The sequence below is a fragment of the Pantherophis guttatus genome, chromosome 3 (assembly GCF_059756535.1).
Source record: "Pantherophis guttatus breed Tessera chromosome 3, ASM5975653v1, whole genome shotgun sequence".
Taxonomy (NCBI): Eukaryota; Metazoa; Chordata; class Lepidosauria; order Squamata; family Colubridae; genus Pantherophis; species Pantherophis guttatus.
Window position 1 is genome coordinate 183,598,092 of NC_142065.1, and position 144,179 is coordinate 183,742,270.

General features: G+C 36.2%; 7 protein-coding genes and 1 long non-coding RNA gene across 12 annotated transcripts; 3 read left to right on the forward strand and 5 right to left on the reverse strand.

The window, feature by feature from the left end:
* Nucleotides 1-16,224: 16,224 nt before the first annotated feature.
* LOC117668454 (myelin P2 protein-like) lies at nucleotides 16,225-24,331 on the reverse strand. The gene is made up of 4 exons (XM_034422332.3): nucleotides 24,131-24,331; nucleotides 21,532-21,704; nucleotides 20,180-20,281; nucleotides 16,225-18,942 (listed from the first exon to the last, which is right to left on the reverse strand). The coding sequence occupies exons 1-4, from the start codon at nucleotides 24,201-24,203 to the stop codon at nucleotides 18,892-18,894; spliced, it is 399 nt and encodes a 132-aa protein (XP_034278223.1). The 5' UTR covers nucleotides 24,204-24,331; the 3' UTR covers nucleotides 16,225-18,891.
* A 2,287-nt stretch (nucleotides 24,332-26,618) lies between these two features.
* Nucleotides 26,619-33,802, reverse strand: LOC117668456 (fatty acid-binding protein, adipocyte-like). The gene is made up of 4 exons (XM_034422333.2): nucleotides 33,638-33,802; nucleotides 30,551-30,723; nucleotides 28,355-28,456; nucleotides 26,619-26,844 (listed from the first exon to the last, which is right to left on the reverse strand). Exons 1-4 carry the CDS (start codon nucleotides 33,708-33,710, stop codon nucleotides 26,794-26,796), a joined length of 399 nt encoding a protein of 132 aa, XP_034278224.1. The 5' UTR covers nucleotides 33,711-33,802; the 3' UTR covers nucleotides 26,619-26,793.
* Nucleotides 33,803-40,700: 6,898 nt separating this feature from the next.
* Nucleotides 40,701-49,507, forward strand: LOC117668457 (myelin P2 protein-like). Of its 3 annotated transcripts, none has more exons than XM_087890747.1 (6): nucleotides 40,701-40,728; nucleotides 42,503-42,614; nucleotides 43,883-44,055; nucleotides 44,798-44,899; nucleotides 47,291-47,357; nucleotides 49,429-49,507. In XM_087890747.1, exons 2-5 carry the CDS (start codon nucleotides 42,539-42,541, stop codon nucleotides 47,339-47,341), a joined length of 402 nt encoding a protein of 133 aa, XP_087746873.1. In that variant the 5' UTR covers nucleotides 40,701-40,728; nucleotides 42,503-42,538; the 3' UTR covers nucleotides 47,342-47,357; nucleotides 49,429-49,507. The 3 variants fall into 3 exon arrangements, with proteins under 3 accessions (XP_087746873.1, XP_087746871.1, XP_087746872.1); XM_087890745.1 differs by lacking the exon at nucleotides 40,701-40,728 and adding an exon at nucleotides 41,039-41,126; XM_087890746.1 differs by lacking the exon at nucleotides 40,701-40,728 and adding an exon at nucleotides 41,736-41,809.
* IMPA1 (inositol monophosphatase 1) lies at nucleotides 48,812-60,728 on the reverse strand. 2 transcript variants are annotated; one of them, XM_034422340.3, is made up of 9 exons: nucleotides 60,566-60,728; nucleotides 57,880-57,952; nucleotides 57,043-57,176; nucleotides 55,915-56,019; nucleotides 55,666-55,711; nucleotides 55,426-55,534; nucleotides 52,996-53,104; nucleotides 51,502-51,653; nucleotides 48,812-50,728 (listed from the first exon to the last, which is right to left on the reverse strand). In XM_034422340.3, exons 2-9 carry the CDS (start codon nucleotides 57,940-57,942, stop codon nucleotides 50,610-50,612), a joined length of 837 nt encoding a protein of 278 aa, XP_034278231.1. In that variant the 5' UTR covers nucleotides 57,943-57,952; nucleotides 60,566-60,728; the 3' UTR covers nucleotides 48,812-50,609. The 2 variants fall into 2 exon arrangements, with proteins under 2 accessions (XP_034278231.1, XP_034278232.1); XM_034422341.3 differs by having other exon boundaries at nucleotides 57,880-57,948; nucleotides 60,566-60,717.
* A 1,111-nt stretch (nucleotides 60,729-61,839) lies between these two features.
* ZFAND1 (zinc finger AN1-type containing 1) lies at nucleotides 61,840-67,931 on the reverse strand. 2 transcript variants are annotated; one of them, XM_034422343.3, is made up of 8 exons: nucleotides 67,784-67,931; nucleotides 66,003-66,045; nucleotides 65,713-65,752; nucleotides 64,266-64,393; nucleotides 64,090-64,181; nucleotides 63,147-63,268; nucleotides 62,679-62,834; nucleotides 61,840-62,598 (listed from the first exon to the last, which is right to left on the reverse strand). In XM_034422343.3, the coding sequence occupies exons 1-8, from the start codon at nucleotides 67,836-67,838 to the stop codon at nucleotides 62,434-62,436; spliced, it is 801 nt and encodes a 266-aa protein (XP_034278234.1). In that variant the 5' UTR covers nucleotides 67,839-67,931; the 3' UTR covers nucleotides 61,840-62,433. The 2 variants fall into 2 exon arrangements, with proteins under 2 accessions (XP_034278234.1, XP_034278235.1); XM_034422344.3 differs by lacking the exon at nucleotides 66,003-66,045 and having other exon boundaries at nucleotides 67,784-67,896.
* Nucleotides 67,932-69,263: 1,332 nt separating this feature from the next.
* CHMP4C (charged multivesicular body protein 4C) lies at nucleotides 69,264-87,886 on the forward strand. Its single transcript, XM_034422345.3, has 5 exons — nucleotides 69,264-69,894; nucleotides 81,176-81,353; nucleotides 82,501-82,609; nucleotides 83,996-84,104; nucleotides 84,900-87,886. The coding sequence occupies exons 1-5, from the start codon at nucleotides 69,693-69,695 to the stop codon at nucleotides 84,962-84,964; spliced, it is 663 nt and encodes a 220-aa protein (XP_034278236.1). The 5' UTR covers nucleotides 69,264-69,692; the 3' UTR covers nucleotides 84,965-87,886.
* Nucleotides 87,887-102,010: 14,124 nt separating this feature from the next.
* SNX16 (sorting nexin 16) lies at nucleotides 102,011-121,371 on the reverse strand. The gene is made up of 8 exons (XM_034422346.3): nucleotides 121,134-121,371; nucleotides 116,021-116,478; nucleotides 115,000-115,086; nucleotides 113,076-113,224; nucleotides 109,761-109,830; nucleotides 105,355-105,491; nucleotides 104,350-104,469; nucleotides 102,011-103,451 (listed from the first exon to the last, which is right to left on the reverse strand). Exons 2-8 carry the CDS (start codon nucleotides 116,387-116,389, stop codon nucleotides 103,343-103,345), a joined length of 1,041 nt encoding a protein of 346 aa, XP_034278237.1. The 5' UTR covers nucleotides 116,390-116,478; nucleotides 121,134-121,371; the 3' UTR covers nucleotides 102,011-103,342.
* A 73-nt stretch (nucleotides 121,372-121,444) lies between these two features.
* Nucleotides 121,445-125,899, forward strand: LOC148114935 (uncharacterized). Its single transcript, XR_015733410.1, has 2 exons — nucleotides 121,445-121,574; nucleotides 124,451-125,899. It is a non-coding gene; the product is annotated as an uncharacterized LOC148114935 (long non-coding RNA).
* The last annotated feature ends 18,280 nt before the right edge of the window (nucleotides 125,900-144,179 follow it).

A 144,179-nucleotide genomic window follows, 5' to 3' on the forward strand; every position in this document is an offset into this window, starting at 1 on the left:
TTTGTGGGGGCAATAAGCTGACTTTGTAAAAATATACAAAAGTATGAAGGCTATTGCTTAATGCATTGTAAGCCGCCCTGAGTCTCCGGAGAAGGGCGGCATATAAATCAAATTAAAAAAAAAAAAAAAAGAATAGCTGGCATGATGGATATAAGTGAGTAGATGGGTAAGGTGAGAGGGTAGAGAACACAGCATACATCATTATAAAATCACCAAAACAGTCTACAGTACTGATGTTCTCTATGCTTTCTTTAAGGTTTTTCTTATGTCTTTATTTCCCTTTCTGCCTCTCTATTCCTCAAAATGTTTTGTGTATTTCACTTGTGGATCCACTAGGTGTCAGGATTACTTAACATCAAAATTTGATCAAATGCTAGAGAATCTACAGGGAACATCTAGACTATATACAACCATCATATTTTCTTGGAAAAAGTGAAGGACAAACCTGAAAGAGGCAAATCTGAAAGAGATTCATAAGAATAATATATATTTATATATTGTTTATGTTTATAGCTTTGCTTTACAAAGGAAAACTCAAGACCACATACTAAAAAAAAAAACCTACAAAAGCACATATAACAATTTAAGAACAATATTATTATTCATGCTCTCCCTCAATGGTTGAAAGTTTTTTCTGAAAACGTTGTTAATTCTCACAAATTATGGCTCTGAGGGCAACAAGGAAAGGGATGGCATGGGGCCTCTGGTAACTCACTCCTGCTACAGAGGAAATGTATTTACCCATATTCTTGTAAGGTTATTCTACAGTGTTTGAGACATATATGATGACATAGGTGTCTCTCAAGGGGTAGAGTGAGGTACTTACAGAGTAATTCTGCCGGTTGAAGAGAAAAGTTGTCCCAAAGCCATCACAACCACCTCTCTGTACCCTCCTTCATTGGGACTATCATATTACATCTGAAATGATGTTTAATATTTTAAAAATTAAAATTTCAAAAATTTCTCCATCTAAAGATATCATAGCTAGATATAAGATAGTTATGTCACTTATTTCTTTTTCTTATAGATGGAAAAAATCATTTTAATGAATTTCAACTATCAACAATTTGATAAAACTGTTCTACAGCCAAATTTGATTGTGAATTTCTAACTGATACAATTGAATACAGTAAGTGCAGATTTTCAGCCTATTTTGCATGTAAATGATATAATTGTATCCCTGATTAGCCATTGAGAGTCATCATTCAGGAAATAAGATCAGTTAACTAACTAGAAACTGGTGGTTGAAGAGCTTGGTAGCAAATCTTAAGTTAAAAACAACAAAACCCATTTATGATAACTATATTCTTTGGAACTAATAATGTATCTGATCTTTTATGTTCTTATTGGAGGGGGTGCTAATTGCCTGCTTCCCTTTAAATGTAAATGTACACTCTTTTTCAAGATGAGCTCAACCTCTGATGAGTTCTACATCCATAGATTTCTTAGCAGAAATGCCCACATGGTTTGCTATTGCCTTCTTCCAGGATGTTTTTGGAATTTTCAGCCTAGCCTACAGCTGTGGTATTCTCTGGAAATCTCCCATCCAAGTCCAACCTTATGTAGCTTCTAAGTTTAGGCAAAGATGGTCAGGAAAGAATTGGACATCCTAAGAGATGGCCTTGCAACACTAATTTAGCATCTCCAATGTGGTAGGAACCTTACTGGATTCATTCTCCATTCATTATCAGTAATTTTATCCAAAACATATTCAAACTTATTATATTTTTATTATGATCCTATTCTCTGTATCCATATCGTGATCTAGATAGCACACTTACTTTTCTAGATCTTGAATGTAATCAGTATAGATAGGCAAACCTCTAGCCTTCCTTCCTTCCTTCCTTCCTTCCTTCCTTCCTTCCTTCCTTCCTTCCCTCCTTCCTCCCTCCCTCCCACCCTCCCTGCCTGCTTGCCTGCCTTCCAGGTAGCTGACAAATTCACATATTTTATATGGTAGAAACATATGTTGCACACACAAACACACAGAGAGAAAAGCTATATGCATGGCTTCTTCCTCACAAAGCATCACACTTAGCCCTTGAGTGAGCCCGTGAGTGAGCTCTAGGATCTTTTCCAAAGAAACAAACCCCACCAGAAACCATTGGTGATACAAGGACAAACATAATTTTTAAAAAATCTTTAATGTTAAACTTTAATTATCACACTATCCTTCTGGATGAGCACGAGGAAATAGGAGTGGAAGGCAGTGTTGTGGTGGTCTTCCTTTCCATTAGATTGCAGTTGATAGGGAGAAAGGTTTAATCTAAGAAGGCCCATGCTTTGTGGGGTGCTGTAGATTTGACTCTCTCCTTCTCCTGTTTAATCTCTAACAAAGCTGCTGAGGGAGGTCATCTGGCAACATGGGGGACCAGGTATTACCAGAGTGCTGGTGATATCCAACTGCATATTTCAACCTCTGCTCACCCAAGCAATATTTTCTCTCAGTGCCTGGAGCCTGTTGGGGGTCTGGAAAGGGAGGAACAGACTCAGGCTGAATCCTAGCAGACTGTTTGGTCTGTAATGCTTTAAAAGAGATGTATATCATAGCTGTATTTTGTTGAAACGAATCCAAACCTATTGAAGAGCTTACACTTTTTACAGAACTGAAAACATCTGAATGTTTGAATGAATGTCATAAAAGTGATGTTTTAATCCATGTTACTAGGTAGTTTTTTATCTGTCTTTGAGGTTTCAGGTAAGGCAAGGAAAGTTTTATCTCTGTGCTTAATCCACAAAGTCTGCAGTAGTGATCCTCTCCAGACAATAGCGCACAGTTCATTTCTTTCACCAAAGTTATCAGATTGTGGGTTGTTGTTGTTTTTTTAAAGAGAAAGACACAATCGAGCTGAGGCATTATGGTACCGCCCTTTTAGCTCTGTGAGCTGGCTGGAGCCATGAAATGATGGGAAGGGATGTTAGTAGATTTTTTAAATAAATGGCTAAAATTAAATTGGGCAAGTAAAGTAAAATAAATAGGGTAGAGTTATAAATAGGCGTTGTTCTGTTTGTTCTTGCCTGCTTGATCAATCAATTGCCTATCAGCTGATAAAAGCATCCAGTCTTTTGAGCCAGTTAAGCTGCACAGTTTCTGCTTTGCTCAAATGCAAAGCAGAATTATAAAGTTCATTTAAGAAATATGAAAGAGGGCTTGTTCTGCCCACTTTCACATGCTTTTTCAAGCAGCGCAGATTTAAATGAATGATGAATGAAAGCCCATAGTATTTCTTTATGAACTTGAAATTGAATTCCTAAGCAATATGTGCTGCCTTTGAAAATGTAGGTTTGCTATTTGTAAAGTTTCCAAACTTCTACCCACCTAGCTCTCTTATGCTTTTTTCTGCTTTCAGCATTTCTTTTTTTCTTTTTCAGCTTTAAACTACTTTCCTAAATTCTCTGACCTCTCCCTACTGGGCAGAAGTTTATGGATTACTTAACATTCTGTTCCATATTCCCCAAATTCTTGAGACAGAAAATATTTCAGAGATATGTGGCATTCAGGGCATGGATTCCCCTGAATAATGGTAGAACATTAGAGATTTTTTGTAGTTTTTTTAAATATTTGGCCCAGGCAGAGGTAAGCAATATAAATTCTTCCTCAAGGTATTTGAAAGTGAAAGCTTATTAAGCTAATTATTTCCTATTGTAGTTTTTCAGGGTGAGTTTAAATTAATGATTTCCAAACAAATGAATTGGAAAAACTAAAAAAAGAAAATGGTACAGATGTACCAAAAAGAAAATTGGTACTAGATTACTCTAGTGCCAATTTTCTCATTCTGTTTCTGACATGATTTGATCCAATCAAATGCAATGGAATGCGCTACGTTTTGAGAGTCATCTATAGTGATGTCAGGTACATTAGCAACTAAAAATTCCAGAGTGGAGCTAAGATTTTGTAAAGGTCTTTTCTTAACATAAAAACACAAGGTAGATAGGAGCTGTTCAGCCATGGCACTAACTGTATTCCTGATCTCAATAAATCTCTTAATAGAAGATTTCTATCCATGGAAAAATTCTCTATATCCTCCAGTCACGTGCAATCAAAGGGGACTCTACAGGACTTTTTCTAACTTGCACCTTATCAGGACTTAATAATGTTTTGACCATGATAAAAGTGGAATCTGGATTCTCCATAGCGGTAACAGGAAGATTCTACTTATTTTCTTGGTTACAGAATGCATATATTATTTATTTAAAATCTCCAGGAACTGCACACATTTGAGCAGAGAAATTGACACATGATGATGATGATCCATCAAAAAAGTGCCAGGTTTGAGTGGCACATTGAGTCAGGTTTAATTAAAGGAAACAAATAGCATTTAAAGTAAGACAAATCATCATCGTCCTTTTAAATTGTGTGAAAATGGCACATCTCTACTTCATCCAAAACTAAATTATTGTCTTTGGAACAATGAGTAAATTAAAGTGAAGATTTTGTAAACTCCATTGACTTTAGAGATAGACTTGAGTATATGCTCCATTGTTATTCAAACAAGAATAGGCATTGTGTGACCCAGTGGTGGGTTTCAAAATTTTTTACTACCGGCTCTGTGAGTGTGGCTTGGTGGGCATGTCATGGCTTGGTGGGCGTGGCAGGGGAAGGATACTGTAAAATCTCCATTCCCACCCCACTCCCGGGGAAGGATACTGTAACATCTCCATTCCCACCCCACTCCAGGGGAAGGTTACTGCAAAATCCCCATTTCCTCCCAACCAGCTGGGATTTGGGAGGCAGAGAATAGATGGAGGTGGGGCCAGTCAGAATTTTTACTACCAGTTCTCTGAACTACTCAAAATTTCCGCTACCGGTTCTCCAGAACTGGTCAGAACCTGCTGAAACTCACCTCTGGTGTGACCTTTTGGCTCCACAGCAACTCAGAGAAAATTGCTAATATTGAGAGAGTTGTAGTCCAGTTGTATCTGGAAAGTTACACATTGTCCTCCACTATATTAAGATTGCCAGGATTTGGTATGATTCTATTTTATGGCTTAATGTCCTGAATACTACTGTTCATTAAATAATAACACAACCAAATTATATATTTTTCCTCTTGGTTCATTATGAATACATCTTTTTAAATGAAAGATTATTGTCCAAACATAAAGCATAATAGGTTAACATTATCATTTCTGCAGTTAAATAAAATAATAAAAAATATTTTGTTTTATGGAACCAGTAACTAATAATAAAAACTAATAACAGGATGTAAGTATATGTAGTTACATCAGTTTTCTAGCTCCTGGGGAGGAGAGAAGTTCGCCATGCTGATAGTAGAGAAAATCTGCTCACAGCATTACACTGTGATGTTGTTTTACCAATGCAGTTTTGCCAAATAGGACATACTATATCCTATACTATCTGGCTCTGAACATACCCTTGCAGGCCAGATGATCCTGTTTTACGTGACCAGCCTACAAAGTATAACTTTAGTCTTGGACCTTTTCCCTGCTCAGTAACAAACCTATCCATCTGATAGCTGTTTGAGTCAGCAATAATTATACTGACATGAAATTTGCTTCCTGCAGTACCGATCCTTATCCAGTCTCTGTTCTGAGTCACTGCCAAATGCTGCAGTCCTGGTTTTGTATGTTCAGCATGCACTGGGCAAAGCAATTTGTTGAGTCCTCAAATTTGCTTTCCTCCCTGTTCAGCACTTCATCAACCACCAGGAGAAGAAAAAAAAATCTGCCAGTCACAGGATCATCTGCATATCCAGTGCCAGCTCTAAAGCAGGTTGCTTATTGTTTAGGGTGGGGGCATATTCTCGTAAGGAAGTGTCCACCATAGGGTCAGCCTAGTTAGACCTGGTTAGTACTAAAACAGAAGGTCACCTGGAAATTCCAGGGTTAAAAACAAGACTGGGCATTTGAAGAAATATTCTACACATCAGGGGTAAAATCCAGCAGGTTCTAACAGGTTCTGGAGAACCGGTAGCGAAAATTTTGAGTAGTTCGGAGAACTGGCAAATACCACCTCTGGCTGGCCCCAGAGTGGGGTGGAAATGGAGATTTTGCAATATCCTTCCCCTGCCACACCCACCAAGCCACGCCCACAGAACCGGTAAAGAAAAATTTTGGATTTCACCCCTGCTACAGATGGTATCAAAGATGCTTTTTCAAAAGGCAACTGGATTGTTTTGTTTTGTTTTTCTGTGAGGAAGAAGAACAAAACATTTCGCTTCCCATCCAAGAATCTTGCCTGTGATGGAATGTGCACCTGGAGAAACTGAGGGAGGGATAGTTTTGGCAACAGAAAGCTTTCCCAGAAGAGACCCAGATTAAGAAACTGCGCAATCCCAGGCTGGGTGGGGTGGGGTAGGGAGGAAGAGGTTCAGGATAGTTCACCTTAGAATCTCTCTGCATATATCCACTAGGTTAGAAGATTATAGTAGCTTTAGTTTAGCAAGATTCTGTCCATTAGGCAAAAGGAAATAAAGGATTGGACATGATTGAATTTAGCTGTGTGATTTTAGGCCTTGGGAATGTCAAACCACTTCTTATTGGTTTGTCAAGAAAAACTACTCAGACATGTTTGTGCAATCATCAGAAGTTGAGCTTTTGCTTCTGGTTTCTTAATTGTTACACAAATATTCATTTCTCATTAGCATTGTGATTTTCATATTCATATTTCCAGTCTAGCTTATAAAATGCATCATAAAAACTTTTGAACGGTAAATAGAGAATGAAGAAAAATGTATGGTGAAAGAGATCTTGGAAATGAAAACAATTAGCAAGGAATGGCTCCTACATAGCAGATAGCAGGAGTGCTGAGAATTTCCAGGAAAATGTTGCATTATCTGGAGCTGAAAATAAATTGCTGAAAGCTAGAAAATACCTAAATGAGCTTGATGAAGAACAATCATATTTTTCGGAGTATAAAACACACTGGAGTATAAGACGCACCTTAGTTTTTGGGGAGGAAAATAAGAAAAAAGCTGATTGGCAGGTGGATTGGCCTCCCGGAATACCCCCAATCAGCTGTTCCCAGAGGTGAATTTTAGCAACAGGTTCCTTGGATGTGTGCTCTTTGCCTTGCTCTTTTTTTTTTTTTGCTTTTTTTTTTTTTGCTTTTTTTTCTGCCTTTGAAACTTCTGAAACTCCATTTCAGAAAAAACTTTTTTTCCTACCTTTGAAAGCCTCCGAAATAGCTTCAGAAAAAAAGCCTCTGAAGCTCTGTTTGGATGCTTTTTTCTGAAGCTCTGTTTGGAGGCTTCTTTTCTAAAGCTCTGTTTGGGGGCTTCTTTTCTGAAGCTTCGTTTCTGATATATTTTTCAGCCTCTGAAACCTCCGTTTGAGAAGACGCACCCAGATTTTCATCCTCTTTTTTGGAGGGGAAAGGTGCCTCTTATAGTCCGAAAAATAGGGGTAAGCTGACCAAAGTCAAGAGAGACTTTTGAGGTGACAGCTAGACCTCCACTGGATTTCTGTCATTTGAAAAAAAAATTGAGGAAGAAGTGACTTTCTGTAATGTATGGCTGAATTTGTGTGTCAGGAGAGAATTTTCTCATCTTTTTTTTGCTGAAAATGAGTTGCACAATGAAGGTGAGCCTTGAGAGTCAGTTGTTTAATGATCTTCCAGCACAGAATTGATCATCTGCTCTATTAAGGAATAAGATGAAATAAATAAACTAATTGGAACTTTGCATATACCACTGTGGCATTATTTTTTGCATGGAGGGTAGGAGAGATGGACAAATTAATACATAATTTTAATCAGTGAAGCTTAGTCAGGGATTTCCAAGATCATGTACACAGTGTGGGATTCTGTCACATGTTTTTTGAAAACCAGCTTCATAGTAGAAAATATAATGCTTAAATTAGCTGTAACTGTTACTGGGTCTAAAAATCTGTAGAGATTCTCAGTCATCCAGGTTATGGTTATCCCAAAGGTGCTTTTTCAGGAGGCAACTGTTCTTTGTTTTTTTTCTTTGAAGCTGTTTTGCTTCTCATCCAAGAAGTTTCTTCAGCTCAGACAGGATAGTGAGGAATGGAAGGATTTAAACATCTTCAAAGAAAAAACAAGAAAACCCAGTTGCCTCCTAAAAAAGCACCTTTGAGATTACTGGGTCTAGATTTGTTGCTTCCATATAAGTTCTCTGATTAGGTATGTAAAAGTAAAGCAGGAGTATGGCCTTAGGGTATGAAACCTGAAGAAATGAAAAACATAACATTTTAATGATAACATGTACAATTAGGAGACATGAGGTTTTTATATATTAGAAAATTGTGCTTAAGAGCAGCTGCTGTTTCCCACAGTTTTCTCAATAGGAACTGGAGACAGAGCAAACACTATGATGATACTACAACACCAATTCCGGTAGTACTATCCTACTATCCTACTATCAGTGTTTGTATATCCACAAACTAGGTTTGCTGTATTAGATGGATAATCTTCTATAGGCTAGGAAATTAATTGAAATGTATGTTAATTGAGGTTTTTTTCATTTCTAATTTATTCTTGTTCATATTTACACCATTCATATGCAAAGAAGCAAAAGGAGAATATTGTCTTGTTACAGAATAGTTTACAGTAAATTTACAGTCAAGAGAATTTGGGTTCCTGATCAGAGCCAGGGTTTCACAAGAAGGACCCCAAACATGCTGCATGGAAAGGATGTAGTTTATTTTTGAGAGCAAGGAATCTGCTTTTGAAGGTAGCTACAAATGGGAGTACAGTGAACAGAGATATCTATAAGAAAGATGGCCCTTGTAGGGATGTAGGGTGAATGTGTACATACCTTACATGATGTTGTAATTTGGTGAATTATAACTCGGGTGGAGAAAATATTTTAATTAACTTGTATTGTGTTTGCAGATCTTCTTCTCTGATGTGTAGGTTAAGTCTGGGTGATTCATTTGTGGGCCCAATGAAATTTGCGTAAAGGATTTTCCTTATTTGTTATTTTCTTTGATTTAATCGGTTTCAGCTTGTCAGTTAATTATTTAGCAGAGATGCCATTTAACAATCCTTTGTAACAATGCATTTACATTTGCTTGCAACATAGTTTCTAGTCTCAGTCATTTGCAGATCATGTTAATGGGAAGGTTTGAGACAGTATAGGAGCAAAGTTATTTTGATATAAAAATACTTTTCACTTTGCCATAGTTTGTGATTTCTTTCTTTGCTGCTGGCTATGTTTTCTACTTCGCTACAGTGCATGTCTACTAAGACTAAACTTTAAATTAACCAACAGCAGCTCTTTATAGTCATGAAAAGTGGCTGGGGTCAGAGGATAGAAAGGGGCAGACACAAGTAGCTATGCTTAACGCATTGTAAGCTGCCCTAGTCTCCGGAGAAAGGCAGCATATAAATCAAAATAAAAATTAAAAAAATAAAAAGGTGGCAAGTGTGAACAGATACATATCATGCTCATCCACCAGCATCATAACCAAATATGATCAGGTTGGACTCTTTGTTGTTGTTAGTTGTGAAGTTGTGTCCGACCCATCGTGACCCCATGGACAATGTTCCTCCAGGCCTTCCTGTCCTCTACTATCCTCTGGAGTCCATTTAAGCTCACGCCACTGCTTCAGTGACTCCATCCAGCCACCTCATTCTCTGTCGTCCCCTTCTTCTTTTGCCCTCAATCTTTCCCAGCATTAGGCTCTTCTCCAGTGAGTCCTTCCTTCTCATTAGGTGGCCAAAGTATTTGAGTTTCATCTTCAGGATCTGGCCTCCTAAAGAGCAGTCAGGAATGATCTCCTCTAGGACCCTTTACTAAGCCATTTACAGTACTTTGTTCTCAGGCCCTACTGTAGATCTTAGGATTCTTAGGGAAAAAGTAGTATATCTTTAAAGACTGCCTATAAGTGACTGAGTAGATTCTGCATAACAGTTTTCAGTGAAGGAGTCAGTCAACTTTTAAAATAATGTGAAATAGATCTTCATATTCAGGAAGTCATTCGCTTGGATAATTATTCCAACACAGGAACCTTCCCACAAACTTTAATATATTTTGTCATTTGAAGCTTCCCCCCCTTTTTTTTTCCTAAATGAATACAACTAACTTTTAAAGGAAAAGAAAGGAAAACAAAAATATATATACAAATAATGTCTTTTAACTTCTTCTTCCAAAGTTATAAAGAACACTTACATTCAACTCTCGGTTTAAGACTGTAATAAAATGTCCATTTTCCCCAAAAAGAAAAGGAGAAAGAAATCCTTTAAAAATTCTGACAAATCCATATGTCAACATTTAATTTTTCTCTATCTTCTGCAAAAAATCCGCAAAGGGCTTCCAATTATAGATGAATTTCTTCAGTGATTTTTTTTCTCTCATAAGGAGAGTTAACTCTCATAAGTTAACTTAGCCCTTGTTGTGAGTTCTGTCACTTTTATTATTTGTCTATTGTGGGTACTGTAAGTTCTTTCCAATGCTGAACATATGAAGTCATGCTGCTTTTATCATATATAACAATAAAACACCATGTCATTTTTCCATTATAATTCCATCCATAAATCCTAACAAAAACTTTATGCTCTGAGTTTTATTTATTTAGTAAATTTATTAGCTGCCATTACCACATGGTAATTCTGTAGAATAATGTTTATATACAAGTTATTTGCTCTGGCAATATTGGGGGGATATTCCTGGTGGATCTTCGATTAAGCTATTGTTTACTGTTTGTTTTATGGTTTGCCTGAGTTGGTAGTTCTTTGATCAGGGTATTCTAGCACTGATGATGTTACCTAGTTGGGTAATGAAAAGTCTGCAAAAATACAACCAAACTCAGAGAGCACCAAGGCCCCCACAGTTCACCCTTCCTCATGAAAGTCCTACCATGAGCAAACCTCTAGCAATACCAAGAGTGTTGTCATACCTTTTGCACTGTATCTTCCAGCCTTTTCATCTCTCCAAACCTCTTTTTCTTGCCCAAACCTGATAAAGTGTATTTTATCATTTTAGTTATGTATGTGTATGTGCACCTTTATTATTACTTAAGTACATTAAACTGTCATTAATTTGTATTGTTGTATTGTATTGTATTGTTCTGTCCTCTAAATAGCATCCAGGATTCTTACAATTCCTGTTAAATCATATGTCATTAGATCTTCTTAATGCTTAGTGGGCCACTTTCAAATTGAAGCTTGAAAGTTTTTCTGAATATTGGTTCCTTTCCTGCATGTTACTTGCTGAGTTTTCCTTGGGAAAGCTATTTTTAACAATGTTTCGTTCTAGTCATTATTCTCCAGATTGATGTTACAAATACTTCACATAGTACTGTAGAGGTAGACTGCTTGGTACTTTGATAATTTAGGGCACAATGCATCCATTCCCTTAGTGTGGGCTATTTTATCTCAGACTAATTAAAACTGAAATCCAGGCTGGTTGTGTCCCTGAACTCTTGTATTCCTTTGGCAATTGCACTAATAATATTGAATGACATAAGCCAACAAAAGTGTGTATAGTCAAGGATATGGTTTTCCCAGTTGCAATGTATGGTCTTTCATGAGGAAGGGTGAAAGTTGGACCATAAGAAAGGCTAAGCACCAAAGAATTGAGGCCTTTGAACTATGGTGTTGGAGAAGACTCCTGCGAGTCCCTTGGACTGCAAGGCAATCAAACCAGTCAGTCCTAGAGGAGATCAACCCTGACTGCTCTTCAGAGGCCAGATCCTGAAGATGAAACTCAAATACTTTGGCTACCTAATGAGAAGAAAGGACTCACTGGAGAAGAGCCTAATGCTGGGAACGATTGAGGGCAAAAGAAGAATGGGACGACAGAGAACGAGGTGGCTGGATGGAGTCAGTGAAGCAGTAGGCGTGACCTCAAATGGACCCCAGAGGATGGAAGAGGACAGGAAGGCCTGGAGGAATGTTGTCCATGGGGTCACAATGGGTCAGACACGACTTTGCAACTAACAATAACAACAACATAGTCCAATTTATGTGATTTTTATTTTAAAGGGGTATTCTTTTATACTACAAGTAGTTTCTTAAGATTAAAGAAAAGATGGTTGATAATAGCAAAAAATGGAAAAACAAAACATTGGTTAACTGATGTCTTGCAATTATCCACACCACTGATCTTGCATCCACTGGAAAATGTAAACTCATGTTGCTTACAAGAGATCATCTCAGTTTCTTCCTTTTTTTTCTTCTTCTTCTTCCTGTGGTGTATGTGGGAGTCATGGTTGGAAATACCCTAGAATATCTCCGAAGAAAGAGTTGAGAGAAGTCATGCTGACCTTCAGATATGTTAGGAATTCAAACATTCATTTATTATCTCAACCCTCTAAAAACTCTCTCTTGCCTTTATACTCCAGTCAATCATGTCTCTTTGGTCATGTGAGATTGTGATTAATGAGATCTGAAGGAGGCCTAAAAAGCTGTGTAAGGCTTTGTATGGTGTGAAGATAAATCAAGTATCATTAGCAGAACTTTATTTTTGTACAATGAAGTGGGATGCTATTGTACTATTGATATGGAGTTCTTTATCATTTTAGCAACCACAATTCCAATCTTCATATTAGTTTTTTTTTTCAAAAGAGTTAATGGTGCCTCAGTGACAGAGGTGTCCAAATTCCTCCACTCCTCCACCCCTTCATGAAATTTCAGATTATTCATCAACCCTCCAACATTTATTATATGAAAAGGATTTAATAAATACAACTTTAACCAACAGTGCTATGAATAGCAATGACAATAATATTGGCAAGAACAAATCTACTAGGTGGAAGGGTGGTCTCTAAGTATGATATATAAACAAAAAACCAAACTCTTTAGATATAGGTAGTCCTCTGTGCAAGTCTATTAGACCACTAGTAAAGTGTGTACTATTCAGATATCTGGGAAGCAACAGCAAATGAATCTGAATAAGAAAGGGAGGGGACGTGCTCTCATCATTTCAAATAGCTAGTAAGTTCTGCTCTGCTCCAGCCCATTCTTGGTCATCTGATTTTGCCTCTGATTTTGTGGCTTGTGGCTACTACAGTTAGTCCTCAACTTACAGCAGTTCATTTAGTGACCATTTGAAGTTAACAATGGCACAGAACCAAGTGACTTATGACCGTTTTTAAAAATTGTGACCATTGCAGAATCCCCATAGCCATGTCATCAAAATTCAGATGCTTAGTAACTGACTCATCTTTATGATGGTTTCAGTATCCTGGGGTCATGTGATCACTTTTAGGGACCTTCTGACAAGCAAAATCAATGGGGAAGCTAGATTCACTTAACAACCATGTTACTAACTTAAACAACTGCAGTGATTCACTTAACAACAGTGGCAAGAAAAGTCGTAAAATGGCACAAAATTCACTTAACAACTGTCTCGCCTAGCAACAGAAATTTTGGGCTCAATTGTGGTCATAAGTCAAGGACTTCGTGTATTGGATGTTTTTGACTCATGGGGGAAAAATCACTGCTTTAAACACCATAAAACGAAGGAAGATTTAGGTTTGTTCTAGTTGCTTAACAAAAAATGACACTTTTCTGCATGTGGACATGGGAGAAAAGAGATGTTGCTACAAGAAAATTTGTAAAAGGTAGAAGTGGGGAAAGGACCTTATTATCTTATGAAAATCTGAGGTCTGACAAGCTAATCCTTTCTGGAACCTTCACTTTCTTAAAATCAGGATTTACTTGTATTGTTTATTCAATAAAATTCAAGTTTTATTCAATTTCTAATTTAATTCCTAGCTTTAATGTATCTGTTGTAATCCATACAAGCTATTCATTTTTTCAGTTGTTACCAGACTCTGGATCCCAGTAAGCATTCTCAGTCCACATTATTTCTCAATCTTAACTCGACTTTATGTGTGACCCTTTCCCCAGATGCTTACAAAAATGTGAAAAATATAGAGCTTTGACTCTAATTTCCTGTACAACAAATTCAACTTTCACCTTAAAAACCAGAAGCTAGCCATGTTCCTCCAAGTGACGGTAGCGCAAGAAGCATAAGTGAAAGGTGGGTATGTTCACTATCACCTCTGCATCCTGTCCACTATAAAAACAAATAGGAAGGGACATGTTGTCAGATTTGGTCCCAAGCCACATATTATACTTTCCAATTCAATGCAGCCTGGATAATATCCAGATGTTTAGGCTTCAGTGCCTAGAAGTCTCTGTATTGGCTTTGTGTTCAAATATTCAAGAAGCTGAAGTTCATGAATCTGGAAGATGCCTAGCTTGGAGAAGGCTATAGTAGAAGATCACATTATCATCACCCAAGAGCACACTTGAAGAAGCCCAGTTGTTATATTTAATTTCATCCTGTTGCTCTTAAATGATGGAAATGCTGGGGAAAGGTATAATATACTAGCCTAGAACAAAACCAGATGCTAAAAATAAGGATGGGGAAACCTGTGATCTTTCAGAGGTTGCCAAATTACATTTCCCAGCATCCTCTTTTAATGGTCATATTTTACTGGGGCTCTTGATGGCTATGGTTCAGCAACAGCCTGAGGATCACAGAGCTGCCACCTCACTGGGAAGGTTATTAACATTTTTAGCTTTGTAATGTTGTATTGCTTTATGTAAAATATAGCAGGAATCATTTTGGACTGAACTCGTAATTTAAATTATCAATATTAAGACTCAAATAGCGATTTAAGCCATGATTATTTGGACTGAAATAGTGATTTACATCCTGGCTAATAACCAGTGGTGGGATTCATCCAGTTCACACCACTTCGGGAGAACCGGTTGTTAACTTTCTGAGCAGTTTGGCAAACTGGTTGTTGGAAGAAATCATTAGGGCAGAGAACCGGTTGTTAAATTACTTGAATCCCAACACTGCTAATAACCCAAGATTTCCTGACAGTTAGAACTAAGGGGAAAATTCCTGATATTTAGAACAATTAATCAGTGGAAAGATTTGCTTCCGGAAGTTGTAGGTGTGCCAACATGGGGGATTTGAAGAAGAGATTGGACAACCATTTGTCTGAAATGATATAGGATTTCCTGCTTCAACAGGGGATTGGACTAAAAGATCTCTAAGGTCCCTTCCAACTCTGTTATTTTGTTATTTTTCTAAGAATATTTAAACCATGAAAATATTGTTTACACTGAAAATGATTTCTTAAGTTTTGATTACCTTTGTGAATTGTCCTTACTTCTACATATTTTTTTAAATGAAAACAAAAAGACAGCATCCACATATTGTCAACTGATAGCAAATATATCTGTATTTCTCTTTTTCCCTTTTAAAGAAAATAAAAACTAACTCAAAGTAGTCTGTGTGATATTTGTCCACATATGGAAACAACTTTCAGGGTCAAATTGCTTGGCCCTGAATCAGATTCTTCATCTAACAAATGTGGATTGGCTATTCTGCTCAAAGTCCCCTGAGCCTTTCATTTCCTTAAATAAATGTTTTATATTGTTACCAGAAAAAAAGAAACACATGGGAAAGTATGTTGAAAAGTTGATATAATCCAAAGCCTAGAGCAACCTAGTAATACAAGTTATGTTGTGCAAAACTTTTAGCACTGATTATTTTCTAATGATGTTTTGAACTTTAATCCAAATTTTGTTAACTATTATTTTCAGGAAGTTATTTTTCCATCTGAAGTACAATGGCCTATTACCCAGTGCAGGGTTTCTTAAGTAGCAAGATGCACAATTTCCTTCTTAATAAACATGGGAATTAATACCAAAAACTGTCAAGGATATCTAAACACTGTAATTTTAGCCAGTTTGTCAAATGGAAACCCAATTAGAAGGTATCATTTGTGGATCTGAGAGTTTGTGGAAGTAGACTTAACTCACTGTACAGTCTACATACTTTTATTCATATCTCCAACTGACCAGGTTCATTTTTTGTGCCTGCTGTTTATCTTAACATACATCACGACACAACAATGTCTACGTGTGCAGAATGTATTAAACTATCAAAATGCCAACAGATCAGTTATGGAGTAATACTGGAGTGCGCAACTGTGGCCCTTTTACAACCTGTGGACTTCAACTCCCAGAATTCTGGGAGTTGAAGTCCACAGGTTGTAAAAGGGCCACAGTTGCCCACCCATGGAGTAATAGAATGCATGAGTGTAGCTGTAATAGCCAACTTTACTGTCTGGAGTATATTACAAATTTATATCTAATAAATTCATGAAGAATTTCACCAGTGCTAAAGTTACAATTATACCATGCCACCCAAGAGTAACAAACCATGTGAATAAGCCACCATGTTGGACTAAGGGCTATCTATTTTGAATTCTGTATCTCACCATGTCCAGCCAGACACATCCAGGAAGATCACAAGGAAGACATCAGCAAAATGGTGTTTTTCATTGCAGTTGTTTGATTTTATTTCAATATTTACAGGTCTCATAGGGCATTAAAATCTACTGACTCTACATTAATCATGATTAAAATCATACAATCAGTTAAAAATATCTCCTACATACTGTTCCTGTGGAACTGAGAATCATGAATAAAAACCTCAAGAACTGTGAGTACAAGAAGACCACTGTAGATATTTAGTCTTTAATGAGAATCTTAATTGATTAATTTCTGCTTATGAATGCCTCATTACATTGTCCCCTTTCACAGACAACTGTCAGAATATTATAATAAAACCCAGGCCTTGTTTTCATACTCTGCTAAGCCAACCTTCTCCATCCTAGCATCTTCTAAATACGCAGATTTCCAGGCAATCTTGGCAACATATTTGGAGGGCATCAAGGTTCAGAATGACCATACTAAGCCTTATTAAGCCCTGGTTTTGGTTTAGTATTATATGTGCACCGAGGTTGTTATGCTATGGTTTAGCATAAAGTATAAATGTAGCTATGGTAATTGCAGTTGTTAAGTAAATGTCCAAACATGTTATGAGATCCGGAGCTGTGACTTCTCCAGTGTAAGTAACCAAATAGCAAGTACTGTAAAATATTTCCATTTTTGATCTTACAAAGCTGTTAACATAGGTAATATTGGCTTGACAAATGAACTAACTTGAGGTAACATTTCTATATTTGTTTTCCTTATATTGCTGCCTTCAATATAATCTGATTGTAATATTTACTTCTGATTATTAATCATTATAGTATTATTTTATTTTTAATAGCACTATAAAGGTGCATAATTCCTACTTAGCAGAGTGAAAAAAAGACCTGAGTTTTATTATAATATGCTGACACTTGTCTATGAAACGGGACAATGTTATGAGACAATCATAAACAGAATTTGATCCATTCAGGTTATAAGTTAAATTGGATGGAGAAAAGAAGTGGTGAATGGACAAGTGGCTGGAGTTGTATCCTATGTGTACCTTCAGTTATGTCTGGTGTGTCTAAATTATATTAAATTGAAGCACAGGATGTAGTCTGATGGTTTTTAGAAAGATTGGAGCAGTTTCAGGGCCCCTCCACCCACCTGAGTGGCTGCTAAAACAAAGGCTTAGAATTTGATTGCATGCTGCCTATTCATCAATAGGATGTACCATCTACCTCATCTAGTTATTTATTTTTTTCTGTGCTATCAGCACAGTTGCACTTTTCCTGTTCTGGAAAAACTCTTAATTCCCATGACACAGCTGCTAATGGTTATTTTTCTATAGAGAAAGTGCCAGGCAGATCTGTTGCAGAGCTGAGCAGCTACATTTCTCTCTCTCTCTCTCTTAATAAAGCATACTAGGCCAGTAATTTAGGCATGAACAAACAAAATGAAGTAAACCTTTTTAAGGCTATGAACAGCAGAACTAAACATCTCCTCATGTATAGGTTCAGTTGTAAGAAAACTTTTTATCACCAAACGTTATATTCCTTAAAACCTTACTTAATCTGCTCACTTCCAGATGCATTGGAGGTATCGTAAATCTGTGAACTTTATTCCAACACATCGAGAAGGTACCAAGCTAAAGAAGATTAAATTGGTTTGAGACAGTGAAATCTGAATTCAGGAATCAAAAAATGGTGTCCATAATCGGAGCTGCCATGATTTTATTTTAAAACACATCCACACACCTACCCCACCCAAACCTACCTGGTTGGGGACCTATTGTCAATGTTGAATGAAGTTGAATGAGTTGGTAGGTAGGACCAAGGACCAAAAAGTGTGAAGCCTTTCATTTTGGGGGAGTGGGGGAGGGGGACACTGATTCTCACTTCCCTTTCTGCTATGAAGCTGATAATCAGGAAAGTGACACAAAAATGTGATTTACTTTTTTATTGGTATGTGGCAAAGACCTTGAGAGACCTGGTGAAGAGATGCTGCCTAGAGAATTGACTGATAAGAGGGAGCATAGCCCACCGATGCATAATGGGTGGAGCAAGAGGCTTCTGAAGGGATCCTCCCTCTCCTATTAGGCTGTAAAGATAAGGGGAAGAGACTTGCAAGATTCTATTAATGTAGCTTTATAATAAAGCAGAATTAGTTTATCTGGCCATGTTTCCTATCTGCTGTGCATAGTCAGCATGACACTTTCAAATGATGTTGAACTAAACTGATGTTGAACTTTAGCCTAATGGGAGATCTCAGGTTCACAGCACAGCTTTAGGAGAAAATAAATAAACTCTTGCCTTTCATTAAGAGATGGTGAATATTTTATTTTATATTGTCAAGGACTCCAGATTAGCACATCTGGGCTGCATAACATATCATTTAAAAAAATTATGAATATGCCTGTTTCTGTGTAAAATGTCTATAAATTCAGTAGTGCAAGAGTATATCACTATGGAATAAGAACAACTCTTTAACAAAATGTTCAGGAAGGCTAGATGCAACCATTTAATTTCACTGAAATTACACATTTATACAATGGTAAGCATTTATTTAGTATCAAGTGTGATCTACTTTCTTAATTGTTTAAATTAATACTTATAGTTTAGTTGCCCTCCAGTAAAAGGGAAAAAGGGAAAAGATGAATAGAAATGGCAGTTCCTCGGCAATTCCTCAAGGAAATGTTGTGGAGAATTGGTCTCATCTGGTATAACCTTCAAGTTTTGTCACATTTTCTCATAAACTCTTGTACACAGGGCGCCTTTCATGATGCATTCCTAAAAAGAGGAACATAATTTGAGATTTAAGACAAGTCATAATCACATGATTAGCCTCAACACCATTATACAATATATTTATACAAATGTAAGATGGGAATTGATATTTTTTTTAAAAAAAAATTGAAAATGAATAATAAAAGCTTGTGTTAAACATTGTAGCTAGCAAGTTTATATCAGTTTTGATTTTGGTTTCTTTTCCAGCCTTCTTGTACAGTGTCTCTTATGGTACTGCTGCCTATCAAAAGTCAATGACCAAAATCCAAGATGCTTTTGTTTAATTCTAATGAACACAAGATTTAATAAAGAACAAGTAAGTCAGCATGTGCCTGGAACTTTTTCTGAATGCTAATGATCAAGACGTGAAACTGATTCTCCCAGTCACTTAAAGTTTGCGCATGTATATATAATTTTAATCTATAACAAGTGAAGCCATCTTAAATTTAGCTTTAGGACACGGTGGAACACAGCTTGATGAACCAATCAAATGTTTATCTAGTCTACACTAGGAATGCCAAAAGGCAGGATAGGAACACAATGTTCCCCTGAACTGCATTTATTAGGAAATAATGCTAAGGAACTTACTGTTTTTTGTAAGTATTATATAGCTATGATGAGTAATAACTACAAATATTCTTTCTTTCATTTGCTTTTACAACCATTCAAGTTATCGACCATTGCTAAATCATGGGGTACCAAATTCTATCTGTCAGCTTCCTTTAATCAGATTTAACCCTCTTACCATTCAGCTTCACTGTATTTATATCTGACAGAATGAGAAAAATTTTCTCCTTAACCACTCAATGTGCATAATTTTATTATATAATTTTCTTCTTCATTTGCTATTTCTGCCTAATGTAAAAAGCTGAAAATACCATTACTCATTTGGGCCCTTTGAAAGTAGTCTTGATTTTAATCAAATTGGCTCACGCATATGTTTTCACTGATGAACACCATCCCAAAATCAAAACCTGCTTTAAACTGGACAACTCAGGAAGGACATATTCAAATCCATTCATTCATGAACTGTTCTCTGAAGAGATAAAAATGCACTTCCTGCTAAGCCACACGTTTTTATTCTTTAATGTTTAATGTGTATTTTCAACAGGGTACCCTTTTCAGGTATACAGCTGTGATCAAAATATATACCTTGCCATTCAAAAGTTCCTAAGATTGCAATAAACAAATTAAACAAATGCACATCCTGTAGTTTTCTTGATTAAGAAGAACTACTTACCACCACCATTCTTCCATCAATTAATTTCCTCCTTATTGTTGATTCCTTGCCATTCCATTTCTGCACTTGAACCAGCGCTCCTTTTTCTAAGGTTACCACAGTCTGTAGATCCAAATAGTAATACTAAAAGTTATCATTTTGACACAGATTGAGTACAATAAAAAATGTGAAATACTATTCCCATGTGTAAAGACTATGCATCTCTCTCTCTCTTCCTCCCTCTCCCCCTCTCCCTCCCCCCTCTCTCTATCATCTATCTATCTTTCTTTGATTTGTCAATAGATCTATCATCTACATATCCATCATCATCATCATCATCATCATCATCATCATCATCATCATCATCATCTTCTAGCACTTAGGAATAATCAGCTGAGAGAGAAAAAAAGAGACACATATATCCTGCTTGTCACACTGGATAGCAGTGCTTAGCTGATAATGGTGGCTGATCTTGAAAAAACTAAGCAGAACTTGGATGATGAGCTACCAAGAGACAGCAGAGCAAGAGACTCAAGCAAGAAGTCAAAATGCACCCTGGAAGAAAGCCAGGACAAAACTACTTTTGTACAGTTGATATGAAAACAATATAGGTGAGTCCATGAATTCACCAGTCACGCTGTTCCCTATATCCATTTTGCTATTTCTGTATTGTATTGTTCCATCATAGTCACTTGCAACCTTGAGCTTTGCTACTGTATATTAAATAGCTACAGTTTTATTAGCAATAAGATGCCAATTATTTTTCTGCTATTGAATCACAAACAAATGACCCTCAATATATATTATAGTATATTTTCCTCTTGATGGTGCCTCTTCCTATTTTTCTGCTTTATCTTCCACATGCTTTATGCTCAGTTCTCACATGCCTTGTTTGCTTTGTCTCCTTTGAATTATTATTTGTGTTTGTATAATCCTTGGGGCCCTCCTTGATTCTGTCCTGTTTGTATCAAAGCCATAGTTTTATGTAAGTCTGCCTAACCCGAGGTGGAAAATCTAGGGGCCCACTATTTGGTGGCAAAGTCACTTTTCTCTACGTCTATACAACCCTCTTGTTGTCATCTGAATTTTTGCAGCCGACATACAGTAGTTCTTTTATAGTAAAAAGGAAGTTACAAAGATTGTCAATTATAAGACATTTTTCTTCCTTTTCTTTCAAAATACATCTTAAACATACTCAACACTTTAATGAGAATTTCCCACATCAGGACTGAACTCTGAGGAAATATGGTAGACGGTAATCAACTATCTGAATGACCCCTTATTAATTTCCTCTGTGATTGGAAACTCTTACACTGTTCCTAAGAACATCAAAATACCTCCGATAAAATGTAAAAAAAAAAAAGCTTATTCACCTTGGTTTTTCTGCCATCTGCTGTGGTTTCTTGAAATTCTTGACCCAACTTAAATATGATCTGTGTATTTTTAAAGGTACTTTCTGTTCTGATTGTGACCTCATCACCCTTCATGCTGATGATGGTTTTAGGCTTTGCCAAGTTACCAAGTTTCCTAGTCGCCAATCCCACTCCTATGGAACACCAAGAAAAAAGTAGTCATTCATTACTCATTTGACAAAAAGTGTACGAGGGTGGCTTGTATTACGCAATCATTTACACCAATTATCTCTGACATATTACGTACCTGCACTCATATTTAAATTCATAGTTAAATAATAGCATTTATTTGTGTTCCTAGTAGGACAACTATTCATTGCTGTGAACCACATAGTCATAGCCCAATACCCTCCTTAAGGGTAGATTTTTCATATTCCACAGTGATGATAAGGAACATCTGGCAGGGGACAATGGGAATTGTGCTCCAATATGTCTATAGAGTGACTGGTTGAGAAAAACTAAAACAGCAGCATCAAGTGAATAATAAAATTAAATAAATAACAAATGGAAGCCAAAGTAGAAAGAACTGCTTTTCTGTGATATCTTTTCTATATGAAGAGTCAGTTTCCAGAAAAAAAATTAATCCTGTGAGGAAGCACAACCAGGAGTACTAACCAGGGGTGAAATGTTCCCGGTTTGGACCAGATCACCTGATCCAGTAACGATGGTGATGGGTGGTTCGGAGAACTGGTAGCAAAAATCCCTGTGCCCCTCCCCCCCATGTCTAGCTGAGCCGCGTGATCATCAGAGGCTTTTTTTTTTTACTTTAAAAGCATTTTTTCTACAACCTCTTCGGCTGAAAAAATGCTTTTAAAAGTAAAAAAAAAAAGCCTCTGATGATTTCCCGGCTCAGCTGGGATCGTCAGAGGCTTTTAAAAGCATTTTTTACCAACCTCTTTGGCCAAGAGGTTGTAGAAAAAATGCTTTTAAATTTTTTTTTTAAAAAAGTTGGCTGCGCCCACCCAGTCACATTACCCACCACCAAGCCACGCCCAGAGAACCGGTAGTAAGAAATTTTACATCTCACTACTGATACTAACTGTACCTTTATTGCACATTAACAGAGTTTTGCAATATTGAAAGTATGCCTCTCCTCCTTTACTTTTACTCTCCAGAAAACTAAAGTCCCGTTTGAAACATTTCCCACACTCTCCCTCCTTCTGTACGGGGCTGAAGCATCTTCCACATGCCGGTTGGGCAGTCTGCACCTATCTCGTAAAGTCACTTTCACCTACCATTACAACAACATGCAAGATCTGATTTTAGTCATTGAATCTTCTGCACCAGATGCATGCATCTATATGTGTATAGTGCGTGTGCATCTGGGAGAAACTTATTGCATTTTACATATTACCTCCAAGTGTGATCACCACATTCTTTCTTTGATGTTTGATATCTGATGATGCATTTACAAAGATGAATGATTGCTCGGAATGACCGGTACTTCTTGATGATGTAGAAATAAAGCATGTGTGGGCTATACAAATCCAGATGACTATCTGATGGCACCAAAGAGATATAGGAAACTCTATTGCTCAACTGCCATTTATTAGCCATGTGGATGTTTGCAGTCCAGATGGTAACCTCATCACACATAATCTCCTTTTTTTGTTTTTTCAAAAATGCATTTTCATAGGTTAAAAAAGTAGTCTGGAAGCACATCTTCTTAAGTATACTGATCTTACAACAAAGCAAGTTAACATTCTCTAGTAAAACAAATGATAATTCACATAGCTCTTTCTTCTTTCATATTTTACTTCATGCTCAAAAACAATTCAATACAGTTTTATTTAAATATATATATATATATAGCAAACTTTCATATTTAACCCAATTAAACTTCCTTAAAATATACCTAGTTTTTGGACAAAATAAACAACTAAATTTATATTCCAGACATATCTGACTTCATCAGTTAAAAGCCTTCACGGATGGAGTAATTCTGCGAATAAATAGAGTTATGCCTACAATTTCTGTGCAACAAATAATTTTATTTACAGTAAAAACTGGCTATCAAGAAATTTAGGATTATTTATTTAAATTTATTTATTTATTTATTTATTTATTTATTTATTTATTTATTTATTTATTAATTATATTTCTATACCGCCTTTCTCCCGTAGGACTCAAGGTGGTGTACAGTCAAGAAAAATATAGATATACAAACATCATAAAATTGCTAATTAAAATTATTATTATAACATAGTTTGGCCCAATTAAATAGAACCTAAAATTAGATAACATTTTAAAAACATTCACATTGAATTAAATTGATTAGCTACCCAGCTCCAATGGACTCAGAGGAAGTTTTTCCTTATTCCATCATGAATAATGACTTGGAAGAAGCAACAAGAAACATATTCATCTAATACTATAATAAAAGCTAAGTAATAAATTCTGTGAAGGTTATTACCAAAGAAGAAATTTAAAAATTCTCATGTTTTCTAATATTTATTTTAAAGAGAATTAAATGTTTCATAATCTAACTGCAAAACTCTGATGAGAAATCAACAACGGGCAATCTGCAGCGTTTTAAAAATCAAATCGAGATAAATCTCACCCAATTCCTTCATATAATCGTCAAAATTTTCACTAGAGATGAGTTTCCAGCTTCCCACAAATTTGTTGCACATAGTTTTGCTGGTTGTGTATCCTTGGGAGAAGGGCAATGACAGGAGCAATTCTTAGGAAGAGGCAGATGGATTATATGAATGGTAATATCCCAGCCACATCTTTTAAAGAGAGACCTAGGACATCCAGGGCTCAGCACCTCCCAATGCAGAAGGGCAATGTCAGAGGCCAAACAATGGGCCTTTGTGCCATACCATTCATGCTAGTACCAAGACCAGCAGCATTTGCCTGCCACCAACTCCTCCACAGTAATACAAAGAGGAAGGGTGATGGGCGTGAGCTTGCTACTATTGTGCTGGAGCACAGATGCAACACAGTGCTCTTGGGAAGGACAGCATTTGATTTTCAAGAAAGTCTTATGACACTGTCTTATGAGGATGAGGAATAAACTTAATGTAGCCATTAAGGAAATAAGTACAGATAAAATAGTGTTTAGGATAGAAAAGGTTGTGTACTATAGGCAAGAAACCGATTCCAAAATTCCTTGCGCTATGTTCATCATCAGAATGTCAACATACCAGGAGGTCTTAAAGTCGAGATATTTCAGAATGTTGAAAGTATAGTGCCATATTGTACATAATATTGACACATTCTCCTGGCACCAAAATAATCTAAAAGGCTAATAACACAGATCACAGAATGGCCTTAGAGGTATTTCAGCCCAACCCTGTGTACAGCTAGGAATATAGGAACTACAAGAGATGCTTTTCTAACTTCTGTTTGTATTTCAACCAAAGGAAATTCCATTACATTCATGACCATCTTCTTTGCTGCTAAGAAGTTTATCCCAATGTTTAGTAGACTTGTGCAAAACCCAGAAGGCATAACGTCTGGCTTCACTGAAGGAATATTTGAAGCATCTTTTACAAGCTTTATGCTTTGTGAAGTAACACATCCCCCCCGCTTCTAAAAGCAAAGTGAAGCAGTTATGTTATTTCATTTTAGTTCACTTCTGAGGCTTCCTTCTATGGTTCTAAGAGATGGAAGAGGATTAGAAATATATATGTCAATGTATACTGAACTTGTGAGATATAGGTTTTTTGGTTATGGATAAAGTGTAGGCCACGCCCACCCCAGTTCTGCAAATGGCTAAAACATTGTGAAACATCACGTGACGGCAACATGATGCAGCGAGTTTGACATCCGTGCTTTAAATGATAATCCTCCCACACTGATGCTGATACAGTTCAAAGAACAAAAAAAAGAGCTGGTAGTTGGAAGGGAAGGCAGCTGGGTGCCAAAGAAAAGATAAATTCTTATAAATTCTCTGTATATAAATATTACTTCCTGTGTTTGATGAAAGCTGGGTAAGTCCTAGTATTTGCACTTATTTGATAGGGATAATGTTGGCAGGAGAAGCTGAGTCATTTTGTTGTAATGCTATGAATAGGTGTTCATTTGAAGCATGACCTCTGCCCCAAGTAACAGATAAGATCATTGCTTCACAGGTTGCTTTACGAAGTGTATTTCCTAATAACTTGAAAATGATTTAAGGCTTTTTTTTTTTTTTTACAAAAATGGAATGCTATCCCCACTTAGACCACTATTAAGGAGCCTCCTTGCATTTGTCTCGGTTCCTGGTGTGTTCCCTTTCCTCTTCTCTCTTTCTATACTCAAAATATTTGAAGGGAAAGCTGATTCTTGTAAGTTAAACACCAACTTCATCTTTTATTTTTGACTGTTTCTGGAATCCCTAAGTATTCTTAGATCAGGGAAAGAAGAGCGAGGAGTTACACAGCCAATGCTTTCTTAGGAAGTGGGCATCCCAACTCAGAGAAAGGTAAACCAGGATGGTGGAGAAGTGTGGAATTTAGGAATCAATCTAATGTCCTGGTAAATGAATATAGTCATGCTGGCCATGTCTATTATGGCAAGTCACTTTATGCCAAGTCCACAGCATAACTTTCAAATATAATTTGGAGATTTTAGAAGTCCTGCTTTAAACATTTTTTAAGATAATCAATATGGGTAATTCTTGGAACTATGCTCCAAATAGCACAACAAGCAACTTCTGGCCTTCCTATTTTCCCAAAAGACATTAATTTATTCTCAGGAAGAATCCTAGACGTTTGTTCTAACAAATTATGGCTCCAAAAAGACGATTCTTGAAACCACCCACTGGAAGCCCTGGACTCTAGTTATTCCAGCATTATTTTTTTTGAAATTGATTTTTCTATAGGAAGTAAAACAGCAAATACAGCAGTAAAGAAACAATGAACTTTTCAACGTACACAGTATAAAAGAATAGGTGGGGCAGGACAATTACACTTTAGCCTATTTCATTATTTACTACAGTCAGATTTCTAAAAAATATTTAAATAAGTGAGGAATAATGAGGCTAAGTTGATCCCATAAGGAGAACATGAAAATCTAGTTTTGACTGATCCTTATTCAATTTCCACAACTGAGTCAGAAACTTTTTCATTTCAAGGTAAACACTTTATTGAATAATCAAAATGTTCTGAATTAGGTACAAAAGTAATTGGGAGTTGGTCTGTCAAATTCAACTTCAACAGAGCTGAAGGCTCTGCTCCGTGAATCAAACTTCATATTTTGCTTTGAGATACATCTAATTTGTACAATATGGATTTTTCATGCTTTCTCATACACTCTAGTGGAGACAATTTTGTTCATTACACACTCCTAGAAGAGAAAAAAGCACAAGAATATCACCATTATATCATATCATCAATACAGTTATTTTCAGTAAGTGGATCAGGTGTCCCTTTATTCAAATGAAGTATGAGACTATCAAGGAAGCCAACAAGACTTGGATTGATGCAACACGCTAAACCAATTTTGGCTTAGTGTATTGCATGACCCCAGGCAATGGTGCTTTATTTTTTAAAAAATCATATCCAAGAGAAGAAGACTCAAATTGCTTAAGTCTGCTTATATGTGCTTATATCCTTGACCACTGAAAAATGCATTAGACAAATTCTCTCCAAAAAGGCCAGAAAAACAATTTCCAATATTTGAAAATTGCTCTTTTGGCTTGCTTGAAGAGAATTTGACTTACTTTTCTGTTTAACAATGGACTGAATATTGGGTTTTTAAATAATTTGAATTATGCTTGTATAAAAGACTGAGAAATATTCGGAATATTTAAGCAAGAGTTTTTAAGATACCTTCGAGTTTCCACAGTTCATAGGTTGTGCAAGTCAACATAATACCTTACTGGCAACGTATTTAGACATTTTTGTTGAAAACACATTTGCTTAAGGCCCTTCCCTTGATGTTGTCACAAACGATCAGTTAATCCAATTGTCTTGTTTGCACATGTGCCTGCATGCCAACGTCATCCTGAAATCTGAATGACTTCTCATTTTCCTGAAACTGCTCTTGCCACAGCTCATACATGGCAGGTTGGCATTACCTTTTCCAGTGAGAAGAGTATTTCTGATTACTTTTCAGTGAGAAACTGTCTGCTAGAATGCTTTTTCTTTGCTAAAATCAAGACAGCATTTCAATTACTAGGATTTTCTTTTCATTTGTCTTTTTGGAAGCATGTAGGTGGTGCCTATAGAAAAGGTTTTAAATATCAAAAGAGTGGAGTTTCCCTGCATGTCCCATTAGAGATTACAGCATCCATCAATATCACTTTTCAATCTGATCCATTGCTCTGCTCTTGTAAAAATTATAGATTATAAGTGTATAAATATGAGAATCACCATTCGGCCACGGCTAGGGTCATTCATTTCCAATCAACTCATTACTAGGGGCTGCCATTGAATCATAATATTTAAAACCTGCTTCATTTTGAAATCATTCTACACTAAAAAGGATGTTTGTTGCAAATTTGAGCCAATCTGATGCATTCTCAGATTGAGAATCGGAGAATGGTTGTAGTAGAGTCTGAAATAATGCTCTCAAAGTGAGATTTGCTTTAAATACTTTTTAAAAAATAGCACAAGATATACTGTTCTACTTGCAAAATAGCCTAGTATTTCCTTTCTGTATTAACTTGCTTATTAACTTCAAGGAATTCTTGACTCACCAACCAAAATAAGACACATCTTTCTTCTATAGGATAGGAAAAAGAGAATATCTTTACTTGTTTTACTCTTTCCCCTTTGAAAAATGTTCACTCATAAACTTGCCATTTCTATTGCTGGAAAACATCCCAAATGTTTATAACCAAAAATGAACTTACCACAACCAATTTACCATCCTCTATTTTTCTTTTTATTATTGTTTCTTTGCCATCCCATTTCTGCACCTGATTCAGTGAGCCATTGTCTAGTGTCACAATACTCTGCCAAGAAAAATTATCTGGTCAATTTTATAAAAAGGCAGCGTTTGAAATATGTGAATCAATTTAGGTAGAAAACACAGTTCTCAAACTATGCACAATGTACATCTCAGTAAGACAATAATCAGCATTCAATGTTTTTTTTAATAATGAAATTACTAGCATGGTGAAAGTTCTGCTCACTGCAAGAAAATAATCACAGACAGAAACAACATATATATTGCCTGGAACACCTAATATCTATTCGTATAAGTAGGGAGTCATGTAGATCCTTGAACAGAAGATTCAGAAGCTGCTACAGAAGTATTCCTTGCACTCTAGGAAAGGGGGAAGTATCAGGAAGAGGCTTTGGCTGGCTCCTTTTGTCTTTACTGGGTATCAGTGGGAAGCAAGGTAAAAGACAAGCAGATTTCGTTACGTTAACCTATCTCAATAAAGTATATTCTGGTCTATTAGGAATTAGTTTCCTAATCTGGTCAGCCTTAGAGGGCTGATGTATATGAGAGAAGCCTATTCAATCTGATCAGATGTATTTGAAGTATATAATTTCCCCTAAAACTCTGCTACTATGGGGCTACTATGATCTCAGAGGCATCAATTTTATTTTTATTTCACCTTTCTTTTCTATAAATAAATCAAGGAGGAGAACATATAGGTACGGTCCTCAACGTACAGCCACAATTGAGCCCAAAATTTTGGTTGCTAAAAAGCAATACATTTGCTTAGTGAGTTTTCCTCTATTGTAGGACCTTTCTTGCCACAATTGTTAAGTAATGCAGATGTGAATAACACAGTTGTTAAGTGAATCTGGCTTCCCCATTGACTTTGCTTGTCAGAAGGTTGCAAAAGATGGATCACATGACCTTGGGATACGCAACGGTCATAAATACATATACATTGCCAATTTTGATCCCAAGACTATGGGGATGCTGCAATGACCATAAACGTGAAAAATGGTAATGAATCACTTATTTCAGTGGCATTGTAACTTGTCACTAAATAAACTGTTAAGTACTTGTACTTAATGCTCCTTTCTCCTAGTTTCCCTAAAAAACAACTACCCTGTGAGGTGGGTTGGGCTGAGACAGAGTGACTGTCCTCTGGCTTTCATACTGAAGGCAGGACTAGACCTCAGACTTCCAATTTCTAGCCTCGGGCCTTAATCAAAAAACCAAATTGGCTCAATATATATATATATATGGATATAGGTAGTCCTCAACTTACGATCACAACTGAGCCCAAAATTTCTGTTGCTAAGCAATACAGTTGTTAAGTGAGTTTTGTCCCATTTTATGATCATTCTTGTCACAGGTGTTAAGTGAATCACTGCAGTTGTTAAGATAGTAACACAATTGTTAAGTGAATCTGGCTTCCCCATTGATTTTGCTTGTCACAAAATATTATCACATTACACTGGGACATTGTTACTGTTGCAAGCATGAGTCAGTTGCCAAGTGTCTGAATTTTGATCATGTGACCATGGGGATGCTACAATGGTTATAAAAAATGGTTATAAGTCACTTTTTTCAGTGCCATTGTAACTTTGACTGGTCACTAAATGAACTGTTGTAAGTCGAGGACTACCTGTACCTTTGTTGGCATCCACCAAGCTTCATGCCATGTCCAAATTTTAGATCTAAAACCATTAATTTAATCTGCAGGAAAGGGCATGCTACGTGGCTAGCTGGGGAATTCTCGGAGTGAAGTTCACACATCTTCAAGTTGCCAAGGTTGAGAAACATCACTTTACAGTTTATTTTCATCAGTGCTTTAGATCTCCAAGCGGACTGCATATTCTTCTTAATTAACAAGAACATGTGGCTGCAGCCCATTATTTGACTTGGATGTCACCTGCCCAGAAATCAGCAAAACCGGAACATCTTGTAGGATGAAAGAGCTTAAAACTCTTGTTTCCCAACTTAAACTTGCTAGAATTCTTAGCCAAGTCATTAAACTTGGTATTCATGTCCCACACGGTCATCATTTTATAAATGAGGAAGTTCCTACATTGTCATTTTCCAAGAGGATTCACAATACATTTTTCAAGAGTCCAAATGTACTCAACCAAAATGATTTAAGGGAAAGTAGGGAACTCACCTTTACTTTTCTGTCATCTGCTGTGGTCTCATCGAATTCTTCTTCTAGTTTGAAGGAAATCTCAGTGTTTTTGAAACTGCTTTCAGTCTTGATAGTTATAACACCCCCAGTGCAGGTGATAATTATATTGGGCTTGGCCACTCCAGCTATTTTCCTAGTGGCAAAGCCCACACCTACAAATCAAACCAAAAATCATGAATTTCTTATCACAAATTTCTTGATCTTGAAGACTGAATTGAAAAAAACAACACACCTACTTATAAAGACTTGATTCAAGATGGGTTATAACCAAACCCTTACAGAACAAGAGAGTAAAGAGTTTAAAGACAAAGTTCTTTTCCTATAGTCATTTTTATCTTGATGGGGGGTTTGCCTTTGATTAGAGCTTCTCTGTATAAAAATTGTGCTGGAGGTGAGAAAGATTTTAAGGCATGGTGTGCAAGCTGGATATTTGATCTGGGGACCAGCTTGAATTGTGTAGTAAATTGAGTTAGGTGACTCTATTGTCTGCCATAAACTAGGCTGAAAATAATAAAGCAACTGTCCAATTCAATCTCTGTTCTCCCCCAACTATTTGGTATATTTTGTATATGAAATCCAAAGTAGTTTCCATCAATTAGCTTTAATATATGTTTTCATAAATATCCTGATTGATTTCATTTGATCTAGCTAACAAACAGCATAAGGTGCCTTTTCCTTTAAGGCAACATCACTATTTATTACAATTACTCAAAGCTATCAACATATTTAAGAGCCTTGGTGGTACAGCAGACTAAAGCACTGTTAAGTAACAACAGCTGCCTGCAATTACTGCGAGTTCAAATCTCACCAGGCTCAAGGTGAGGACCCGGATTGTGGGGGCAATAAGCTGACTTTGTATAAAATATACAAAAGTATGAAGGCTATTACTTAACGCATTGTAAGCTGCCCTGAGTCTCTGGAGAAGGGTGGCATATAAATAAAAATAAATTAAAAAAAAAAAAAAGGTTGACTCAGCCTTCCATCCTTTCGAGGTAGGTAAAATGAGGACCCGGTTTGTGGGGACAATAAGCTGACTTTGTATATAAAAGAACACCGCTTGTGGGGGGGGAGGCGAAAGCCTACTAAGCAGGTATATACAAAAAGTATGAAGGCTATTGCTTAATGTATTGTAAGCCACCCTGAGTCTCCGGAAAAGGGTGGCATATAAATCGAACCAATAAATAAATAAATAATGAGAGGAATACTAAAAGCCCTCCTCCTATCCAGAGCAGTATTTACTCCAGGCTGTCACAGATTGAGAAAGATAATTTCCCAGAAACCATGGAAAAAGAAAATGTCAGAATCTGCTTGGTCCTATACAGCATCCTGTTTTCTATACTGGGCAGTCATACATTAGTGAGAAGTATTCAGATCAGAAGTCAGGCTGTTACCCATCTCCCCAAACTGGCAGTCAGGGAAAGCTGTCTTTCTGATTCTTAAAGTAATATAGACCTGAATTATAAGATAAAGGGATGGCAACTACTGTGATAGCAAATTATACTGTTCAGCATCAAGAAGTTTAACTGGTGCTTGCTTTCGCACATAGAATGATTGTTAGTTATGACTTGCAAGAACACATCAAAAGGGCTTCCATGGTGGTGGGACAATTTAGGTGTGGTCCTACATTCTAAGAGGTTAGAAAAGCTTTTTCTATGTTTATCCAGAGCATAACCATTTTTTTAAACAAGCACTTTACTCAATGGCTTATTTACCAAATATTACCTTCATTTTTATGCCCATCTCCACTCAATTTTCTTTTCAAAAGACTGGAGGCAAATATAATTTCTTGAAATAAGTATTATATAAACTAAATTCCTTACTCTACATAATTTGATATAATCCAGCTATATCTGCATTTCATTTGAAGAAATATTTGTAACGGCTGATCTCAACAAAAAATTGAGTAGAAGATTGTCCCCCAGGTTGTTAAACAGTAGTAGCAGAGGCACCTCGGAAGCTACCTTACACCTAGGGAGAAACTTAGTTCTCACATTGCACTGAGCTATGTTCATTTAAGTGAAGCCTGCGGACTGAAAAAATGCAAAAATATTAGAGGGGTGCAAAGAGATGCAGAATACTACCTCTTTATTGCCATATTGTCTATTCCAAGTTAACAGCAGTCTCAGAAGTCTTCCATATCACTTACTGCTAGAGGTGGTATTAGCCAGAAAATGAAGTGTAAAGCTAAAACTATGGGCTCCTTGAACTTGAAGGTCCAAGAAAAGTGTATCTAACAGATTTAGAGGTATCTTTATTCCTATGCCCTATATATATTAATATTGGAAGTAGACCATTTGCATATATTAGTTTTACCACAATTAAACAAGGGACCAGCATTCTACTTAAAAAGTGTGATGGATAAACAATGCAAAGCTTCAGACCAATTCTTTGAAGCATCATTAACCTAAAGCAGGCATGTCTTGATAAGAACATTACCACTACTTCAAAGCTCACAGCTAGCCATTACCAAGCATCATAAACCTTGCTCACATTTGGCCAGAGGGAAAAAACCATAAGCTTTCATATAAGGGAGCATCTGATCAGAGCTTCTTCTGTTTGGGGTGTTTTGTTAACATTTGTATCAATGTTAATGTATGTTGAGAAAATATCAGACAATAAACATTTAAATAAATAAGTAGCAAGAACCCTTCACACTCCTGTGGTAAGTAACCTGGCTACAAATGCTATACAAAACTTAAACATGATTTCATGCTTTTCTAATATTTAATAAAACAATTCCAGGGTAACATTCTACAATCCATGCTATACGAACTGAATTTGTACATTCAAAAATTAGTTGGAAGCCAGATAAAATGCAAACAAAATGAATTTTACTTTAGACATACAGTATAACATGGATTACTCTGGAATCTAGCATAGCTAACAATGTAAGCAAGAGTTTTTTCATTACATTACTATTAACAATAAAGAAAAAGGAGCTATATTGTCACAGGTTAAGTTTATAATAAAACAAGTCCACTAGTTACATACCTAATAAAAATTCTACATAACCACATTCTCCAGCAAAACCAAAGCTTTTTACTAAATTCAATAAACAATTCTTACCCAGCTCCTTCATGTAGTCATCAAACTTTTCACTTGAAATTAGTTTCCAAGTTCCCAAAAATGGTTCACACATTGTGAAGGACTAAGTTTTCTAACACACTCTAAACACCTTCCTGCAAACCTCGATGTAATCACCACTTCTGTTACTAACCTTACTCATGCCTTTAAAAAGAAGCTTTGACCATGTGATTTTCTGCTATTAGCCAATAGTCACTCAGGCAATCAGTGGCTCTGATTTAACATTTTTTTTTCCTTAGTGGGTCATAGTGCTATTAGCCATTAGGACAAAGCATTACCAGCACCTAACTATTATGTTTTGTTCTAGCAGCAGTAGTTATTTCTGCTACTTTTTCTCTCCCCCCACCCCTACCCAGTTATACTGTATTTGGTATGACTAATTCACTGCATAAAAAGCACTGACCTCTGCACTGATCTAGCAATTAACTATTTGCTGCAAAATTATAATTACATACAATGAATAGCACAATCCCATGCATGTCTGTTCAGCTGTCAATTCCACTGGGCTTTACTTCAATGGGATTTATTTCCACATAATGTTTGGAGAACTCTTTGTGTCTTAAAGCTTTCAGAAGTCTTTTTAAGTTTTATGTATGCAGTGAACAAGTCAAACAAATATGCTTCATATCACTATTTAACTTGATTGTGATGATAATAGGATCCTTAGATTTGGTGTAGGTATTTTAATTATCTCTTTGTGAATTATAAATTGGCCTAATCCTGAAAGAGCACAGATATTCAGTCAACTGTTTGACACAACAAAGGGTTTAGCATTTTATTCAGAAGAAAGAAAAGTGTGGTTGCATTCATTTTAATGAGTGGGGTTTTTTTTAATGAGTAGAAGAAAGGCACTGTGCTTACGTGAGGTTTGAAGCATTTCTTCTGAAACAATCCTAATTTATGTTTTATTTGGTTTTAGTTTAGCATATTGTGTAAACAGTCATTGTGGTTTGTTAAGCATGGTTTATGCAGTGTGTTGTGTGAACCCAATAAATGAAATAATTAGTACAAACATTTCCAAAAGTCATACAATCCAATTATAATGGATTTCCCCATTGGTTGGGATGTTAATAACATCAAGTTAGAGAAAATTGTATTTTTATTAACTAAAGTCAAATTTTAAAATAATAATCTTAGGGAAATTTTTCCTACTCTCTTAAGCACTGCCTTATATTGCAGAAACAAAATACAAATATGTTGAGTCCTAACATTAGGAAACAACTCTTTGCAAGGATGTCTTAAATTGTAGGAATTGCATCACCGAAATTCTCTTTCAAGAAGGATATTTTTGAAAGAAGAGGGGATTAACCTATTTTCCAAAGCACCAGAAGGCAAGACAAGAAACAATGGATGGAAACTAATAAAGGAGAGAAGCAACATAGAAATTTCCTAACAGTGAGAACAATTAGCCACTGGAATGGCTTGCCTTCACAGGTTGTGGGCACTGTAGGCTTTTAAGAAGAGACTGGACAGCCACTTGTATGGAATGATAGGGTCTCCTGCTTAAGCAGTGGGTTGGACTAGAAGACTTCCATCATTCCCTCTGACTCTGTAAGGAGTCAAACAAACTTCCTTATGAATGTATCTGGGTTACTACTATTGATGGGCCAACCTATGAGAAAGTTCTTTCAGGATTGTATTCACACATTCTGAGCCTTTGCATTGTAAAATAAGTATAAATAAAAGCTATACATGACTATTTGGAAGTACAGTAAATTCTAGTCTAAGTTTTATGGAAAGAAATAGGAAAAATTACACGAAGCACTAGAATATAAAATAAATGAAAAACTAAACAAACAAAAGACAAAAAAGGGAGGAAGATTACAAAGTATCGAAACCTATGCCACTGAAAAACACAGTCATTTTTTGATTAGTGGATAAAACTATCTTTTCAAAAACAGAAATCCCAGATCTCTTGAATCCAATCCTTAATCTCAGAAATATTACTACAGTATTTTTCAAACTTAATAATAACAGTTCAAAAATAGTTACCTTCCAAAGTTTCAGAACATAATTTAACATCAGCATTCTAGACTAAAAATTACTCAACTCTATGTATATTAAAATATTACTCTAAAAAGATTTTAGTGATTCACAGGACCAAATCATCAGTCAACGACCCCTCAAATTTTTATATCACCAACAGATATTAATCCTTTAAATCCTTTAAAATTTGGGGTGTCCAGCACAGTTGAAATGGATCCATTTTAATTTTATATCCACAGAAGCAGCTTTAATATTTTGAAGAACTGCAAGCTTTGATGTGCTCCAATTCTTTAATTCAAGAGCCATAAATGTCCTTAGTACTAACTTTAAAAATATTTGTTTAGTTTTGATACAGTTATGAGCATCATAACTGCTGATATGGGATATTTGGTTTTGACAAAATTTGTTATTTCAAAGGCATTTTATTGTTTAAAAAGCATCCAATGAAGAAAGGGGAACATGCTTGCTTGCTTCAGGAGTTACATCCCAAATACAATAAATTGTTCCAACTACCTTAGAAATTGTAGAGATGTGTTAATCCCTTTCCTATTGTATCACCATAAAGGCATACCATGACAGAGCCATACATTTTAGCTCAAGCTCACTAAGCTTTCTTAAGATCTTGCGAATATCCCTGGAAATTACAAATCATGCATACCTAGGAGGATTTATGTGGATTTCTGCTAATATGTATAGGATTCATGGAATGCCTTTTTGCAAATTATGTTCTCATACCCCTTTCTAAAATAAATGTTTCAGTGTCTTTATTATTTTGAAGATAGAGTTTAATTCTACTGATTTGTGAATTATACATTTTATGTGATTACTAAAAGTTCACTTTTGATACGTAATACTAAAAGTTCACTTTTGATATGTAATACCAAAAGTTCACTTTTGCGTAAAATGTCATGAAAACCTAAATCAAATTGGTCCTTTCCAAATGTGATTGGACAGCATGTGGATAATTCCCAGTCAGGCTGACCTTTAGTAAAAATACTATTTTGGGAACTATATTCATGAAACCATATTTATTTTTAGAAAAGAAATGAACTTTGTTCATGAATTTTTTCCCCTTTCTGGCTCCTAGCTTGAACTATTGCTTACCCTTTTTTCCCTACAAGGGAAGCAAGATTTCATTTTTCAGCTACACTTTAATAGAAACTACCGGTACTTATCCTATTATTCTTCATTATCAACAGCTCTTATTAAATGTGAGTTTTCTGACAAAAGTCCTGAAAATATTCCAGGGTCATCATACCTAGACTACAACAATCTGGATTGTTGCACCGTGAATGTCTAAGCACACTGCTGCTATACATAAAAAATGGAATCATTTATTTATTTACTTAAAGATTGTATTGCTACCCATTTTAAAACAGTTCTGATGCTCACAACTACAACAAACCCCACAAGCTATAAAACCATAAAGCTGTAAAACACAACCAAAACTCAATGCATCTGCCATCTACTTGGGATGCACCAACTACTAATCCCAAGCACCTCACTCTACTCTAACAGATGAAAAGCCAGGTCTTAAGGGCTTTCTGGAAGACTAAAAGGCTGGGGAGGGGCTACTGGATTTCCTGGGATAGGATGTGCATATGATAGGAACAGCCATGGAAAAAGTACACTTTTGAAGTAGCTAGATACTGACGTTTCAGGGAAGTGGCTCTGGAGCATGGCTACTCTACCTAATCAGGTAGGCTAAGCAGATATGCTCAGGGAGTGGAGATCCAGCACACAGGGCATCTCCCTTGCACGTCATATATAATGTAGACATATAAATGAATAAGGTTGCTTCCTACGTCCCTGGTAATAGGTAGACACACCAATTGATGGAGATGCATCTTGTGCTGATGAAGCTGTTTGGGAACTTTTTTGTTTTCCCAGACATTTTAATTGATGTAATTATCCTGACCACTGTTTCCCACCCCCCCTTTCTTTGTTTATACTGCTATTATATGATTTTATTGTTTTCATATGATGATTTATCATCACCCTGAAAATATCTGGTAGAGAGCCACAAATTCCCAATTCTTGCTCTGCTTGGTGTGATATAGATCTTGAGTTATAATGTAGACTTTGGGGGATAAAAAAGCAAGTACTATAGTGGCTAATTTACTGTATGAGAAAACAGACTTCAGTGCTTATTAATTTAACTTTTCTGTGAAGTCATTGAATCTGTGCTTGTTGGAGAGGGGTTTTGCTTGTTGTTTCAAATTTTTGTATTTTTACTTGCCACAAACCAGAGCTTATCCATATTTGACCGACATGAATTGTAGTTAACTACTGTTAATACCTCAAAATAAGAGAGAGGAAGAGAGTTCTTGAAACCTATCTGCTGCATATCCTGTTCATTATTTCCGTAGGAATAATGACTCATGTTTCCATAATATCTGAGATTAAGAATCCTGCAGCATTGTACGTCTTGAACAAGTTTTCAACAGGAATGACCTTGATTTTAGAAAAGCTGGTAAAACAGCAGAAATATATGACAAAAGTAAATACCACCATTTTGACTTGGGCTTGAAGCATAACACCAACTCAGGTGTTTCCATTTTCCTAGCTACAATGATTTTATGCTAAAGCAGTTTTGTATCTGACACTGTTTTTAATTAAAAATAATTAGGAGGCAAGGCAACATTGTTGCAGACTTCCTTTGAAGCTCCTAAATGAATGAATCATCTTGCCATGCATTCTTCCAGATTAATGCCCCATGATTGTTGCTGCCTCAGTCATCAGCAATTTGTGGCTCATAATCACTGAACCAGATGAATGATGTCAAGAAGCCTGCAGTGAGAAAATTGGAGATGCAGGGCACCTTGTGCTGTTATGATTTCCAGCACCCTGCTTTTTAGCAGAAAAGCATAGATCAAAGTATAAATGAAAACTTTTTTTTTTACTTCTGCCAAATAATCCAAAACGTATCAGGTATAGGTAGACATATTAGAGCAAGGTGGGTATAATGGTTATGGCATCTGGATAAAAAGCTGGAGACTATGAATTCTAGTCTTGTTTTAGACATAAAGCCAGCTGAGTGATCTTGGGGCAATCATTTTCCCTCAGCCCTAAGAAGGAGACAGTGGCAAACCACTTCTGAAATCTTGCCAAGAAAACTGCAGGGACTACTCTAGTCTAGGCAGTCACCAGGAGTCAAGATTGATTCCAAGACGCCTTTGTACACACACAATGTGTACATAGGATAAAAGCTTGCTTCTTTCACTCTTTTGTTCATATCTTATTTATTGGAGGGCGGAATACTGACAGGTTTCCCTTGAGTACAATGTTCTTTCCTGCTCTTTTTCTGTTAACTGCTGAAAAATGTACTTTTCAGAAGTTAGGAGCTTTGTTAAGGACAAAGCAGCCAGCACAAAAAAGTAGAAACTTGTTTTAGTTTCTGCATCTCAATGTACCTAGCCCTGTTGCTGAAAGATGGGTCCCAGAATCCATTTGGTTATACTGGCAGGGGCTATTGGGAGTTGCGTTACAAATCTGGAGGACTTCAGTTTCCAGTTGATAGTTACGATTGCTGCATTGTTGGAAAGATTTGAACAGTTTTCTCTGAAATCATTACGCATTTTAAAACGGCATCATATAATTAATACAACTGAGCAGAGGTTTGGAAATAACTTGGAAGAATTAATTAAGAGTGTAAATATGCCCCTGTCTGCAACTCTTCAAAACAACTGCATCTTTTCTAAGGAATGCATAGCATTCTTCTGCAGCTATCAAAGATCCAAGGAAAAAATGCAGTTTTACAAAGTTCCAGAAAAAAATGTTACATTCATTCTTCTGTGCGCTCTGAAGAACCTCTTGCAGACTGCATTTCAGAAACTCCACAATCCTAAACATCTTACTTTCTGTACTTTATATTACAAAACCATGTTGGACTTCACTGAATTAATATTATGACTTCATTCCACATCCACATTCCTTTTTATAGGCTTTTTTTTGAGGTAGGGGATTTAATAACTTGCCCCAGACTTAAGTTACAATGGCTTGTTATTATGAGCACTTGTTGAGAACTTACTGAATAAACAGGTATACAGTTGTGATTTAAATATTTCAAAGTTTTATTGATAGCATATTTATAAGATGTAAGAATAAATACCCTGCAAGAATGGTACTTTTCTATGCCATAACTTGATATTTTGCAATATCAAGATATTTATGCATCTTAAACTTGATTTGAAATTGCAAACTATGCAAGTAAAGCCTTAGCCCTGATTTTTGGACTTTCTGCTTCTTCCCATCCCACATTTTTAAAAGGAACATTATTTGATGAAGAGTTCTGAAAAACCTAAAATCTGCATACTTTTAAAAATAATTTGGTTTTCCTAATAATAATGCCACAAAAATGCGTCTTTTTTTCTCTCATGGATCCATGTTGCTGCATTTCTTTATTCAAAACAGCGTGCTCCCAGTTTACAGTATGCAGATCTTTTGGGAGTAGCTTGATTTTTGTTTGAGTTTTAAACCTGTTAATTCTCCGAAGAGCTAGCAATCATGATGAAGTGTTTTATTTATATACACCTCACATTTGCTTGACATTTTTTAAAAAAATTGTAACACATGCCAACCATGATATATCATTAAAGAAACTCACACATTTCTTTGCTATGTCTTCAGACAAGCCGGTCAGCTTTATAAATTGAACTCTAGCTTCCTTTTTGCACACTGTATTCTGACCTTAGTTCTACTTGTCGAGTATAATCCTGGCTGTTTCGTTTTGTGAAAATACAAAGACACCCCCTGCTGGTCTGGTTGACAAGCATAAACGTCTGATTATACTCCTTAAACTTTCATAACAATTTTGCTAATTGATTACCTGAATCATAGTGACATGCAGGGATAACAAAAAAGTGTTACCCTTTCTTCCCCTTTTGCTGTGTATTTGCATTCGATTATTTCATGCAGCAAATGCCAAGATGTTCTTGTTTTCTATTCAGAAATCTTTCTTTCAGGAGAATATAAGAGTTGGGCTGGCCAAACTACTGGCCCCTTGAATCAGTACAGTATCCTCTGACCAGATACCATTTGAAGGTCACAAGCGGGGCCTCTGGGCCACCATCATCTCCAGCCAAAAAGTAACATTTACAGTACACGGAGCACTTTCACATTTGATGGCCATGTTCTCTAAGAATGTCTCTGCTCTGCCTTGAAGGAGCGTACCAATTATCTTGGGGCAGGGTGGGAAGAAGGAAGAAAGTTTTAAAAATAAGGTCAAAATACCATCTTGGTGAACAATTTAGGACTTAAAGAAAGAGCAGTGGTAGCTTTTACTGACAGGCATTTAGTCTGTTCTTGGTCTATGGGATAGTGTACATTTTTTAATATTTTACAGTTTTAATATACTACATCCTGGAAATCCAAAGTTCTTGTGGCCTCTTTTGAATGTACAGTGCAGTAAAAAAAAGAAAAAACCCACTAGAGGCCCTCAATTTGATCTCTCTATCCAAAAGGGGAGCACTGTGAGATTTGCAAGGTAAGTTGGAGAAAAATATGTATTTTTTTGTTCTGGTGTACAGAACTGGCTTCCACCCACTTACCTGCCAATATTTTTATTCTTCCTTCTTTCTTTTTGCAGGGATGGCAACAGGGTGCGGTAAAGTCAAGATGGGAGCCACAAACCTATGATTGAAGCCCTTTCCCTTTACATGCATCAGTATGTGCAAAAAGGGTTAGGGCTTGGATTACAGCTGCCATCTTGAATTTTTTTTAACCTTTTCTAGGATACCTTTGTTCTTTTGGCCTAGGATAGTCACATTCCATTTCTGATAAAGAATCATTATTTAGAAATCCAGGCAAAATGCTTTGCCTGAAATGCAGGAATGGGGACATCCTGCCATTCTGAATTGCTATCTGCGATGCAACTCTTATAAGTAAATGAAGGCTATTGAAATCTGTGTTTGCTTTAAGTTCTAGTCTCTTAGGTGATTCAAATTACTTAACAGATAAGACGCCAATGCAATGCAATATCCTGTTTGTGTTGAACTTACTTCCTGAGTCTACCAAAGTAATGGAAAGTCCTACTGCTAAAAATAGGCGTTAGCCTGCTTTGTGCATAATACTAAACCATTATAACTTTTTCAACAGATTGGAATAAAACCAAATTGTGGTGTGGTATGAACTTCTATTTGTCCTGTCACAAGTTATAACATAACTTCTGTAGGTACTATTTTAATTTCATTTCATTCTTCAAGGGTTCTCTCAAACGACGTTTTCCAAGGCAGTAAGAAATAATAAACATTTAAATGTGAATGAAAGCAGAACTACAAAAAGTAACTGTAAAATAAAGCACTACAGTGGCAGGAAAATATTTGAAGCCAACATTAAAATAATCATCAGCATTGCCATGAATAGTTTGGGAAAGAACAGTGACTAGACACTAAAGATTTTGTTTGGTTTGGTAGTTGCCCAGACATCCTGGATTACCGAGAAAGTTAGGGTGAAAAATGACATATTTTTACTCCGCTCTTAGCCAGTTTCACCAGTATCAAAAAGCCCACATAGATAGCCAGGATTCTTGCTAGAAATACTGACCAACGAAGTGTTAGTGCTCATAGCCACACTGTGGAATATATAAGGAAAGAAATGGGAAATGAATATACAGTAATTTGTCCATTGTAAATTAAGAACTATTACACATCTTAGTAATGGAGTTGGGTTTTCTGTCCTGTGTTGGCCTTAGTTCCTAACTGATTTCTCCTTGCTTGTAGTCCATTATAGTGCAATGCTGGGATGTTCCTTGGAGAAATTCAAATAACATAACTTCACATGAATCCATGATGAAGCTAGCATTGTGAAAATCTATCCAAAGTGTTCCATTCTTCTTTAACATTCTGTCATGTTAATCCACAGATCTATTCCCAGTTTTTTTTTCTACATCATAATTAAATGATGGTGGAGCAATTCTTGGGAACCTGGAAACTAATCTTGAGTGAAAACTTTGATGAATACATGAAGGAACTGGGTAAGCAAGCACACTGCAGGAAAAACCTAAATTTTCAGAGATAACCAGATTTACTTGTTTCTTAGATTTATAGCCTTCTTTTTATCCAACAGTAAAAAGTAGAATATATAATGCACCCTACTCCCATTTTTCTCTATAAAAATGTGAAGTTTTGGATTGACAAAGAGTGAGAATAAATAACTGATCCAAAGTCAGTGAACTTGCGATTTTGGGTGTTCCCAGTGTCAGGCCAACTTTTTAATCACTACCTTTTTAAAGTGTGTTGCCTACAAAAGAATATCAAAAATTTCTGTTTCCAAACTTTGGAACAAATACTATGAGATATAGTAAAAGAACGAGGTATATTTAAACTGCAAAAAAATAGGAGTAAGAAGAAGCATGATAGCAGCCTTTGGCCATTAAAAAAGAGGGTTGACTTGTTCTCTCTTGATAGGCTGGGAGGTGTTAGGCTTGCACTTAGGTAAGGAGGTCTAAAGTATTTCTTCAAAACATGTTTGAAACCAAACAGAGCTATAATAATTACTTCTAAGACTCCCTAAAATTACAATTTCAAATCTGGTGCTCCTTGATAAATTGGATTGCAGTATCCATCATCCTTAATTGAAATGGTCATTGCCTTTTCCAATTCAGTACTTTCCTATATCTTACAGGTCTAGTTAGGAGTTGTAGATCAACAGATTTGACACCTATCAGGCTGAAGAATACGATGTGTCTTGGATATTTTATCTTGGCTTGCATTGGAAGATTACTAATCAAATCCACTAAACAAAATAAAATTATCCTAAAATCCAAATCTTGATTATCTAAATTCCTCCTTCTACACACTATTTGAAGTAGAACATCCTGCAGGTTTTTTAAAAAAAGTTTTATCTAACCAGACCTGCAGTCCCATACCTGATTTGGAAAATACGAAGATTTAACCCTGTTACTAGGATGAAAATAAAGTGGAATTTTATGGTTCACTAAAATATGTTAATGAAAAATTAGAAACTATACTACACCAGTGAGCAATGTGTCATTTCATTTTATTTTCAGTAAGTTTTAATTCATCTTTTTAATATTTTTTTGTATTTATTTTTACTTTATCTTTACTTTATTTTTACTTTGTTTTTCTATAAGATAGGTATTCTTTCTTAGAAAAAAAGTGGCATATAAACCAAGGAAATAAGAAATGCTAATAAAAACAAAAGTTGCCATTTTCTAACCTGAGTTATTTCTAAGAAGGCCTTAAAAATACTGGATGATATTTCATATTTTGCATTCTGCAGGAATAAACTTTGCCCAAAGACAACTGGGTTCTCTAGCCAAACCCAAAGTAATCATCACTATGGGCAAAGATGTTATCACCATCAGAACAGAAACTATCTTTACAGTTAATGAGATCTCCTTCCAACTGGACCAAGAGTTTGAGGAAAGAACAATAGATAACAGGCTGGCCAAGGTAAATATTTCTAGGTTTTATTCCCATGTTTAAGAAGAAGAAATAGAATAACTTGCCATATAACAGAATCATTACCGTGTTTCCGTGAAAATAAGACCCTGTCTTATATTTTTTGAGCCCCAAAATAAGCGCTTGGCCTTATTCAGGGAGGTGTTATTATTTTGGGGTGCATGGAGCAAGACGGGGTTCCTCTTGCCATCTTACCTGATCTCCAGCTTTGTTTCCCTAACCCGAACCGGAGGAAATGGCGGGGACCAGTTGTGCAAGCATTTAAATATTTTCGGGGAGGGCTTATTTTCAGGGAGGGCTTATTTTCAAGGGGGGCATGCGCTCAAAAGCCAGAATTGGCTTATTATCAGGGGAGGTCTTATTTTCCGGGAAACAGGGTATTAGAATGTCAGTCTAGTGTTTAAGGTACCAGACTAGAAAGCAGAAGATTTTGAGTTCAAATTTTGCCTTAGTCATGCAAGGCTGATGGAAGACTTTGGACCTGTCACTCTCTCTTAGCCCAACTCACCCAAGGGGTTGTTGTTATAGAGAAAATAGGAGGAAGAAGGAAATGTTGTGTGTTGGAAATATTCACTGCCTTGAGTTATTTGTAAAAATGATGAAGATGGGATACCAATTCATAAATAAATGTCAGCTAATGAAAAATGGGATGTATGGGGGAGGAAAGAGGGGATTCAATTAACAAGGTGGGAGAAAGAAACTATCGTTCCCATAACCTCCTGTGTATTTTTAGAGCATTGTAACAAAGGATAATGATACCCTCATTCATATACAGAAGTGGAATGGCAACCACACTACTATCAAAAGAAAAATAGTAGACGGAAATATGGTGTTGGTAAGTTTTTTTCAATCTACCCTGCCTTTTAATTTATTTAGTTCTATATAAAGCCCCACAAAGACCTGATTTTAGAGTAAACATCATATACCTCATTGTTCCTATGGCATTCCCAACTATCAACGTAACATTTCAATTGTTCTCATTTTCTGTTATTATCTTAGTATTATTTTGTTAATTATTAAATCCACATTAGTATGTTGGGAATTGTGGGATGTTCAGAATACCTTAACAGCTACCAAGGAGTTTCGAGGTTTCTTTAGCTATATCTGCAGAAGTTGTTCAATGCTGAACTCAGGCAGTATGAGCTGTGAATTATGCTTGTGTGAACTCAATCCTTTAATTCTTTTTTACTTCTTTTTTATTTTATGAACTACACTCAACTATTTTTAGAATTAAAAAATGACAAAAAATTCCCCCTCTTCTGGGGAAGAGGGACAAGGAGCATTTTCTTCAAACTGCAACCTCAAAGTCACTCTTATATTTAATGTAATCGATTCTACTTAAAAATTTTCGAGAATAACTTGCTAGTTTGGAGGAGAAAAACTACAGATAGTCCTCAATTTACAACCACAATTGGAGCCAGACTTTACTTTGTTAAGCAAGGCTTTGTTAAGTGAGTTGCACCTGATTTTACAATTTTTTTTTGTTTTTTTGCTAAGGTTGTTAAGCAAATCACTGTAATTGTTGAATGAATCATGCGGTTGTTAAGTGAATTTGGTTTCCTTCATTGATTTTACTTTTTGGAATCTGGCTGGGAAGGTCACAAATGGCAATCAGGTGACCCCAGATGTTGCAATCCATGCTGGTTGCCAAGCACCTGAATTTTGATCATGTGGCCACAGGGATATAGCTACAGTTGTAATTGTGAGGATTGGTCATGGATCATTTTTCTCACTGCCTTGTAACTTTGAACAGTTGTTAAATGAATGGTTGTAAGTCATGGACTACCAGTATACCTTTTTGTATAAGTGGATAGCAGGGGTGGGTTCTACTTACCTTTACTACTGGTTCGCAACGGCAGCTTCTGCGCATGCGCAGATCATCCATTATGACGTTCGGGTAGGTGGGCGGAGCCTCCCGACGCTTTTACTATCAGTTCGCAAGAACCAGACAGAACCGGGAGCAACACACCACTGGTGGATAGCCACTAAAGCACGTAAGAGATCGGCAGGCTGCTATGTAACCCAATATAATGCAATGTGGAAGAAAGCTTGTCCCTGACATTACATGCGGCTCCAACCTCCTTTTGGAAGCCCCTAGATCATTGTCTAATCATTATTATTGAAAATCAGCATCTTGGTTTTCTGTTACTTTAAGATAGGAAGCCCTTGAAAGCTATAGTGTAAACTGCAAAAATAGCATTAGCATAGTTTAAAAGAAAAAAGCTTTGTTCTTCCAAAAGTGCAGAATCTTTTTGGATTGCTTCAATGCGCTCTACATGGGCCTGCCCTTGAAGATCACCCAGAAGCTACAGCTTGTCCAGAATATGGCAGCATGTGCAGTGATGGGTGTCCCTAAGTTTATCCACAAAGCACTTCTGTTGTGCAAGCTGCATTGCACCAGTTTCCCTCTGGATGCAATTCAGGGTATTGGCTATTACCTTTAAAGCCTTACATGGTGCAGGGCCTGGTTATCTGCAGGACCGTCTTTTCCTAAGGACATCTACCCATCCTACCAGATCAGATAGAATGGGCATGCTCCTATTCCCTTACCTTAAACATTGCCATTTTATGGGATTTAGGAAATATGACTTTTCCGTGGTAGCCCATACCCTATGGAACACTTTTCCCCTTGAAGTTCAACAGGCCTCTATCCTCCGAGCCTTACAAAAAGCACTGAAATCCTAACTTTTCCCTAAAGTTCTTGAATAGGGTAAGGTGCCCGAGAAGATTTAGCAAGGGTCTATATGTGAAAGCTTAACTTTGGTGCCAGGTTTTTAACATTAATGGTTTTGATATGTGTACTATATTGTTTCCATCAATCTTGTTTTAATTGGTGATTGGGAACCACCCTGTTTGATACAAGATAGGCGATTATACAAACTTTTTAAAAAAATAACTACATCCCTAATTTTGTAGTCTTGACCTCATGGTATTACTGTTGCAAACATTATGGTCACTGCAATGCAGATCTGGCTCAGTATCTGCTTCTCATTTTGTAGGGTCAGCTCAATTCCTGTCAGGTTTAGTTTCAGGTTTTGGAAATTTTTTGCTTTATTGTTTTGCTTTATTGTGGGATTGATGACAGATGAAGCAGATTGAGCAGATGAAAAATTGATCTAAATGGATATTAATGATAGTACATTTAAATGGATGTTACACATAGTACATTTACTAGGAATTTCTGAGTGCATTAAATTCCTACTAGCATCTTTTTCTCTTCTTCCAGGAATACATCTTCAATGATGTCATTTCTACCAGGGTCTACAAAAGAGTATAAGACAATTCTTTCCCAGGTTACATTTTCCTGTTTCTTATTCAAGTGATGTCAATGTTAATTATGGTGCTTGTATGCAGAAAGAATTCCATACTGAAATAAGATTGAAGAGAAATAAGTCCAACATCTTAATCACAATGTTATTTATCATAGGATTACTATTTTCTCAATGATCATAGTTGCTGAACTGATTCTGATAGTCTTCTTAAAGCATCCGCATTGGGATCCACTATGCAAGTTAAAATCAAACCAATACAGAATAAAGTAAAACTGTTGGGTTTTTTTTTAGCTGAAAATTAAGGCTCTATACTAACGTATAGAGTAACGTATATTACTATACGTTAGAATCACGCCAGTCTTTGAAGTTTCATTACACTGCTGATTCAGGTGTGATACTAACGTAGAAATAGAATGGAAAGATCATCATGAGAAGCCATGCATCAGTGATTGCACAAAAACTTTACTGAATAGATCAGATAGAGTGTGACACACACACGTTTTTATATTTTTTTAAAAATTGAACTTGACAATAAATTCTCCATTTTGAAATTCAGTTAAGCATTCTGATAAAACTACACAACATGGTATGTGGAATTTGAGAATCTATCTGGGGATTAGGAAACTTTTGGGACCAAAGCACTGTTGTTGTTATACTGCAAAAGTGGAAACCTGTTTGTGACTCCCCAGAATTCTAATTGCCCCATAATTTATTGCATGATTTTTCCATAATTTTGTGGCATGAAATATACAGAGACTGTTATGTAAGTCCCCTAAGTGGGGAAAAAATCTAATCTCGTAAAACTAGGAAAAAAGATCTTGCTCTATCTACTTTATAATTGTTCTGCTAGTTACAGCCCCCGACATCTCACAATCAACCAGAAGTGGCAGATATTTCAGTTTAGTCTATCCAAAATCATAAAATAGCTAGGCAAGACAGAAGCCATCATTGTCAGTTGAGAAGAATAGCAAACTGAAAAGCAGAAGACTCCTTCAGTGTATTATAAATAGGACAACTGTATTCATCAGGAAAGCAAAGAGAAGTATTTGAAATGAGTGAAATGAGTCCCTCTACTGGCAGATTTAAGTAGGAGTAGCTGGTCCAGTTTCATGCATTTTGGGGAACCAATTTAATAAATCAAAGAAAACGTATTTTTCAAATAAAATAAGGAGAGCTATCCATTTCTTCCTTTTTTCCTTTCTCATTCTTGTCTTGCCATTTTGTAAATCTTTTTTTTTATTGTCTGTAAACTTAATACTTTTTTTAAAAAAAGGCAACAGTATAAATTGTATAATGGTAGTGCTGTTTCCAGCAATTATATTTAGAAGATGGGACAAGATGGAAGAGTTTCAGGAATAGTTTAAGAAAACTATTGTAATGATTTTTTTAAAAAGATTGATAAATTGCTAGATAGAAGCTGCAGTTTGTAGATTTCTGAAAAGAATAGGAAGGAGAAAAAACATTTAAAGAGATAATTTATAACTGACAAAACTGATATTTATTTTAAACACATTATTAAACATAATAAATTTTAAAACAATTTACATTTTACAATATAAATCAATTTATTGTAGTATTCTGAGCTCAGATATTTTGCAGAAGTCCAGGTATTCCTATTTGGCTTGTTCTTTACCAAATCTTGTTTCCATACAACCATCACAAAAGTGGATTCCAAGATACCCAGAGTTAAGCCAGAGATTGATAGGCAAGTAAAATCAACAGGAAATGAGTATTAGGCTAAGAACAGTTTATTTCTACATGAGGCTAAACTCAAACAATTTGAAAGGAAATGAGCTGGGGGAAAAAACTTATCAGTGAAAATTATATGTATACTTATCACTACTTTGGAACAAGTCATTCTTCCAATATGTCAGAGCTTGCATAGGTATAGCTAATGTGAGAGTACTAACATAATAAAGTTTTTAACCCAAAACACAAGAAGATAAAAAATACGCATGGAAAAAAATCAGGAACCTTTTTCAGGGCTAGATAGCATTGTATGAACTTGTAAGAAAGGCATCCCCAACAATTGAAAACAGTTGTAAACTATTTGGGCTATTTGGATTTTAAAAACATTTTTACTTCATTTCAGGGACATCGGGACATCTGGATGGTTGATGCCTGTTCACATTCCATTGCTAACTCCTGGAATAAAATAGGTTGAAATCTTACATTTATGATTTATCATCAATTTGGGAATATGTCATTAGTATATCAGAATTATTCTGTCATGCAAATCTTTGTGTTAAAGTTATGGTTAGATTTGAGTTCTGCACATCACAAGCATTAATATATGATTCCAACCTTCTAGATGTCATAAAGCTTTGTAAAGCTTCTTCACATCTTAGTATTTCTAAGAATGAATCCAACTCTGGATTAAATATCTTCTTCAAATCATCCAGTTTACTGGAAATAAATGATTAAACCACACATATGTTCACATACCAAATAAAACAAAAATGCCTAATTCAATAAAAGTTCAATATTAAAAAAAACACTTATTTGATTCTTGCCATTCTAAGAGACCAAAATACACTAATGGTGGCTTAATCTGATACAAAATACGGTTGTATTATTCTACTCAAATCTATGGTAAGATTTTTAGTTTTAGTTTGGTCATACCTTCTGTTCTGCTATTGTGTTTGCTATATACCCCCATACAATAATTAGTATTGCAGTTTATGGAAACACTTATATAAACTATGAATAAAACATGTAAAAGGAAAGTTAACAGAAGGCATTCTTTCTCTTATAAATAGGAAGCATCAGTGGGAAAGATTTTTCAAGCAATGAATTTTCTCAGCACGTTGTTTCACATACATTTGAAACAATACATCCATTACTAAGCAAGGAAATCAAGTTGGTGAAGAAAGAACAGTATGATCATGGTAGCTGCAAGGGGAAAGAGGAAAAAGCATTTTGCTAGGGATTTTATTCTTTTCCCTTATAATATACAAAGGAAAAAAATGTCACATGGAACTGTATGGACAGTCAAATGTGTTCTGAACTATTAATTATATAGATGAATTACTCCATCCTCTTTTGCACCATATCCCATTTATTTTCTTGTCAGAGACAAGAAAGCATGACATTTAAAAATGTGCTGCACACACAATAAATAATAAAAGAAATGTTTAAAACATTGGAGGGGGGAAGGATTTCAGCAACAGATTTTGACGTATCAAGATGGATAACTGAGCCTATATTTACTCAGGTACAGTGAATGAGCATCAAAGAAGTTCTTTGTGAAATAGAGGCCATGTGATCAGATATTTAATTCACTGCATCATCCCTTTTCAAAGGAATGATCTGAATCTCTTTTGCTATCCGCTCTGCTATTGCTTGACAATTTGCAGCAATGATCCTTCTTGACATCAAATCAAATGGTCCTCCTAGAAAACCAAACACATACATCTATTGAACACACAAGTCTATATATCTGACTTATTTCTACTAATTCATTGATAAAGTGACCTAAATCAGCAGAGGTGCAAACTGAATATTGTTTCAGGAATTAAATTTTATTTTCCTTAAACTACTGTATTTTTTCAGACTATAAGACACACTTTTTTGTTTCCCAAAAGGGGGTGAAAATGTCTCTGTGTCTTATAGACCAAATATTTCCAAAGCACCGCCCAAAACCAGCCATTTTTTGGCCTCCGCACACCCTGTTTTGGGGCCTTTTTCGGTCCCATTTTCGAGGCTTTTTCTAGCCCATTTTTGAGGCTTTTTCCGGCCCGTTTGGGGGGCTTTTTTTGGCCCATTTTTGAGGCTTTTTTGGCCTCCCCCCCAAAAAAACGGGCTGAGAGACATTTTGCATGTTACAAAGGAAAAACATAAATCAGGATAATTCTTATTTTATGATTCCGAGCAGGGTACAACATAGTAGAAATTAACAGCATTGCATCAAACCCTTATGATGTCATCATGCAAATGCTGTTGTGATGTACCTAATTCCTGATATTTGACACGAATACGGAAGTTGCAACATTTGCATGATGATGTGTATCCTGAACGTTTTGTTATTCTCAGCCTCTCTACAAGGCAATTCTCAGGTTTGTATCCCTGAGTGGAAAATACTTAACTGCTTAAGTTCTTTAACAGTCTTAGTCACGAACTGTTAACTATACAAAACTGGCTTTACTTTGTTGTCAACATATTTTACCTGAGATGTCGAGCAGCACTCCCCCTGCTTCAAGAATGATAATTCCAGCTCCTGCCATGTCCCAGCAGTGAATTCCCATCTCATAATAGGCATCTGCTCCTCCTGTGGCCACCAGGCACATATTAATAGCTGCTGTCCCTACTGCTCTAATCCTAAAACAGGTAACAGAATTACTACAACCTATTATTTAGGCATTGAAGTTAATGACTAATCATTTGGGCTGCTGAAGCACCGGAACAAACTCTGAATTGGGGAGCCGAGTGGAACTTAGCAGAATAAAGTGCATGTACCCGAATCTGGATGTAGCCAATATCAGGATATTAGTCTTCATAATAGCATACTACATCATCCTATCTTAATTATTCAATATGTACCTTTTTCAATCAGCTAGAATTGAGAATTTGCACATTATAAATTTTTATTACTGTGTACAGATTCTTTTAATAAAGATAATGCATTAAATGGTTATTTGTCAGCGCATTTGGAAATCAGCAACATACATCATAGAAAGGTAAGAAACAAACTCTTCTGGATGTTGAAAATCAAGTGCAACATCCAAATATCTCTTTCCATTATTCAGTGGACTTGGGTCCTGTTTCTAGCTACTACCTCTGAACTGATGGCATTCAACAATTTATTTATTTATAAAGTTTATAGGCCGCTTATCAAGGTAACTCTAGGCGGCTGAGGTTGAAAATTAAAACACACTACCAGGTTAGATAGGTCAAGTTTAAATTATTTTTAAACAGACTGTTCCTGTTGAATTGAAGCTATCTTCCTTTCCAACGCCTTAGAAATGTTTACATTAACACTTTCCCTTTTATACTATTGTATAAAATTCAATTACTAAATAGACATTCAATTGTATAGAATGTGAAGGATGTGTTTGTGTTTTATTTTTATAATTATAATGTACATTGAAGATGGCATTTAATTTCGTTGTACGAGGTGCAATGACAAAAAACTATCTCCCTTGCCTTCACCAATCACCTTCTGAGACTTTGTATATTATATATTTTTATGATTGTGTACAGATTATTTAATAAGATAATGCATTAAATGGTAATCTGTCAGTGCATTTGGAAATCAGTGACATTTGGCCCACAAATCTCAAAACTGGCAAATAAACGTTTGCATTGCCACCAACAGGCACACCTCTGCACAAATGATTAACCTCCGTTCTTCTTCACTCCTAACCTAAATTATTTTTTTTCTTCCTCCAGCACTGCCACTCATACTTTGCGTACAAAGTCACATAGTTCCTTGGTCATAAAAAGTAGGGTGCGGCTTACAATCAACATTCTTTTTACTTTACTTTACTATACTATACTGCTTTCTGCTTATATCATCTGGGACAATGTATTGAAACAGAAGTCCTAATTTGGATCTTTGCGTGGACTGAGAGAATAATGGGGACATTTTCATCTTCTTAGCAATATCTGCATTGTAGTGATGTTTCATTACAAATAAATCAAAATAAAAAAGATACCGTACCCATGAATAGGAATGCTAAGGAGCTTTTGCATATTAGAAAGAACTGTTTTTATAACTTCTGGATCACGGTCGGACCCCAATTCTGATACTAAGAGTGCTTTTGTAATGTCTGCAGAATAAAACAAAATTGCATCCATTAATTTACATTTGACCAGTGCTGTTAAAAAAGGCAAAATCAACTATTTTAATATAAAATATTGTTTAAAGCACATTGTTACTTATTTTGTATCTAATGCCTAGAAGGGTGAGGAAAAAGACCTGAATATGAAGAAGAAAATAAACTAAATTGTGTAAATCTTTGTTAAAGAATATAAGTAATTACTGTATTTTTTGGAGTATAAAACACACTTTTTTCCCTCCTAAAAGAGGGTGGAAATGTTGGTGCATCTTATATATCAAATACAGCCATTTCCCAAATCCCGCCCCGCTCGTCCCATTTTTGCAAAAAAAACCGGCCTGTTTTTGTGAAAAATGGGGCGCGCAGAGGGTTTGGGAGGCCTGCAGAGTGCTCCTGGAAGCCAGGGAGGGCAAAAACCTTTTTTTTCTTACTTACCTCTTCAAAATCTTGGTGCGTCTTATACACCGATGTGTCTTATACTCCGAAAAATACAGTATGTCCCACAAAGTTCTGAGCAATCCTCTAGCCCTGACAATTGAACCTGGGTACCCTACAGATATTACATGAACAATAAGGTTGCATTTTATTCAGATATATGGTACTCTCCAAGTTGATTCTCCTGTTGACTGTCCAAGTCAGATATCCTCTGTACTGTTTCCCACAAATTCACTTTCTTTTAATGAAAATTTTAATTCAATGGCAAACAGGCACAGAACATCTTGGCAATGCTTCAAAAAAATAAAAAAAAAAGGCAGACAATTTTTCTGAAATGGCATGGAGGTATCAAGCAGATTGGTTGAATAGCATACCTATTGCCAGTTAGCACAGAAGCAATATTAATTATGTGCTAAGACAGGGGTTCAAAGTCAATTTCACTGAGGGCTGCATCAGGGCTGTGGTTGACCTTGGGGGCCTGGATGGGCATGGCCAACTGGGTGGGCATGGCCAGCTTGACACCATTCCCCAAACTGCTGGAATGTTTTCTCTTTGCATTGGGTAGACTGGGATGAAGCCACACTGGCCCGATGTTTCCTATTCACATTGGGTAGACCGGGCTGAAGCGATGCGGGTAAACTGGGTTGAAGCGACGGGGCCCAGTCCCTTACATTTTCCAGGATGGCCCCGTGGGCCGGATGTGACCACATCACGGGCCAGATTCAGCACATGGGCCTTGAATTTGACACCTCTGTGCTAAGAGAACACATACAGAGTAAGCTCCATTTCCAAGGGCATTTGATCAATCTTTTTGCACTAAGTGGGGCAGTTATAGATCAAAGAGAAACATTTCATATACTTCTCTGGCTGACTGCCATCAGATGAGCTCATCTCTGTTTTCAAACGATTTGCAATGTAAATTATGGAAGTACATTTAAGTATTTACATCCCTCAAGGCAATTTCTCAGTGTAATATAAGAACAAAAGAAGTCTGTGCGGATTTCTGGAAGACATTATTATATTTTTATCTTGCTCTTTTATATGCATATAACTCAAGGCAGTGAACATACCTAATACGCCTTCCTCCTTCTATTTTCCTCACAACAACCACCTTGTGAAGGCTGAGAGAAGGGTTGACCCAAGGTCACCCAGCCAGCTTTTGTACCTAGGGCTGAAGCCTTGTGGTTTCCACCTTTACCATTACACCAAACTAATTATTGGAAGAAAAAGAAGATTTTAGGAAGAAAGCCAACAACAGAAAGGGCTATGGTGATCTTACAATTTTAGGATGAAAAGAAATTTGAAAAGTGAAAGTCAATGGAAAAGGTCGAGATATAATAAGGCCAGTAAACAAACAAACAAACAAACAAACAAAAAACTCAAAGGAGAGACCTTGTCCTATAGAATGAGAAATGGTGAAAAAGTGGAAAGAATCTTTCTCAACTGCAGGTTGATATCAGCCACAACGGGATGCGGAAGTGTAAACAAGCAAAGCCTTTATTTATTTGTATCCCGCCTTTATTATTTTACACATAATTCAAGGCAGCAAACATATCCAACACACCTTTCCCCTATTTTCCTCACAACAACCACCTTGTGAAGTGATTTGGGCTGAGAGAGACAGTGACTGCTTTCAAGCCTTAAGTATGAAAAGAAGTTCCTTGGCAAAGGAACTAAGAAGGAAAAAACTCTCAAAGAATAAGAAGGCAAAGGAATTCCAGACTAAAAAGGTGGAGAGCTGTTAAACAGGATACAGTAATCATTGCATAATTGGTGTGAAATAGGCTAACACAGTCCTCTGCTTCCTGAAGTTTATGGAGCTCTGTAAAATGAATTCCCACCCTAACGCACAGAAACCAAAGATGCCAAAACTTTACCTCGTTGTTTTGATACTTGGAGTTTTTGTCCATTGCAAAAGGCTCCTTTTCCTTTTCGACCAGTATACATCTTGTCTTCTACACAGCTATACACAATTCCAAATTCCATCTGTTATAAGAGAAATGCAACACCTATAGATCTTTAACAGTCCAACTTTACATTATAGAAAGAGGTTGCAGTGAAAACATTTTTTCCAATTAGAAATATTAGAAGTTAAAGTAAAATGAAAAATCAGTTACCTGTTTCTTTACTACAAAGCCAATTGAAACGGCTACAAAGGGAAACCTTGAAGATCAAAAAGAGAAATATATTGCCTTTGTAAAATGAGGACAGAAGCAACAACTGTAAATTAGAAAAGTAAAATTTGGATAATATTATTCTAGACACTCCTAAAGAAAATACTGAAAAACATGTTTTAACATTTTCATACCAAAACAGAAACAAAGATCATCCTCTAAATAATATGTAGTAATAGCTGAAAAAAGTACCTATGCACAAAATTAGTTGTTCCATCTATAGGGTCAATAATCCATGTGGGATTATCTGTCAAAATACTTCCTGCACCAGCTGCAACAGATTCTTCTCCGATAAAGCTAGAATGAACAACAATATACAAAGACAGACAACAGATTGTAAATTCATGTTTAATATACATGCATCATAAAGTAACACTATATCTTTAAAAGCCGTAACTCATCTAGTAAACTACTTTTAAGGTCGTTTTAATTTTTTTAAAGACCATCAGTCTTAATCATTACAAAATTGAATCGTTACAAAGTTATTTCCTGAACAACGGAGTAATTGGTCCATGTAGTTAATACTTCTGTACTTAGAAGTATATAGTCTGGTGCACCTTTTCTCACTCTAATATCTCCAGATGTGTTAAGATCACAAGAGTCAATACTGTAATTCCTAGTCAATGTAATTGGGAAACAATATAGGCAATCCTTGAGTTATGATAGCAACTGATAAGTATTTGATGGGTAATGGGGGATGGGAAGCAGACCCAAGGCCCTTTAGGAACTCACTGGGAGGGGAAGCAGTCCAAGGCCTATGGGGATTTGGTGAGGTGGGATGGGGGGAGATAGGTGGGGGCATTGGAACATCCCTGAGATTGGTTACCAGGGTGAATGGGGGCAGTGCAGTGGTCATAATGTCAAAACAGGGTCTTAAGTAGCTTTTTTGGGGGGGGGGGGTTGTCTGTCATAACTTTGCTAAGTGACCAGTTGCAAGTCAAAGACCACCTGTATATCCAGTTTCTTTATTCTTCCCTTGTAACATTTGATTTATAGCCACTCAGTTATTATTGCTACCCTTGCAAGATTTTCTGTGAATCTTTCTTAAATGGAACCTCAAGGTTTCAACATGGACTCAGACCAATGTAGCACATAGTGGAATTATATCTTTCCCTGATTTGGAATCTATTTATTCTATTATTGCTTCTATTAACATGGCCTAAATTGTGTTTGCCTTTTGCACAGCCATTTCACATTATTACAAAATTCAATGAGTTAATTGATAAGTCCAAGATCATATTCATGGGTACCTTTGCTGAGATCAGACCTGTATTTTAGAGGCATTCTCTTTTGCAATTAACATCATAAAACACGCTGTACCTGTGTGATGGATATTTTTCTTTTATAGAAGATATAATCATATTTTCCACTTTTTGATCAGTGATTGTGACTAGATCTGCTGGAGAACTTTTAATCATGACAGTTATTTCCTCTTTCAATGCCTCCCGGATTACCTGTGCAGAAAAATCTTTATATGATTATTTTGAAAACAGGACATGATAAATAATATTCTTAATTATCAGTAAGACTTAAGTTAAAACTTGTCTATTGGGGCAAGGCATAGAAGCAGCAAGAAAAATTATACTGAAAGACTCTGATTCAATTCTTATTTTACAAGGTACAAACATTTGTAATGAATAAAAATGTAGAAAATGGAAGAACCCTTTACATATGAGGGCACCATAGGAAGTATACAATTTTATACAATTTATACAATTTTATAAATGAACTGGTTAATTGTTTTTATAAGTTGACTATGATTTAGGGTTTCTAAATCTTATATTTATTTTCATATTTTAAAATATATGTGATTTCTTGTTTGCTCTGTAAAACCCTCATTTCTTTGTATTGCTTAGATAATAGACAGAAATACAAGTCAGGTTCTTGAACACGTACAACTTCTCAGAAAAGTTAATATTCTTAAGCAGAGATGGCAGCTTAGGGCCTAGCTGACACAAGTGTCCCTCAATTCATTATTTTTATAGTTTTTACAGCAGTACTGAAATATGTTAATACAATTATTCATTATTGGTCACTAGCCACAATTTCCAAGCTGTGAAGGCTAAATTTAAAATCAGTACTTGAACATTTAAACCATTTTTGAGAATGATATTTTAAATGTTTTTCTAATCCCAATAGAAAGTAAATTATTCATACCTCACCAGCTTTTCTTGCTAAAACAATTGCATAGTTCATGCATTCTTCCCAAGGATCAGCCATCTTGATCTACCTAGAATATAATATTTTAGTTACTTTTAACTTGTAAAATACTGTACAGTACTGATGCTGAGAAAAAAAAAATTCTTTCCAGAATCTTTGTCTTCAGTCTGATTAACTTCATACTCTGGATTTCCCTTGTTCAGATTTTATACCCACATACTATAGATGATACACAAATAAAGATTAACATTGGTGTGCCTGGTATCTTCCTTAGAAATTTCTTTGATTGAAAAGCTTAGGGATTTTGTTTGCTTTTAAGCATTGTTTTGTTCCAGAATTTTGGGATCACAGCTAAAAATATACATGTATTTGCTTGGAAGTAAATTCTTTGAATATGAAATGTTTTTCTATTTATGCTTAAAGATACAAGTCTGGAAGAATGTATATAAATACTCTTTAACAGGTTGATGCATGAAAAATATCTTTGTCCAGGCTTCCATTTTTTTATTATGATCCAGCACAGGTGATATTTACAATGATATTTACAATGAGTTTAGGCGGATGCAATTAATTGGATTTTTTAAAAACAGGATTTGAATCTAATCTTGGGACAGAAATCCTCCCAGATTTCTTGATAGTGAGATCGGCAGCATATAAAATAAATAAATAAATAAATAATGGTGGATGATTTATGCCAAAAATGGGGAAAACCCCACCCTCAAATCTAGGGAGAACTTAATGACTAAAATAATTAAGCAGATTAACAACGAGAAAATGCAACTTATTGTATAGCTTAATTATTATAAAATGAAACATTGCTCTGGACTGAAGAAAATCAAATTTATCCTACACACATGGAGGGCCAACTAGGAACATAGTGAAGGGATGAAGGGGTTGAGCCCATTGTTTTTTGGAAAGTAGCAGAGAATTCAACAAACAAATCCCACTCACATTCTCTTTGTCTGCTAATGGATACTACCAATTAGATTTTGATTAACTTGTGTTAGCTAATACAACAACTTAATTATATCCAGCTGTTTTCTTTATTTTTCTCCTGGCCAAGCAATTTGTGAATTCAGTATAGAATGGAAATAGCGTGAACATTTTCTGAAATGGGGAATGTAAGTTATCATCTTTTCAGCATCCTTTGAGACAGCACCTACTGAGAGCACAATTCTGCCTCTGTTAAATCCAGAACACAATTCTGACACTCTTAGATCCAATCTGCTTATCTGAAGGTTCATTATTACTTTATGTTTGCAGGCTCTTCCTTATCCTTTGCCAGCAATTGAACCTTGATAGTGGTCATAGGGAATCACTGATCTAACCCCTTCCTAGCACTCATTAGATTCCCTATGTGCATCAGAAAAGGCCATCTCTTTCTGCTTCAGGCTGGTTAGCTTCTATCCAGTATTGCTAGGGAGTACCTGCCTACTTCCTCAATTATAATTAGAAAACACCAAATGGCAAAAGAACATCTCTGGGAAAATTGAGCTTTTTCACCTTAGCTTCACTGAGCACTCTTTTTCCTATCTTAGAGATGATTCCTGCTATGTCAGGAGGCATATTCCTCCTCCAGCCAAGTTTGCAGACAGGTTTTCATGACCTCTTTCTGCCTTTATCCTCCTTTTCTAGCTTCCCCACATCCTAGTGGTTCTGAGATATGTCTGCTTTTCCTCATCCATCCTGCTGTTCCATGCAGAGGAAAGCCACCAGGAAATGAGGGGATGGCATAGTGCAACAGGATGGGAGTGGCAAGACTGTCAAAGGGCACAGGCTTCTTTACTGTTTTCTAGGCAACAATATAAAATAGCTTGCCATTTCCTTTTTCAGAATTACATTTTCTGCATTTCCCATTTTGGCATAAAGTCCTGGGATCTCCTGGTGGCCTCTCATCCAAGTACTAACCATGTCTGATCATTTAGGTCTTCCCCTTCCCCTGGGAATCTTCCACATCTTACTGCCCACATAAAGTCAGCAAGAGGATGGAACTGGAGCAATGATTCTCTTCTTTCAATACTATTTGATCTTCCTTTACAGCAGAGGAAGTGGTCTTGGAGAGATAATTCCTGGCTGAGGAGGGTCTTTTGTGCCCTTGAATGTCATTTACTGCCTGCCTGATCTAGCCTAGTGTACATTTTCTTCAAAGTAGAAGCGGCACATCAAAGCAGTCTTTTCTCTGTGCCTATTTCCAAATAAATGTAGCCAGGCTTTTAGGGGACATTTATACAAGGAATAGTGGGGCCTCTATGCTAAATCAATTTCCAGAATCCAACAAGGACGTTTGTAGCTTTTGAGAATTTAAAAAAAGGGGGGTAGGATTGTCACTTCCTGTTTTGTATGGATACACAATGAACAATGCAAAAGCAAGGCTGCAATTATGTTTTTTGAAAGTACCGGCCTTGCATATATAATGGATTTGTCCGGGGAAAAAACCCGACATTTTCCCGCTTCCATTAAATCCAGCGTCGGATTTTCGTCGGATTTTCTATGACCCAAGGCTCGACCTTAACATACATGACACCGTGATAAGGGTCAACGTGTTGGAGCGCAGTCGACTCTCTGAACCCTACGAGCTGCGGTGGCAAAGCAATAGAAACAGTTGGAAGAAAGAACAAAGACAACCCTAGAATTAAATCAGATCACCGCTTAAAACAGGCAATCTCGCCAGCCCGGGACTTACCGTTAGGAGGCCAATTTTTTTTGCAGCAGCTACCGGGTACTGGCAAAGCCGGTTGACTAGGCACCGCCTCAGCAGAACCCACTGCGCAGGCGCTGCAAGGACTTAAGCCGCCCCCCCCCCTCTGCTCCTGCGCTGCCATTGCAACTGTGTCTGATGGTTCCAGGCAGCGCGAGCCTGGAAGAGCGAGGCGCGGCTCGTGCGAAGAATCGTGCTTTCATTGGTTGCCGAGAGTTCGGATGTTCGTGGGGTGCGGCGAAATTCCACGGCGCTTTCCCGGCAAAATGAACCTTCCTTTCTACGCGAGGGCTCAGCGTAACTGAACAAAATTCGGGCATCTTTACGTTTTGAATTCGCACGTGCATATCGGCCTGAATCGGGCATACCAAATAGGCGAGTAGATCATTTGTACTTTGCTTGTAAATACGAAGGGAAAAATAAAAGCAGTTTTGATACAGAGGTCTGGGTTTTTTTAAAAATCAATTTGTGCCTTTAATTGCTTCATTCTGTTCCGAAATTGGGAGTGGGTTTATTAAGGAATGGAGATAAATGGCGGTCAGAAGGAGAGAACGGCATTCTTTGATTGTAAAAAATATTTCATTTAAGATGTTACGAAAAAATAGCATTGCATCGCCCTAAAAAAGGAGCTGCTGGACACACTTGCCATGATTTCCTTCCCCAGTCTTATATTACTTTCAAAAATATAAAACCCAAAGTAGTTAACCTTTCTTATGAATGTATTTCAACACGGTGTCTTTCCAAACTGCCCACGAGCAATTAGTATTTTAATGTTTAAAAGATACTTTGACCATGCAGATATATGTCCAACGCTCGGTATTGTGATTCATTGGTTTTCCTTCTTTGTATTTCTCGTTTATATTGTGTACTAGATTAGCCAAATGTACTGTATGGCTAATCTACAATATCACCTATCACCAAACCAAATTCCAAATCTCCTTTTTCATAAAGAGAAAATATATTGTAATATTGTAACATGGTATATAATTTATAAAATACACATTATAATTTATAAGAAAAAAAATGGCTTGGTTGTTCCAGGTTTTTATATGACCACGCACAGCTTCGAACACAAATATTTCTGCTTCCGTAGCTGATAGAATTGCAAATTGACTGTAATGGTGTCACTTTCTCCAATAGTGCACTTCTCTGAAAATATTAATTACATTACTTCAAATATTTTTGACAAATAAAACTCAGGGTTGAAAAAATTAAACTATTAATAGTTGATACAATTGTAAGACAGTCATAATGTTGTATTGACATTTTGAACCATTTAATTGATCCCAAATCCAGGTAACATCAAAATTAAATATCCAAGTGAACTGTAAACACAGAATGGTTTTCAAAATAAATATTAAAATTCCAAAAGAGCATCTATGACTGACTGATTGTATATGTGAGTCACTCTCCATTAGCTGGATCACAGGAATAGAATAGGCAAAATCTTGTGAAATAAAATAGAATAATCTTCCACTACGTTTAATAACCCTATTTTGGGATTTTATTTCAACTTCATTTATTTTAACTGGTTCAGAAAACAGCAGGCAAATAACACAATCACCTGCTGTACTTGAATACTAAGTTTATAATAACCCACATGTATTAAGCACCACAGGTAGACTTTTCAGTTGAGTATCTGTCAGTCTGAACTCAATTTTTGGTACATGGGATGACATGTATGACAAATGTATTTGCCCACTTGAGAAAACAACATAAATACAGATTTCTTTTTAAACTGAATTCCCATTTCATAGGAAAAGTCACTCTTGTACCATAGAGCTAGTAAAACAAAAAGTCTTCTCATGTTCAATCTGATACAATAAATACAAAAGCAGTATTTTCCATAATTACTATAGATAAGAATCTGCATCTGCTAAAAATTCAACGTCATCAAGATATTCCAGAATCACATTTCCCCCATTATATAGCGGTGATTCTTTAGAGTTTATCCACGATTCTACTGCGTGATCCAAAGGCAGGGCTTCTCCAGATGCTGTGTGGCAAAGTCTTAATTTCTGAAAATTGGGAGGGGAGGAAGTTAATCACTTAAATCCAAATATTTGGAATTCCCACAATATTGCTTCAATTGATTTACCTTGGCTGTGGTTTTGTTGTTGTCATTTTTAAGGCTTGCTAAGTGGGCTGCAGAATCTATCACTTTGCCAATGCTCCATTTGCTGCAAAAGTACATGGGTATACTTTTATTCTTGCTTCCTTTGGGTAAAAATACTTGGAAATAGATTCTGTCTGTCTATAAGAGAGAAAAGAAAAAAAACCAAGGTGCAGTGTTAAAATAGTTCCTAGTTGCACATTCCATTTATCTTATTGCTTTAAAAGAAACTTGCATTTCTCCACCAATGCATAAATCTGTCACCCCAGAACTATAATTTTAAGACAAATTCCACCTTCCTCCTTCACTTCAGCAAATCTACATTTTACATGTAAGCAACAGTCCCCCTTACCACCCTTGAAACAAATTTGTGGGATTAAAAAAAAAATTGTTAGAGAATAAATACTACAGTTATTCTGAAATGTATTTGTCTAATCCATGAGCATGATTTACCTGCGGTACAGACTTCTCCCCACATGCGTGCATTTTTAGTTTCATCAGGGCCACTTTTGCAGCTGTTTCAGGGTTCTTGGCTCCTCTGCATTTTTTAATTGCAGTGGCTTCTTTTTTAGAATCTAAAAATATACAGACATTCACTGGGTTAAATTACCTATCCCTCTTTTTTTTCTAAATGCTGAGCGCAGTTATCTTGGAAGAAAGTGCTGCCTCTCCCCACTTGTCTATTTAAGATGCAGTCTCTTCCCTGATCTTCAAATCCTGACAGTTCCCAATATTCAACGTGTGACTGAGAAGTGACAGCAATGAAATCTAAAGGAAGGGATGCTTAGGAATTCCTTAGTATGAGAAAAGAAGCTTCTACAGTACTGTGTAATTATTTTAATATAAAACACTATGGAACAGCAGTATTGTTATTGAAAAAAGGCTTTGAGTTATACTACAATCTATTCTTGCAGATTTCAATATGTAGCAAAGATAGGGAGCATGATGTTCATGGACACTCAAATTCCCAGAGATGATCTGTCTTGCTGCATGCCAGGCTCAACAATCCATCTGTTTCTTTTCATTTTTAAAATTTGTTAAGTAAGTGGGAAATTGCCATACTGCAGAACAAATTTCAGCCTCCGATGTCATCCTTATAAATACTATATGGGGATTATAACTCTGGGTATATGTTGAAAAAAAGTAAACATTGGAGTATGAAGTATGGAGTACTGCTTTGCTACCGTATGCAATTCAGTTCAGAAGAAAGACTTCAAATTCTGATTGTAATCAACTGAGCTTAGAGGGTGCAGCTTAATCTCTGCAATTCTTTCAAAGCAGGATTTATTCAGCTTAAGGGCATGGATCGCTGGATATGTGCTCTATTCTAACATGGAGTTCTGAACACTCTATCAGAGGAAACAATATTTTTTAAAAAAAATCCTTCTGCACTTACCTACAATATCTTTAATCAGTTGCCGAGTGACACCCATACGAGCCTGAGGGATTTCTAGTTTCTCACACTCATGGTCTGACTGGTGACGGTGCCTGGAAATAATAGATTGCCAAATATTCACTAGGTACTTTACAGAACAATAGGATAAGATTTGTTAGATCATTGCCTTTGCTCACCTTAAGCAAAATTGTTTTTCACAATAAGCACATAAGACAGGTACAAGTTCTCTTCCATCACAATCTTTATACATGCATGGAAATGATTTGTGATAATCCAATTTCATATTTTTGTTTTTTAGATTTGCCTAAGGGAATTAAAAAAATACAATTTAAAATCTTATTTCAAAAATCAAATTATATATTAAAATTATTAAAGTTCATAGTTTAAGCTAAATGTACATTATTTAAACTACCTGGTGGTGACAACCTGAGAGGAAGTAGGTAGTTCAAATTTAGGTATGATGCCAAACTATAACAGTTCCTTCTCTCCCTGTGAACTCCTGGATATATAAGAGCCAACAAAATAATTTGCATACTGTCCTACAAACCTGGAGTACAACTTGACTTGACAGCTCTTTGCAGGGTAGACACAAGCCATAGACTACATAGCAAAAACAGATCTCTTGCAAACCATATTTTGCAAATCCTGGTGGCACAGTGGTTAGAATGCAGTACTGCAAGCACAAACTGCCACAGCCTGAAGTTCGATCCTGACAGGGCTCGAGATTGACTCATCCTTCCAAGGTCGGTAAAATGAGGACCTAGACTGTTGGGGGCAATATGCTGACTCTGTAAACCGCTGTAAAACATAGTGCTGTAAAACACTATGGGTTGATACATAAGCCTGCTACTATTACTATTTACTTGAAGCCTTTGGTTTTACCCTTTTACTTTTTGGAGCAGTTTTCTGACTCTGGCAATTGGTCTCCCTATGGTGCTCTATCTATCCAAATTGCTAGCTAGAACTCCCTCAACCGGTCAACAGGAAAGTATAATTAATAATAAAAGAAGTCAGCTAATAGTTGACCTCCAACCTATTTGTTCTTTCCCAAAGATAGGATTAGCCACAGAACATCAGAAAAATAGCAATAGCAATTAGACTTCACAGTGCTTTACAGCCCTCTCTAAGCGGTTTACAGAGCCAGCATATTGCCCCCGACAATTTGGGTCCTCATTTTACCCACCTTGGAAGGATGGAAGGCTGAGTCAACCTTGAGTCTGGTGAGATTTGAACTGCCAAATTTCAGGCAGCCGGCAGTCAGCAGTAGTAGCCTGCAGTACTGCACTCTAACCCACTGTCCCACTCAATATTTTGAAGCTTAGCTGAAAACTATTTTCAACTGCTGCAATGAAAGAAAAGATTTTTTTTCTTTCATTGCAAACAGACTGTGTTCACAATCAGTCTAATTCACAATAAGGTCCTCACTTGGTCAGCCCTTCCAAACTATATAATCCAAAAGAAAGCTTTTTTTTGCAGACATAATTTGGCAATAAGACAACCTGGATAAGAAAGTTTTGCTTGCAAAAATATTCCAAACAAATGTAAAGAATATGAATTTCTCTTATTAGGTAAAATGTTGATAAATGTAACTTGCAACAAATTAATTATGAAATATTAGCTTACCTCAGAACAGCCATGAGCAGACAGACTTCTGTGTTGAATGCTTAAAAAAAGTTTTACAGAAACAAAAAAGCCATCAATATGTGTAATATAAGATTTTATAAAAAAGAGTGACTTAATCTTAACCACAGCTTAAAATGTAACAGTACCATATAATATTTACTACTTAAAATGTATTCTTTTCTTTCTCATTTCCATATTATTTTCTCTATCCTTCTTTACAATCCTGTCCTAAATCTCTAAAAATAGTTTATATTGCTAGACTATACCTTAATAATTAATAATATAATTACCAGAAAACTCCTGAGCAGCCATCACAGACAAAAGGGAGGAAATCTAATATAAAAGAAATATTGTAATTATATTCATACTTTGATAGGTTGACTCAGCCTTCCATCCTTTCGAGGTAGGTAAATTGAGGACCCAGATTGTGGGGGCAATAAGCCAACTTTGTATAGAACACCACCGCTTACGGGGGCCCCGAAAGCCCTAATTAGCAGGTATATACAAAAAAGTATGCAGGCTATTGCTATAATGCATTGTAAGCCACCCTGAGTCTACGGAGAAGGGCGGTATATAAATTGGACTAATAAATAAATAAATAAATAAATTGTCATACTGATAAAAGGTAAGTTGGAAGATCTATTCTGTATGAACATTGGCCTTACTGGCCAATTTGTATGCTAAATGGAATAAACTTGAGGCCAAACTGCAGAATTAACTAGGTATTCTTAAGCACATGGTTTTTAATTTGTTGGATTTAAAGAGGTTTCAGTCATAAATTCTGAGCAATATACCAGCATTTGTAAATCAGATTGAAAATATGTCAGTAATAAAATTGAAAAAAATGTCATAGAATACAGTACAGTGATATGTATAGAAATACAATTTACTAATTTAACTGCAGTGGATTGTGATTTTGTCTTTAGAACTTTCAAATAACAAAAAAAATGAAAGGTAATTAGTGTTTCTATCTTGCATGGTTTAATAAGAGTCATGGTAAGAAAACAATTTCTCTGACTTTTTGTTTCTTAATTTTATCTTTTTATAGTTACAGGAATATAATTTTTCAATAGCTGTATCGTCCCTATATTAAATTCTCACAGGATTGTAGTTGTGGGAAGCGTTGTATAACTTTCTTGAAGAACATGTGGGTTATGCATCTAATAAGACACCAAGAGAATTTTCAATAATATAAAAGTGCATATTGAAACAAAATAACACTAAACAAATACTAACACTAGCAAATAAAACTAAAGAATACATTATGATAAATGTAAACGAAGTTTGGAACATTTTGCAGAAAGGCAGGATTACAATGTCAAATATATAAGTGTGAATAAAACTCCTCTCTTTCTCCAATTTTCATAAAACCTCTGGCCCACAAGTGCTTTGTTCGTGAATGACTCGTCTGATTTTCAATACATCAGAGTTATAGTTAGCAATAGGTAGAAAAAAAACGGATTTTTCATATCTCCTAAATTAAGCTAGAGATGGAAGCAAAGTGAAATTGTAATGGTAGACTGGTGAGCACATCTCTGCTAAAAAGGCCTCCTTTGGGACTACTAAAGATAGGAAGATTTCACTTCGTACCTTAATTCTTCGTTCTTAAGGACTTCTTAAAACATTAAGTATAAAAGAGATCAAGTCATACAACGTGTGGTCGCTCCTGTAAGTTTTTTTTTTTTTTTAAAGTAATTTGCTTTTCACTACATTCATAACCACAAACGCCATTCAGCTACATCTAACCACCAGGCAGGCAAGCAGGCAGATTCATAGAAAGAACCCTCGGCATTCACCCTCGTCTTTTGCCTGCAGCCCTGCACCCTGGTTTGCATTCGAATAACTCCCGTGGGAAAGGCAGAAGCAGCAAGCAAAGTGTGGGAATCGTTTGACGCTGAAATTCCCACGGTGACAACCAGCCAATTCAGAGGCACAAATGTTTCGCGGTAAAAGTTGCAGGCCCTCAAAATACTCATGTGGGACCGACTCCCTCCCCAAGCTGCTCCCTGGTCGATTACTCTTTTCCTCTACAGAGTCTCCTAACCTGAACCTCCCAACAAAACGCTCTTACCGAGCTGTTTACACTCTTCAACCCCGCAATGCTGCCCGATTTCCAATTCCGCCATGTTTCCCAACAGCGCATGTGCGCGCCGCCACCTTCTTCCGGGGATACTTGAGGACTTTATTCCACCCACCCACCTTCCCCATTGCTTGAAACCTAATAGGAGGCGGGATCGCCCCTGGCGTCAACAGAGGGGTGGAGCTTGTGCGGTGACTCATGAATAATCCATGTAATTATCCCTGCAACAACAGCGAACTGATTTTGTGTTTCTTTCTGGAGAGTTTTCGCCTTCCCATTCTATATATACCATATTTTTAGAAAGATTTACAGAAGGTACTGAAATAAGTATAAAGGCGTAAAAGTATACCCGATCAGTGGACTAGAAAGTGTTATAAAACTGGATACATTTTAGAACCATGTAGTCTTTGAAAATAATTTAGAAAAAAAATGTTCATTTTTCTTGTTCAGTTCTCTATTTTGCATTAAGGGAACCTAAACATATTTTGCTGCTTTGAAGAACTGCATTATGACCCAACTCCTTAAAGTGGCACTTTAAAGCAGTGTAATGTCATTGAAATACATTCCTCTGTTTTAATGTCCAGGAGAGATAATATCTAATGAAAACTATAGAGCACATTTTTTTCCAAAGTGTGCACAGAACATCAGAAGCTGTTTTTCATTATTGTAAAACATATAATATGGAATAATAGATTAAACTTATAGGAACATTCTAGTTGAGTATTAGAGACACAAAAATAACTTTGGTAATTGTGAGATCAGAAAAAGACCCTTAGTAATTGTGAGTTCCCTTTTGTGCATGTATTCAAACAGAAGCTGGACAGCCATCTGTCTGGGATGATTCAGTTTGAATTCTTAAAATATCTTCCACTGCTACGGTTCTTATAAAATATTCTAAATTTTCTTGCATTGTAAAACACATTAATTTGAAGAGTCTTTGCTATGTATTAGACAATGTTAAAGTGTGTTATAGTTTTTGCACAAGCGATTCAACATGGCTACCTGTGTGGAATCTACAGAGACTATATTATCAGTCTACTGACAACTGGTGAAGAAAGTTATACCCATCATAAATCTTTAACTTTTCAGTTAGTATTTCACTGAAGACTGACGTTAATGCTTTAACCTATTTTATCCCAATGGCAAGTTACAATGTGTGTTGGACTTTTACCCCATGTTCAATGTTTCACAGTAAAAACGCAACAATAATGGAGTCTGAAACAGGACTATAATTTCTGTGAATGATAGCAAAAACTTAGATTTAGAATAACTTTATTGTCACTTTGAATGTACACTAATCGACATACATTAAAATGAAATTTTGTTACATACAGCTCTCAAGGGTCACCACCTCCAATATACACTACAACAAACTCTCTATATAAACTCTCTAAGTATTGCTTAACTCTGGAATAACACACTTCTGCACCTAGGCCGAAAATACATTGCTATTTATCCAAACTTCAGGAACGGGAGTTTGGTTACAGCTCGGGGACGGCATGTTCCAGTGGGAGGAGCAAATCCAATTTTTTTCACTTCACAAAGTCACCATTTCTCCTTTTTCACTGGGCTCGCGGCTTCCTTCCCGAGTAAGGATTTCCGCGGTGGCGGATGCCGCTGGAGAAAGGGTGAGAGACACATCCCCGCTTGCAGCACCTGTCGCAGGTGCGCGTGGGTCACGTGGCTCTGCCGTCGGTCTTTGGGAGCCGCGCCAGCTTCCTTCCTTTTAGGCGTTTCTCCGCTTGCGCGACCGGACCAGATTAGGGAATGCGGATAGAGTTGGCCGTGGCTCGTTAGTTCTCGGGGAAAACAAAACAAAACAAAACAAAAAGAACCCTGAAGGAGGGAGAGGTATTCAGGCCGCCTTCCATTAAGACGGTGGCGATTCGGCGGACCGAAGATGAGCAAGATCCAGAAGTTTTTCAAGGGCGGCGGATCCGGCTACTCCAAGGGGAAGGGGAAAGGGGGCCCCACCCCGCAGGAGGCTTTAGCGCGGCTGCGGGAGACGGAAGAAATGCTGATCAAGAAACAGGAATACCTGGAAGCCAGGGTCGCCAAGGAATTGGCCCTGGCTAAGAAGTACGGCACCCGAGACAAGCGAGGTGGGTTTTCTCGAGGAAGCAGGCCTTTAATCGGGCAAATCAAGGTACATCGCTGAGACGTAATGGGCTTTAGGAAACGAGGCCCCCGAGCGTGAGCAGAGTACAAAGCCTCATCGGACAAATTATCGTTCGAACTCTTGGTTTTGGGGAGTTATCCACGACTTTAAAAAGTATCGTTGCTGAGTTGGTATGGGGAAGGGCAGAAAGTGACTTCGTGTATTGCAAAATCTGGCCTCGGGTCGAGAGCCGTTTCCTTAACTACGTGAGAGACTAGTAACTTTTACTATTTGGTTCAGTGGGTTTCTTTTTATACATTTTAGAAGTTGGAGGTTGGTCACTGTCGTTTTAAATCCTGGCGCTTGAATGGCGTTGCTTGTACTTAGTTTTCAAATTTGGCTGCCGTTGTTGAAAGATACTTATGTCACAGTAAGAATTGGCTTTGTTTACGTGGCTGAACAAAGCTATAATTTGAGTGCTGGAGATGGCTGTTTTTGTGTCAGCGAGTCCGAATTTGGCTATTGCTATATTTGAAGCTCACCCTCCCCTTTGACGATCATAATGTGTGGCTCTATCCAGGATGAAAATGCTTTCTTTCCTTGAATAACATTCCTTGTATAATGTTTCCTTTCTTGTTTTCACATCCCATAGGGGAGATCAGCCTCAGTGAAATAAATTTAAACACTGAGCTTAAAGGTCTTATGGTGCCCTCTTCTTATATTTAAGAGCCATTGTTTTGCTTAATTCTAAAGGTAATCATCCCTACATTAAAAATTTTTTGCCTTCAGATGGGTTTCAGCGGATGCCACTTTCAAATGCTACCCTGAGGGCTTTATTGTCAGAAATCCTTCCTGTGTTGTTCCCCCATAAATTTATTTCCCAGGAATAGAAACTTCCGCAAGCTTTCCCCTGAGCAATTTTGAATGCTTCTACCACATCTCTTTCCAGATTGCTTTGTATGTGAACTTAATACCTGCTAGGAAAGTTTTGATTGTGGATGGTTGAATAAATAAGTTGATTTAAGCAATTACAGTAATATAACTTCTCTTTGTTTAATGGTATTCAGAATGAGGTCTTGTTTTTTGAATAAAGCTTTTAAGATTATCTACCAATTACCACATCTAAGTTTGTTTTGATCTTGTTTAGGACATTGCTAATGCTGCCTTTGTTAAGGATCCTTATGTAAGGATAGTTGTGCCTTAACAAATCCAATTTTTGAGTAGGACTTATTTCTGAATTGATTATGTGCCATTGAGTTGTTTTTGACTCCTTGTGTCGACATAGATATATTTCCAGCTCATGATCTGTCCTTAACCTGGCCTTTCAGGTATTCCAACATTCTTTCTAAATAACATTTATTCATGGTATAAACAAAGTGGAACTAATGGAACACCTAGGTTTTCAGGATTCAGGTGTGAAATTTTACATGGATACTTAAAATGTCACTTGTGTTAGAATTAAGTAATGTAAGTAATTAAATAATTTATATAAAATTATATAAGTAAATAAATATATCATGACACCTCCCTTTTCTGTTTCAAATCACGAGTGGGGTATATCAAAAAAGTCAAGATGATAGCTGCCATCACAAGATTGAAGCTGCCTATTTTGTACATGTGATGAATGTAAAAATGCATGTGTAATATATAGAAAAAGGAGTGAAGCTTTATTTACATACTTGCCATACCACAGTATTTGGATTTTTTTGACCCCTGCCGCTTTCATCAATCTTCTTTTAAAATAAAGAGTTGCAAAGCCCAACATTTAAAAAAACTTGAAGATAATGTTGAAATTGGGGAAGAAAGCACTGATTTAATGTGGGTATGATTAAGGATGATGTTGGACTGTCTCACTCATGGGCTGATGGCAAAGTCATTGGGGCAGGAAAGAAAAAAATAATCAGGGTATATTTGTATTGAGGTTAGGTTCAATCAGGAAAAAACATGAAATAGATATGTTTTGAAATAAGTCATTGTGTTTTACATCATGCTTCTAAAGTAGTCATGTAAAGTTGCAATATTATGGTTCCCAGCACAGTATGGGGATGTTGCAACGATCATAAGGGTGAAAAATGGTCATTTCAGTGATGTTGTAAGTTCAAAGTCATTAAACAAATGGTTGTAAGTGTACAGTTTTTAATTAAAAAATAGATTTATTTAGCTTCTCGTTAAAGTGGAATCAATGCTTTTGTTATATTGAAGGTAGCTAGCAGAGCATTGTCGCAAGCCATTTTTATAATATATAATTATATAAATTTAGAACACACTTCCTGAAACTATTTTTATTGGCTAGCAAGAATGGATCTGCAAGCACAGAAAAAGCAGCTGTAGAGTTCTAATTTTATATTACATTTCATCCCAACTGAAAGCAGAAACTATGTGACACTGTATGTTACAAAATGGTAATCAGTTTAATTTCAACATGCAGGGTTGGTTGGTTTTTAACTGTACACTGCCCAGAGTCATTCAGACACAAGAGATAGATGGTACCTGCATTGACTAAATAAATTGATTATTTGCCCTCCAAGGATAGAAGGAAAAATCTGATTGTGTAGTGGGAAGTCTGAGATGTTCCTTGCACACCTCATAGTGGTAGTTCAGAAAGGCTTGACTTTAAAAACTCTTTAAGAGAATCTTCTGGGCTTGGGCAGGGCAAGAGAGCAAAGTCTGGGATTCAAGACTTCCCAGTTTCCTTATTCCTTTTGAGTGATTTGGGGTTTTTTGGGGGGGGGGAATTTCTAAAAACCACTTCAACCATGATCACCAAATTCTAAGCATATGGTTTCCTGGCATATAAGATGAGAAAACCATAATAAAGCCACAGCAGGATTAAAAAGAAAAAAGAAAAGTAGGAAAAGTATGCAGAACATTGTTTCTTTCAGACATCTTTACTAGCATTGGCCTTGTTAGCTGTGTATGTAACAAAATAATGTATCTGTGTATGTGTTTTTCAGTTATCACTTTGTGTTATGCCCATATGCATTTCTGTGTATGTATATACTGGAAAGCGCTGGGTGCATTACATATAAACTTCACTGGGTCACATGACCTGGAGGAAAGAACGGGGAAAGCTTAGAATGATGCAGGGATCATCTTTCTGAGTGACAGCCCAGTTGTGTCTCCTATAGGAAAATTTTTCAGGATTATTTTGTCTTTTTCAAAGCCCAATGTTTTGCTGATTTTTTCTCCACACCAAATTTGGTTCCATTCTGTTCAGTTCTAAATATACGGTGCAGACAGAGTCCCAACCCCCTTTATATAACTTAATTCCAGCTTTACTTAGAACATCTTACATGTTCAACATTATCTTTAATATCATCAAACATCCACATCTCCCATCCCAGATCTTTGGGAAGGACTCAGTTAGATGGACAAAAATGTCAAATCCAATCTGAACATCTGTTTGACTGTGCAGCGAATCATAATAACAATAATGGATAGTCCCATCAACCTTTGCGGATTGATATTGACTACTTTGGAAAATCCTGCCCTAAATAATGGATAATATTATAACATAAGGCAGGACAAGAAGCAATGGAGAGAAGCAACCTAGAACTAAGGAGGAATTTCCTGATAGTGAGAACAATTAACCAGTGGAATGGCTTGGCTCCAGAAATTGTGGGTCCTCTATTACTGGAGATTTTAAAGAAAACATTGAACAGGCATTTGTCTGAATGGTATAGGGCAGAGGTGTCAAACTTGCGTCGTCACAGCGCCATCATGTGACATATCAGAACTTTTTTTCCCCCTTTGCTAAACTGGGTGTGGGCTTGGCCAGCACGTGACTCCAGGGGCCACGAGTTTGACAATCCTGGTATACGGTCTCCTGCTTGAGCACGGGGTTGTACCAGAAGACCTCTAAGCTCCCTTCCAACTCTGTTATTCTGTTACATATCCAGCTACATTTCTGATACAGCAGATTCTTGTAGGTATGATAAGAATCCTAATGGAAGTTTGGGAATTATTAGTTGAAAGAATTGGTTGTAAAATTTGATTAAGAAGAAGATAATGATTGTGTTTATATTTGCTCTTCACTGCTTGACTATTGTATGCGTAGTCCTCAAAATGAACAAATTTTATAGTGCTTTTCATCAGATCATCAAAGTATTGGTAAAGAATCTGGTAGATGATGCCATTACATGTCTGGAACAATAATATTTGCTCAGCATACATGTATAAGTGCATTTGACATACCTGGCATACCATAGACTGGCAAAGGCCTAATTGATCAATTGGTTCTTTGGGGTGAATCAAAAATGCACAAAAACAATCCAGGTTAGATTTCCTATCCATAAACTAATGATAAACTTGTCAGTGAACTTGGAATGTCAGGCATATTTAGTTCCTGGGTAAAATTTCAAGACTAGAATTTATGTGCTTCATGGATTTCATCTTATGGTTTGATTGCTAAACTCCAACCCTATGCATGTATAATTAGAAGTGTGGTCCATAATTGAATTCACATAGATCGCACGTGATCATCATTTGTTTCATTATTTTATTCAATAAGCTGCAATAGCAATTGCACTTGGATTTATGTACTGCTTCATAGTGCTTTACTGTAGCTAAGTTCACACTTCATGTTAATTCATGAACCATAGTTTTAAAACCACAATATCTGTGTTAAAAGGTTCTGGATTCATCCTATATTTAATGTAATGTTGAACCCAGACATTGATTACAGCCCCAAGGAAATTTTAACCATTTGAGAGAATGCTGCAGTTTGAAGACAAGATTGTTATTATTACTGGTAGATTATGTTATAATTACAAAGAAAAGGCTGTGTGGGCAAATGTACATCCAAGAAAAACAATATTTACTTGTGTGAGTGTATTTATGTATATAACTGTATTAAAAACTGTATTGGTACAGTACTTTTTGCTTCAACCATAAATCAAGAAGAGAATATATTTTGTGGGCCATGAAAAATCTCCCAGGTTTTTGTTCAGTTTTGTTTATGTTTTTCTTTTTGGGAAGTAGATAAAGGAAATCTAGCATTGTATGCAAGTTGTAGATAGGGAATTTACTGATATCTGATGAAAAGGGGCCAGAAAAAGCATACAATGTGACATTATTCTGGGAAGCATGAAAACTAACCACCCATAATTCCATTTCATAGTTGCCACACAAATAACATAGAATTTTGGATTCTGTAAATTTTGCCCCAACAGTATTTGTATAATATTCCTGCAGTTACTATTTCAGTATCATTGAATATGTTACTACATATACTGTAACTACAGTGATGCAAGGGTTGTTACAGCATTTGGTGAAGGTGATTGTAATGCTCATTCATAATTCCAAATATTTGGAATTACCTAGATGTGTCTCTGTGTTATGTGAGCATTCTTAAATGAGAGTGGTATAGCATCAGTGGTGGGTTGCCCCCGGTTCGGACCAGTTCACAAGAACTGGTAGTAAAGCCGGTGACAGGCTCCGCCCACTGACCCCAACATCATCAGAAAGCTTCTGCGCATGCGCAGAAGTGCACAGGGCCCTGTTGTGAACCGGTAGTAAAGGTAAGTAGAACCCACTCTTGTATAGCATGAGATAAATATGTGGAAAATGAAATATAGCATCTTAAGTCTCAGACAGATCCAGGGCAAAAGAATCACACTCTCCCCAACATTTCATTTCATTCTATGTATGTATTTTTCTTTTTTCTTTTCTGTCTATTGAAACTAACGCATCAGTAAATAGAAGAATGTGGGAAAACCCAAAATGCCTCGAATTACAACCACAGTTTGGATTGGAACTTTCATCTCTAAGCCAATGCTACAATAAAGCAAGAGATTACATGACTGCATCATTTAACAATTGCGATTTCAGCAGTCCTTATTGCCATTTTAAGCTAGATTTGTGAGTTATCAAGTAAGTACCCACTTTAATCAAGCCATTCCAGCCCTAGTGCTTTCCAGCCCTGAGCTTTAGTAAAGTAAAGGACTGAGTCCAAATCCCACCTCTGCCCAAGATTGCCACAACAACACAGCCCAGTCTCAGCCACAGTTGCTGTCGCCAACCTGCAGTCTGAGAATCCTGACCCCACATTCAGACAAAGAGTTAAATTTCCATTTGTGTCAAACAGGAGTGAATGAAATGGACAGAGTGAGTGAAATGGACAGAGCCTTCATATATCCTGACAACACTCCATGCTTCCAAAGATTTGAATATCTTAAGAGAAGTTAGATGCTTTTGAAATCCAGGAAAATATGCTCTTATGGGATAATTATTGTGTTTCTCATGAATACTATCAACAATTTTGTCCCAAAGAGGCATAGTAAATTGCTTTTGGTAAATTCAGGAAAATACTCCAGTGGTGATAGCAAGATAGCTATGAGTGAATATATTGTAAACCCCTTGATGATGATTAGCATCCAAGTGTATGATGACACTGCTGTGACTTGTTACTATTTGAAGTTGAGTAATAATAGAGGAGTTTCAAGTTATTACAGCACAAGCCTGGCTGCATGTTCACAAGCAGAGATTGCAGAGTAAAAAACTGTAGCAAAATATTTCTAGTTGCCGCTTTTCTCCTAATTTTAACAGTCAATCTGCAGACTTTAAAAATGTGAACAGAGAAAATATTTTATTGCATCCTTATTATAAAAGGCATAACTTCCCTCTTCATTCATATTATTGATGTACAAAGTCTAATTTCAATCTAGGATGAAGATACATAAATAGATTTTTGGGTGTCACATAAAAGTCTTGTTAACTGCTAACTCTCATTTGCTTATGTGGGAGAGTCAGCTTTGGATCATTATAACAGTGGTATAAGATTTAGCTTTGATAAACTCCCACATCCTTTCTAACATTTGTCCTCCAAGGCAAAGATGGATAAATATTAACAGGAATCTCTTGTTTTCTACTTTTTGAGAAAAGGACAACTTTAGTTAGGAACACAGAACAAGTATCTGAATTGTGGCCATGTGACTGCAGGGACTGTGCGACTGTTGTATTTGCAAAGATCAGTAATATGTCACTATTGGTGTCGTATGTTTGAATGGTCACTAAATGAATGAATGGTTTTAATTGAGGATTATTTGTATAAGTCTATCTGCTGCTATTTCCTTCAGCTTGCCAACCTTCTATTCAAATGCTTTTGGAATCTAGAGTTTCCTATTACACTGTTTTCTTTTAGCTTCCATGTTCTTTTTAATTTTTTTTTATTGTATTCAGTTTTGCTATACATTGCCTAGAAATTCTAGAAATCGGGTGGTAATATAAATACCTTAAATATATTTTTTTCATAATTATATTTCCAGGTCTAGCACTGTTGCATTTTTGTCTCAAAAACGCAAGAGAGAAGCTAAAATGAATGTATTGTTCATTACTATTTATGGAGATTCTCAGTCATCAGATCATGGTTGTCCCAAAGGTGCTTTTTAAAGAGGCAACTGAACTTTCCTGTGTTTTTTTTTTTTTTTTTTGAAGATGTTTTACTTCTCATCCAAGAAGTTTCTTCAGCTTGATTGGATGGTGGGGAATGGAAGGATTTATACTCTTTGCAGACTACTGGTCATTTGCATTCTTTTTAGAGAGTAATTGAAGCCACTTGGAGATTTATCTGTGTCATCAGGGTCACCTGAGTAGTACAAATGGGTATGGAGCCTTCTTGGAACTGCTGAAAGGTCTGTGTTGTAGACTGGAGGTAGATGATGTTGTATCCATCCCCATCTGTTGAGAGAAGGCTGTTCAGTTTTGACATAGATGGACTCTTTGACCCCTCTTTTAAACAGCGGTTCCCTCTGTCCAAAATGTGGACATCATTTATCTCCAGTAAAAATCCCTCTATTCCCCACCATCTAGTCAGAGATGAAGAAGCTTGCTTCATCAATAAGAAGCAAAACATTTTATCTATCTATTTATCTATCTATCTATCTATCTATCTATCTATCTAACAATCAATCCAGTTGTTTTTAGTTTGGTGATAATTGGAAACAAAAACTTTTGAATTATGGATGAAATATGATTTAAATCATGATCATTTTAGTTTCCCTTTATGTAATTATCTTTAAATCACTAATAATCTTGCAAACTAATTGAATACGAGCCTGTACATGGGGCACCTATGAGACATTCACAACACAAGCATCATGAGAATAAATATTTTCATAGATGAGGACTATAGCCCATCCACCACTTTTCAAATTCAATTAGATATTCAGTGTTTAAATAATTAAAGAGGTTCTGTGTGTACGTACTTCTGAAAATATTGGTTGGCAGGAACAAGGCCTTTTTATTTTATAAACTACAAAATTCCAGAATCTTCTTTCAAGGTATAGCTTAATTTTCACTTGATACAATTTTCACAGGTAGAATTAAAAACTGTTTGTCCATTAATGTCCAATACTCTATTTAGTTAGTTTTAGGAAAGCATACAATAAATGTAATTTAAACTTGCAAATATTAATGAAAACTGGAGAAGTCCAGGTCTGTTTATTTAAAGGAGCTTTTTGCCCTTTCTCTCTGGAAAACCTGTTGCTGTGTCTTGGCAGTTCTCCCAGAATAGTTGATAAGTGCGCCATTTCCTAGGGATTGACATAAAGTAGTTTCTCACTCTGCAGTATGGATTTTACTGTGGGAAAGAATATTTTCACTGTGATCTGGGTGAAGACTATTATGGTTATTTGCTTTTCTTATATATTACTATATTTTGTTTTTTGTTTTTTTTAAATCCCATCAATTCAAATTCACGTTATTTAGAGTATTTGTAGTTAAAGCAGCCTATAGTACTAAAGAAATAACAGTAATTAAGTATAGAGATTTAGGAAGTTTCGCCATGTTTGCAGAAACTAATGAAATTCTGAATTTTTATGTATCTTTCTTGGCATCTGCTTTCTATTATGTCATGAACAAAGCATTGGCTATAGTTATAATTGTAGTTTTAACATATGGAATTAATTGTGGGGGAAAAAAACCATTGATCTCATTTTCTTAACTGGAAAAGTACACAAAATGTCTATAAATATATCTCTACAGTAAATCCTGTCTTTCCTTGATACTCATTTTTTAAGAAAAAAGTTTATGTCAGAATACACACACACACACACACACAAATCTTTAAATTTTATAATGTAAATCATAATCTTATACATTTTATAATTGTATAATCTTTATAAAAGTTAAAGATTTTCAGAAGATCACAAATCACTGTTTTAAAACAAAATTATGTAGAATTATGACCTGTGGCATTATGTTTATTTCAGATTAGTCTCCTTATAGTCTCCAGATTCTCCTTATCTGGCTTTCTACTTTTTCTGACTGTTTGGAGTTGGGGATCTTCTTTTTCCAGAGTTTCTCTGATGTAAGTTTATTTCCAGTACTGTCAAATCTAGGGGCTAGGACTTGGTTATGTTGCTAGTCCAATAAATAAGACATGCACATTTACCATATAAATAAAGTAGTGGTATTGTCAAAACTTTTAGACCAGTGTTTCTCCATATCGGCAACTTTCAAATGGGAATTGAAGTCTGCATGTTTGAAAGTTGCTGAAGTTGAGAATCATTGCCTTCATAAACCATTGTCTATATTGCTGTCAGATCATACTTGTGGTGACTCTGAATTCAATAGTTCAGTTTTTGATTTTGCAATGCTAATTTGTTCATTAACTGGTATTAAACTTTGGAAACCTTGAGGATAGTATTTATTGCATAGAAGCAAAATAGTTGTATATTCTTATCCATTTATAGTTCAGAACAGGGAGCAGCAGTATGGCACTCAGGTGTTTCTCACAAAATGGTACTTGTGGTCCAATTACAATTTCTAAAGTTAAATTTACACAAATCATGGTGAACAATTTATTTCCAGTAACATACATTTTGTGACAAAATTACCAAAATCCTCATTCAGTTTGATGATTAGGAATTTATTTAATATTTTATTTATTTATTAAATTTATAGGTTCCCCATCTCATTGTCATGTAACTCTTGACTATTCAGTTTTGACTGAATAGCTGGGGAGCTAATATGTGAGATCAGGGAGTGTTGTCTATTCTAAAAAGAACTAGAGGTGTGTTCAAGTTAAAGTAATCTACCATTTATTTCTAAATATTTTGAGGTCACAAGTTAAGTACTGTAATGCTTTGGAAAAATGTGACATGAACTCAGGACATGAGGTAGTTGTTTACCTGGTCCAATAGGACTAAAAAACTCTTGAAATTTGGAATTCTCATACTTCAGGCCGAATAAACTTAGGAGATTCATTGATTCTCCATTGGGGCGGGGGGAGTGATGGTTGTAGTCACATTTGACTCATCTTTCCAGTTTTTAAATGTGAATGGAGGCAATATTTCTCCATACCAGTCTTTGTCATAAGCTGTTGTACTTTTCCAACCAGTATGTTCCGAAAATCCCCGTCCCCCCACAATGAGATGTTCAAGGATGCTAGAGTTTGGCTTCTTTTGGAGGAAGAGTTCTATTGTCACTTTTATAGGACGGAGACAAAATTCAAAATAACTTTGTAGCAAAGACAAGATGTTCCATAGAGAAGTTGTGCATCTAATACATATCCAAGATATTTTCAGCATTTAGCTGACTGCTTCTCTATATCTCAGTCTCTGTTACAAACTGCTTCTGTGTTATTTCTTCTTGCTGTCTCTATATGCCTCAGTATCCATACATGGCCATTATCACAGAACAATCTTTTTCTTTTAATTGGGAGGGGGGGCCTGTTACTAAATTTGCTATGTTGATTAACAAAATTCCATTCTGCCCCAATAAGGAAATTTATTTATTTACAGTATTAAATTTATGTACTACCCATCTTGTTATCCAAAGTGATCTTGGATTCTTCCTCCCCTCCATTTTAAAGGTAATCTGATGCCGTGAGCCACTGTAGCCAATGGGAAGAGATTATATTGGACCTCTATTCTAAAATATATGGTGGAGACCACATCTCTTAATGTTTACCTTGTACAGCCAAAGATATTGCTGATTGATTTATACTAGTAATTTTATTGTTAAATGGGAAAAAAGTTAATAATATAATACAGTGCCTTTCAGAAGGAAGAACAATTAACCTGCTTTGAATCACCAAATTCTTTTGCTATTGAAGTAAGCTGAGAAAGATGGTTTTGAGTTTAGTATAGCTTTCTTTAACCTGGTTGTCCTCCGGTTGAGTGTCCTGATAGATTTCCCAACTCTCTGTTTATTTAGTTTCACTGAATTTGCTCGCTCAATAAATGTGGCTGTCTGTCTCTGATTTATGTTAAGAACTAAAGCAGCCATATAGGTATCTTTTGCATTGGCTTATGAGATACTTTTCCCTGTTCTTACTTCACCAGCTGCACTGCAGGCACTGAAAAGAAAAAAGAGGTATGAAAAACAGTTGACCCAAATTGACGGGACTCTTTCCACTATTGAATTCCAGCGTGAGGCTCTTGAAAATTCCTACACAAATACAGAAGTGTTCAAGAATATGGGCTATGCTGCTCAGGCCATGAAAAAAGTACATGAAAACATGTAAGTGGAAAATGTCAAACCCCATGGAAAATAACCTTAACTCTTACATTTACACCTATTTGGTGGGTTTCTTTCTTGCATAAGAATTGAGATGTTTCATTCTTGTATATGATGCTAAGGTTTATCTTCAGGTGTAGATAAAGTTGCTAGGATTTTACTGTTACACTTTAATCTAAGTGTAGTCCTGCAGCAGGTAAGATTAGTGTGGCCTGAACCATAGATAACTGCAAGCTGTATATATTGCTTCAGCTGAAATTTCTGCATGACTCTATCAATAGGCATCTTTTTTCCTTTTATACTGCCTTTCTCCAAATAGAATATACCTGAAGTTAAATGGACTTCAAATTCCAAAATTCTTCTGCTAAGATGATAATTTCTTAGAATTGTGGGAGTTGAGGTTTGTAGATCTGGAAGGTATATACTCTGGAAAAATAGAATCTTCCAGAAATCTTCTAAAAGTTTGGGTCCTTCTGTAAACCTTGCCAGTTCAGCCATTCCAAAAATAGTACAATGACTTTCCTTCAATTAATCCTCAAAATCAGGAACGGTTCATGATGTTCTGGGCATGAAACAGAATTGTTTTATGGCTTGACCCTCTGTAGGACATCATGTTTTAAGTTCTCAAATAGAGTTCCCCAAATCTCCAATATGCAAACTGCTTGAAAACTGATTGGGATTGCTTCTTATGTACATATCTCTTTTGCTTATATTATTCTATTTTTCTATTCACTACTGTTTGTAAGCAGTTCAAGGGCTTTTATAGAATTTAAAGCCCTTATGGAATTTGGAACTTGAATGCCGGAAGGAATTTTCCTGTAACATTATTACAAACTAAACTTGTCTTTGATGGCCCTTTAAATGCCCTAATAAGCCAGGATAATGGCTTATAAAGAGTGGGAGTTTATTAATCATACTTCATTTTATTGAAGTGTTTTATTAAAGTAGATAATTTAATAATATATCTTTGCTATTTTCCCTGACTTTCAATATCCTCCTCCCCAAAATTTAAATCTCTATTTTGCTGTTGCTTTTTGCTTTGATGATTATTGATTTTTTTATGAAAACCTCAGAATTTTACTGGAATCCACTATGCCATCCTATCTATATACAAATGAGTAAATAATTTCTTCTTTCCTTGTATCCTTAGGGACTTGGACAAAATTGATGACATGATGCAAGATATCACTGAGCAACAAGATATTGCCCAAGAAATCACAGAGGCTCTCACAAGAAGAGTTGGTGATGACTTTGATGAGGTATGTTTTGACATCTAAGAACAAAAAATGGCCCTGACTTTAATATTACTGCTAATTTTAAATTTGTTATAAATGTTGTCTAGCTCTTTTCTAAACGCTTCAACATTTTTCCTTAAATGCACTCAAATTCTCAGAGACTAAAGAGAAATTTATTCAAAAATAGAGACTGTACTGTTTTGAAGAAGGTATTCAAAAGAATGCAAATTGCTATGTCAAAACAATGCAAATGCATAATCCCTTTTGCTGTGACAAAATGATTGGATTTCTGACATATCAAATGGAATCTACTGTACATAGGTAATAGCAATGTGTGATACATTCCTAATTTTATCCTAGTTGGTCAGTCATGCCTTCTTCTAGTACGCTCCACTGTCATCATCTGGAATTCAGAGAAGCTGTGTATCACCACATGCAAGGAGGGAAGATTAGTCAAGCTACTATATTTTTCTCTATTTCCATTTTCACCATACTTGCAGACCAGCACTTCTGTTTTGAAGGCCTCATCTATAGGTTGTGATTCAAGCCAGAAAATAGAAGAAACTTCCTATTTTTGCCCATGAAGAAAGTAATGAAAGATGGAAAACAAGATGGACTCCTCTTTGTATTTTGTGATGAATAACTTGTTGGCATACCTCAAGAGGTCTTGTTCCACACTTTCCCCACTTTTCTGTTTTTGCCTTCATTAGGAACACACTTAGTAAGCATATTCAGTATACATTGAACTATTTGTAGTGGAATTCATTAATATCATTTAAATTGAGTAATCTTCTACCACTATACTGAAGCAATTGTCAGCATATATCAACAGCTGCTCCTTTTACAAAACCAGAAAGACTGAAGCCATTTTTGGGTAGTAGAATGACCACAAAATAGAGAACTCTTTTTTAAAACCCTTGTAACCTTTTTTGTATTCAACCATATTTTGTATTCAAGTATATTTTCAGTCAATTACCATAATATAATTTTGATATTTTTTATGTTATTTCATTTTATCCTTATCAACCAATATCTACTTAAAATATTTGGTTGAGATCTTGTCCGGTACAAAAAATAAGATATTCATAAAATTGCAGCATAGAATATTTATTCATATACAAGAATCTGGTCAATTAATAATCAGTACTAAATTAGCACTAGATAAGGGTCAATGAAATTCAAGGGGGACTGGACTTGGATATCTTGTGGCAATGCAAGGATTCTAAATTGATGACATGTTTAATTATGCCCACCAGCTGTGCTTGCTGTTCTACAAATTTCTAACAAAATGTATTTGTCCTAAAAATATCCATTTATATAGTTCCCTGGCATGCTGAAAAACCCAAATAAAGTTTTTTAAAGTAAAGGCATTGTTTATTGAAATATAACCTGCCAAATTTTAAATTTCAGGATGAACTGTTGGCAGAATTAGAAGAACTGGAGCAAGAGGAGCTCAATAATAAGATGAAAAATGTTCATTTACCAAGTGTCCCAGCTACCCCATTGCCTTCTCATCCTGGTAAATTGTTTTCTTATATTAATTAGTCTGTTATGAAAGTAGGCTATAGAAATATTGAGGAGAAAAGGAACGATCATAGAAATTTAACATACTTGGATATAATAGTAGCTATCTTGACACATAAGAGTGATATATTGATGTGAATGAGGAGTAATTATGACTGGTCCTCATAGTTTTTGTTGATGCAGTGTTCCCATGGTCACCTGGTCCCAATTTGGACATCTGACAACCAGCCCACAATTATGACATCACAGCATCCTGTGTCATGTAATTACCATTTGCAAACTTCATTCCCAGCTTTCAACAAGCAAAGTCAGTGGGGAAGCTGGCAGAAAGTTTGGTGATCACTTGACTACAGAATACTGCTACTGCAAGAGATTTGCCCAATAATGGCAACTGGAACTCTATAAGTTTGTACAGTCACAGGATGTTCCTTCCTTGCTTAGTGATGGCCTTCTCAGTTCCAATTACTATTGATGAGAGAGGACTATTAATAGTAATTGCACTTTGGTGAAAGAATACTTTGTACACAGAGTAATAACTTGGTGGTAGCCAAAGCTGAACTTGGATTTGGTCATCTGGATTCAAGTCTTGTGATCTGATGTAAAGCTATGCAAGCAATTCTTATTGAATAGATCTACTGAAGTCATCCCTTTACAAGATGTGTCTTGTAAAGTATGTTTCTTCATTTTTGAGCCACAATGCCTCTAATCCAAATACCAAGTCTTTCCAGAGACAGCAAAAGGGTATCTTTGTTGTTCCAATATGTTGAACAATTATTATCTTTTGTTACAGCATCCTCAAAGAAGAGGGTGGAAGATGATGAAGATATGCAGCAACTGGCAGCATGGGCATCTTAACAGTAGTTTCTCACTGGCTTCAAGGGAATACTACGGGAATATCATGGAAGGACTTCATGGAATAATGCTTATGTTTTATACAGAGTGTAGCTGTGTGGAATTTTGACCCAAATTGGTCTTTGGTGGAATATATGTATATATTTTATATAGTCTTGTATATATTATTTTGTTTTTTTTTAAAAAAGCCAGCATTCTCAAGTATAAACTTTCTCCTTTGGGTATATCTCCAGGCATACCATTTTTATGCTAAAGAAACCAGATAACAAGCAAGGCTGAATTTTAATTAATGTTCTTCTTCTTAGCTGATACTGTTTTAACGACAGAACATGTGTAGGTTGCAAAACCTATTGGTGCAATAGTAAGTGTTATAGTGGTTTGAAAGAGAATTAAAATCGGCTTGATTTTGGAATCTGGTTTCCAAATATTTTTCTAAACAAAATTATTAAAACTCATGGTCCTTAGGTTGACTAGAGAAATCCTGTAGCAATTTTGCACCAAGTTCTTTGTTTTATGTGATTCTTCTATAATGCCAATGGCTTTTTCAAAGAAAAAATGAAGAATTTGTACTTTAAAAACTAAGATAATGGACCTCTGTTGAAAGAGAGGGAGGATGCATTCTCTATGCAGAGGGCAGGACCAAAATAAATGGATTAAAACTAGAAGAAGTGGGTTCAAGGTAGGAGCCTTGGTGGTGCAGCGGACTAAAGTGCTGTTAAGTAGCACTTTAACAGCACTGCCAGCTGCCTGCAATTACTGCAAGTTCAAATCTCACCAGGCTCAAGGTTGACTTAGCCTTCTATCCTTCCGAGGTAGGTAAAATGAGGATCCGGATTGTGAGGGCAATAAGCTGACTTTGTATAAAAAAGAACTCCGCATGGGGAGGAGCCAAAAGCCCTACTAAGCAGGTATATACAAAAGTATGAAGGCTATTGCTTAACGCATTGTAAGACGCCCTGAGTCTCCGGAGAAGGGCGGCATATAAATTGAACCAATAAATGAATGAATGAATGAATGAATGAATGAATGTCAGGAGGACCATTCTGACTGTATGAGCTGCCATCTACAATAACAGAGACTGTAGAACAAGCTGTCATAGAAGTGATGAGGTTTTTTTTCCAGTGAAGTTCTTCAGCGGAGATGGGTGAACATCTAGCAGATCTTGCATTAAATAGATAACCTCTTATGATCCTCTCAGTTCTATTCTGTGAGAGATCATCAGAGAAGGAAGAGTACTATAGATTCATTACCAGCTGTGTTTAGATGATTGGTATGCCTTGAAATTGGTTGCCCCAGGGGTAGTTTAGAAAAGAGCTTTGGATTGATTGGCTTTCAGGTTGTTTATAATTCTGAGCAGTCTCAGGGACGAGAGTCCACCACCCATCTAAGAGCTGGAGTAATTGATTCTCCTACTCCGCTTTTAATGGATTGGGAATTAGTGATTCTGAACTAAGTTATATCATGGTTGGTTTTTTAAAGAAAGGTTTTCCCTGCCTCCATGAGTCATTAGAATACTTAGAGTCCATCACTTCTGTCTTATCCCACATGCACTTAAAACTAATCCAGAATATTCATATTTTATCAAGAACCCACTTAATCACTGAGTATAAAAGGTGATAGAGACATGCAATCTAATGCACCCAGGGAAACTATGATGCACTGTGATTTGGTTTATTCAAATTTAGTAGCGCAGACTTTTACTGATTTTTATGTAAATTAGGTTAATTTGGTTTTATAAAAGGAAAAAAAGTAGAATGAATTTTTTTGGCTGAGTGATCAGCAAGTAATAATTGAGTTTATCAGCCTCTTTAAAAATAGGAGGTCATAATTCTGTAAATCAGTTGGATTACATTCAAGTAATTGTGTGCTGGATTCGTGTATATTTTCTTGATGGCAGACAAGACATTGCAGTATCTTGTCAGGCAGAAAAATTGTAATACCTTATGATTGTAGTTTTTAAACGAATCTTATTCTATTTCTTCATTTTTTGGTTTGGATAGTATACTTCTCTTTAAATATTTCAATACAATAATTTATATGATGTTTATGTATCTTCTTTGAACTGTCTTTTTTTTAAATCTGGGAAACAAATCATATGAAGAAAAAGTTTTAAATTTCTCAAAATAGTAGACAAGTTCCAAAATTATTATGTATGTCAGCGTTTTTTGTTCATCCCTGAAATTAGTCTCTGCATATGCAACCTTTTTTCCTAGCCCCTCTCCCTTTTGAATTTTAATTTAAGATGACATTACTGTTACTTTCCTGGAATATAAAAGATTTAAATATTCTAATAAGTATTAAATTGTGCTATTAAAAATGTCACATTGCTTTTTTACAAGAAACATATTCCACAAAGGAAATATATATGCAGGACATTTATAATTGTGTATCTTTGTGGAAATTCAGCAATTACTAGGTCTATAGGGTCTCTGATTTACTGCTTTAATCATAAAACAATAAGTGATCCAGAACAATTTTTAACAATGGTCATTAAATAATGCACTACATGTACTGAACTTTAGGGTCTAAGGATTATCCAGATATATCACACAGGAGTTTTAACACTTTTTTACTTTAGTAGAGGAGATTGGATAGCTTCTTTATTAAATAACAATATTATCCCACCTAAATTTAATCCCTGAAATGGAAAATTTTGCACATTTTTACATTAGAATTTAATATAGGCATAGTAGCTTTTAAATTCACCATACTAAACTCCAGATTTGTTCCCAATTCAATTATTTTTTAGTATTTTGGGGTTTGGTTGAATGGATGGATAAACATGCTTTAAAATTTTCTGCCTAGATTTCCATAGATTCAGTAGTTTGTAATCTAGTGACTATTTTATACATCATTAAAGCATCATGGTTGTATTATTATGATTCATGAAAAAATTAAAGCAGAAATTTTGAGAAAAAGAATAAATTTTTCTGTATCCAAAGGTAATAATGCACCCACATTACATAAAGGTTTTTGGATTATAGGACATGTAATTAATTCCCTCTGTACTCTTTATTGGTAGTGGGAAGAAAGACCCAATAAACTACTGGTCCCTTGATAAATGCAGTTAAACCAATATTTCTATTATCAAAGACGTTGGGATAAAATATGTAATAATTCCAATTTAACCAATAATTAGTGATACTATTTCATCTATGAAAGCAGGAAAAGTTCTAAGCCTGATGACTTATCACATTGACTATCACATACCTACATATTCACCGAAATTCCAGTATAATTGGAAGTATTAATTTATAATACTTTTCTTGAAAAACATTTTTCCTAGCCTCTGCTAGTGAGCCTTAAATAGCTGTGATTTTGATAGCTTCTAAAGAACCTGTTGACTATAAAACTTTCTTAATACTGATGCCAAAACAACTGACTCTGACTCCGTCATGCAGTTTTCAGATAATACGATTCTTGATTATCTATCTAGCACCTATCTGGTTTTATAAAAATAAAAGTGTTTTATAATACTATGTTACTAATATAATGGATACATACTTCATAAAAATTGAAATCAATAACAATTTCATAATTGTAAGAGAAAAAGCCTTTGATGTTGATGTAAGTTGTTCATTTAAAATTTTAAATCAACCTACTTTAGATGGCTTGTATTATAACCAATTATAACCAACACACCAACTAAATCAACACAAAAACATGGGCAATTTCATTCTATGCCAACTGTAATTTCCAAGTAATCTTCAAGAATAGCTCCATGTAGATTGAATTATAGGTATTTTAACTAGGAACTGATGAAGGTATGAGTCACCATTGCCATGACTCCTAGTCCAAGAAAATTCACGATTGGTGAAGCAATTGGACGTAGCCAAAGATTCATCTTACCATGAAACACATTCTGTTTTCATAGGAGGTTTTGAAACTAAGAGAATTCCCAGATTGTGGCCAAAATCTTCAGATTATCTCAGCCAAAGCTGTCTGAACTATTTTGGTACAAGAGGGCCTCTTTTTGTAATAGTAGCTCCTTGCTGAGGTCCTCCTGAATTTGTTCCTTCACATGGATTCAGATGAAACTTTTGAAACAAGACTTGGTCAAATACAGACTTTTTATTTTTAAACATTAATTAGATTAATACATCTAGTATTAATCCACATCTAGTTCTTAAATCTAGTATTGTTATGACAATGGAAATATTTTCATCAATATGTGTTGTGGATCTCATCATCATTATCTTAAACTGCTACTGGATATTTTTTTCTTTCTCGCTCTCTTTCTTAAAACAATAAAAAATGTTCCACAAAGAGCAGAGATGCATTTGAAAATTCTTCCCTTTTCTAGAGCTTGTGATGACACCTCTGTTGAGAAATAATGGTAGTAATTGCCTACTGCAATCTTTTTTAATATGTTGCTCTTCAAATGACTTACCCCAAGCTAGCAGTCATTGGAAACAGAAACTGGTCTAGTGGTTAATGCAAGAAACTGGGAGATTGTGTACAATTTTTGTGTAAAATTTTTGAAGTATCATTTTGAACTAGTTCTCTGCCCTATGGTCATCAGCTATAGTAACACCAATCTTTAAAAAGGGTGACCCTAATTCAGTACAAAGTTATAGAACAATCTCTCTGTACTGTGTTACATGCAAAGTTATGGAACCAATTATAAACCAATCCATCATTCGCCACTTAGAAACAAACAACTTGCTATCCGACAGTTTGACTTTAGGAAAAACATGTCCTGTAATTTACAACTTTTGCACTGTAAAAACATCTGGACTACATATCTTGATCAAGGTAAAGCTGTAGATGCAATTTACATAGATTTTTGTAAGGCTTTTGATACAGTAGTATACGATAAACTGCTGTTGAAATTAAACTCTTACAGCATTTCTGGACCTTTGCACAAGTGGATTGTTGCTTTCCTGTCTAATAGACTGCAGAAAGTCAAAATAGGGAACTCGCTGTCTAATCCTGCATCAGTTAACAGTGGTGTTCCGCAAGGTAGTGTTTTAGGTCCCACGCTTTTCTTGCTCTATATCAACGACTTATGTGATCAACTTAAAAGCAGTTGCGTCCTGTTTGCCGATGATGTAAAATTATTTAATACTACAGCTAATTCTGTTGTTTTGCAAAGTGATCTCGACTATATGTCTGAATGGTCATCTATTTGGCAACTTCAAATTTCAGTTAATAAATGTTCTGTCTTACATATTGGTAAACGTAATCAGAATGTCAATTATAAGCTAGGTGGTATTGATCTAGCAGATGACCTTCACTTTGTCAAGGAGCTAGGTGTACTTATCTCTGACGACCTATGCTTCAAAGTTCATTGTAACAGCATTGCTAAAAAAGCATTAAGAGTTATAAACTTAATTTTGTGAAGCTTTTTTTCTGGAAACATCGTATTGTTAATTAGAGCTCATAAAACTTATGCTAGACCAAGTTCAATTGTTTGGAATCCCCACCATATATCTGACATCAGTACAATCGAGCGGGTTCAGAAGTATTTCACGAGAAAAGTTTTGCACTCTTCTGTACACAATAGAATTCCCTATACTCACTAGGCTCAAAATTCTCGATTTTGATAACTTAGAACTGCATCACTTGCGATCAGACCTAAGTATTGCATACAAAATTATACGTAGTAATGCTTTACCTGTGACTTTTTTTGTTTTAATCGCAATAATATGCATGCGAACAACCGTTTTAAACTCAAAGTATATCGTTCTAAACTTGACTGTAAAAATATGATTCCTGTAATAGAGTTGTCAGGCTGGAATGCTCTACCTGATCCAGTTGTCTCAGCTACCAATTTTCATAGTTTCAGTCGCAAATTGACTTCTGTGGACCTTACTTCATACTTAAGTGGTCAGTAGAGGAGATGTGCATAAGTGCACAATCGTGCCTATGGTTCCTGTCATTGTATTTTTTTTCTTTTTTCTTTTTTTTGTTTTGACAAATTCTAATAAAATTAATTAATTAATTAAAATAAATTAAAATAAATCAATAAATAGTAAATTCTAATCCCACTTTAGACAAGAAGGCCACTTTCTCAGCTCAATCCACTTTACAAAATATATAAGCATCCATAGCCATCCTTTAAAAAGTAGCAGCAAGAATACTACCTAACCTTACTCTTCTGCTTCTGGAAATTATTTTTTTGTATACAGTTTATGGACAGCTTATGTATGCAGTTTGTCCATTATATCTGAAGTATGCTAAATTGCTCTGTTAAACTGAGAATTTGCTTATGCAACCATAATCAATGGGCCTACTCTAAGTATGAATAAACGTAGATCTAATTCTAGACCTTATTTTATATAGAATCATAGGACTGGAAGGGATCTTGGAGGTCTTTTAGTCCAACCCCTTGCCCAAGGCAGAAGTCCTTATAAAAGAATAACAGAGTTGGAAGGGATCTAGTCCAACCCACTGCTCAGTCAGGAAACCCTATACCACTGATGGTTAATCTTTTTGGTGCCAAGTGGCCAAAGCGTGTGTGTGTGAATGCACACATGCGTGCCTGAACCCCCAAAATGCACTCGCACATGCGAGTGTCCCCCGTACATGTGTGCATCCCCCGTGCATGCGTGCATCCCCCACACATGTGCCCCACCCCCCGCGCATCCCCCCCTGCCATTTTGGCTTCCAGGTTGGTCAGGAGGCTCTCCAGGCCCAAAATGAGGCATGGAGGGCCCTCGCGCAGCACCCCAGCGCTCTGTTCTGGGGCTGGAAAATCACCTGTATCCCCCTGTGCATGCACTCCACCCCTCGCATGCATGTGCATCCCCTGCATGCGTCCCGCCCCCCACACATGCACAGTTGAGACCCGAAGACCTGCTGGCCGGCAGGAGGCACGCACGCATGTGCGGTGGAGCTTGGCTGGGGTGACACCTGGCGTGCCCACAGAGAGGGCTCTGCGTGCCACCTGTGGCATGCATGCAATAGGTTCGCCATCACGTCCCTATACCATTTATACCATTTCAGACAAATGCTAGTCCAATGTTTTCTTAAAAACCTCCAGTGTTGGAATACCCACAACTCCAGGAGACAAGCTGTTCTACTGATTAATCATTCTGTCAGGAAATTCCTCCTTATTTCTTCTGATGAGTTTTCACCCATTGCTTCTTGTCCTACTCTCAGGGGCTATGGAAAAGAAGTCAGTACCCACTTCCCTGTGACAGCACTTCAAATATTAGAAAACTATTAGGTCTTCCTTAAGCCTTCTCTTCATTAGGCTAAATATACTTGCTTCCTTGGCCATTCATCATACGATGTAATCTCCAGACCCCTTATCATCTTTGTTGTTCTTCTCTGCACTCATTCTAGGATCTCAGATTCCTTTTTTATATCATGATCAGAACTGGATACAATATTCCAAATGTGGCCTTACTAGTGCAGTATTGATCAGAACTATCATGTCCTGTGATCTTATGCTATCCCTCTGTTGATGCAACCTAGGATTACGTTGGCTTTTTTGGCAGCTGTAGAACACTGCTGACTCATACTTAAGTGGTGATCCACCAGGACACCTAGTCCCTCTCACAGACACTATTGTTGAGCCAGGTACTGCCTATCCTGTACTTGTGCATCTGGTTTTTCTTGCCTATGTGAAGGCTCTTACATTTCACACTGCTGAACGGCATCTTGTTGGGTAGGGTCCAATGTTCAGGTCTGACAATATCTTTCTGAATTCTGAAGCTATCTTCCAAAGCGGTAGCAATTCATCCCAGCTTTGTGTCATCCACAAATTTGATTAGTGCCCTTCAGTCTCCTCATCTAGATCACTTATGTAGATATTGAAGACTTAATTCCCACATTTAAATTTACTTTACAAATCAAATGAAGACATCTGTCAGAAATGGAAACTCATTTATTATTATATAAATAATCAAATCATTGTGAGCTGTTCTTAATATAATCCTCACTTGACTTACTTTATATTTTCAAACCCTTAATTATTTTCTATTAAGCATTTTTAGATATTTACTTAGCATTTAATAATGGGAAGTCTTATATTGCTTTGAGTGAAGGAAGAAGCCCTCAGTAGCATTCCTAGAATTCCAATGAAACTGAGTCAGCTATTCTCTGTTATTTATTATTTATTCAAACAATCTTTTAAAATGCAGGCCAGAACAACACTCAAGCTATTTTGCGGTCTCTAGATGGAGCTGTGGATTCAATAATATTCTGTAACTTGTTTGACAAAAATCTACTAAAATATCTGCTATTCCATGCTATGTTTCTCCTATGAGGAAATCCATAGCCCTGGAAGTCTTTGAGGATATGTAAATAGTATTTACTATTTTGGCAGGGTCATTGCTTTGTGAAATCTATTTGAATCGGCTGTATAAAAACTTCTGTAGCGATAAATCTCCACTCCACCTACCTTGTGGCCTTTAATGCAGCTGTTGAATTTCAGCAGCACCAAAAAGAAGTAAAAATAAAAACTTGTTTTCATTTCATAGAATCTGTTCAGATGAATAAAGGGACCATTTTATGAACTTCTTTATATTCTTTGTTAAAATATATAAGCACAGAAAGCACAAGCAATTTACCAAGCGTGTGACATTACTTTGGAAACAGTGTACAGAGAAAAGTTTGGACTTTTTTAAATGACATCCATCTTCTTCTCCAAGGAGATTGGAAGTGCATGCAAAGCATTCTTCAAACTTCAGGCCTATTTATCTCACAAGCATTTTTCTGAGCTAGTTTAGGATTACTGGCTCAAAGTCATGGAGAGTTTCATGGTTGAGGAAGATTTGAACCCCCATTTCCCCAATTCTTTTTATAAGCTAGTCTCTCTGTGCTGGGAATGATAGGAATTGTGGTATAGTTGATGTAGGATCAAGATTTATTGGTATTGTTATCAACACTTCTGGAAGGCCTCAAAATAAGGAAGGCTGCTTTAATCACTGAACATACCTTTCAGTTGATATTCAAAGGTAATAAAATTATTATTTCTATTAGGAAAAATCCTTACTCCATCTATTGTATCATCTTCGCACTGCCAACTATGTCACAGAATAGTAGCTCACCAAGACCACACAGGCAAGAGTTGGCACAAGCAGCACTGAATTCTGTGCTTGCACAAGGAAATATCTTTGGACGCAAGGGAGAACAATCTTACTAATGACTCTACTAATAAATTGGAATTTACACAATGATTTCAAGTGCCTGAACAGACAAAACGCTTTGCATTCTTTCTGTAAGGACCACCCCATTGTACTTTTTGGAGAAAACATGTTTTTAGTTATATTGATGCTCAATTTTAGGTCATCCTTTTATTTTTATATTTCTTAAGTATGCCTTAATTGACTTTTTGCAGAAAGGCAATGCAAAAACAATTATCAAGAAACATAAATAAGAAATATGCATTTCATTGTTAAAAAACTAGCTGTTAATGAATTTAAGGATTTATGAAAAAGATCGGTGCAGAATTGTGAAAGGGAATAAATATAAAGGTGTTAACAGTTTGGTATTTTTACTAATGTCTCAACAACTGATAGGTTTAAGTTAAAAAGAATTCCTGATTATACTTGAACAACTCAAATAGGGATTGATTATTTTTAACTCAGCCTGTCAGCAAAATGTCAATTAAAGAGAGGGTCTTGCTGCAACATAAGTAATTGAGTACCTCTCTGCCAATATTATATAGATTTATTCTAGTGGTTACAATAACTGCTGGATTATAAACATATTCTGCCAGACACAGAAATATAGTATTAATTTTAATATTAAACTTCTTAGGGGATTTACTTAGATATTTTTACCACATTTATCTATAGTTTAAACCACCAGAGGTATTATATTACTAGAGCCAAGTAGCTTTAAGCTCCATTATATTTAAGCACATATTAACTCTCGTCAAGTCAATGGGACTTCAAGTATTTTTCAAACCAATTTTATCTCATTTTAATTGCATTTTCTGAATCCACACTGTAACCACAGAGTTTTAACAAAACCACTGTTAAACACTGAAAGGACCAAAACAATTTGCCGTGTAGAAATTTGTACTTGCTAATTTATTGGCAAGGATGCAAGTATACCAAATGTAAGCATCCGTCTGGTTGGGCAGTCCAAGAATTGAAAGAGTTGTCATAGCCACAATTACCTCTCTCGGATCAGTAGTTCTTCCTCTTATTTCTTAAGGTCTCTTTTGTTCCTTTGTGAAATGGCCATTGTATTCAAACACACTTCTTTGAACTTGTGTACTGAAATTTTTATGCCTCCCTGATCAAGAGACTTGAGCATTATTAAGTGAGAAAATAGCTTTATTCTCAGTTTAACATTTCACACTGCACCATTTAAATTAACCAAGTTTCTTCCTCAGAGCCACTGAAGGACTTCTTTCTGAAATAAATCTGTTTTTTTTAGCATGAAAAATAGTATTTAATAAGATGTGCCTTGTTAAAAATACTATTTGTGACTTACCTCAATGATTACAAGTTTGGCACCATAGAAGGACAGTTTTTGGCAAGAGTTAAGGCCAAGGGAGTCTCTGAAGGCTGAAAAAATTCTAAATGAAGATTTCCTTTAATTAATTAATCATCTTTCCAGCTTGATTGGCATTCAGATTTACCAGTCTCCTGGCAATCTCTCCTCTGATGTTGTATCAAAATATTAAATTTGATAGATACCCTGTCAGAACAGTCTCATTTTCTTTCAGAATTCAACTCTTTTGATTTCTGAAATTCCTTTGATGGTCAATTGCAATTCCCAGGCATTCCACAGAGTGCTTTCTGCATTTTAACATGGACAAAGCTCTTGCTTCTTTCTCCTTCACCTTCCTCTGAGTTACCTTAAGTTCTACTTCAATAAACAACTAACATAAGGATGGCAAAATATGCAATATCAACAGGATTTTCAGATCTCAGTAGTGGACTGAATACGCTCTCACAGCTTCATCTGAAAGTGTCAGGATAATGATGATTTAAAGCTGACCAGCCGATGTAAGGCTATGGACCAGAATGAGCCCCTTTAAGACTGATGTGTCAGCAGGGTTATGGCGGCTTTAAGAAGCTGTCTATATAAGGGAGGCCATTAGAGGTTGTGTCTCTCTCTCTCCTCGTGTATCACTCTCCTCCTCATGTTCTATCTGCATTGTAGTTCTCCATGTAGAGTTGAAGATTGATTGATTGCCTGGTATGTGCCTACCAGGTGTCTGTCTGTATATAGAAGTCTTGTATATAAACCACTGTTTGTAATGAAAAAACCTCAGTGTCCTGTATTTGCTCCTAGGTTGTCTCAAAATAGTAGTCACACTGTAAATACTCTGACAGAAGGAATGATACCAATTTTTGAAGACTTGTTGGAAAGATTTTTGAGAAACCATACATAATGTTTTAAAACCTAGAAATGTGCTAAAGAAGTGCTAGGTGTGCAATATAATGTACAGCTATGCAAATAGTATTTGCACAAAATAGCCATCCTTCACTTATACATCCTGGGTCAAATAGTTGTCCATTTTTGAAAACCTCCATTGATGGGCAGCAAGCTGTTCCACTGAACAGAAAAATTTCTCCTTACTTCTAGGCTGGATCTCTAACATGTTTCACCCATTTATTTTTGTCCTGCCCTCTGGTGCTTTGAGAAATAAGTCAATCCACTCTTCTTTGTGACTGTACTGGAAGTACCAGAAGACAGTTGATCCTTCCATACTTTCTAGGCTCGGCATAATTTTGTATCATGATATCAGTGTGTCATAGAAAGGCTACGGAACTGTATCAACACTATTGTGGTCACTGTATTCTATAGAAATTCATTCATGTAGCCCATTGTTTTCTATAGGAATATATTCCAATTATGTGAGCATGAGTGAATTTGCGACACCAAAATAGTATTAATGAATCAAGACTAAGTTGAATAGTGTTTCCACAGTTTGGTAGTGGAATATGTTTGATTTTAAATCTTGTCCATTGAAGCTTTTCATATTGCTAAGTGTTGGGAGATCAAGTCCCTCCCACAGAACAAACCTCCAATTTGCTGATCCTCCAAATTACTGTCACTGCAACAATTTACAATCCACTGAGTAGCTGGCGGCAACTGAGGCAGGGTGCCAGATCCTCCAATGAGAAAACAAAGCCGAAGAAAGAATGTGCACAAATGATCATTTCCAGAGGAGAGAGGTTGAATTTTATTTGGGAAAAGAAGCTACACATTTAAGAAACTGATATACTCCTGTTGTCCCAATGTAAAATGCTTTTTGTTTGAACAGAACAGAGCTCACAGATGCACGCACTGCTAATGATATGACATTTAATATCCATCTGTTAATGCTCTGGCCAAAGGCATTATTTTTTTAAAAAAGAGGAGAAAAAAAAGACATACAGCACAGGGAAAAGAAGGGATTCTGTGGAATTTGGAATGTTACAGCACATAGGAAGTGGAGCGTTGAAATGTTGCAAATTCTTTTTCCTGCTGGGCAATCAAGCTGAAAAAAATAATTGGCGGCAGTGAAAGCATTTTTTCTAAATTTAATTGCTTTGTAGGGGTCACAGGATAAAGAGGAAGAAGGTTACCTTTCCCTTACATACTTGTACACTTATGCTTTGAAATTCCTCCCCTACTCCCCATTGCAAAGTAAGCTTAAACAAATATTTTATGTTGGCACATTGGCATTCCTATCTCCCCTAGTTTAAATACCATATAGAAGGAATTTTTGGAAATTAGAGCCCTGGACTTTTGCTTCCTATTCCAACTGTAATCTTCCCAAGTTATTGACACCCAGGGATCTCTGGGAAACAAATTTGGGACACGGGAAATAAGACTTAAAATTGAATACCTGTAGGGCCAATATTGATTTGCAAAGCAGAGCACCCGGAATTAATTGTATGGAGAAAGGTCCATACCCAATCTTGCAGTTGCCTTTTATCAATTTGATTACCTTTCTATCCTTTAATTCCTCAAGGAGCGGAACAATTTTATTCTGGCTCTAAATTATTAGAATGGGTTTCCAAAGAAATGAGATTTGAAGAGTTAGCAAGACTGAAAAAGAAGAACATATATATTTACTTCTTATTAAGTGAAATTTGAGACTTATACCAATTATTATGTGACGCAAACAACCCACCAAACCACACTTGGATGGATCCTGAGATTTCCACCAAGCATAAAACAGCTGGAAAAACAAATCGGATTGAGATAAAACTGAAAAAAAAAAAAGAAAATAAATTACACCAACATGCTTTTGTGAAGAAGAGGAAAAAGTCAAACAAATGAATGCAAGGACTACTCCGCTAACTTGCCTGGGCAAATGGAATGAGATGTAGGAAGGAAAAGAATATAGAAGACATGGGGTTTTAAAGAGGAACACCTCAATATGAAACGATCACATTCAATCACAAAATGACTATCGGTTAGCAAAAAGATTTGAAGAAGCAGGGTGGATCTAGAAATTTTTCCTGCAGAAAGGCATTGTTGCCTTGAACAGAGTTCTTATTCCACTCTTCAATATTTTGTGCAGATTCTATTTACAGTTCCTTGTTGTTGTTGTTAGTCGTGAAGTTGTGTCTGACCCATTGTGACCCCATGGACAACGTTCCTCCAGGCCTTCCTGTCCTCTACCATCCTCTGGAGTCCATTTAAATTCACGCCTACTGCTTCAGTGACTCCATCCAGCCACCTCATTCTCTGTCATCCCCTTCTTCTTTTATCCTCAGTCTTTCCCAGCATTAGGCTCTTCTCCAGTGAGTCCTTCCTTCTCATTAGGTGGCGAAAGTATTTGAGTTTCATCTTCAGGATCTGGCCTTCTAAAGAGCAGTCAGGGTTGATCTTCTCTAGGACTGACCAGTTTGATCACCTTGCAATCCAAGGGACTTGCAGGAGCCTTCTCCAGCACCATAGTTTAAAGGCCTCAATTCTTTGATTACAGTTACTTACAGTTCCTAGTACTTACTATGTATTGCCACACTTCCAAACCTTTCTTAAAACTTTTCTTGATTGATCAGATAGCTGCAGTCAAGTCAGTGTTGATTCTTTGTGACTACATTGTCTTTTTCTATTATGATTTGTTGTCCACCTGGCTGTTTTGCTGTTTTGCTCTCTGTACATGTTCCTTGGTACTGCAATAAAGTCCATCCAGCTTGCTCATTAAATTTGTCTCATTCATTCCAGTCTCTCACATTAGAAAGTTTTCAAGAGAGCTGATCTTCTCATGATTTCTCCAAAATATGAGAGTCTGGTCATTTGTACCTCAAGCAATAATGCTGAGTTGATTTGTTTTCTGAATTATGCATGCTATTTTCAAGAATCTTCTCCAGCATCAAAATTCAAAAGTATCAAAACTCTTTCCACATTCTCATCTTTATCATCTTCTATTCGTTGAACTATCTTAATTATTTGATTCTACCTTTCTTCCATATTGATACCCCAGCATTCCCTTTTTCAGCCGCTACATCTCCTCTTTTTTCATACAAAATAGTTGTATGAAACTATTCTGGAAAGTTCTATGCAGAACTTTCTGGCAACTAATAACATCATTTCGGAGCTTTAAACAATGTCTGCCAGAAAATAAACATTAGCTTTTAAAAATAATCAGTCACAAAACATTAAAAAAGCAACCTATTAGCAATCTGGTAAACCTGGATAACATAAGCAAGTTTTGCAAAAATGATTGATGATAGCTTGGAAATGTTTGATACATTTATATGTTGTAATCTTATAAACTAACTTGCAGATTTCTAATGAAGACAGTTATTCTACTTAGTTGAGTTTTACAAAAGACAAAAACCTTAAAAGTTATTTAAAACATGCAGAGCTTGGATTCTTGGATAACAGAAAAGAGAAAATCAGGTAATAATAAAATATCAGAATGCTGTATTAGTAACAGATAGACCAAAGAACAAATGGTATTTTAACATCCATAACACACATACTTTTACAAAAAATAGATTTTAAGCACCTGAAGAAAACTAGTTTGTGTTATTATTCTTTAATCATTCAAATAAAGTGTATACAGATAATGATTGCAGTGTTATGTAGTGATGATTACATAGCATAGGACTGCTTTACATTCTCAAATTGCTCTATCAACTGTTTGCACAAACATATCAAGAGGGCAAAAATTACACATCGTGCTGAAATTACCTGCATGTCTGCTACGCTATAATAGGATGGGAGGTCACAGAAACAGATGTGCTGCATGTGTTGATTTTAAGAATTTTGGGACATTAAAGTTCTAAAACCTTTTAATGACTACGAACAGTCTTCCTTTCTTCTAAGTGAGTAGTCATTAACATGGATTAGAATCTCATGTAACCCTCTCTTTAGTTTTCCAGCAATATTAAAAGCATGTTAACAAAACTGGCCCATAAAAAGCATAACATGTATGGACAATATGTCACTAAAACTTAACGAAGTATGTTTAAAGTACTGTAGCTTTATGCTGAAAATTACACAAAGTTACACTGCTAAAGTTTTTGATGCAGTTCAGACTGGGGAAAAAGATGGCCTGTTTTCTGTCTACATTGCAGAAACAAACGGGCTCATACAAAACAGAGTAGAACAGGTCTATGCATACAGTATATTTTTAGAATTAAACTCACAGTGCAATTACCGTGAAGTGCAATCCATATAAAAAGCTCTATATTTTAAAATATTGATAACAGCAAAGACCAATACATAAAATAGATCTCTCCAGAGTAATACTATTCTGATCTTAAATGTGTCCTGTCTTTGGATAATTATTTGGGGAATCAAATAAAGAATATTTTTAACATATGGCTACTAAGAGAAAGCATACTTGATTTTCTTATTTTAACAGCCAAGATTTCTTTACTATATAGCAGAAACTTTAAGTTCCTCTAAATTCTGAAATTAATTGCCTCTGGCATCCCTGTCCCAGTTCATCTGAAATTGCAATTCCAAAAATAATTTCCTACTCCACTCAATTATACTCCATTTCCTTTTCATACTTGCTGCACCTAGTTTCTACATTCTCTTTTACATAAAAAGAGATTGCATTTTTTTCCTGCATGACTTTTTTCCCAGCTGAGAATAATAATATTAAATGTAAGCCAATAGTACCAAGAAGTGGTAGTTTGAAGATGAAGCGAGGAAAGGAAAAAGTACAATTAAGAGAAGTAAGGAGAGTACTGAATACCCTGTTAATTTCACCAACTGTCTGTTTACCTTAAGTTAAAACATGGGAGTAGAGATTTGTGTAAGAGCTGACATTTACTCTGTTCTTCAAATGGTCCCATCTCGGAAGGCAACAACACTGTATAGTGAGAGCTACAACAGTGTTTCATATCTATGGTTTTGAATCTTTCCTGTGTGGAGATGCCTGAAATAAACTTTTCAATAATTAGTTTGTTGACCTACAAGACCAGCCCTATAAAATTCTCATATAAACTCTTATACAATATATACCCTTTTTTAACAACAACAACAACAAAATCTTCAAATCTGGAAATTGTATTTTACAACTACTGGATTATACTTAATAGTAGGTTTTCAGAATTTAGACGTTGTGTATTGGCCTTTGTGTGTGTAGGAAGCCTGAATAAATATCAATTAAAGTTTTCATACCTAGTATACGGAAATATCACACCCAAGTATTTATCTGCATATGAATAAAATATCTGGTGCATCAGATATTTTGCTCTTAGGCCTGTTTTAGGATTTTGGTAGGATTTTGCTAAGAAAAGCTCACAGGAATTATTTAAAAATATATCAACATGCCAAGTAGTAACATATAATACAGGACTAGATCCAGCCATGTCCTTCTGTCTTCATGGAGGATCTATGTCCAGTGGAAGTTCATAAATGAGGGGGAAATAACTATTCATTATATCTCTTTGATTCCTGAAGAATGATTTAAATACTGAGAGACTTTATGAGTAAATTTGGAGATGGCAGTAGAAGTTGTAGGAATAAGCAGTAATTGCAAAATCTGTATGATACCCAAAGTACACTTTATACTTTCATACAATGTATATATTTCATAATATATATAAAATGCAGATGAAACTTTGATGTCCAAGTGTGACATGGGTGCATGTGTCACTGAAGTCAACTTTAAAACGAGGAAACCTTTACCTTTATTTTGGCTTTTGAACTTTTTCCCACAAAAGACAGCAAAAGATCTTATGTCCAAATCTTTATTTTCCTCAGACAGCTTTAAACAATTCTACACAGTGCTTTTCTTCAGACCCCAAAATTACAAAGTGAACATTGAAAAGTCTAAGCACATGGAGACTCGTGTGCTAACAACATTAAGACAAACAAAGAGTAAATGGCATAAAGAAGAACAAAGCTTGCTTTCTTTTCACGGGAAGAGGAGACAAAAGGCACTTTGAGCAAACAGCCGCTCAGCAAAATGTTTCGGAAGATTCCATAAAGCTGACCCACATTACAGCAAATGTGTATAACAAGCATAATAAAAAGAGACATGATTGTGCAAATCACTTCACCTTTCCTTAATCAAAAGGTGTGCATGGGTATGTCTATATGCGTCTCTGTGTAGGCATATGCCAATGATCTTGACACAAGGTGTCTGTTTACAATAAAGTGCATTGTTGGGCATAACACAATTTGTATGTAAGGTACAGAATCCCTGGTATCTTCATACAAACTGCAACTAGATTTCATTAACGGTGAAGTATGGCTTTAACAAATGGCCATTATCATTCATATACATATTGAATAGGTACTAAACAGCACACTTATGCATAAGTAACAAAGTAGGAGGTAGTGGTTTTTTTATATATATATATAAGGCAGTCATTGATTATGTAGCAAAATTATCATAAGATTTAAAGAAATAACAAGTACAATGTTAAATCAGTTTTTACATTATTTTCAAGTGTATATGACTATCTACAGTATAACTAGGCTATTATTCTCCTTCTCCCATTATAAAAACCTCCCAAACTTATTCCTATTTCTGAAATATTATTTTGGTACTGTAAGCTTTTCTAGTTTATTGCATTAAAACATAAATATTTAAATTTATCACTTTAAAAACATGAGAGATCATATACTGTTTGTGAAGTCTGATGGCAGAATTATATTTCCAGAGCATAAAACTATATCCTATATAAAGAATCTGCAAAATCAGATACCAAAAGCTGCCCATACAAAATAGTCACATATTAGTAGTAAACAGGTGTGACAAGCCAAATGATAATTGACATTTAACCGTTATCTACTGCTAAATTATACACATTACTTAGGATTCTAGGCATAACATAAACTTAACCGAAGTTTTTTATATATTAATATAGTTTTCCACATATCTATATATCTTAGATAACAAATGAATTAAAGCAGCAGCACTGATTATTTTTCTTGTGTCAAAAATGTATTTGGAGTGATTTATGTAAACATTCCTATCATCTTCAGTTCTACTGCTTTTGTTCAACAACTTCCAGATATATCTTCTTAAAAAAAATAAAAATAAAGCAAAACAAGTCATGCTTACATCTCTATATCAGCAGTATATGCCACTTCGGCTACTTCAATTTCTGGCACCAAGTTTTCTACCAGTGACCCACTCCAAGAGGGTTTCCAATCCTCTTTTTCAGACCTGCAGATTCAGATCAATATATTTATCATAAAAATGTGAGCCAACAAGCTCTTTCTATCACTCAGTCCTAATATGTGCTATGTTTTAAAATTACAAGTTTGGGGACACTGTCTATTTGCAAACTGCTGGGCTCATATTTTATATAATACTCATATGGCATGGGCCCAGGGTACTTGCAGGACCACCTCCTACTGGCCTCACACCGCCCAGTGCGGTCACATAGGACTGCCCTCCTCCGGGTGCCATCGGCCAAACAATGTCGGCTGATGGCCCCGAGGATGAGGGCATTCTCTGTGGCCGCACCGACCCTCTGGAATGAATTACCCACTGGGCTTCGGACGGCCCCCGACCTCCGCGCTTTCCGTGCCGAACTGAAGACGTGGCTTTTTCAGCAAATTCCCTGATCTGTTATGAGATTTTAGTTGTTGGGGTTTTTACATTTGGATGTTTTTAGTTCTATTTATTGTTATATGTTTTTTATTCTGTGAGCCGTCCCGAGTCCTACGGGAGAAGGACGGCATAGAAATCTAAGAAAATAAATAAATAAATAAATATCCTATGAGTTATAATGCCATGCGATTTCTTCAGCAGACAGCCAACTGGAGAGCTATCGGCATCAATTAATTGGCTTTGAATTTTAATTTCATCCAATGACTTTCTGAATGGTAGAAAAGCATTGGAAAATCCAAGTACATGTGGATACTATATAGAAACTTAAAGACAAGTAATATAAAATTTACTATGTTGGATTATAATAAAGGCACAATCCTATGGAAAGTATCTCCAGCAAAATGCCTGAAATGTCTGCAGCGGGTTACCTCAAAGGACTGTTCTAAGCGTGCAGGTGATTTGCATTTCAGAGCTTAACTTTAAATAAAATTGCTCAATGATCATTTACCGGCTGTCTTCTTCCAAAGTTCTTTGATCTGCCTCTGTTGCGGATGACTCCACTTCTCCACTGCATTCACTTCCCTCTCCTGACAACTTACAAGACTTTGTTTCCACTAAATTTAAGTCCCTGTAACAAAATCAAGGCAGGTCTTTTATTTTAGCTGGAAATTATTATGAAAATATCTCTGGGAAAAAGCTTCCTTCGTTGGAGAAAGCTATGCATATATATTTAAAAGAGTCACTGCATTCAGTGGAGTTTGCTCCTAGAAATTGGGGATAAAACTGCAGCCTTAGAAGAATTTTCTAGGAATAATTACATTTCACTCATTATTTTATAGTGCAGCTTTCTACTGATAGAACAAAGCAGTCGCTTTCATTATTATTACAATCATTCTGAATGTATGCTGAAAAATGTTCATTAAAGATAAAGTCATCTCTGAGACCATTTATCTTGTGTCTGGGATTGTAAAATTGAATATTTCTGAAATTTTTAAATATAAATGGAATATTTAATTCTGAAAAAGACCTTTGCCAGAAAAGCATTCCCCAAGAGACTGCAAGCTCAGTTGCAATTTTTTCATTCTCCTTTTCAAAAAGAAGTTAAGACATGATATGGCTTGTATCACGAAGTCTCACCCATGTTCTTAGTGGAGAGACAGAACTTAACATTTCCTCTTTGATTACAATCTCAAGTATTTCCTGCCTTTTGGGGCCCCCTGGGGAACTGGCCAATAGTAAGATGGCTCTGTTATTGTTAATATCCCTTTGTAGATTTTTGTTTAGCTTATTTTACAGTTTTTAATGCTTTCAATAATTATAACTGTTATTTGTGAACTATTTTTTTTAACTTTGTTGTAGGCCTCCCAGAGTCATTTCTGTTGTGAGTTGGACAACTATAGAAATTTGAAAAATAAATACATACAAGGAAGCATTCAGAAATCTTAAAATATTAGATTCATATCACTAGCTATGATAGTGAGATTTGTGGTGAGCAGCTTTGCTTCGGTCTTACCCAAGTCTTTTCTCCATTTCATTTATGTACAATTCTTTTTCATTTAATAACTTTTTCAGCGTTTCCACTTCTTTTTGTTTTTCATTAAGTTCCTTTTGAAGCCGGTAGTTTGTTTCCTCTAAAGTTTCACAAAAAGCCTAGAAGCAAATTTAAATTTTTGAAAGTCAGGTTTTTTTTGTAAAAAGCAACACAGAGACATTGGGTTCTCTTCTTCCATGAACATTATGAATTATTTTTACATGTACACAAATAACATTATTTGGATTTGGTTTTCTTTTATTGAAAATAATATTCTGAGATAGTAATAATGAGATCAAGCTACCATTCCCTAATTATTGGGACAGATCTGTAATGAAAATGTAACACCTTCAAGGTTTTCTTTTGGTTTCTAATAAAATATTGCTGAATTGTGAATTTCAAACTTCCATTATAGCAATAAGATATAAACTTGTAGCACTATCTACCAAGATTTATTCTTACTAATATGGTTAGTGATTTTAATGGCATCTCACTTAAATCTGATGAAGAAAATTCTTTTTACTTTTTATTTTATTTAACTTTTTATTTATTTTATTTTATTTTATTTATTTTATTTTATTCTATTTATTTTATTTTATTCTGTGTACACTAAGCTACACAGTACCTTGCTACAGCATGTCTTATCTACAATGTTCTACTGATATTCCTGTACTAGAAAACTAATAACCTGCAAAATTATTAATTTTTCTTTTAAATAAACCTTTGATTTGATCAGTTAACTTCATCAAAAAGGCTGACAAGATTGTGTAACTGACTCAAACATCTCTATTTAAAGATAAAAATCAAAACTGAGATCAGCTATACATTTCTTACAGTAAGTAAATAAGCCTAGAGGGTATATATGTGTATATATATGTGTACACACTATTCAAATTTTGAAAGACTAATTATGGTATCTTGTTTTATTTTTACACCTTAACCACAATAAAAAAATAAGCAATTCAGGAGGATGCACAAAATGTCTTTGACATGAATGCTAAGCCCACTGGTAGCCTCAGCAGATAATAGCACCTAAATGATCTTGTTTGTACTCAGCTGCTAATTAGGGCTGGTCTGATTAATCCTTGGATGAAAAATCAAAGTGTATGAATCAGGAAGTTAGAGCTGGAAATTAAAGATGCACAAGATGCAAGATGACAAAGGCAAACAATAATTTTGAGAAAACTGCATAGGTATGTCTTTATGAAGTTAGACTTGAGAATGCCTTTTCCTTTCTTTTACACCCACCATTTTGTGAAGTAAATTATATACTTAAATTATATACTTTGGTTAAGATAACTAAATCATTTTTGTTAAACTCCCATTTATCATCCACATGTGACAAATATAGTAAGACAGTTCTGCATTTTCATTGTATGTAAATACAGCTCTGAAGTGCAGCATTTTTCCCTTACAGCAATATATTATGTGTAACAGTTAACAGTTTAGGGTAGAAAATGATTAAGCACTGACCAATAAACAATTGTTGTCTTAAAAGCAAATCTATAGTTAACAGTGAGAAGTTTGCAGTGCATAATTTATCAGTGCCAGAAATCATTAATTTTGTAGGATATCTTATTTTAGCCATTTTAGTTAACTACTGAAGTTGTTAGTTATATGCTCCCAGTTCTTCAATTGTAAAACACTCTGACAACACTATATATATGCTACAGTTAAAAATATTTGGAAGTTGGCATTGGATATAAAATAGATTCAATCAGTGGTGGGATTCACTTACCTTTGCTACCGGTTCGCTCGCTCACTTCTGAACATGTGCAGAGCATATTTGGTGACGTCCAGGCAGAGCCTCCTGCTGCCACTGCTACCGGTTCTCTTGAACCGGGGCGAACCAGTAGCAACCCACCACTGAGTTCAATCTTATTTAGAAAAGTTCAAATGAGCATCAACAGACTTACAGTCAGGTCCAGAAATATTGGGACATCGACACAATTCTAACATCTTTGACTCTATACACCACCACAATGGAGTTGGAATGAAGCAAACACAATGTGCGTTAACTGCAGATTGTCAGCTTTAATTTGAGGGTATGTACATCCAACTCAGGTGAACAGTGTAGGACTTACAGCAGTTTGCATATGTGCCTCCCACTTGTTAAGGGACCAAAAGTAATGCGACAATTGGCTTCTCAGCTGTTCCATGGCCATGTGTGTGATATTCCCTCATTACCCCAATTACAATGTGCAGATAAAAGGCCCAGAGTTCATTTCAAGTGTGCTATTTGCATTTGGAATCTGTTGCTGTCAACTCTCAAGATAAGATCCAAAGAGCTGTCACTATCAGTGAAGCAAGCCATCATTAGGCTGAAGAAACAAAACAAACCCATCAGAGAGATAGCAAGAACATTAGGCATGGCCAAAACAACTGCTTGAAACATTTTCAAAAAAAAGGAATGCACTGGTGAGCTCAGCAACACCAAAAGACCCGGGAGACCACGGAAAACAAGTGTGGTGGATGACCGAAGAATTCTTTCCCTGGTGAAGAAAACACCCTTCACAACAGTTAGCCAGATCAAGAAAACTCTCCAAGAGGTAGGTGTATGTGTGTCAAAGTCAACAATCAAGAGAAGACTTCACCAGAGTGAATACAGAGGGTTCACCACAAGATGTAAACCATTGGTGAGCCTCAAAAACAGGAAGGCCAGATTAGAGTTTGCCAAACAACATCTAACAAAGCCTTCACAGTTCTGGAACAAGATCCTATGGACAGATGAGACCAAGATCAACTTGTACCAGAGTGATGGGAAGAGAAGAATATGGAGAAGGAAAGGAACTGCTCATGATCCTAAGCATACCACCTCATCAGTGAAGCATGGTGGTGGCAGTGTCATGGCGTGGGTATTTATGGCTGCCAATGGAACTGGTTCTCTTGTATTTATTGATGATGTGACTGCTGACAAAAGCAGCAGGATGAATTCTGAAGTGTTTCGGGCAATATTATCTGCTCACATTCAGCCAAATGCTGCAGAACTCATTGGACAGCGCTTCACAGTGCAGATGGACAATGACCCAAAGCATACTGCAAAAGCAACCAAAGAGTTTTTGAAGGGACAGAAGTGGAATATTATGCAATGGCCAAGTCTATCACCTGACCTGAATCCCATTGAGCATGCATTTTACTTGCTGAAGACAAAACTGAAGGGAAAATGCCCCAAGAACAAGCAGGAACTGAAGACAGTTGCAGTAGAGGCCTGGCAGAGCATCACCAGGGATGAAACCCAGCGTTTGGTGATGTCTATGCGTTCCAGACTTCAGGCTGTGATTGACTGCAAAGGATTTGCAACCAAGTATTAAGAAGGGAAAGTTTGATTTATGATTATTATTCTGTCCCATTACTTTTGGTCCCTTAACAAGTGGGAGGCACATATGCAAACTGCTGTAAGTCCTACACCGTTCACCTGAGTTGGATGTACATACCCTCAAATTAAAGCTGACAGTCTGCAGTTAACGCACATTGTGTTTGTTTCATTCCAACTCCATTGTGGTGGTGTATAGAGCCAAAGATGTCAGAATTGTGTCGATGTCCCAATATTTCTGGACCTGACTGTATGTAAAGTTATTATTCTTTTAAGATTGCTAATAAATCCATTGTAATGTCAGCATTAAGTTGTTTCAATCATATTTGCTGGAAATGATCCCAAATGATACATTATTCTATATCCTTTCTCCTTAATGGTAGCAATTTTATGAATTCTCAAAATACTATTTGTACCATATCAAAGAAATCAGTGACTCTAATATATTCACAAAGATATGACCAAATACTTTTTTTCTCTTATTACAACAACAGTAAGATAATTTAAATAAGAAATTATTGATAACGCAAATATAACAACTACCTGTGATAGATGTTTACAATATTTCATACTTGGTTTAGTATTCCAGATTTATATACAGGACAGGAAAACACATTATATTTAATATTTATACAGAGAAAAAGAATAAAAAAGGCCCATTCAATTGTACATCATGACTGATGGTTCAGAATGCCTTTAAACAAACATACAAATAAATCACATTTAATGTAACTATAACAAAATAGAACATACAAATAGCATGAACAAAGCTGTGGAATCTCTGTATAGTAATTATTATGTTTCCCAAATTGTTTCCCCCACTCTCCTGTTCTTTTCAGTTTCACTCTTTTACTAGATCCATCTGTTTGCATTATGGTTCACAGCTCCGTTCATATACAGTTCATAGATTATTCATTCATCTATTTTGCTACATGATGGCCAAGTAATTTATAGTTAGAGAAAGAACAAAAAGTTGCTGCTATTCACATAAAGGCACTATGTGGTAAAATGTAGGACACTGTACAATTAAAATTTTCTCTTCTACGGTAAAAACAAATTCCTCTATTGCACTTACCCTGCTCTCTTCAAGGCTATCAAAGGGTCCTGGGGGTTCATCCAAACAAAGGAACTCTCTTACTGCAAGGCTTTGAAAAGAATGGGAAAAAAAGAGTAATTGACCATGAAAATACAGGACAATATGGAATGAATACTGGGAATATGCCAAATGTTGTAGAGTAATGCTTCCCCAAATAGGAATTAGCTGCATTATTAAAATTTATAAAGACAGATGCAAACATAATTAGAGGCAAAGGTTTGAATGTAATTTTCTCTCTAGTAAGCATACATCTTATTAAAAAGTATAATATTTTGAAAAGGTGGTTCAAGATAAAAATAAAATTAATAGTTCAGTTACATATCATTTTCCTTGAATATAACAAGTCGTGTGTAATTGAAATTTAAAATAATCAACACCATTTACGGTACTGGTATGCTATAAATGGCCTACTTGATACACCAAACTTTTTCTTCCTGCCTTTTTGTTCAATTTATGCACTACATTTATCCAAAAAAGTTCCATATAAATATCAGCAGTTATATATAAGTCCACATTTTTTCCAACAGATTGCTACGTAACCTAATTTGTAGAATTATTTCTTTTAAGAAGTCTATCCTAAGATTCCAATCAAAGCTGTAAATAGCTGTGGCTACAGCATAAATACTATCAAAATGGGAAAAAAAACCCTCACATTATAAGAAATGTGAATGAAGACATTCATTTCAGTATATCTATTCCATACATTAGTTTGTATATTTTTTATAAATAAATTATTGTTTAAGTTTTTTAAAAATCAAAATTGATTTAAAAAAAATATACTACACAATTTTATATTATAACCCCCCCCCCAATTTTTTTAAGGATCCTACTGTAGATTGTCAGTTTTCACTTTGGTAAGGCAGAGGGGAGGAGAAATAATATGGTACTAAAATCTACCTAGAAAAATGGAAACAGTACTCTTTTTCTTCATCTGATATGTTTGGAAAAGGTCACCTTTTGTAAACATAATTATGTTACAGTGGATATTTTTATCAGTAGCTGAACTGCTGTTTTGAAAAGAAGTGAGATGGGGCTGCAAAAGGCCATCTCAGAAGCTTTTTTTTTATGAAGTAGTGCTGCTTGTTATTGTCCAATTTGTCCTGGACTGTAACACATTCAGAATGAACTGTCAAGATAAAAGATCAGTTCCAAAAATACATAACTATAAATGAATATTTAGTAGCCAATATCATAAAGCCAGTACACTTTATGATAATAAAGTGTACATTTCTATGCACTTATCTAAACATGTCAGTTGCCTTTACAATAAGACAGGTAACTTCATTAGCAATGCAGCTTATAGCCTGTATAACAGTAGGCATCCTATGCATACAAGAAGCAAAGCTTTCATTAAGAAAAAATGCAGCTTAAATGTGCAATTCGGTAGCTCTCTCACAACCACATTTGAAAATAAGCCTCAGATGGCAATATGCTTCTAGGTGCTAGATAAATAGGGGGAAAAAACCCAGACAGAACTTTTGAACCTCAAGTCTTATTACAGAGAATCAACTAATTCTTATTTGAAACAAGATGTAATGTAGCAAGCTACCTTAATTAAACATATTGTGTGCGGTCAGAGAATTGGCTAAAAAACATATGAGCTGGCCAGCAAATTGGCTAAAATCTGGTTGATTTGGGTTTTTGTTAGCAGGATTTCAGGGAAGAGAATCGTAGTTTTAGATTTTAAGGCACCTGAGAGCCGTTACAAACTACTGTATTGAGATTACAATTTAATAGCAATCACACTTAAGACATATAGCCCTCTCTGGATGGTTTACAATGTCAGCATATTGCTCCCCACAATCTGGGTCCTCATTTTATTGACCTCAGAAGGATGGAAGGCTGAGTCAGTCTTGAGCCTGTAAGGATCACAGTTAATAAGCAATATGCAATATGTTTATTAACTTATTAACAAGATAGTAACAACAATTATCAGTTATTACTTATGTATCTTCTACAAAAAGTTGCAGCTTTAGCAGTAAAAAACATTTATGCTTGTACTCATACCTTGCTCACTAACTATGCTGAAAATGAAAAAAAACCACTGAATCCCATTTTTAGATTTTCCTGTAGAATCGAGCAATTAATATAGATGGACTGAGGAAATGAAAGAAAAGAAAAAAGACAACTATATAGCTTTAAGTTTTCTTCAGTTTTGAATATTCATACATGGGCAAAATTTACTAATAAAATCCTACCTATCATTATCATCCACAAATGTTTCTCATACAGCACTATAGAATCAGTACAATATGTTTCACTATATTTCATGCATACCAGAAAAAATATAAAGAGGAACATGCACTCATGATTAAGGATTAAGAAGAGTCTTGATACAACTGGAAACCAAATACCCTGTTTCCCCCAAAATAAAAAATCCCCTGATAGTAAGCCCAATTGGGCTTTTGAGCGCATGGCAATAAGGCCAAGTGCTTATTTCAGAGTTCAAAAAATATAAGATAGGGTCTTATTTTCAGGAAAACACGGTAGCTAATCAACAATGCCTTCATGTATTGTTACTCTTTAGAAGTGAGATCCGAACTTTTAATTATTATTCCTTTTTCCAAGATACTTGAGGTATTATTAGGTATTATTAAAATAAAAATAATATTTGATATCCATAAAAGCAGCAAAGTTCACAGATTTAAGTCATAGTGTGTCTGTCTGGTATTGTTTTGTTTTAGCACACTGTGAAAACACAGCCACTGTGTCCTATTCAACAAACCATGATTAAGCAACAATAAAGGTAAAAACAAAGCCTTTTCTACAAAAGTGTTCTGAAAGAAGTTTGTGCAGCTACAATATTAAAGGCTGAAACATCTGGGATAGACAACAAATATGTTCTAAGGTTATCCAAACCAAGTGCTTATGTAGCAGAGCTGGCGGTTGTCTACCAAGTAGTATCTATTTTTGTCACTACTGTTCTGTCTCTCATTCAGCCATTCACACATTCCCTGCTTCTGTATTGAAATATTCAACAAGAATACATAAGGTACAACTTTTCTCAACCAACTCTCAATCCTTATATTTTTTATCCATTCTACTCTGTGACAAGATGTTACAATCACTATTCTGAATCTCTACTATTAAAACAGAATAAACCCTCTGAAATTGAACCTTGCAGTCTCAGAATCATTTAAAATGTAATGCATTGCCAAATTCTTCTTGTCTTATTAAATACTTTGTTTACAGAAGAAAATTATTTACACCCTCTGGAACAGTAACAGTGCCATTTAAATGAGGAAAAGGAGAGCTGCAAAATCTGCTGAGAATAGTTAAAAAAAATTTACATACCAGTTGGCAATGTCTTTGTGAGCTACTAAATTCTGTAGAAATGCTTGGAGTCCTAGCTGTCTATCTTCTAGGAAGTCAGGATTGTAATTATCCTTGAACCAACGCTTTGGGGGCAATGCCAGTCGAAAACCAGGAAACATATCTTTCAGCTGAAAATAGATATATATCAGAAGGTTATAGTATATAAAATCATAATTTCTGTAGATAAAGAGGGAATAGTAATATTATACTATCAGAGTTATAAAAAGTCAGTGGCTAAGGCATCAAGCTAGAAACCAGGAATCTGTGAGTTCTAGTCCCGCCTTAGGCATGAAAGTCAGCTGGGTGATTTTGAGCTGGTCATTCTCAGCTCAGCCCACTTCACAAGACTGTTATGGAAAAGCAAGGAGCATTAAATATTTTAGATTATAAAAATAATAAAAGTGGTATAAATAAGTAAGTAAAGTAAGTAAGGTAAGTAAGTATATAAATAGGTAATGTAATGTAATGTAAGGTAAGGTAGCATAGGAAGGGAAGGGAAGGGAAGGGAAGGGAAGGGAAGGAAAGGAAAGGAAAGGAAAGGAAAGGAAAGGAAAGGAAAGGCAGGCAGGCAGGCAGCAGGGTAAAAACTGGGAGACAGTGAATTCTAGTCTAGTCTTAGGCGAGAAGCCAGCCAAGTGATTATGGGCTAGTCACTCTCTCAGTCTTAGAAAAAGAAGAATGGCAAACCATCTTCAAAAATCTTCCCAAAAAAACTGTAGGGAGGTCTTTTTTTTAATCCAGGCAGTCATCAAAAAACAAGAGTGAAGGAGCATTCATGCATGTACATGCCCACTCTCACACAAAAAGAGTTACAGCAGTTTAGCAATGATGCTAAAATGCACTTCAGATTTGTATTAAAATTAAATTAGCAACATTTCCCAGAGTTGCACTCTCTAAATTAGACAACTTTTCATGCTCCTACTTTATTATTCTCAGTGATTCATCTTATGAATACTGTATGTCTACTCAAGGAAGTTACCTATCTTTAGATATGGTATGGCTAGCTTCTATTTTACATATCTAAGCTGCAAAAACTTTCCTTTTTACCATCTATAGTAGTAGTTTCCACATATTTGCAGTCTACCTGTGGTATGCCTATTAAAAAATATATAGAAACTCTTATTATAAATCAGTCATTTTCTCTCAAGAGCCTTTTCACATCCTTTGATAATTATATGTAAACTGTTGAAATAGAAACGGCATTTAATTTTCATTCATTCAGTTTAACAGTAAACATGTCAGGCAAATGATTTAGGACTCCTATCCACATTTATTTTCTTTGAAGGCTGCAAGCTTCAATTTCATTTAACTTATTACACAGGATTGCCATAGCTCATTTCCACAAATACATTCCGTGTCAGTGCAATGTGCTTGGGAGTTTGCATCACTTAAACATAACCTAAACATGATCATTCAGCAATCAAAATGTAAGCATTGTTGACAATTACCAAAAATGTTATCTGTAGTTTCTGGAATACCAATTGTTAGCACTTTTCTGTAACTGGAAACATTTGAAAAGAGCATATACTACATAGCTATCTCTAGAAAAACTGTAACTGCAAAATGCTACATTTTTAAACAGGTACTATGAATCTTTGCTTTAATTTTGAACAACAGCTTACTGTTAGGTACAAAAGCTGAAAGCGCCTATAGACAGTGTTGGATTCATATGTTCTTGTCTCTCATCCAACCAGATTATATAGAATATATCTTTACAAATTAGCATTTAAATCAATTATATATTGTCTTTATGGCAAATAATAGATGTACTTTCAAACAATCTTTTATGTTGATTTTCATGTGTTCATTTTTATTTTTAACTTTTCAAAGTAATTTATGAAACACAGGAATAATATTAAATTTGTAATATTAATTACCGATTGGCCTATTTGAATACATGTACCTTGTCATTAAGCCTGGAGAAGTCTGTATACCTTCTGAAAACTACCCAATTTTCTTCTGGATTTTTCTTCACAAGTATTTTGTAAACCTATTAAAAACAAAAAAGACAAAGCCCTATTAAAATAGCTTCAGGAAACAGCATGTGTAGCAGGCTTCTCATATTTCACTGTAATTATTGAATAGTTCACATAACTGTTCTTTGTTTATGGAACCAAACAACCATTAACAGATGTGGCTAAGTTTACAGAACTTTAAAAAAGAACTTTTTCATACAAGTTCAGGATAGATATGGTTTCTACTAGCCAAGATGAACTAATTAATGGATTCAGCCAGTACTTTTAAAAATTGATTTCATAAGCATATCAGATTGCTGCAAATTATATACAGGTACAATGTATTTAAATTATATTTAATCAGAAGGATATTTAACTATAGTCCTTGTTTCCTGGGATATTCTTACACCTTATCCATGCCTCAATTCTGAAAGGTATTGTTGTGTTGAATGAGAAAAGACTGGAGTGTTTGTCATTTCATCAACTTGCATTAGATGTTTTTTTTCAAAATGTAGCTTTTATTGATTATATTTGCAAATAAAGATGGCAAGAAAAAAGCAAAGTTCTGCCTATTCAAAAATGCATTCAATGAGGCTGATTGCAAGGGGAATAAGGTTGCAAATTATCATGAAAACTATGTATCAGATACTATCTCCATTACAAAAGCAGCTTAACCTTAGATTATAAAAATTAATATTACTTAATGTAAATCTAGACATGCTTAAAATTACCCATGTAGATAAAACTGAACAGGATTAAAATATATAAAAGCATGTATGATATTTAAGAACTGAAATCAGTAAATTTTATACAAATGCAGAAGTTTTACATAGCAATCAATTTAAGAGTCACTAGAAAATAAGAACTGTTGTCCCATAAAGCTGGGAAGCTGTATTCACATTTATAAAAGGTCAAGGATTAAATGAAATAATGCAATACAATTTTCAGAAGAAAAATATTACAACTTACAGTGAATTTTGCTCTCTCTTCCATTACTTCATAACCAAGTATTGTAGGAGTACCGGGTCGATCTTCCCAGTTCTCCAAGGTATTTTGCTCAGTTGTTTCCAGTGGTTGAATGTAATATTCCATAGAGGTGTTTAAGCCTAACATTTTAGTCCTAACAAGTGGACTATTGCAAGGACATGAAGTAGTACCAATCTCATCAGGAACACTCGTTTTTTTAAAGTTACTTTTAGATGCTTCTTCTAACTGTCCCTTTGGAGAATCTGAACATGCTGAAATATTCCCAAGAGATGATCTTCTTTGGTTTCTATTTATGGTAAAACTAGTAGAACTTCCTATAGGAATTGGAACAGGAACATATGGAGTAGTCATCCTTCATTAGAAAGTTTAAGAAAGTTTATATATGTCCAAATTGTTGAGCTTAAATGATTCTTTCTTGTTTTAATGTTTTTCACAGGTATCTGGAAGGATAAAGAAAGTTTAAAAGTATTTCAATTGTCCTTTCAAGCAAAATTTCAAATTAAATGACAAAGAAGTATGGAACCTTACATATAAAAATGTATGATTAAATAATAATTCTACCAATCCAGAGTATAATTTAAGGTTATTAAATACCATAAAGTATTTTTAATAATTAAGTATCAAAACTAGGAACTCAAACCAAAGTTTACTAATCTAAAGCGAAGCAGACAGGCATATTAAAATGCAATACCTGTATCTTTCCAAATATATTCCCATAGCATATTAAAAAGTAACAACAGAAGAGTTATTTCAATCAGCTAATAAGTACAGAAATTTGCCATTAAATATATATATATATATCTGAAATGGAATGCCATTTCCTAAAACTAATTTCTCTGTAAGAACTATTATTCTATCCAGTACAAAATAAAGTTTTGATTTTGAAAATATCAATACAGTACAATTTAATATTATCTAATATGTCTTTATACTTTAAGCTTAATAGTAATATTTTTAAAAGAACAAAAACTTCAGGACTTGCATTCTCCATCATGATTGTCATCCCAGAAACATGTGGGCTGGATGCCAGCATTATCAAATTATATACAATATTTAAAAACTGGATCACTCCACACCTCCACCTAACACTGGAAATGCTCATAATACTCCCATTGTTTAATTACAGGCAAAATTACATAATAATATTTGCCTTAAGTTGAGAACTGTACTGACATAAAACCATTAAAAGTAATTTCATTTAAAAAAAATAATTTGAACCATGTTATTTCAGTCTCTTCTTTGTAATCTCCCTTCTCATACTGTAATGCAGATCTTGCAGTTTTTTCTTTTACTGCACCAGATCTTTATTAATTTTCCCTTTTCTTTCAACTTCTTCTTCCTCTTTCTTCTGCACCCTCACTCTTTGTGTGAAAAGTAATTTGTGCTAACTTTGCCATTTTAATTGCTATTGTATGTCTGCCTCCTTCAAGAGAGCCAAGTGGAACTCTGGGAATGCAGACGTGAACGTGGCACTGTGCTGTTCTCAGCTGTCTTTGATATACCTAACAATAAGAGTATACATTTTTTGACAGCTTCCTGATTTAGAGTAGAACATTTGGCTATCCAGCAAAATTATAGTTTAAGAAAGAAATTGATCTCTGAAACCTGTACCTACAGGTAGTCCTCAACTTACAACCATGTATTTAGCAATCTTTTGAAGTTAAAATGCATTGAGAGAGGTGAATTATGATTGGCCCTCATCAGTGGTGGTTTTCAAATTTTTTTACTACTAGTTCTGTGGGTGTGGCTTGGTGGGCGTGGCTTGGTGGGCATGGCAGGGGAAGGATACTGTAAAATCTCCATTCCCTCTCCAATCCAGGGGAAGGTTACTGCAAAATCCCCATTTCCTCCCGATCAGCTAGGACTTGGGAGGCAGAAAATAGGGGGGGGGGGCAGTCAAAATTTTTACTACCGGTTCTCCGAACTACTCAAAATTTCCACTACCGGTTCTCCAGAACTGGTCAGAACCTGCTGAAACCCACTTCCGGCCCTCATATTTATGGCTGCTGAAGATCATGTGATCAAAATTCAGGTGCTTGGCAATTGGCATGTATTGATGATGGTTGCAGTGTTTTGGGGTCATGTAATCACCATTTGTTATCTTTCCATCCAGCATTAACTAACAAAGCTAATGGGGAAAGCTGGATTCACTTAACCTCATGATTCATTTAACAACTGCCCTAATTTCCTTCACAGCCATGGCAAAAAGGCCATGGTTGCGAATCCCTAAACAACTGCCTTGCTTAGCAACAGAAATTTTGGTCCCAAATGCAGTTGTAAATGTGGATTACCTATACTGCTTTCCAAAGTATTCACCAGGAACATAGAAAACGAGGACTGCATTGTTAAGAAGCCTTACAGTTGATTATGCATTGTTCCAGCACTGTACTGAATGTTTCAGATGCAGTTATTGATAGAACTTAGTGAATTCAGACTTTTACGATAGATCACTCCTAAGACCAATGCTGAGCAAAGAGAATTAGAGGATGCAGAGCTGGTCATTTTATCCTCCCAAAAAACCTCTAAATTCCAGCGTAGCAATCAAGAAGACAATGCGACAAAATATGCAGGGTTTTTAAAACTCTGACTGAGTAAAACAATAATTGTGATCAACTTTTCAATAGAAAACCAAAAGTACAGTTGTGTCTGTCTGGCCCAAAATCAAGAATGACACATGATAATTTTATTCAAGCTGAGTTCTTTATTGTTTCATACCTATAGGCAAAATCTTACCGGATTGAGTACTCTGGTATCTGCATCTACCATATTCTCTTAAGATATACTGGAGAGGGTCTGTTTTTGCCTTTTTATCACACATAATATCTGGACTGAGCTGTCTTTTACTCTTCTGGAATGCACCCTTCCCTCCTGGAAATCCATTTCTTTACTACATATCATCACCTTATCCAATATTACACTAGAAGTACAAGAGCTGATACTACTTGTATACCATCAATATACTTTCATCCCAACTAACCTCATAGGTTATTTTTGTGGGGAAAACAGGAAGGAAGAACATTATGTATGCCTCCTGGACATACAAAATGAAGGCAAAGAGAAATGTAATAATCAATAAGTAACTGGGTGCATAGAATCAAATTGTCTTGTGGAATTGATTTCAAAGGACTGGACACTTGAAAGGTTCTCAAGGGCTGAAGGCTACTAGAAAAGCAGCAGAAGCTTCTACAGGAAAGTTATAAATCAAACTTTAGCAAAGGTAGAATTATGTGTATAAAGCACCTTATCTTCAGTTCCGTTAAAGATTAAAAAAATACAGTAAAGAGAAAAAAAATCTCACCTTGGCAACTTTAAGATACATCTTAAAATCTTGGGACCTAGAAAAACTAAGCAATGAATTTTGCTCACAACTGCTAGAATCAGTAGTGTGAATTTCTAACCTTTTGAACTAGTGGACATATTTGGAATCTAATAAATTTATCTAGTCACTTAGTTACTGCTTTGTTTTCTTTGTCACTCCAATCACGAGGCTCTTGTGTGGCTGACATTAGGCGCCCAAATAAAATGACTGCCAATGGAAGGATGTCACTGTGGGTGTGACTTGTTACAAAACACCAGGTATGAGAAAGCAAACCTGTGACTGTATTTTTCTTCACCCTATCCAGCTTCTTAGAATGTGATCTACCACCCTAGCTTGCATGTCTTTTTCACTGATTAGATGGACAGTCTTCTAAATAAACAAGTGTATACACTCATTGTTTAGTTTTTGAAGACTATGCATGAAAGACCAGAATCTTTTTTATAATAAACATTCTATTTTACTCTGTAGCATGTCTATTTTGGTCTCTTCTTTTTTAACTGAAAGAATCAGCAATAACAAAAACAAAACTAAGTGGATCAAAGGCCTTGGTGGCTGCAAAGGCACTGTTTTCTGAGGGTACTGTGTTAGCAATTGCAATAATACAGGAACTTCACAAATTACCTATGAGTTTCCAACCCAGTGTTTTCGAACCTTAGCAACTTGAAGAAACTGGCTGAGCAATTCTGGGAGTTGAAGTCCATGCATCTTCAAGTGTCATAAATTATCTGAATCAAGTAAGCTGCTTCATAATTTTGAGAATTTACATATTCAAATATCAAAAGGATTAAGCTGAGAAATGAACATTTCAAACTGAAAATTCAGAAAATAAGACACACCAAAGGGAAGAACACTTGTTAAAATAATTGTTTATAAATATAATTAAAACCTAGAAGCCTGGAAGTTATTTCATGATTTTTAAAAGAAAATTTAAGATTATTTATTCCTTCTCTCTTCAAACTAAATAGCCATCAATTCAAAAGGGACAGTCTAAAAAAGCCAGTGAAATTTCAGATGTCAAAAGAAAAAAAAAGATAGTTTCATCAGTGAATATATTGCACAGATTTCTCAAAACTTTTTTTTAAAAAAAGACTACGCATGTTTTAGGACAAATCCAGGCTGGACAACAAGGTCCCAAAATACTGTGGGAGATCAAATTACATCAACAGATGCAATTTATGGGCAAGGGGGAATTGGGGAAGGAAGCCATGAAAAGTGAAAGAACCACAGGTGACATTAGAGTGGCAAACATCGTAATTAGTTGCACAGGTACGACTATCCCGCAAGTAATGCCCATTTCCTCAGATACATCCCATTTTATATATTTAGTTCGGAAAAATATAAATATCTAAAACATAATGATATACATACAATATATATCCCGTTTATAACGAGACGGAAAAGATCTCTAGCCGTTGAAATTGTATTTTACTTTTGATTTTTCACTCCAAGGCTTCCTGAATACCTTTTCCAACCTGGATTAGCGCATCACATGATGCTCGGTCTAAAACCACGAAAGTTTATGCCGCAGCGCACAGCTCTTAGTCTTAAAGTGCCCGGACAATCTTTCCCATACTTGAGTTAAGTTAAGCAATTGTTTCTCTCTTGGGAGGGGAGCGCGAAGTCTGTGGAAAAAAAGCAAGCAAGCAAGCAAGCGAAAGCAGACGACCACGAGGGACCGGGGCAAAATCCCGCACAATCCTGGTGGGGAAAAGCACGACCACCCTCCCGCCGCAGTGCGAGGTCCTCTTCTCGGTCCGAACGCTGGCTCACCCTTACCTTGCGGGCAGCAGCTGGCCGCTTGCTTGGCTCGCCTTGCCTGCTTCGTCTCCGCCTTTCGCGGGCAAGTCCCAGACTCAGCTCGCTTCCCAGCCCCGAAGAGGCGACGAGGAAGGGGGCCGCGCCAAACCTGTTGCGAGGGGCGGGGAGGCTGCTTGGACGCGGTGCAATCCCTTGACCGCCCGAGCCGCTCCTGGTTTGTCAGGCCGTCCCGACTACATCTCCCGAGATGCATCACGGCTCCCCATCCGAGAAACGCTGCCTTTTTGAAACTACACAACCCAAGAAGCATCGCGGTAAAAGAAAGCGGTGAGTCGGCGTATTCGCGTTAAAGCCTGACAGCTAAAGTCACACCTCCTACTTTTCTCCTTCGGGTAGAGCCGGCTGCTGGGATTTGCAGTTCTGTGGGCGGGGCAACATTTGCGCGAAAGGTATTAAAAGGTAAGGTTGGGTTCAAGTTGAATCCGATTCTTGCGTTTTATGTCCCCGCCCTCTGCTGGGAAATCTTTAGCCAGAGAAAGCAAATTAAACAGACCATCGACACAGGAACACAAAATGTGGGCTGGAGTGTTAGAATGGGAGAGAAAAGAGACTCTTTGCCTGACAAAAATGTTTCAGGAGGAAGAAAATAAAGATCTCAAGGCACAATAGAACAGAGATGTCTCTGATCTGAAACACAATTTTGCTTACAAAGTTGTATTTCAAATCAATTCAGGTAGATTTTGGGATATGTATGTGTGTGAGACAAATATATAATAATCTGTCAAATTTTGATTCCAGTCTGCAGTAGTCTTGCATCTAAATAGCAGCACAAGACTTACAACCATCCATTTAGTGACTGTTCAAATTTACAAAGACATTGAAAAAAGTAACATCATGATTTTTCGCACTTGATGACCATTGCAGCATCCCAATAGTCGTGTGATCAAAATTCGGTTGCTTGGCAACTGATTCATATTTATGACAGTTGCAGTGTCCTGGGATCATATAATTCACCTTTTGACAAACAAAGTCAATGGGGAACCCAGATTCAATTTACAACTGTGTTACTAATTTAACAACTGCAAAGATTCACTTAAAATGAAAAGGCAAAAAGGATGTAAAATGGAGCAAAACTCGCTTATCAACTGTCTTGCTTAGCAATGGCAATTTTGAGCTCAATTGTGGTCATAAGTTGAGGAAATCATTTCATAGGACTTTGACTTCTTGGTAAGCCAGGGCAGCAGCGAATTTTATAGCAATAGTCTTTGCTTCTGATTCAAAGAAAGGGGGAAACAAGCATATTAACCTGCTTGTGAAGAAAGGGGTTTATTGATTTATTGTTCAATTCTGGATTGAACAAGAGAAGAGAATATATATATAACTCAGAGCTGGATAGTCCTAGTTGTTCTCTGAGCTTGGTTGTTTGGTTGCAGACTTTTCATTACCCAACTAGGTAACATCATCAGTGTTAGATAACTGATGATGTTACCTAGTTGGATAATAGAAGCAAATAACCTAGCTCAGAGAACACCAACGACTTCACAGTTATATTTCTAGGAAAATAGGCAGGTTTTTCTGTGTGGTGACTGTGCTCTAGTGCAGTGTTTCTCAATCACAGTGACTTTAATTTTTATGAACTTCAACTTCCAGGATTCTCCAGACAGCATGCTTAATTTTGGCATTATATTTTGTTGCAAGTTGCCAATAAATGATCAGGATAGTAATGATAGAAGCATCCCAGTCTAAATGAAAGCATATAATTCTTTTTCTAGATTCTTGGGTGTAAATTCAACGCAGCTGTACTGTCAAACTTTGTAGCTGTCTATTTTTAAAAAAATGAAATTATCTTCATTAAAAAATACAACATGTGTATTTTGGCTAGTGGTTTTGCTCATAAGTAGTTGCATGGAAAACTGTTTTACTAGAGCTGTTAATAAACAGTAAGCAGAGAAAGAGAATGGAAGATTAAATGCAGTAGTCTTTTTCTACAAAACAAAATGAAGCCCTCTGGTGGCCACATAATATATTTTACAACTATTATGAACATTATGCAAATAATCAGTTCAAATTTGCAAAGTTCTATCCGCAAAAGGGTAATGCTTTTCAAGTGTCTACATCTATTTTAGAGACTTAGATTGATGGCTCCTGTTACAGTCATCCTTTTCCTTTTTAACATTTTCCTTTTTAATAGATTTTTTTGTGATGAAGGAAATGCAAAGGAAATGAAGAACATAGGAGCTGTGCAGAGAATAAATTATGGACATACTGTACCTCTTCCATAAAATTTAATGAATGAGGCAGAATCACTGTATCATGTATAAATTGTTTGGAAACACAGATATTTAGGAATAAGATCCATAATGTTCAGTAGAACCAGAGGTGGTATTCAGCAGGTTCTGACCAGTTCTGGAGAACTGGAGTTTAAATTTTGAGTAGTTTGGAGAACCGGTAAATACCACCTCTGACTGGCCCCGCCCCCATCAATTCTCTGCCTCCTGAGTCCCAGGTGATCGGGAGGAAATGGGGATTTTGCAGTAACCTTCCCCTGAAGTGGGGTAGGAATGGAGATTTTATAGTATCCTTCCCCTGCCACTCCCACCAAGCCACTCCCACAGAACCAGTAGTAAAATATTTTGAATCCCACCACTGAGTAGAACATAATTGTCCTAATCAAAATGCAAATTAAATTCAGAATGACATCCCATGAAAAATTTGATTTAAAATTTCATCCTTTAAAAATATGCAAGGTATAAAGGCAGTTGGTTGAGAATAGGTAGAGATATTTTTCTTCTGGCCTCACCACTACCATAAGAAACAGGTATTTACAGGAGCTGCATTCAGCAAAGTGGACATTTGATGAATTAAGATGTTTTCACTCTGTGACACTACGTTGTGATACTTCCTGTAGAAGTTTCCCAAAATGTTAAAACAGTAGACCTGCATAAATACTAGGCAGTGGTGAAATCCAATTTTTTTAATTACCGGTTCTGTGGGCGTAGCTTGGTGGGCGTAGCAGGGGAAGGATACTGCAAAATCTCCATTCCCACCCCACTCCAGGGAAAGGACACTGCAAAATTCCCATTCCCTCCCCACTCCTGGGAGAAGGATATTGCAAAATCTCTATTCCCACCCCACTCTGGAGTCAGCCAGAGGTGGTATTTGCTGGTTCTCCAAACTGCTCCAGAACCTGTCAGAACCTGCTGGATTTCATCCCTGATACGAGGCACCTACATCTTTTAAAAATGCTGCATAAAGTATTGTATATTAGATAAAACACATCTATCTGAAAAATTAAAGCAGATGTGTACGTTGAAAGATTTATGTTTCTGTTTCAGAGGCTGTCCTCATCTATACATGTATGATCATGCACATGGAGAAAGCCAGGACATTATTTGAAGCAATCATGTGAAGCTTTTAATACTTTGAAGAAAGATGTTCTTTTATGTCAACCTGCTTTCGACAGGACTTAACTTGAATGCACATTCATAATGTTTACTATTTAATTATACAATCCTACCAGGGGTGGGTTCTACTTACCTTTACTACCAGTTTGCATCGCGACCGCATCCGCGCATCCGCAGATCACCTATGATGACGTCTGGGTCAGTGGGCGAAGTTTCTCGCTGGTTTTACTACCGGTTCTTGCGAACTGGTCCGAACCGGGGGCAACCCACCACTGAATCATATCATGATGCAAAACAAGCCACGTGCGTTAGGTATTCTGTAGATGTTGGAAGGAGATGGCAAAATAGCAAGCTTGAGAGGGGGTCTATTTTGCACAACCCAAATTGTTTTGCTTCAGTACAATCATGGATGGTTTACTGTATATGTTCATGATCAAGAAGCTATTAAAGACATGGCTATTTTCCCAAATTCTGGGGCAGGGTGAAAATTAAGTCCCTGATGGTCGGCTTCCCCTCTCCCATCTTTTTGATTATATCTGGATTGAGGGGGGAGTCTTTCATTATCTCATTTTTTTTTTTTACTTTTTAAATTTTTTAATTAAATTAAAATTAAATTTGGATTTGGGGGGCTTTCAGGATTTCATTTTTTCTTTTTCTTAATTTTACTTAAAATTAAATTTGGATTTGGGGGGCTTTCATGAGTTCATTGTTTTCTTTTACATTTTAAAAAATTTTAATTTTAATTTGCCCAAAGTTGTTGGAAAATAGAAAGTCTATATATTACATAGATAAATAAGTAATCTCTTATCATCATTGTGCAAACAATATTCAGCTATGAAAAGCCAGTAGCTTTTAAATATGAACAGCAAGCATCATTTTGTTCATGTCAAGCAGTAAAATATCTTGGGACAACTCTACACATATTTAGCAAATATAGGGGATCATTATCCTACAAAATAGGAATACTGAATAAGGTGGTTCACTGGTACAATCATACTAAATTATAAAGACAGCAGACATTTAAAGTTTTTGTTGATATTTTGCAGTATCAAAAATAATATAAACAAAGCATAACTATATTAAGAGAATTAAAACTTGAATAGGAATGCAATTCTCTTGGATATTAGTTTTGTTTGAAAACTGTTTAAAACTGGTATTTGAGTTCTTTGATTTATTTCCAGAATTCAGTATTTTTATTAGGCAAGTCTGGACTGAATGAATATGTTGCATATTCAAATGCAGATGAGAAAGTCTTCATATTCATTTTATCTCCAGAAATACTCTATTTAAATTCATTGCTGCATGCTACAAATGTCTTTTACAAAATGCAATAGATGTATGAACTTTTTCTTCGGTGTTTAAATAAACCTGTATGTTAAAGATGCTGGTGTCTATCCAACTGTATTAAAAGCAAATAGTTATCTGACAAACATACAAAGATGCCTTTATAGAAGAAGTTAGGGGGAGAGATAAGAGGATTGTCTGCAGTACATGATTGCAGCGATCCTGTAGAGAATTCAGGCTGAGTGGCAGATAAGATTGGACAGCATGAAGCAAAGAAGAAGAAATAAAATTGTATGAATTTCTTATATAATATGACATAATCTACAGGCAATTTTCATATTCTACATTTCACTTCCCCTTGAATATGTCTTTTCAAGTCTCCTCTCTGTTTCCTCTTTTTTCTTCTCCCAAAGCCAAGAATGAATATATAATATTCCCTTTGGATATATCCTGTGGAACTGATGAAGTGGCTGTATTCCATGGAAGTTTATTTCATTTAAAAAATGTTAGTTTTTAACATGATACCAGATTCTTTGTTGTTGTTGTTGATGACAACAACTGGACAATAGTCCAGTAGGGCTATTCCTTCCAAAATTGTTATATTATGCTGCAAAATTAGGAATGAGAGTACAGTAGATCCATCCTATAGAAGCTTAAATAAAAACAAAAGTTTAGGGTTTCATATTGGAAAATTACTAGTATCTTTATCTATTTCCTGAATATTTATTTCACATGTCAACTGGGATGGTTCTGGCTGCAAATATGCTGCTATTTGTACTTGGATGCAATGACCTAGTGGAAGAAGTTTAAGAAGAAATGTAGTGTTGGAAGAAATATCTTTCTGGGTTCAGTTCCAACTAGGGAAAAGGATACTGGATTCATAGAAATTGCTGGGAAAGAGTGTTTATTGATGAACAGGATCACATGACTGAGCTCCTGAGTTCCTGAGCAGAAAAGGGCAGAGATGCTGAGAGTGTCTTGGTTTTATGCCCTCTCTGAGCCCCACCCTAGAGCTTCCTTTTCCTGTGTAGGAAATGCACTCTGATTGGTGGTCAGACTCCCGGGGGCGGGGGTCTTAGCTAACTTTGTAGGCTGTATGTCTCCCAGGCTTGGTTGAGTCTTGCTGGATGATGTAATCTTCCCAGGTGCCATGTGGTAAGTTTGGTAGATGGGTAGAGGGCTAATCCTATCTGTTATGTAGACTGGACTGGCTCAGGCCTTAATGGCCCATTGACAAATGACCCATTGCCTGAATTTCTGCCTCCCTTTTTGGGAAAATATTCTGCCCTTTTAATATTTCCTAAAATATTTCATTTTTCTAGGAGAGGTGTGGGTGCTAACTTCCTACAGTAGGCTAATTCATTTTTCAGCAGAAAATTTTTCCCATTTTAAAAAAAAACTTGTGCCTTAGCCTCAGTATGCATGCACTCTTGTTTCCATTCTTTATTTTTCAGTACTGTTCTGTATGATGTTTGAGTAATTTGAAAGGAGTGATGAGCAATAACTTATTTCTTCAGAAGTTTTTAGTAATTTCAGACATGGATTTTTTTATTATTATTTTCAAGTTTATAACTTTTAGCATCATTTTAGAGGCAGAATTCATTTCTTTGATGTATAATAATTTGTTGCAGGAGGGAGAATTTTCATTTTGCTGTATTGCACCTAAATTAGATTTGATGAGCTCCATGTCAAAAATAAATGGCAAGGAATTATATATGCTTTCTCTTGAACATGTATCTTGCATTGAAGCTAAAGTGCTACTCTTTGAACTGTAATTCTGGATTTATTGGACTGACAACATTTCAATGAAGGATAGTAACTATATAGAGGTTGGAGCATGCAATTTTATTACAAAATTTGTCTTTTTATAGTATCCAACTTTGATCGTCTGTTCTGTTGTCTGCATTATTCTATATTTTCAGACATAAAAATGCATATCCATGAGAATATTCATACGTACTACTCTCAAAAAGATGTTGAACTTCATATTTCTAAAATTCCAATATCACCATTGTTTTAGGATCAAAACTGGTTTTTGTTTACTGTATTTAGATGACATCAAATTAGGAGAAGAAAAAATAATTAAGAAATATCTCTGATTTTTTAAAAAAATTCCTATATTTTCTATTACCAGATTAATGCTAAACATGAAATAAGAATATTTATTCTTCTTCAGAAAAACAAGTTTTATTTAGTTCCTTCAGAATGGACTGTTTAGCAGAATCCATTAGCAACCAACATATGGCCATCAATCGCAAATTGTACTAATAATATTTGAAAGTATTCTATAGCTTTATCCAAAGGACAATCATTAATTAATTAATTAATTAATTTTATTGGTTCAATTTTATATGCCGCCCTTTTCCGGAGACTCAGGGCGGCTTACAATGCGTTAAGCAATAGCCTTCATACTTTTGTATATACCTGCTTAGTAGGGCTTTCGCCTCCCCCCCCCCAAGCAGTGTTCTTTTTTATGCAAAGTCAGCTTATTGCCTCCACAAACCGGGTCCTCATTTTACCTACCTCGAAAGGATGGAAGGCTGAGTCAGCCTTGAGCCTGGTGAGATTTGAATTTGCAGTAATTTCAGGCAGCTGTTGTTACTTAACAGTGGTTTAGTCTGCTGTGCCACCAAGGCTCATTAATTCATTACAAAGAACGCCAATTATTTATTTTTTATTGAAAAAGTTTTTCAAATACAAATTCCCCCCCCCTTTCCCCCCCCCTCCCTAACCCCCCTCCCCCTCCCCTCCCCCTGTGGCTTCTTCAAAATAAAATTCATAACAGATTGTATAATACTTTACCATCCCCTTACTCCATCCCCCATATGCTGACCCTTTCTTTCTAATAATATTATTATATCCCCCTTATACTATACATTTCAAAATAACATTCTACTATAACATTATATAATAATTCCTAATTTAGCATAATAATATTATTATATCTCCCAGTTTAGCAATTTCTGCTCATAATCTACCCTTTTTCTGCCCCCCCATACATATATCTCTTAAATCAAATCTTTTATGTATATTAATATAACATTTCAAAGCAACCTTCCACTATAAGACTATATAATAAATCCTAATTTAACATTTATTCAATTCATAGTCTACCCATTTCCTCCACCCCCATCGATATATCTCTTAACTCAAATCTTTTACATATATTCATATCTAAACATAATATCCCTTTTCTTAAACTAAACAATCAATAAGCTAACCTGTCTCCACCCACTTTCCTACAAGACTACCATACTTAATAATTCTTAATATCTTTATTATTCTGCCCACACCATTAAAAAATATTCCCTTATGTAAATAAAATCCTCTTAAAGAAGACTTTAAGCTTGTAATCCATATAATATCTTCTGTAATGTCTTTCAGCTGGATTGTTAACTCCATCACCCATGTTAGGGTAACATCACATCCTAATTCCAACAGTATGTTCGAGTATGTGGCCCTCTAGCTGATGTTGAACTTTGCACATATGTCATAATTGATGAGGAACTTGGGTTGCTGGAAGTTAGAATTCAATAATAGATTACTGATAGATTACTGATAGATTACCCATCTCAGCTAAAGAGTCTCCCTGTCCCGTATTTATGATGGAATGCCTGACAGTCCATGAGAATACAGAGGGACAGCAAAATAGTTAACGGAGGAAATAGTGGAATGGGACAACTTGCCCTGACCAACTCACCACGGCCAATTCACCATGGCCAACTTGCTGTGGCCAATTTGCCTTGGCCAACTCACCAGGGGACAATTTGCCACAGGACAATTCAACAATTCAACAATTCAATTTAATTATTTAAAATTATTTTAAAATTATTTAATTTTTTTGTCAGTCACATTTCATTATGTCCCTCCTTTTGCATCCTTTCTTTAATGTTTGTATTCCACCATTTCTTTGATATTAGTGTAACTCTTGTCCTGTGATGAGTTGTCTTGAGGTGAATTGGCCATGGTGAGTTGTCCCATGGTGAATTGGCTGTGGCAAGTTGCCATGGCGAGTTGGCTGTGGTGAGTTGGCTGTGGCGAATTGTCGTAAACCTGGAAAGAGACCCATTGTAGAAGAGATTCTTGAGTCCAGAAGAGAGGGGAAAAATTAGAAAGACAATAACTTCACCCAAATTTTAGTAGATAAGACAGTATACAGGAGAATGCCTTCAGTAGGTTTTCAGTATTCTGGTATATTATCTTATTAACAATAAGATCTTTCCAGTAATCCAAGTGCAGTGGTGGGTTTCTACCAGTTTGTCCTGGTTTGGGAGAACCATGGCGGCAGTGGGAGGTTCCGCCCACCCGCCCGGATGTCATCACGGACGCTCTGTGCATGCACAGAAGTTTCTGTGCATGCGCAGAAGGGGCGCACACTCAGAGTTCCGAACCGGTAGCGAAGGTAAGTGAAAACCACTACTGTTCAAGTGGTCCTTGTTTCCTGAGTTTGCCACTCTTGAAGAACTTGATATTATCCTATAAGGCCAAAGATGGTTCCTCCAAATATTAATATGGTAATATTACTTTCACATATTATTACAGTATGTAACTGTAACCTATTAGGGTGGATATATATCATCAGAGCTGGTTATAAGGATTCATTATGACTATGCCACAAGTTGATATAAAAGCTATTTCCATTGCCTTGTGAACAGATTATGCGTTATGTTCTGACAAATTACAAAATGTCATTCCTTTTACCTACTACTGAGTTGAGAAGCCGTAGCATTTGGGTGGTTTCAAATGCCAATTGAGAAGGCAATTCAAGAATAAGCATTGTTGATTTTGGGACACTTCTGCTTACTGGTTTGTGGCCACTCTTTCCAGTGAAAGTTCCTGAGCATCTGCACTTTGTAAAAGGCAATGAAAAGGTTTTAATTATATTCTTTACTGGCAGATGAACTTCTTGCTGAAGATTAGTAAACAAATTACTTTGTACTATTAAGACTCCTTATGTGGATGCCAGATGTTCACTTGACAGGCAGGGCAGCTATTAAATAAAAGGTAACTACCGTATTTTCCGGCGTATAAGACGACTTTTAAACACATGAAAATCTTCTCAAAAGTCGGGGGTCGTCTTATACGCCGGGTGTAGTTCTCCCGTAACCAGGCAGACCAGCCCGAAAGGCTCTGACGAGCCTTAAATGGCTCTGGCGATCCCAGCTCTGGCGATCCCAGCTGAGTTCCCTGCAACTCAGCTGGGATCGCCAGAAACCACATAAAAGGAAAAAAGTTTTTTCCCTTTTACTCTGAGGATCCCAGCTCTGACGATCCCAGCTGAGTTCCCTGCAACTCAGCTGGGATTGCCAGAAACCACGTAAAAGGAAAAAAGTTTTTTCCCTTTTACTCTGGCGATCCCAGCTCTGACGATCCCAGCTGAGTTCCCTGCAACTCAGCTGGGATCGCCAGAAACCACGTAAAAGGAAAAAAGTTTTTTCCCTTTTACTCTGAGGATCCCAGCTCTGACGATCCCAGCTGAGATCCCTGCAACTCAGCTGGGATGGCCAGAGCCATGTAAAAGGGAAAAAGTTTTCCCCCTCCAGCTTGCTTACCTCAGCTGCTAGTCGCAACGCTTGCCTTGCTTTGCTTGCCTGAATCTATTCAGGCAAGCAAGCAACTCCCTGCCTGCAATCAAGCAAGGAGTTAGTTGTGGACTTCAACTCCCAGAATTCTTCAGCCAGCAAAACAAAGCTGGCTGAGGAATTCTGGGAGTTGAAGTCTACAAGTCTTAAAGTTGCCAAGGTTGGAGACCCCTGTTCTATTGGGTAAGTTTTTTTCCCCTTTGGGAGCTTTAAAAAAAATAGTCAATTGGGGTTTTTTTAGTTGTTCTTTTTTAGACCTAGCCATTTAAAGTTTAGGAAGTTTTAAATTTAGCTTTCATATAAAAATAAAAATAAAATAAAATAAAACAATATTTGTGCAGCTTTCTGAGATTTAGTGTGTTTCTGTAGTGTTTCACTCCAACTACACAAACACACAAAATCTCACAAAGCTGTATGTGGAATTTTGTGTGTGTAAAGTGTGAAAGTTGGTTTTTTGGACTTTTTGTGGCTGTGTGAGGTTCCTGCTTGTTGCAGGGGCCATTTTGGGTCTAGCACAGCTGCTTTTACATTGTGGGTGAGCCAGTTGTGTTGTGTTGTGTGTGTTTAGAGTGTGAAAGTTTTTTTGGGGGGCTTTTTGTGGCTGTGTGAGGTTCCTGCTTGTTACAGGGGCCATTTTGGGTCTAGCACAGCTGCTTTTACATTGTAGGTGAGCCAGTTGATGTTTTTAAATTTTTATTTGGTGTGCATTGGAAGAGGGGCAGTCTTATATGGCAAGTATAGCCCAAACCCTATATTTTAACAGGAAAAGTTGGGGGTCGTCTTATACACCCAGTCGTCTTATACGCCGGAAAATACGGTAACCATAAAACAATTGATTTTTGTATGGAAGTTTACTATGCGTGAGAAGGTGCAGGAGCAAGAAGTGGGGTTACTTATTGAGTACGCTGTGGAAATCTAACCAGTTGTTGTTTTTTTTAAAAAGGTATGTTGGGTTGGACTGGTAAAAGTGAGGAAAGATTAAAGAAGAAAGGCATGAAATCTCTTGTAACCATGTGTACATGGAAATGACTCCCCCACCAAATGTTTTTAAATTATTCATTAACTGGAATATGTATGCTGAACACTAGGACATGTCCCCATAATATCTATTCGGGGCCTTAGACATTAAGCTGATACTGCAATCTGCTGCAATCTTCTGCAATCTACGCAGAAGGAAGTCGATAGCTTTACTGCTTGTCTCTGATAATTTGGAGGAAAGCTTGTGTCTATTGAGGAAAATAGGGTATGAACCATTCTTTCCATAGCCATAGAATTATTTTACATTGAGTTCTTTACAAGTAATATATCTTTCTAAATATTTTACTATGCATAGACTTTATCTTGAGCTTCCAAACAATGAAAAGGCTGGCTTTTATACAAAAATGTGGTTGTGTTTTTTAAAAAACAATCTGTCAATCAGCTTCTGTTTCTGGCTGTCAGACAAAAAACAAAACAAGAACCTGACACTTAGCATACATATTTCTGTCTTTAAATAGAGAGATAAAAATAGAATGGCATCAACAAAAATATAAGATCTATCCATTGTTCAGGCTATTTGCAATGAACTTTGCTCAAATTGCCACAGGGAAAAAGAAAATCCCATTCTGTGTTTCCTTTGGAAGAATCTACTTTATTCCAAGTCCGATAGCATTCCAACTGAATCAGTATAATTGTTTACAATGGATTAAAACATTTTGTTAAGACATGTTTTGCTTAACTGTTTCCTTCCATAAGCCACAACTGGCTTTGTTTACATATCCCAGTAAACTGTGAACCACACTTTAAAATTTACAGTCTGATAAACTAAATGTACCATGATGTGTGAAACATGCCTGTCATTCAGAATTTTCTCAAGGTTTTAGATAAAGATTTTTCTGGTCTAACCTGAAGAAGCTTTTTCTTTGAATGTGGAGACTTTTCCACAGAACTAATGGAGCATATGGGATTTATATGGGGCTATATCTATGAAACCATAACTACCATTGTTTTGATGGTAGCTGAGACTTTCATCTTTCAAATAAAATATGAGCTTCTGTTGATTAAGTCAACTTTTTGTGTATTTGGTAACATATGAGAATTCTTGGCAGATAAGTCATTATGGTGCTGGATAGGTCCAGAGAGACCTTGGTTCAAGTCTGCACTCGGCTTTAGGAAATAATTGGATGACAGTCATCATTGCCCAGCTAACTTTGGAGATAAAACTGGAAGAACCCTATTAATTTATTAAATTTATAAACCACCCATCTCATAGTTGCAGCAACTAACAATAATTAAAATGGACGCTATTTTTTGCTTCAGGAAGGAATGTGGAGCTTCTTCAATATGTTTGTCTATTTATTTATCATCTATTTATCCCTCAGAATTGCACACACACACACACACACAGTATATATCACTAAATATTTGTTAAAAGGTAAAAACTGGCCTAAAGATAAGCATGCTTCTCAATTCTGACTAAATATACTAAGAGTGGAGCATTTGTACTGCCATTGAGTTAGTGTTAATACCACTTTATAATGCCTTGGTAAGGCCACACTTGAAATACTGCATCCAGTTTTGGTCGCCATGATGTAAAAAAGATGTTGAGACTCTAGAAAGAGTGCAGAGAAGAGCAACAAAAATGATTAGGGGATTGGAGGCTAAAACATATAAAGAACGGTTGCTGGAACTGGGTATGTCTAGTCTGATGAAAAGAAGGACTTGGGGAGACATGATAGCAGTGTTCCAATATCTCAGGGGTTGCCAGAAAGAAGAGGGAGTCAAGCTATTCTCCAAAGCATCTGAGGGCAGGACAAGAAGCAATGGGTGGAAACTAATCAAGAAGAGAAGCAATTTGGAACTAAATAAATTTCTTGACAGTTAGAACAATTAACCAGTGGAACAACTTGCCTCCAGAAGTTGTAAATGCTCCAACACTGGAAGTTTTTAAGAAGAGATTGGACAACCATTTGTCTGAAGTGGTGTAGGGTATCCTGCCTAAGCAGGGGGTTGAACTAGAAGACCTCTAAGGTCCCTTCCAACCTATTCTATTCTATTCTATTCTATTCTATTCTATTCTATTCTATTCTATTCTATTCTATTCTATTCTATTCTATTCTACTCTACTCTACTCTACTCTACTCTACTCTACTCTACTCTACACTATTCTTCCACTACAGAGAAGCACAACTAAAAATTTTAAGATTAATACTATATGGGATTTTTAATCACTTTGTCAGAAGCTAAAGTTTTTTGTATAACTTTTTTAAAAAAAATCTATGCAAATCTATTGTGGGATAGTGCCAAGCATGTAATCAAATAATATATTCTTTATGAATCACAAATTAAAATTAAGTTTGTTTTAAATATTTTACCCTGTTTTGTAACCCCAGAAGTAGTGTAGTTTACAGAAATCAGTTGTAAGACTGTCTCTGCTTGCAGGCTTGTAGTCTAAATCTACAAAAAGACTCAGAATAAATTTATGTTGAGGGCTGCAAGGTTGCTTTCAGACAAGGCTTTTATTGCAAAATTCTCATGCCTTATTAATGGAATTTTACGTAGAACTATGGAGGATGTAACTATGCATTGGGAGTTATGCATCTTTTATGTTTGTTTTCAGTCTACTTATAGTGGAGTTTTGAAATTGTGAACAAGCGACCTATTTTTATTTAAAAAGTAAAAAAAAATGAGATATGGAGATGAAGGGGTAGCTTGTCAATCTCAGCAACTGCCTTCATTATCTTTCATCTTTAAATGAGGAGAGCTTGGAAACAATGAGCCTTTCAGTTCTTGAAGAATATAATTAAATATTAATATTCTTGTCCCCCTGTGAAACTGACCATAACAATGAAGTGGTATGTATGAAATTAGACTAATCATATAGGCAAGCTTTGGAGCCATATTATGAATATGGTGAGAAAAAGTTGGTATAATCCATGTTTAGTTCAAACTAACCTACTTTCTGTTTAATCGTTCTTAGCACACGCCTAGCTGTTCCAGCCAACTTAGAGACATAAATGGCTACAGGCATTTTGAAACAATAGTTTTCTTGTTGAAAAAATAGAATGCGACTTGTGAACTTCCCTGGTTCCTAATACTACCGTTACCCTAGAGATCCTTCTGTGTTTTTTGAGAAATCATGGAGAGCAGGCTTAGTGCCAGAGAGGATTGGAGAAGGGCAAATGTTATTTTTCAAAAGGAAAAGAGAAAAAAAAAACTTGGATTACTGCAAAACACTGGAAGAAATTATTATACAGATGATTTATAAGCATTCATAAAAGAAGGCTGTGCTTGGAAGGCAGAAGCATCATTTTATTAAAAATACATGATGCAAAACCAGATTTTGTTTTTTGAAAAAAAAAAAGACATGACCAGTTTAGATTACCATGAAAATGTGCTGCACATTTGATAACATTTGATTTTGATGTTAGAAAGTGTTGGATATAGTGTATTTCAGAGGTGTCAAACTCAAGGCCCGCGGGCTGAATCTGGCTCGTGGGATGCTTATATCTGGCCTGTGGGGCCACCCTGCAAACAGCGAAGGACCGACCCGTGGTACCTCAGCCAGAGAAAATGGAGCTCCATTTATGCTGGAAGAGGGTTGCAGGAGGCCATCGCAGATGAAAACGGAGCTCAGGAGCCCGTTTTTGCTGGCAGAGCACTAGGGCAACCACAGGTGCCCCCGACACGAGTGATGTTGATCTGGCCATGCCCCCACAGACCTCTGAGGTCAAACACAAGCCTGATGTGGCTCTCAATGAAATCGAGTTTGACACAACTGGTATATTTGATTTTTCCTGAAGACTTAGAAAAGAAGTTGACAAAATGTGGACTGGATTGTGGTATTATTAAATAGATACAGGTTTAGTTGAATTATTGTACCCATTGAGTGTACATCACTGATTCTGTGCCTAGCTGGAGAGAAATATTTCTTGATGTCTGCAGGGTTACCTTATAGGTCCTGTGCTTTTCAACATATTTATAAACAACTTAGATGGCAGATAGGAGGAAAACTATAATAATGAGCTGAATTCAGGAAGATGAAATGCAGTAGGGACAAATATATTTGGTTAGGTAAAAAACACATATATGAATAGGATGTGGGAGGGAAGGAAACTCTTCTAAATGTAGTTCATGCAAAAAACCAAATTAAAAAAAAAAACCTCAACTAGGTTTCTTTCGCTCATGAGTCAACAGAGTGATGCAGCTGCAAAAAAGCAAATTTAATTTAATGCTTTAAACGAAGAAGACCTATTCTTACATATTCTCCATTGGTCAGACCATATTTAGAATGCTGCATTCAGTTCCAGCCACCACATTTATGAAAGACATTGACAACTTCGAATGTGTACAGAAGGGAAATATTAAGATTTGGGACATATATAATTTTGAGAAAAGAAACTTGTAAAAAAATATGATTGCTGTCTTCAAGTATCTGAAGAAGCTATCATATAATAGAAAATAGTGCAGAATTATTCAGATTTGTTGCAGAAGAGAGAATTTAAAAAATAGGTTAGAAAACATTAGAAAATTTTGTTATGGTAGCAACTGTGGATGGTTTGAATAAACAAATGGAATAAACAAAGGATGCTAGGAATATTGTCAACCATCTGGATGACTCTCAATCAGGGATGCTATAGTGGTGGGTTCCTGAAGTGGGCAAGGATTAGCTAAATGATCTTTATGATACGTTCTATCAATTCTTTGTTCTATGAGACTATGATAGCTGCCAGACCTTTCATGATGCATTCTTTGTGATCTTCAGCCATGTCTAGTCTTGTGATTCTATGGATTGTATTCCAGTTTCCAAGTTTTGCTATTGTTCAAGCGAGAGCATCTGACTTGATTTTACATTGTATTACTCAAACTAGTATACAAAACCCATGCTTTTCATATGAACGGAAGATAAAAATGCTATATAGAGCGATAAGTCATTGAGAAATTTTTTAGGTTGGATGTCAGTAACTCGATGGATTACAGTAACCACAAGTTTTGCTTCACCTTTTTGCTATGTATTCAATATTAATATTTAATATCAATGCAAATAAATGGTCAATAAAAAGAAATATCCCAAAGAAACAAAAATACCCACTTTATATAGATTTTCTGCATTGTTTTGTAAGAAAGATTAGACCTACCTTTTCTGGTAGTATTTTTATTGTCAGACATTAACAACACTGCTCCTGCAGTGCATTGCTCTTTATAGAGACTTGAAGAAGAAAAATATTACATAACACAATATAGCTAGTTCCTCACCACAATGGTGCTATTGCTTTGTAGACGAGCGCTTATACCATGCAGTATACCATGCAGTCATTGATTCTTGCCTGAGTCTTTAAAGCTTAGTTCTTTTAGGAAAAAATACAGGGGAGCATCCACATTTTCTGTGTTTTTTTTAAAATGGATTTACTTTAGAAAGCTTTCTAACAATGAGCCAGGGGGTAAGTTCTCTAAGAGATACTTGATTATATCTTTTGATCTATCGTTTCTGCTAATGGATGGCTTTGGCTTTTCTAGTCAAAAGCATTTCCTCACCTCCGTTTAATTCAGTTCTTTCCATTCAAACTCCCTTTAGCTCAAAATTAATGATGCTGCCAGGCACGGGCTCTATGATCTAGATCCATAAATTCTCCTTCTTGGTATCCCTTGCCAGGCAACCTGGTTTAAATTTGGCAGAAGCTTCCCAGACTCACAATGCAGCAGGACTAAAGAAGGATCTTTATTGTATATTTGGATAAAACAATTTGAAGTACTGTAATTGACTGCCATTTGTCAATGCGAGACTGCAGTCCCCTCATATTCCCATTGCAGTTTAAAACTGGGATTTTTTTCAAGCCATTCCATAGTTTAATAGCAAATTTTCTTTCCCTTTTTCACTGTTACCAATAAAAGACAAAAATCCACCTGACCACCAACACTGCGAGATAACTGTCAAATTGTTTACAATGCCAATATTAAATGAATTGTTTGCTAAGTATAATGTACATGCCTTTTAAAACATACTTTGAGAGGTCCAATTTAAAACATACTTTGAGAGGTATTGCAAGATTGCCACCATTTTTGAACTCTCAGACAATGCAAGATTACCCACCCCTCCCAGTGTCCCGCTTCTAACTCCAGCATGTGAGAAAAGTAGGGTTACAGTGTCCTAGGTCATTTTTGGGCAATTTAAATCGAGAAAAATGAGAATAACTGAAATAAACTGTGTAACCACCTCTTGACCTTGTGAACTGAAGTCTGTAACTAGGGAGATCAGATGTTCCTCCTTTTAATTTCACCAGAGATAAATAGATTCAAAATGTATTTAAAAAAAAACAGACAGAGAGAAAGAGAGAGGAAGACAGAGAGACAACGTAAAAAATCCCTTTTCAACTTTCAGTACTTAATGTACAAAACATTCAGTGGTAAAGGCAATACTGTAAAATCATAAATTGCATGTATGTATGTAAAAGGGATGTGGTGGCTCAGTAGCTAAGATGCTGAGCTTGTTGATTGAAAGGTCGGCAGTTCAGTGGTTCGAATCCTAGTTCTGCATAATGGGGTGAGCTCCCATTACTTGTCTCAGCTTCTGCCAACCTAGCAGTTCGAAAGCATGTAAAAAATGCAAGTAGAAAAATAGGGACCACCTTTGGTGGGAAGGTAACAGTGTTCCGTGTGCCTTTTGGCGTTTAGTCATGCCGGCCACATGACCACGGAGACGTCTTTGAACAGCGATGGCTCTTTGGCTTTGAAACGGAGATGAGCACCGGCCTCTAGAGTCAGGAACGACTAGCACATATGTGCGAGGGGAACCTTTACCTTTATGTATGTATGTATGTATGTATGTATGTACAGTATGTATATTCTGGGCAGACACAATATGATGTTGGTCCAACCTTAATTTAAAATTTTGTTGTTACATGAGCTACAAAAGCACACAGCTTACAGAGCAATGTAGAGCATCAGTACCACAAATAAGAAAGAGTAACAAAAATAACACTTCAGAGTTTGAAGTCTAACACAGTACTTAGTTTTCTTTTCTTTTCCCTTCTTCTCTAGAGAAAAGGCTGGCCTTGAACCAAATTTCCTCTTTGATTGTTAGCTGGAAATTCCATTTTTAAAAAGCTTTTGGATGGAGATCTTAGCTTTCTATTTCTGCTCCCCAATCCCTCCCTTGGCACATACCTTTTTGTTCCTTTTCACCATGTGGTCTGATGTCTGCTTTCACAAGAACAAAAACTCTTCCACCTGAAAGGAGACGGCTGGGGTATGGGAATTTCTTTTGCTACATGCTCAAGGAAACAGCTCTCTCAAGAAGATTCTTCTAACATTTGTTTCAAATGTCTGAGCTGGCAGTTTGTCATCTGGCATGAGGGCCTGGCTGGCAGACTGTAAGAGTAGAATTTTGCTGCCTGCCAATTCAGTACCCCATAAAATAAGAATTCTTCATTAAGGTATTAAAAAAACCAAAAAGGATGTGCAAAACAGACTCCACCCCCTTTGCAGGTTAAGACTCCTTTCCCTTTGTAGTTTTAGGTGGATGGTTTAGATCATGGGTCTCCAACCTTGGCAACTTTAAGCCTGGCAGACTTCAACTCCCAGAATTCCCCAGCCAGCAAAGCAAAGCTGGCTAGGGAATTCTGGGAGTTGAAGACCTCCGGGCTTAAAGTTGCCAAAGTTGGAGACCCCTGGTTTAGGTCATAAGAAGGCCCTCTTCCTTGCCCAGATCAATTCTGAGATTGACATATGTGTTGATTCTATCCTCTCTTTAGGGAGAGTGTTGTAACAACACGTTTTTAGATTTCCTGAGAGAGTAACAGGTACTTGGTTTATTGTTACTATATTATTACTGTGAGAGCGATGGCTGTTTGTGGACTCTTGTGATATTTGTCTCCCCCCTCCCCCCAAGAATTAAAATAACTAAACTGCTTTTATGCAGCAGAACTGGGGAGGAAGATAAGAGTATTTTCTTGTCTATTTCAAGTGGTAAACATTTTGGACTGCCCAGTGACTTTACTTAGTCTGGCCTAGCTAATTTTTCAGTCTGATGGGTTGCATCAGTCTGATGGGTTGCATTGGCCAAAAGTCATGGTGTTGTTGTAATGGTAAATGAGAAATCAAATATGCAATTTGATTTATCTTAGTCTCAAAGAAAAACAAATTAACTAGCAGTATCCTCAATTCCTGCTTGGTAATGATATCTGTTTTTTCTATTTGTATAAGAGAGGCTTTTGGCAAATCAATTTATGGGTTTCTATAATCTTAATTTGATTTCTGCCTGGCAGTTGCTACCATACTTCAGGCAGTCCTCAACTTACAACCACAATTGAGCCCAAATTTTCCATTGCTAAGCAAGACAGTTAAGTGAGTTTTGCCCCATTATATGACCCTTCTTGCCATAGTTGTAATAATTGCAGTTAAGTTAGTAACAGAGTTAAGTGAATCTGGCTTCCATTTTGGCTTTGCTTGCAAGAAAGTCAGAAAAGGGGATCAGATGACCCTCGGGCAGTGGTGGGTTGTCCCTATAGAACTGGTAGTGAAACCGGTCGGAGGCTCCGCCCACCAACCCTGATGTCATCAGGACGCTTCTGTGCATGCGCAGAAGTGCGTGCGTGGCCCCGTTGCGAATCGGTAGTAAAGGTAAGTAGAACCTATCCCTGCCCTCGGGACACTGCAAGCATCATAAACATGCCAGTTGCTAAGGGTCCAAATATTGCTCATGTGATGATGGGGATGCCTCAATGTTCATAAGTGTGAAAAATGTCATAGGTTTTTTTCAGTGCCATTGTAACTTCAAAAGGGTCACTAAACATGATTACTTGACCATGGAGTAGTTGCAACAGCCACAAAGTTGTGAATAAAACGTTGTGGACATTTCAGTTTCATAGGAGGGTCCTGGATTTTTCAAGTATTGTTTAACATAGCAGAGTTTAGGCAGGGGTGAAATTCAGCAGGTTCTGACAGGTTCTGGAGAACCAGTAGCGGAAATTTTGAGTAGTTTGGAAAACTGGCAAATAACACCTCTGGCTGGCCCCAGAGTGGGGTGGGAATGGAGATTTTGCAATATACTTCCTCCAGGAGTGGAATGGGAATGAAGATTTTGCAGTATCCTTCCCCTACCATGCCCACCAAGTCACACCCACTAAGCCACACCATGCCCACCAAGTAACACCATGCCCACCAAGCCACGCCCACAGAACCGATAGTAAAAAAAATTGAATTCTACCACTGATTTTAGGTATCTTGTCTCAAAAATTGTTGTGGTACAATGCACCATTAGGTAATTTGAGGGTTCAAACAGATATATATAAACACAATGAGAGTTTTAATAGTAGTATATAAATAGATTTTCAACATGCATGTGAATCTTTAAGTCTATTGTCCCTATTTTTTTGTGGGCAAATTCCTAAGGATGACCATTTAATTAAATTACAAATTTTTTGGGGAAAAAAAGTGACAATCCCTTGCAACTGAACAATTTTGAATACAGTCTTTTTTTTTTTTTTTTTAAACGAATGTAGATCTTGTAAGGCCTGATAGAAGATTACATAAATTCCAACCTGCTTGTTACACTGGGGCTTGCCCAGAATAACACTTCCAGTGAGGTAAGTTTTGAGATGTCAAAACGCAACAGCTCGTCCAGATAAAGAAAGACTCCTGGAGGTGGATAGAAGTGGAGATCAGCTCAATGAAGAGAAATGATGTGACTGGAGAAAGTCCTTAGAATTCTTCATTCATTGTTACAGAAGATGTGTTCTGAGTGACAACAATGCAACTATTGGCAAGCTTGGGTGCAGAAAACAATGGCCAGGGATTTCCAACTGTCCTTTCCTGTTGTCTTTGAATTTCATGGGTGCAGTCAGCAAAAGTTGGCAGTTCAGTTTCTTGACATGTTAACTGTAGTCATAAGCACTAAAATATGTTTACAAGATTAAAATCTTAGGGATTTTTTTTCTTTAAAAAACAGAAAACATAAAAGGTACCACGTACACTCATATATGAAATAGTCCCGCCTATATCTCAAAGGTGCTTTTTCAAGAGGCAACTGGAGGTTTTTTTTTTTTTTTTTGAAGACGTTTCGCTTTTCATCTAAGATCACCATCAATTCAGAGGTGAAGAAGTTTCTTGGATGAGAAGCAAAACGTCTTCAAAGAAAAACAAGAAACTCCAGTTGCCTCTTGAAAAAGCACCTTTGGGACAACCATGACCTGGATGATGAGAATCTCCATAGACAATGTCACCTATATCTGAGCACAACCCATAAACCCATGTACTGCAGACATTTTTTAATTCGAAGACCTTAAAAGGGAATGAACTATGGGGTACTTCGATGGTAACATTGTTATCTTCAGCTTTGCAAAGGCTTAAAACTCCCTTTTACCTGTTTAAAACCCTATAACGCTGCAAAATGAGAATAGTTTCTCCCACTTTGAGCAATTGGATGAGGACAAATTACAGTCGTTCAACCATAAAAAAATTATACACACATTATAATATTTTTACTTAAGGCAGGAAAAACATTGAAACATTGTTTATTTTGTCTCATTAAAACAAAAATTATTTCAGCTTGCTATAGATAGTACTCAGGTCCATTCCATGCATACCAAACAGGAAAATTATTATGTATGGGCAATTTCTCCATAATTTACAGATAGTATTTCATTCTCTATCTTGGGAATTTTGTGTGCAATAATTAAGAACGTTTAAGTACATTTGCTTTACTGTAAAGTTCTTTGTTTTATGCCTTATAGGCAAGAAGAAATTGCATTTAATAGTTTATATTCTGTTATGTTTGTAAAAATGTCTAAGCTGCAGTGCATTCTCTATTATTATTGAATGCTGAAATATTTAGTTGCATGCAGAGTTGGCACTGAATAGCTAATCGAATTTCTGATTCTAGAGGAACATTTTTCCATTTTATATAAAATATTCTGTTCCATTTCTATAAATATTACTCATGTACCACCTTTTTCAGGGTCTAGCGGCAATACCAATATGCCATTTTATGGCTAACATTTAGAAAGCAGCTGGTGACTTAAAATAAGATGTGGGCTTTGCCCCCAAATTATAGTAGAATGCATCGAAGAGACATATTTTAAGCAACTCTATGTAGATAAATGTATGTAAACTAACATGGAACAATAGTTTTTTAAAAAAAATATTTTAAAGTAAAATAAATAATTGCTGAGATAATTTCTCTTATAGCCATATAGATACACTGTCATGAAAAAAGGTGCAATGGAGAGTAAAAATGATACAATACAAGGTTAATGGACTCAGTCTTATCCATTGAGCCACTTTTCCTGAAAATAAGAATTTAACTCTGAATGCAGAGACAGCTGCACCTGAACAATACTGCAAGTTATCACATCACAAGTTGCTTGAGAGACCAGCTGTTTTACTAGAAAAATTGCCCAGCCGTTTTACTAGAAACTACTGGAGAATTAAATTTCTTCAGGAGAAATTTGCAGACATTGCCTCTATGCACACAGTGGATGGAGAATTTTGATGCACTATTTCAGACTGTAATGTTAACAACCCAGCTGACATGCACATCTTAATGCTGGGTTGTTAACATTACAGTCCGAAATAATGCATCAAAATTGTTCATCCAATGTGTAGTCAAAGGCAATACCTCCAAATTTCTCCTGACGAAAGGACGAATTCTCCAGCAATTTTTGAAGAATAGCATTTTCTCTTAACACCCATACCCAAATACTATTGGGAAAAATACCTTTTTGACTTTTTAGCTAGGATTTATCTGGAGCATGAAAAGCCAAGGAGGCTAAAAGCTACTGGAATGGCAATCACAGGATGAGAGATAAGACAATCACATT

Bases quoted from the DNA above. Each gene is read 5' to 3' on its own strand.
- LOC117668454 (XM_034422332.3), bottom strand. From the start codon at position 24,203: ATGTGCAACAAATTTGTGGGAAGCTGGAAACTCATCTCTAGTGAAAAT. The intron at 20,282-21,531 runs GTGAATAAGCTT...TTGGATCTACAG, and splicing joins CAGATGGCAGAAAAACCAAG to ACTGTGGTAACCTTAGAAAA. The intron at 18,943-20,179 runs GTAAGTAGTTCT...TCCTCTTTTTAG, and splicing joins TTGATGGAAGAATGGTGGTG to GAATGCATCATGAAAGGCGC.
- LOC117668456 (XM_034422333.2), bottom strand. From the start codon at position 33,710: ATGTGTGAACCATTTTTGGGAACTTGGAAACTAATTTCAAGTGAAAAG. The intron at 30,724-33,637 runs GTAAGAATTGTT...TTTGATTTGTAG, and splicing joins TGACTACATGAAGGAGCTGG to GTGTGGGCTTTGCCACTAGG. The intron at 28,457-30,550 runs GTGAGTTCCCTA...TTTTCTTGGCAG, and splicing joins CAGATGACAGAAAAGTAAAG to AGTATTGTGACACTAGACAA.
- LOC117668457 (XM_087890747.1), top strand. From the start codon at position 42,539: ATGATGGTGGAGCAATTCTTGGGAACCTGGAAACTAATCTTGAGTGAA. The intron at 42,615-43,882 runs GTAAGCAAGCAC...TGCATTCTGCAG, and splicing joins TGAATACATGAAGGAACTGG to GAATAAACTTTGCCCAAAGA. The intron at 44,056-44,797 runs GTAAATATTTCT...GTGTATTTTTAG, and splicing joins TAGATAACAGGCTGGCCAAG to AGCATTGTAACAAAGGATAA.
- IMPA1 (XM_034422340.3), bottom strand. From the start codon at position 57,942: ATGGCTGATCCTTGGGAAGAATGCATGAACTATGCAATTGTTTTAGCA. The intron at 56,020-57,042 runs GTACAGCGTGTT...TGTTCATTCTAG, and splicing joins GAAAAATATCCATCACACAG to CTTTATCGGAGAAGAATCTG. The intron at 50,729-51,501 runs GTAAAATATGTT...TTGGTTTTCTAG, and splicing joins AGTGCTGCTCGACATCTCAG to GAGGACCATTTGATTTGATG.
- ZFAND1 (XM_034422343.3), bottom strand. From the start codon at position 67,838: ATGGCGGAATTGGAAATCGGGCAGCATTGCGGGGTTGAAGAGTGTAAA. The intron at 64,182-64,265 runs GTGAGCAAAGGC...TATTATTTCCAG, and splicing joins GAAAAACAATTTTGCTTAAG to GCACCGTCACCAGTCAGACC. The intron at 62,835-63,146 runs GTAAATCATGCT...TCTCTCTTATAG, and splicing joins GGGAGAAGTCTGTACCGCAG to ACAGACAGAATCTATTTCCA.
- CHMP4C (XM_034422345.3), top strand. From the start codon at position 69,693: ATGAGCAAGATCCAGAAGTTTTTCAAGGGCGGCGGATCCGGCTACTCC. The intron at 69,895-81,175 runs GTGGGTTTTCTC...TTACTTCACCAG, and splicing joins CGGCACCCGAGACAAGCGAG to CTGCACTGCAGGCACTGAAA. The intron at 84,105-84,899 runs GTAAATTGTTTT...CTTTTGTTACAG, and splicing joins CCCATTGCCTTCTCATCCTG to CATCCTCAAAGAAGAGGGTG.
- SNX16 (XM_034422346.3), bottom strand. From the start codon at position 116,389: ATGACTACTCCATATGTTCCTGTTCCAATTCCTATAGGAAGTTCTACT. The intron at 105,492-109,760 runs GTAAGTGCAATA...ATTTGCTTCTAG, and splicing joins ATAGCCTTGAAGAGAGCAGG to GCTTTTTGTGAAACTTTAGA. The intron at 104,470-105,354 runs GTAAGACCGAAG...ATTTTGTTACAG, and splicing joins GAAATGGAGAAAAGACTTGG to GGACTTAAATTTAGTGGAAA.